This window comes from Siniperca chuatsi, linkage group LG15 (genome assembly GCF_020085105.1).
Source record: "Siniperca chuatsi isolate FFG_IHB_CAS linkage group LG15, ASM2008510v1, whole genome shotgun sequence".
NCBI classification, from domain to species: domain Eukaryota; kingdom Metazoa; phylum Chordata; class Actinopteri; order Centrarchiformes; family Sinipercidae; genus Siniperca; species Siniperca chuatsi.
This window is the reverse complement of record NC_058056.1, coordinates 381,847-526,025: the sequence shown is the minus strand read 5'-3', so window position 1 is coordinate 526,025 and position 144,179 is coordinate 381,847. Positions and strand designations below refer to the sequence as shown.

At 44.0% G+C, this 144,179-nt stretch overlaps 1 protein-coding gene across 2 annotated transcripts; it reads right to left on the bottom strand.

The window, feature by feature from the left end:
• Window positions 1-77,960: 77,960 nt before the first annotated feature.
• On the bottom strand, window positions 77,961-125,771 carry bcl11ba (BAF chromatin remodeling complex subunit BCL11B a). 2 transcript variants are annotated; one of them, XM_044166639.1, is made up of 3 exons: window positions 123,917-125,771; window positions 115,371-115,847; window positions 77,961-82,731 (listed from the first exon to the last, which is right to left on the bottom strand). In XM_044166639.1, the coding sequence occupies exons 1-3, from the start codon at window positions 123,969-123,971 to the stop codon at window positions 80,729-80,731; spliced, it is 2,535 nt and encodes an 844-aa protein (XP_044022574.1). In that variant the 5' UTR covers window positions 123,972-125,771; the 3' UTR covers window positions 77,961-80,728. The 2 variants fall into 2 exon arrangements, with proteins under 2 accessions (XP_044022574.1, XP_044022575.1); XM_044166640.1 differs by having other exon boundaries at window positions 115,371-115,844.
• Between the last annotated feature and the right edge of the window lie 18,408 nt (window positions 125,772-144,179).

Genomic DNA, 144,179 nt, shown 5'->3' with positions numbered 1-144,179 from the left:
GCAGCGGGGCAAGAAATAAACAGATTTTAAAAAGCAATCAACAGCCCCCCCAGCTGATTTGCATCTGATCCCCAGATCATGTTTTATTTATCAGTAATCACAACCAATCAGGGAAGAAATTAATCAATGAAGGCGCAAGGCAGGAGAGATATCCGCCATCTGGGGGTCGCACTGATCCCTCCACCCCCTGGCAGGCACACACACACACACACACACACACACAAACGGACATGTACACATTCACATCCAAGGTCCAACACAGATGAATACACACACATATGCACATACACACATGGGCAGGGAGCATATATACAGACATGCGGTGAGAAAAGCACACACATATTCACACATGCGTGGACACAGACAGGGCTCAACAACGATGAGAACCAACAACATGCACACACACACTGAAGTACCCTTTCCGCTGGCTTGTCATAGGCCCATATTTAGGTGACTGATATTTTTCTCTCCCCCTACCATTGAGCTCCAAACAAGTCCATATGGCCCGGATCAAAGGTGTTGCTGGGTGCATGCTTCTACTTTATTGCCAGCCGCTGCTGTTAATTAGGAAACAAGATCACAGGCAGTATTAAAATCCAATTAAATTGATATGAACAGATTGCCAAGTGATGTTCGCTAATGTATAATTGAGCACCATGCAAATTTCTCTGGCTGCCTTTTGTTTTGCCATGTCTCTGCCTCTATCTCCCTGGCCCACAATGAGCAACCAGGCTTGAAACTTTTCCTCTTTCTGTCGTCACCGGCTGAGAGATAAACAAGTTAATGCCCTGAGATGGGGTATCGTTTTCATCAGTTGAAGTGATATCCTTCCCATCATGCACCACAGGGGCTGTGGAGGGTGGAAGGGATGGCAGTATGGCACGTATCCCAGAACACTTTGCCTCTCTCAGAGGGCATCAATCTGGCATTTCTGGACATGTACATTTGAAAAATGTATGTGTGTTGTGATAGCTACCTCAACTAGTTACTTCATATCGGAATAAGCTAAAATTTATGAAGGTCCTGCCTTTCAAAAGAAAATGTGATTTTCTTAATAAAATTATTTAGATTTTCTTTTAACTTAAAAATGGCTTCAAGTTACAATAAACATCATCCATATACGACTATACTGTAGTACAATGGTTGCCAATCCGGGAATCGAGACCCTCACAAGGGGTCGCAAGATAAACCGGAGGGGTCAAGGGTTACTGTAGTGCAGGCTGACACTATAGAGAGCAAGTACCAGATGTTAAAATGTGTCAGAAAGGTGAAAGACTTAACAGGTGACACGTTGTCCCTGGAAATGTTGATAACAATGATGAAGTGAAGTTATCCTGTCCGGTCTGAGTCCATCCTGCAGACTTGTTCCCTCCCCCGGATCCCAAACGACGAGTGCTGCCAGATGACAGAGCCCTGCAGAGACATAATGATAACCAGTTTGTTCATTCTGTGGCAGCTGATAATAACTGTTTATTTATTAGCTCTTATTTTAAATACAGAGTGTCTGGAATATTTGTTAAAAACTGGATGAGGCATTTTGTTATATTTGCCATGAAATTTGGCAGATACTAATTGTACCTATTCTAATGTGCTTAGTGGCTTGTTGTTGATTTTTCTCATGTATTTTAATGGCAGTTATTGTTCCATAAGGTACGTCACCTTAAATCAATGAAGTACAATTTAATGGCAATTCAGTCACATTACAGGCTAGGATGAGTTTCTTATTTAAATTATGTTTTAAATTGCTTCATATATATTAAAGGAGGCAAAAAGGAACCAGACTCATACAGGCAAAAACAGTGAAACGTGGCAAAACACCAACTAAACTAGACTAAACAAAACAGGACATAAAGTGAGCAGACACATGTAGGTGGGGGGATAAAACAGTAACACTGTAAGGATATATTAGCTAAATGCGCAGTACAATGATAATTATAATGAGAAGTGTGCCAGTGTGAACAGATGAGTTTTGAGGTGGGATTTGAATGCTGTTGTGTTGTCAGACTGTTGAATGCATGGGGGCAGGGAGTTCCAAAGCCTGGGAGCAGCGACACCAGACTCATTCAAAGATTTCAGGGCTAACCCCCGGATGTCCACTGACCCTAGAAACGCCCCTGGAGTGAACACAAATTATTGAAATGAAACAAGGGAAAAATCACTCTTTGGTTGAAAGTATCATGTGGAAACGATGACGAGGGGTTTACAAGTAGACAGAGCTTTGTTTGAATAAGGTAATAAGCTAAAAAGGTCGGAACAGTGACTGAAAATACTATTAGTGACTTGTACACAGCACTACCCCTCCCAAATCCCCAATAAACTTCAATTCAATTTAATTTTATTTATATAGCACCAATTCATAACAGAAGTTATCTCATTGCACTTTTTCTATAGAGCAGGTCTAGACCGTACTCTTTATAATATTAATTACAGAGACCCAACAAATCTCACCATGACCAAGCATTTGGCGACAGTGGCAAGAAAAAACTTCCTTTTAACATGCAGAAACCTATTCTATATATTAGAATAGTAATTATAGTGTTAATAATAATAAATTAGTAATAATAGGAATGACAGCTATAGGAAGAATAATGTCAGCATCAGTAACAGAGCCAGTAATAACAACTGTAGTAGCAGTTACATCTCTCTGGAGTCTAACCATAATTTCACTAGTATAAAATACTGTACATTGTCTGTGAATTATTTTTTGGCAAATTTAAGACATTTCTTTTTCCATATATAGCACATATAACATAAATATGAACTATTCCGTTATTTGGAGTACAACAACACTTTCGTAATTTCTGTATTTTGTCACCTTCATCAAAAGTACGATCTTAGTTTGTGGCAAAGGGAAGGGTCACCATTTCAATATTTTTCTACATATTAGATTATAAGGTCAGAAGAATATATATATTTTTAAATATTTAAAGGAAAAAAATGGTTGATTTTGCAAATATTATTAATATTTTTAGACCTACAGCAGTGGGGTCTGTGGGACCCCAAACAATGAGGAAGTAAAGCCAAATGTAAACAAAACACATGGGTTAAGTTCAGGCCTAATACCAAGCAGTTGCCAATACCAAACATAAATCAAATTACAGGTAAGCGTAATATAGTACCCAGTAGAGCTTCTGACAAAGCAGAGGACAGACACGGAGCACATAAAGGCAGCTCCAGCGCTACAGAGAAGAAAGTGAATTTCCTAAAGAACGTCTAACTTTTACACTGATCTCGTCAACCTCCTCTAACATGGCAGGTCAGACAGGTTATGGGATTGGACACATTATGGATTAAGGAATAAAAAGTGGATTATAAAGGCTCTCCCTGTCCCAGGATTTGCAATGTGACATATTCATACATGGAGATGTGACTGGTCAGACTGGTTAAGAAGGGAGGGATTTTTCTCTGAGCTTTAAGCCGGTCCAGCATTGGACTGACAGGTTTTAACAATAGGGCTTAGTCCTACTGGAATGATGAGTGACATGAATGATGATCGGGTTGTCAGACTGTGTCGGCAAGTAAAGCTGTCACTTGCCCCTGCTTCCTGAATGACTATTTTTCATCTTTTGACATATTAGTTTTCAAATTGACTTCCCTATTCCATGGGTCCTTGATGTAATCCAGGGGTTTTTGAGAAGGTTCTGGGGGCCATCCAGGTTCATGGGGATTTCGGAGACATCTAGGTATCATTATGCACGAGTGCTTAGGGAGGGACTTCCAAGAGCTTGAAGTTCATCTATGGGATCTCAGTGGGTTTTTGAAGATGTTTCTGGGACTTTCCGGTGTCTTTGAGAGTTTTCTAGGGATTTCACTGTAACTTAATTCACTAAGGCCACTAGAGGTCTTTAAGGGTGCTCTAGGAAACGATCCTAGGAGAAGGGTCCCATGAGTCTTAAAAGGGTACAAGGATTCACTGAGGTACTTGTGGATGTTTAGGGATCTACAATGGTTCTTGAACGGGTTCCAGTAACCAATGAGGAGGGTCCTTGAGAGTTCTCCAGGGGGAACTTATTTCAGTAAGGCCCTGAGGGGTCTTTGAAGGGCTTCCAAATATCCCAGGAGGAGGGTACTGTGAGTCTTGAAAAGGTTTCAGGACTTACTGATTTTGCAGGTCCTTGGGCAGGGTTCTAGAGAGAGTTTTCAGAGGCATCCAATAGTATTTGGGGTGGTTCCCGGGGCAATCAGGGCCTTCCAGGGGTTTCACTCTAATTTCATTCACTCCTTCCTGGTTCAGATCTCCCCAAAGCAGGCATGTGTGGCTTTATATGTCTGTTTGAAGGTCCTTGACATTTAAACCTCATTCTCATTTCAACCTCACCACATCACCCATTCTGAGCCTCACCAATCAAAACCCCATATTATCAGCGATCAAATACCACAGGCTCTAACAGCTGAATGGGCCTAATCACATATGTTGTCGACATACCATCTCACATACAAAATGAGAAATTAAAGGCTTGGATGTAAATGAAAAACAACAATCTCTCCATCAGATGCCACCATCGGCAGAGTCTCGGCTGCCGGCCAAGTCAAAACCTACTGGTAATGTCAGGATGCCGCCAAGTCACGCCAAACGTGGAATGGAGAGAAAAAGAGGGATGAGGAGAGAGGGAGGGATAAAGAGATGGATGATGAGAAGTGGGTGCAGCTGGTGCTTTTTGTCTCTCCAGCGCTTGGTCCTCAGAGCTTCAGATCCACTGGGAGGGCAGAGAAAGCCCCAGTAATGACATGCTAATGTGACTGTCAGGAAAGAAAAGTAGAGAGATCGGAAATTGCGCCAATTCTCTGCCGTAAATGGGCAACATTGCAAAAAGGAGGGGAAATACTCCCCGTCCTTTTTATATGAAAAGTGATAAAAGCCTCGATAAATCCCAATAAAAAGGGATTTGGAGATATGAGGCAAGCAGATAAGAGTGAAATGGTGGAGTAGGGATGCAGGTGGGGGAGGACGGATAAAGGTGTAATTTTGGTTGGAACGAGTGGAAGCATACAAGGCCTGCTGGGAAATCTGCGTGTGGAGTTGGATGGTTTTTGGCTTTGCATCCCAGTTTGACGACTACCTGTTTTGAACTCCCTTATAAAGTAGCCCAAAATGAAAGGCGAACAGAGTGACAATCGTCTCCATCATCGAGGTATAGACTCATAAACGTGCACGTCTGACAGTCCAGCATAAAAGAATTCCAGTACTGTCTGAAGAGATTTCGAGTATATTTTTGCTTCAAACTATGTGTGAAGATGCCACATGTGGCATTTTTTAACAACAGCAATTGATCACCATATTATTTCTGAGACATGCATCTATTTTCTATTATCTATTAATCACCAAGAAGACTCAGTCTTGACCGGCCTCTTAAACTACTTTTTTATTGAAGGATTTATAAGGAAATCAACTGCTTTTGACTCAAGAGAAGAACGAGCTGATCTTTCAAAGCAAAAACGAGGTCAAACTTGTAACATTACTGGCAATGGCAGAAGGTACAAAGTCAGTATTTTCCAGCAAGTTTGTTCTGTTCACAGGAAGGAGAATGCATAGCAATGGATGATGGGAAATGTAGACTTGCTTGGGTTTACATTGATGTCACAGAACTAGTTTGAGTGATGAGACTATGGTCTCACTTATTCATTGAAATATTACCAATGTACCATTTTGACTTTGATATGGTTGTTATGGTTGTACATGAAGGTTGTAAAAGCACAAGTCAGTGTGTCAACTGGCAGTCTACATTTTGGATGAATGTCCCCTAAGTGGCTCAAAGTACTCTGATTACATTACAGAGACCAAGCAATGTGTTGTCTGATGTTTATGAAAGTATCTTAGTGCTTTGCCAGTGTTTTCTGAAGTGTTTACTAAGCCTTTTACTAAGTCCATCTACTTGAAAAACTGTATGTGTATGCACAAGAAAATGTCAGTAATAATAACTTTTGTAATGGATTTCTGTGGTACTTTTCCTTTGTAAGCAAAAGTCAGTAAGAAGTGATAATCTCTGGTCAGATTGATTGCAAGGAAAAATGTTCATGTGCAATGTCCCTTCTCTAAATCAACACTGGATCAAGAGTCCTTGTCAGTGTCTTCCCAAACCATCATGTGAACAAGTGACATGTTCAATATAATTTCCACAGCAACACTCTCCTCTTCTTAAGAGCAGACAGCGTCTCTCCACATCAGAGGTATGTGCAGGCCTTTTGGATTACACCTCCATCACCATCTGATGACACCTTCTTTTTCTGTCCAGACTTTCTTTACAGAGACAACAGTCCCAGGTCCCTTCTGTCATGTGATAATGTGGTTGTACAGTATATAGACAGAATATCATAACTCCTGTCTCTGTTCAAAGATGGTCTCTGGCATCAGATGTGAATGTCCTCCTTGAGCATTCTCCTCTGGGAAGAGTGGTGTGTGACCAGTGGTGTGACCAGTTCGCAGACAGCTGATGTCTGAGCCATCTCTATTTTCTGAATGAAGTCAGAGAGACGTTGTTAAAGAGCGTAAAGCTTAGATCCTCTTCACTAAATTACTTATTACATTACCACTGTACATAGTTAAGTACATTAGTATTTGAAACTGCAATATAAACAAATGTGTCCAAACAAAGCTGTGTCCTAATAGTAATACAACAACAACAAGCCTGCTATACATCTACATCTGCACAATACAGCTAATTTCTCTTGTACAACTTTGAGTGTGCATGTGTGTGTGTGTGTTTTGAGATGTTTTTAAAAGAGCATTAGAATGTACATGCTTCCAAACAAAGAAACTCTGTATAAGTAAATGGCTGCAGTACACTTGTACATTGCATCTAATTTCTGCTACTGTTCATTCATTAACACACATGGATCTGCATTTAATTCACAATGTATCTCTTTCTGGAGGAAACAATGCTGCTAATTAAGAAACAAATGGCTCACTCCATAAATTAGCTCTGCTTGTACTCGCTTTTTAAAAATGATTCTGCTTAATTAAATGATTCCTGACTTTTCCTCAAAGTCAGACAGTAACTGCCTCGCTCTCCGCTGCTGCTGTTACTTATGAATAACATTTAAATCGACATGAAGAACACCTTAGATCTATGTTTTCTTTATGTCCAGGTGGAATTTTCCTGCAATATGGCCTTAAAACTGGGTGAACATTATGATGAGATTTCTCATTATAGATGCGATGATTGATAAAATTACACTACAACATTGCAGCAGCTAAAGAAGCATAATTACTATGAATCACAGAGAAGCATAAAAGATATTCATAAAATACAAAGTTCACCAAACAGGCCTAAATGGTGATATTGATAGGCTTTTCACATTAATATTATCTTGAATATTTAGCTGTTCCTTTTATATTCATATGAATATTTCCATGAGAGAGAAACAAAGCATCCTTGCAGCTAACATGGTATGTGTTATATTTTTATTACACTTACTCAACATGCACATGTAAAAGAGTGTGTAAATGCGGGTGTGCGTGTATTCACTGCATATTTGTGCATTTATACACTTATTTTAAGATGTTTTAGTTGTTTTTTAGTTAGTTAGATATTTTAGTTGTAGTCATTTTAATGCATTTCACTTCATTCATGTCACTGTCACTTGTTTAAAGGAAAAAATATATAGACATTTGCCAAGTTTTTGTTTAGTTTTGTAAGATAATTTGATCATAAATATTGGCTCAATAAACCTGAATTAAAAATATACCTTTCAATCTTGCCATTGTTTGCACTGCATTTATATATACACATATTATTATAGCTTCTACGTTATTCTTTACAGCCAATTTATTTCCCAGATCTGCTGTTTGAGTCCCTGCTGTTAACCCACAGCTCAGAAACACTTCCATCCAATATACAACACAGTATATTGGGTTGTAATCATGTATGTGTGTTTCCTTATAGATCTATAGTAACCGTGAGACCATAAAAGGTTTCACTTTTACTGTCGCCAAGTGCTTGCTCATGGTGGGATTTGTTGGGTCTCTGTAAATAATATTATAAAGAGTACAGTCTAGACCTGCTCTATAGGGAAAGTGCAATGAGATAACTTCTGTTATGAATTGGCAGAAAAATATAAAGGGGTGTAAGGGTGTATGTGTGTGTGTGTGGGTGTCCTAAATATGACAGATGAGTGTAAGGTGTGAGTGTGTATGAGCACCTAATTGGCCCAGATATCACAGAATGAAAATATTCATTTGGAGGCTAGGCATCTTTTGAAAAGGGAATCTGGTGTGTAATGATGAAGTTGGACTATTTTATCTGCCGTGCACCCCACTGACACACTTAAAGCTTGCCATGTGACATCTCCCACCACCCACACACACACTCACACACAGAGGTCTCTGTACGCAAACATTCTTAGACATAGTTATGAAGCAATGCATACTCATAAACCTGTGATCATAGCTGTATACAATTCACGAGTACACTTCATATTGTGAATATACACAACTTCCTCTCCTATCCATCCTTGACTGTGCAGTCAATAGTGTACATTGCCTAGGTGCTTAAAGTGGATTTTAACAACAAAAGCTGTGCTCACTGCAAAGTGGGAAGCAGAGTAGTGCAGAGGCAAATTGCTTCAAAGTGTGGCATAGGTTAACGTCATCAATGTGTGCCAGGTAGCGGGGAATGCTGTGAAATAAAACCAGGAAAAAGCTGTTTGTGAATTACGTATTTCAGTTTAACTTAAATTTTTAGTGTGCATTACCCCTTTTTCATCCTTTTCGTCCATCGCTAGTCACTTTCAGGTTATCTCATTGGTTGCACATTGAAAAGTCATCAACAAACAAGGTAAAAGTTATAACTAAGGGGGCTTTTGGTCGTGTTTAGATGGTAACCCTAGATTGGCGAAACTCTCGCAAGTTTTGAACGTGTTGTTTCTTCAGGGGTTTCTGCCAGAAAGCCTTTCACAAACATAAATAATAAAAAAATATTGAAAATAATAAGTCAAGAAAGTCTAAAAATAATTAGTCAACATTGACTTTTGGTTTCACACAGGACACAAACAGCGGTCTCTTGGGTGAAAGTCCTGTGTTTGACCCATTCGTCCACCACGACCTCCTCCCTACGTGGTCGCTCTTTATACTACATCAAGTTCTTTAAAGTAATTCAGACACAGACATTATTACAATACGGCAACAACATTTAATAAGGTAATAAGTCCCCTCCGCCATCGTTAAAGAATATTTCGAAGCGGCTCCCGGTATATCTGCTATTGCTAGCGTGTTCAGAGTCAAGCGCTACTGTGCTGAATTAAGTGCACATGTGCAAAAGTTTCACAACTGGTGCTTCCACACCTAGCACTTCTAAGCACATGTACTGTACGACCAAACACACTCTTAGTTTTTTGTTTAGAGGCGATGGTACTTCGGGTAAAACTATGGTCTGCCAAATGAATACAAGATAAAGGTAATCTTTTTTAAGGATGAGATGACAAACATTCTCAAACCCAGTGATGAATTTTGGTCACTCACCACCTAGAATGGTAAGAGACTCTCTTGTGAGAACTCAAACTATCCTAGAGTCTCCTTGTTTCTTACACAGCTGCCAACTTGCCCTCCTTCCCATCCATCCATCCCTCCCCACTGGAGCTACTACTGAGGAGTCCCAGGAGGAGGTGAACCAAGGCCCTCCCTCCGACCTGGAATCCTCTGGAACCAGCTCACACAGACATGCACGCACTGATTTTACCATCATACACCCAGCCACTAAAGCCTTGGCAGTGAGCAGCACAGGCCTTGGCACAGTTCACCTTAATGAGTGGCTGATTCAAGCCCCCTGCCACTGCTGGGTGGCCGAGAGAGATAGAGAAGTAGAGAGAAACAGAGAGATAGACCCTGATTGAGCAGGGTGGAATGTGGGATTGGCATATGCTGTGTGTTTCTGTGAGGGCTTGGCCGGCCAGCCGGCGACTGAACGATGCTGTGATGCTGAACAGCGAGAAAAAGAGAAATGAAAAAAACATAACCACAATGGGGGTTTTACCCTTTATATGGACAATTAATTAAAATCTATTTATTTCCTCTTTTTATTCATTCTGTTTCTCTGTCTCTGTTCTGCTTAACCAAAGCTTGTAAAAGCTGGCCACAGAGAGAGGCGAGCACGGCCAAACTGGAGCAGTCCCATCCAAACCGCAACCAGCTGACAGCCTTCAAGGAGCTGCTGAATGGAGGAGGAGGAAAAACAATGGCTGCTCTGCATTAGAGAGCACAGAGACAACTGATGGTCCCTATAGGCCCACTGCAGCCCCATCACACTGAGCCTGGCTCCTGTTAAAGGTATGTTCAGTAATTTGCCTTCACAAGATTAAGCATATTCAACAAATATATTCAGATGTTGTCCTGTCATCATTATATTATTCTGTGTACACAGCTAGTCTTTCAAATAGGAAAAGATTTATATAAAAAGCTGATTATTTCAGTTTTGTATTTTTTCTTCTAAACAAAGCAAATATTCATGCCCAGATGTTTGTTTGTGCCTTCCTAAACAACCATTACAAAAAAGAATTCACATGAGCGTATTCTGATCTGCCACTTAGTAGTCTGGTTAAGTTTAGGCAACTAAAACTATTTGTTAAGGTTAGGATAGTGGTCGTGGTTAACAGAAACCAACATTGAGTGTTGGTAGGATGTGAACTGCAATCATAGTCAAAGGTATCAGTCAGACGTCTTGTATGCCCAACCATCCAACCCCAACTCCCTCCCAAAGGCCCAGTCAGAGCAGCATTTAAAAATTAAACATTTCGGAGTGAAATCAGTTCATTTTAATGGACTAAGGCCAAGAATATCTGTATGTATCTTTTGCGTGATCTTGGCCTGCTAATTTGCACCATTAACATTAATAGCAAACTCTCTTGACAGTGAGTGCTGACCTTTGATAGAATTTGGAGAGCCAGAGAGTCCAAAACAGAGGAAGCTATCATAGCCTATTAGCTGACCATCCACTTTTATATAACATTGCTCTGCTGGACCATAAACTGCTCCACAAAGTCATGGTCTACAGACAGTTATGAGACAGGAATCGATGGTACAAATGCATCTCTTGAAAAACCTGTGTAAGCTAACAGCAGCTAACAAGCTGTCTTGCTGACTGATAGTTAGCAAGCCAGCTAGCTTAAGCTATTTTTGACTGACTAGTGTAATCATGTTCCCAGTTGGCTAGCGTAGTGGTGAGCAGTTGAACTTTTCTGCTGTCAGGAAAGAACAGTGTTTTTTCTTAGCGTGTAGCATAGCACAACTTTCATGCAGGAGGCCCGAGTTTGTGTCCCGTCATTGAACACAATCCTGAGTCAGAATCATACAGTTTCAACATTCTGTCTGGTGAAAAGGTCTGTTTTAGTGTGTAAACATGTATGCGTGACATGCAGACAATATGACGTGAAGGAAATGTTGAGAATTCTTGTTCTCAAGCACATACATTTGAAATACTGCCTTGGTCTGTATTCTCCCTCCTCACAGTCCTTGCTATCCTTCATCCCTCCTTCCTCAATTTATCACTCCCATCATACTCCTCTCATTCCTCTCCTCTCCTCTCCCTCTCTCTCCTCTGTCCTGGATAGACATAACATATGATTTCTCAATCTGACAGTAATTCAGGCCCTCTGCCTTTATGAATAATGGAGTGAATCTGACAATAGCCAGTTTAACATAAATACAGCCATCAGCCATGACGTTAATTGCCCTTTGAATCTGCCAGTTATGGTGATAGCAGAGATGGCTGTTGCACAGAGAGGCCAGGAAGGAAAGTGAGCCCTGAATGGGAGCTACAGGGGAAAAGGCTTGGACAAGTGAGAGGCCAGGAAGAGAGAAGAGAAGAATCTGGAGGAGTAGGTGGTCAGTAGGATATCCAAGACCAGGACACTTAGAGGAAACTAGGAGTCTGGGGCCAACAAAAGTGGGAGGCCAACAAGAAGTGAGGAGGATGGCCTGGAGGATCAGGCAGGAGGAAGAAGATGAGGCCCATAGGAGTAACTGTAGGAGTAATGCCAGGAGGAAGAGGAGGAGACCTAATAGTATGATTAAAAATATGATGAGACCTGGATACTGCATCTGAGGCCGGGGAGAAAAGGATGGATCGGAGCATCCATAGGAAACCCTTGAAGACAGAGGGAGAACATGCAAACAAAAGTCGTAACCACTGAGCCACCGTTGTGCCCGCTGTGAAATCCACTGCTGGCAAAGTTACACCCCCAGGCTTTCACTGAATTGCATTGTACTGTGACGCCTTGTTTGTTTCACCTGTACTGTCAGCACCACCTTATAACTTTAGAAGCGTTTACTGTTTTATTGTTCTCTTCCACATCTAGTCCAAAACCAGAAGTACAGTACGTACTTTTGTGTGTACAGCTGGTCTAGCTATGATTAAGAGTAACCAGTTGGTAAACAGCCATGTGTTAGCTTGAGGGCAATGTAAAACAAAACGAATTATCAATGCACAAAATTATTAAAATAACCAGTCCAATTAGCTATTTGCTTAAGAAACACTAATGACGTTTCACAGATATTTTAGTGTAAAAGTTAAAGGCCCAGTGAAACAGCAGTTAGAGTGATGCTTCCGTAATGTGACATATTTCTTCTGTTTTAGCAGGATATGTGGGCGAAGTATAGTTACAAGAGTTCAGGAATCTAATTTTTATTGCTCAAAAGTGGGAGAATTAGCGACCACAGACTCTCATTGTAGAAACAAAACAAGGCCACCAAGTTCAACTTTACTTACCTAAATATTGACAGCATGATTAATATCAATTTCCAGAACACTTGACTTGTACTGTATATAGACATTGTTTGTTGGTCATTGTTGCTTTTTATATGTATTTATATGTACACCTATTTTTTCACCTACTTGTATGTTCATAATAGTTCTATGTTTATTTTAACCTCTCTTTGTTCAGCTTTGTTGTACTTGTTTTTTAGCTGTATATCTATTTCTATCTTCCTGTGAGTCAAATTCCCTGTATGTGTACACATACTTGGCCGATAAAGCTGATTCTGATACTAATAATTCTCTGCTGGCCACTATGACATACAAGCTAACGATCACACATGGTTTGGTTAACTGATCACCACTAATCACATTTGATTGGATAAAAAATCCAAAATGTATGAAGAGAAAAGAGAAGGATGTGCTTCTGCGCTTGAGGCATGAAAGAAATGTGTTTTCCTACCACATGGGATTAAGAAACACAACTAGAGACATCAAGTAGTTAGTTTCAACCATCACCAGTGCTGTTCCCTAACTTTGAAGGGAAATTCTATAGTTTTTTACAAATGTTATGTTTTTCTTTTCTTTTAGTTCTGTTGCCATTCCTATTAGGTATAACAGTTTAGTCTCCAGGTTACTTGAAATTGTAAAGATATGGGGTTAGCTGACTCCACTTGACACATACTTACAATGGAGTGCATTAGGGCAAGCAACAATAGTGATATGTTACGTGATAATTCATTATTATTTGATGGTACAATTTTGACCTATTGTACTGACTGTATTTCAGTCAGGAGAGCCTTAATTTTAAGAGAGGCTTAAAGAGTAATTTAATTTCATTTAATTAATTAATTTGACAGTGCACAATAGAAGAAGTTGAAAAGATATGTGAGGGGTCTTTGGCGATTACACCCCATCGTGACATCATATGTTTATGGGGGAGTCACACCATGAGCTGTACAGGAATATCCCTCCGATGGAGTCTGGACATTGGTGGTTGTGGTGAAGGAGTGAAAAGAGCAATAGCTGAGTTCTGGATGGATGTGATGTGGAGCAGGACTTCTGATGAACTCACCAGAAGGACCAACTGGGAAGACTGGTTGTGATGAAAACTGGAGCTGAATGGGCAGGAGGAGGGTTGCATCAATCTGACACTGAAATGACAGCTGATAGCAGAAGAGAAAGGAACAGTTTTAAACTTTGACAGCAACGGGATTATTGGCTCATAGAGGCTGTGGCAAAATCTGATTTGTCAGGTGATTGAGTTGGAAGGAAAAGGAAGAGAGAACTGGGATAGAAGCGTATGTACCGAACCTGGAGTTATCTGCCAGGTGAGAGTAATATTTTGATGACTGGAATATAAGCAAAACGAATCCTGGTGCTTTCCTTCACTACCCTTCTCTAGCAAGCACAGGGGAAAATGTCCCTACTCTAAAGAGGATGCAGATGTAAATCAGAGAAATCAGCATCAACTCTTACTGCAGGCAGAATGAGGGTGAATTTATTTGCAAAACCAAAAATAAATTGGAAGGGAATATTTGAAAAATACATCAACTGAAATAAATGTTTCAATCTCTTGTGATACTCAGGTTGATAGCCTTTAATGTTGCTTTCACATTTAATTCTCAGGTATCAGAAAATGTACTGAAATTAAGGTATATTGAGGTATTTATTGCGGTAATTGGAACGCTTCTACTGATAACTGTACCTTTTTACAGAAAACAAAACTTGGGTTATAGACCCTTTTAAAATTCCTCCACAGTTGTCACTAAGTTGCTGACTTGCTCAAAGAACCTATGGCGAATTCTCTTTACCTAAGGAGAACACCCAACAGTAAAACAACTGAACACAGGAATGAAGAAAACTAGCTTGACTGACCTAGAAACTTATAATGGGTCTTGTACCTTACTCTACACTTAACAGGCTTGAAATGCCTGGCAATTATAAATTACATAAAAACAGATACAAAGAATTAAAAACATAAACTCTCATGAATAGCAACAAAGCTCCTTTATTGTACTTAGTTTTTTTTTTCAATCAGTCATGCAGTATGACCAACCTGTTCTCATTCCCGTGTTGTCAAATACCAACATTTTGTCACACCCCTTGGCGTCTCATTCAGACGAACAAGGTACCCTTTAGCATCTGTATGAGACACACCGGGCTTTCAATTTGTTTGAATTTTTGTTCTGCTGAAACGTGGCTGCTGGTTATTCAGCCTCTCCTGTTTTTCACTTCTAGTGGATGCAAAGTGACCTGTTTGGTTGGGGAGGACCAGGGGCTTTCCTGTTTCATATGAAAATGGAAAGCACCTCAGAAGAAGGCAGGATGGCTTAAAGCATAAGACAAGTGAAGGAAGCGTTTCAGAGACCTCACCTCTTCACCACAGCTTACACTTGGAAGACAGAGCAGCATACATTTTTAGGAAAATGAAAAATTAGAAATGATAATGCATTAAAGGCAATTCAATGCAACTGTCAATTGCGTAAATGTATGTTTCTGTGTAAAAATGTTTTAGTTTCAGTGTTACTTTCCAGAAGCTAAACTGCCAGTATTTATTTGCCTCATCATTTCACTCACTCATCCATTTACTCTGTTTTAAAAATGTTCATTCATTCGTTTGTTTTTAATGTCTTATTGAATACATGAGAAAAGGAAGGGATCTTTGATTCATTCCTTCACCACCAAACCACCATTTGTTCCTCCCTTTATTTGTATATTTTTCAAAACATTAATTAATTCATCAAAATATAATTCATTCATTCATTCATTAACCCATTTTCCACTAGCAAGCAGTGATATGCTTGAGAGGAATGACGGTCCATGATTTGTTTTAAGGGCTCGGGGATGCCGTTGCGGGAAGCGACGTGGCAGCTATGATTCTGAAGGAGTGAACACCAGAGTACTGGATGGGAGAGAGTCCGTGGTGAAAGTGCTATTGGAACCAGAAACTCTTTTCTGGACTCAGAGAGAATCTGTCATAACCATGACGTGGGATTTCCGGGTATTGCAAGAAGTTTGCAAGGGTCTCGAAAGTATTGACTGGATTGGTTGGTTTTGGTTCGCTTTAAGTAAATACCATGGTTTTGTCTGAGATATTAGACGAGTTGGAAATGCAGGCATGACGGCGTGGGTCGAAGTGAAGTCTAGAGCCGGTAACTCCAGAGCATCTGAGGAAACGGAAAGCAAGCAAGAACATGGCTTCTACAGTTTGAGCAACATTGGGGATGCTGTATCCAGAGTGGATGGTGTGTGGAAGTCAGCAGCAAGAGGAAGGTGGCGAGGACTTGAGCTGGCTCTTGACGAGGAAGTCTTCTGAGAAGTGAAGTTATCAGAGGATGGCTGGAGGCCAGACCTCGGCTGCCGGTTAGGGGTTTAGAGATGCTACACCTGCTAGGGTAAACTTTGATGGTACGTGTTTTGATGGCTGTCACAAAATGGGCTTGGGTAACAAAACGGGTCATAGCCAGGAGCCCCAGCTGAGACAAGCTGCTGCGGTTGCTTGTAGTAGGCGGCAGGGAGCGATCCCGGTGCCAGGTTCCCCTGCTAAGGCTGGCTGCTGATTGCTGGATGAAGTTGCTCGTAGGGTGAAGTAGTAACGTTAACTCACTTTTCTGAGTGTGCTCGGGGCGATGTTGCATGTTTTCAGTTCTGGTGCAGAATACGAGAGCAAAAGAGGAGGAGCTGTTTTAGGTGGGTATTTATGGGAATGCCGAAGTGGTGTGATTGAGGTGCGGTCCTGCCCCTGAATCTCTGCTAGAAAGCGCAAAATGTATTCCTTTTTTAATAAGTTGCCTGATTCATTTTTTTTCAATATTTTGTTGAAAGAAGGAAGGAATCCTTTATTCAGCCATTCATAAGGGCATTCATTCATTCATTACCTCGACCAAGGAGGTTATGTTTTCGGTGCCGTTTGTCTGTCGGCAGGATTACAGAAAAACTACTGACCCAATTTTCATGAAACTTGGTGGAGAGGTGTAGCATGGGCCAAGGAAGAACCCATTACATTTTGGAGCGGATCTGAATCACAGGGTGGATACACAAATTATTTTTCACTTACGGTAACATTGTGAGATAGGTCAGTTGATTTTCATGTGTGTTAATACAGCTTTGTTCTGTTGTTTCAACATTTGATATATCTGTAGTTATATTTGTAGCTTAACATAATGTTTTCTGATTTCTACACTGTGTGACAGATACTACAATTATTTCACTATGTGTGTAAATATTAAGTTGCTAAATCATACTGGTTTGTTTAATAAGGTATTTTTTCTATATGCAACTTTAAATTTGACTCAAGTAAAACTGTCTTCCTTGTGAACATATTATTTTTCATAACAACTGTTTTTGATAACAAGCTGCCATGTTTCTGATGTTATTTCAGTCTAAGCATTTGATATTGTACATATGTACATGATAATAAAGTGTTGTATGTATGTTAAGTCTGTGAAATATTTCCAATTTAGAAGAACATAATAAATGCACAGCTGAGACAATGAGGCTTCAGCTAGGCACAGCCATATTTTAACATACTGTAATTCTACTAGCTTTGGAAATATATTCGGACATATATAGTGGTTGAACTTGCAGATTTGCATATAATAGAAGACTGGACTCTTGGCCTTGGCTGAGGTCTGCGCTCTCTCCGAGTGCCCTTCTAGTTCATTTATGTGTTCGTTCATTTTTTCTTTTGCTTTGCTTTTGATTCGTTCATTCATTCAATCAATCATTCATTCTCGCCCACTGTATAGTGAATTTGAACTTTTATCCTCAGGATGATGTTATAGACTACCAATGGCTAATAGAAATATCTACAAGGAATCCTTTGTGCTGTTAAGGTAATAAATGAAACTAGGATCTGCTCCTAAGACTATGATGTAGGGCGGTGCTCCTGAGACTTCGCTGCATTTTTTTATTTTTTTTTGCACAGTAGGTTAAGTTCCTGAACATAGACTTGTGTATTGTGAGTTGTATTTTTTATGAATGCATTGCTGAGACATCTTTTTTTCTTGCCTTTTGTATTTCCTCTTTATTGTTGTATGTTTGTTTTTATGGCATGTCTTGTGGTGAAACCGAAGGCAAATGTTCACATTGTGGACAATAAAGTTTTCATAATCCTAATTATTCATTCATCAAAACATTCAATCTTTCATGGAAATGTTCATTCATTCATTCATACACCCATCCATTGATTTTTTTAGAATCTTTTTGTATGTTCTCTTCTGTCTACATTCATCCCTTTCATTGAATCAATTGTCCATCAATTCCTTTCATCATTCAGTTTTTATCCATTCATTCATTCATTCATTCATACATTTCCCATTTCATGGTGACTATCCCAGCATACACTTGGCTTCCACACTCAACAGTTTATTGTAAATAAGTCAAAAAGTACAGTGTGTGTCTGTGTGTGTGTGTGGAGAGAGTGAGTGTAAGGAGTACAACCCTGTAGTGTAGTCTTGTTCACTGTTCCACAACTTTGTCTTATCTCTGTGAGGTCTCATGATCCCCCTACAGTCCAACCCCTCTGCTGTTCATTTACTATATATTAACTCATCTTTGTTGTTTCTGTCACAGAACGTGGTGCTGTAGTGATTGGGACATTATGCAGCAAAAAAGAGAAAAGTGTGAATTGTCATAATTACTAAAATGTGGATATTAAAATGTGAGTTCATTACGACTCAATTTTTGTATTTCTGCAAATCACCAGACACTGTATTATATAGAAATTGATATCAACAAAGGGTTATCACACTTTGAAAATTGAAATATTATCATCTATTAAGCAGTCATCTCATCAAGTACCGATATGCGGGAGATTACAAGAGCAGAGTGTAGGGTCTCCAATGACTGTAATTAAGGCCGACCCATCCACTTACAAATAAAGGCTATAAACCCATTATTATGTGGAGAATTAGAGGAAATTCTCTTTTCAGAAATGATTCAAGTGTGGAAGTATGATTACCCTTTTTTCCTCTTTTACTTGGTCTTTTTTAAATCACAGCAGAGGGCTAATCTTTGTGCAGCCACAGACAGACAGAATAGCAATGGTGCCCCGGAGAAATGTGTTGAATAAATGTACAAGGCGGGAGAATTGTGAGGTGACTGCGTGTATGTGCATGTGGAGTGTGTGTGTGTGTGTGTGTGTGTGTAAGAGCAGGGCACCCAAAAGAATGCCATTTTCTTTTCTTTGCAACACCCCTTCTAATAAAAAATCTGATGGAGTTTCTTTAATCACAAAGGAAAGGATTTGGCGTCTGCTTCCTTCTGCTAATTTATTCATTCAAAAGTCTTAATATCTTTGCAGTGGGCAAAGGATCACACAACACACGCTAAGCATTTTCCCTGCCACTCAAGATTTTTTTTGTCTTTTTTTGGCTTCATTAAAAAAGGTTAGAGATTAGAATGTTTTTTCTCATGAAAGCTTCCCAAATGTCAATTTTCCATTAGCAGGACAGTCAAAATGCAACAAAAAGACACTGAACTCATCAAGCACAGAGTGTGGGTGGGTTCACAGACAGTATGATGGCTATTCACTGCAAATACCGACTAAACTGTTTGTTGACGGTGTTCAAACCTGCTTAAATTTTCATTACAATGCACTTGGCTTCTTCTTCATACCGACATGTACTCTGTATCTGCTGAATGACTGAAGCTAAGCAAGTGTGGGCTTGGCTAGTTCTTGGATGAGAGACCTTGTGTGAAAACTAAGGGTGGGTGCTACATGTTGGTGGTGGCTGAGTTTTCCCCCTTCACTGTCACTGCTTTGAGTATTCAAGATAAAGCACTATATAAATGTAATCCATTATTATGCGCCCTTCACCAAATTTACATTACATTTACATAATAATGTAACATTCCTCATACACTATCCACCAAAAGTGTCTCAGTAAATTTGATTAATTTGTTTTTACATCAACAACACCTAGTTTGATTAGTTCTTCATATGTTCTTGGAGTTTAACGGGGCAGTAAGTCATGTCATTAACTGGAACTGTTATTGTATTTGGATGATTTGTCTGGCTGGACTGAAATGCTGAGTCTGCTCTATACACAAACATTTTAAAAATATCATGAAATGAAAGTATAGAAAGGTGATCTCAACACATATGAGACTAGTGTTTTCCACACAAACAACATGAACAGAGAGATGTGGATCTTGTGGCCTCCAACCCCCACCATCCTCACACACACACACACACAGAACTTCCATCACCCATGCAGCAGTGAGAGAATGATTCATTCCAGACTGCTTTTATCTGACCTGAGCCAAGTGTTCTACACACTGCGGTCAGGCCTGCTGAGCGCATTCTCACTTAGAGATTTCACTGTGGGTGTGTGTGTGTGTGTGTGTGTGTGTGTGTGTGTGTGTGTGTGTGTGTGTGTGTGTGTGTGCCCTCTGCCTAGTTCGCCGGCCTTTCTTACAACCTGTCTCAGAGATAAGAACCATTGCTTTTTCATTTCAGGAAACTCTCCCTCTCTGTTCTTCCACTCGGGAGCAGAGCGCTGAGGACCGGCGAGGCTTTCCGACTTCATCCTGTCAATACGACGGGATAAGAAGTCAGACTGAAAGTTCATTAATTCCTGGGTAACCTATGCCTGGGCCGGGCTAATACCCCCCTCTGCTCTATTGATGTTGCTGTTCCCAGGGTGAGAGAGCAGCTTTAGCCATGCAGCACACACACTCCAGTCTCTGTCTGTCTGTCTGTCTTGCTCTGACTCTCTCTACACCTACACTCCTCTCCTCACTCTTCTGTCAGTCAAACAATGGATGACGAAATCAAAAGAGCCATGAAGAAGGGTAAACATGGAGGCTGTGCCATAACGCTCACTTTGATTCTTTATAGTGCATTTTTGATCCCTTGATTCTTGAGCTTTTTCTTTGGTGTGTCGTGGTGTACATGAGGAGCATAGCATTATTTCAGGCAGAGCCCTGAAGTTCAGAATCAGAATCAGAATCAGAAATACTTTATTGATCCCCGTAGGGAAACTCTTTGTTTCAGTAGCTCGCCTTTACGTCAGTGCACACAGGAGAAAGTACTAGCAAACAATATGATACACTATATAACACTATAAAACAGGTCATAAAATAAATTAAGTATCCGGTGGGTATAAGTATAAGATAAAATAAGTGTGAAGTACCAAGTGGGTTTACTGGTTGATGATGATAATACAGTATAATAATACAATGTAATAAAATCAGTAATAAGTAATAAGCAGAGGTGCATGTACTGTCAAGTTAAGTGTAGCTTATTGAGATTATTGAGATATTGCACAGCAGTAATGGAGGTATGAATAATATCAATAACAATAAATAAGAAAAACTAACATGGGAAAACTAATATTGCACGGGAGTAGTACACAGAATATTGCACAATTATTCAAGTATGGCAGAGATGTTAATGATCAATGTCCAGTTTAGTGACCTAGGGTCATACAGACTAACCCTTAGAGGGAGGAGTTAAAGAGTTTGATGGCCACAGGCAGGAATGACTTCCTGTGGCGCTCTGTGGTGCATTGTGGGGGGATGAGTCTTCCGCTGAAGGTGCTCCTTTGCTTGACCAGCACGTCATGGAGTGGGTGGGAGACACTCTCCAAGATGGCGTGTAGTTTACCCAGCATCCTCCTCTCTGACACCACCGCCAGAGAGTCCAGCTCCACCCCCACAATGTCACCGGCCTTACGAATCAGTTTATTGAGTCTGTTGGCGTCCGCTACCCTCAGCCTGCTGCCCCAGCATGCAACAGCATACAGGATAGCACTGGCCACCACAGACTCATAAAACAGCTTGCGCTTCAGACTGGCATCACCCTATTCATTGATGCTTCACCATCACTGGCTCATTAACAACTGCTTGGCTACCAGCTGACCTGTAACATCCAATATTGATACTGGTGTACGCAGTGGCCATTATAACCTGACACTATTACTTCATTGACGCAGCTCACTCCACTGCCCCCTCATGTGCTAACTTTTGGTGTTGTCGATTTAAATAAATCTAATGTTCATGTTTGTGTTTCTTAAAAGTGAGAATCATCATTGCTGCTTGGATTCTTTGAGAGCTCCTACAAGGACCATAGACGTTTTCACCAAATCTGACTGTGTAACTGTGTGTCTCTGACTGAAACTTAAGTTTCCATGTTCCAAGAAGGTCAGCATCACTATATGGCAGACACCATCTCCACATTTAAGAGTAGGCTTAAGACTTTCCTCTTCAATAAAGCTTATAGTTAGGGCTGGCTTGGGTGAGTGCTGAACCATCCCCTAGTTATGCTGCTATAGGCCTAGACTGCTGGGAGACTTCCCATGGTGCACCTCTTTCCTCTTTCCTCCTCTCCCTCTCCATCTCCATGTATGCATTTTTATCCCATTAGTGCATGTTACTAACTCAACATCTTCTCTCTCCCGTAGTTTTGTTCCTTCTCGTTTCTCTCTTCTCCCCTTCTGTCTCTTTCAGCAGGTATTTCTGCCTCCAGAGCTGCAGAGACTGGATCTGTGGTTGTGGGCCACCTGCTGCCCCTGTGTTCCTGCTTGACAACTGCTACTACAGTTGTTGTTATTGGCTCTGTTACTATTACTGACATTATTATTCATATAGCTGTAATTCCTATTATTATGAATTTATTAATATTAACACTACCATTAAATTATTATTATTTTGAAATTCTAGGTGGAATTTGCATTGCCCCCCCCCTTTCTCTCTCTTTCTCTCTCAAAACCTAACACGGCAGTGGCGGTTGGCCTCCCACCATTGAGTCTGGTTCTGTCCAAGGTTTCTGCCTCTTAAAGGAAGTTTTTCCTTGCCATTGTCACCAAGTGCTTGCTCATGGTGGGATTTGTTGGGTCTCTGTAAATAATATTATAAAGAGTACAGTCTAGACCTGCTCTATAGGAAAAGTGCAATGAGATAACTTCTGTTATGAACTGGCACTATATAAATAAAACTGAATTGAATTTAATTTAATTAAACAAGTGCTCCTAAACAACATCTGTTTAAGACAAAGTCCTCTAGCTGCTGTAATTGTGACGGGAGCAAAGAAGGAAGTCAGGTCAGTCCACAGAGGGAGGAGGTCGGGGTGGATGGATAGGTCAACAAAACATCAGACTTTAACAAGCTGGTCACTTCCCGTTTCAAAGAGATAGTCACTGTTGGTTTCTTTTAACCATGATTGCCATTATTCACTAACCCAAACCGTGTGGTTATTATTGTAACGATGACAACGAAGGTCCCCTGATTAGTCATTTTAACCCACACCAAGATCTTTCACTAAATCTAACCAAACCTTAACCATAGTCTTGTCATTTCCTAAAATGTGACAGTGATTTGTAACAGTTTTGGAAGCCACAGACACGTGATGGGGTCATGCTGATAGGGGCGTCACATCAGAAAACACTTCTGTGTCATTCTAGAGGGCAAAGACAAAGAACGTATTTTGTCTTTTAATTTGGAGGCCAGTGGAACCTGAAAACAGTCTCAACCTGTACTGTATGAATGATACCATATGCTACACTTAGAATGTAAATATTGACAACTTCAGTTGAGAGTAGAGAGTAAGGAGTGATTATTAAAGGAGTATTCTTTCTGAGTAACTTTCCTAACAATACTAACGATACCCTAACCTGCACTTAGAATGTCCACCCTGGGTTGGTCTCCACACTAACAGCCCTGTGCAGCATGCAGCCCAAGCAGTGTATAGGCAGTGGGTGTGGGGCTGTTGGGGGTTGGGGGTGTAGGACCTTGACCTCTGGAGTCATGTTTCAGGAGCCAGTTCAAAAGCTTGACATCTGTTGCCTGGCTCTCCTGATCAGGGATAACAAAAGAAGAGAGTGCCAGTTTGTGACCCACACCACCCCTCACCCCACCCCTGCATCCCCATCAGAAACAACACAGCTCTGTGATTTATGATAAGAGTAAAGAGCTTGACACTTTCCACCACTGTTTCACTTGTTTTACAGCTGGTGGCTCACACTGTGCTGCAAGGAAAAGAGAGAGGAGAGTGGGATAGGAAGAAAAGGAGTCATGTTTAAGAAGATGGTGTTTGAAGATGAAGATGTGAAGATGTGTTTTTAAGATAGACACAATCAACCAGTTAACTACCAACGTCACTGAATGAGTAAACTGGGAGAAGGCTACAGCTCTGGAGGGGCTCAAGCACTGTAAGATCTTCACCCCACCCTCAGATTCCAAATAATAAAAAATACATATGAATTAAATCAGATAAACACATTTAAAAACATTTAAAGGCAACTACTCAGAGGTGTATGTGGCACCCACTCTCTTTCTCTTCATATTGGTAAGCTCAGCTTTTTACACGCACCTGATCTGGTAATGTGTACAAGGTGATATATGAAGATGATACGTTTCTAAGACACTTTGTTCATATATATATATAACAAAATATAACAACAAGTAAAATTGAAAACATTTTGGCTAACTCGGAAAGAAAGAGACAATCAAGTGTGTGTGTTCAGATTGTGGATAGAAGAAAATGTGTGTTCTCGAACAAATCATATCAGTAATGTTCCAAATATCCATGGTCAACATGTTTCATATCCAGTGCTGTGCATGAACGCGCTCAAAGAGCGCCGTTTATTGAACGTGCTCATGTTTTTGGTGAACGGTGAACTGAACGTATCCGTTTGCAACTAATGAACGTTGACGACTCTCACGCACTGTTTTACGGCACTTGGCATGCCGGTGTTTTGGGTCACAGAATCTGACGCGTCACAGATTTTTGAAACGACACAGTGAGCTGAAGCATCCGACCTCTTGGGAAATATCTGCAAGTGAATGATGATCACAAGAAATCATAGCCACAAAGCTCCTCCACTCAAGTAATAAGGCTAATGTTATTCAAGTAATAAGTCAAAATCACAACATTTTGTAAAGGAAAAAAACAGAAGAAATGAATGCAAACTAGTTCATTTTAATCTGTGTGAACTAAATTTTGAGCTAACGCTTGTGAAGTGTGAACTTCCACAACACTGTTCATATCACTTCACCAATTAGTAGGACAATTTGAACTTAGATTACATTATAAACTAACTTTAAAGGAATAAATGTTAATTTGTTATTCATTATTTATTTATATAACATGTTTATCCAAAGCGCTTTACAAGGTTTTTGAAGCTCATCCACCCAGTCACGCACATACTTACACACCGAAGGCAGCGGGCTACCGCAATTTGGGGTTCAGTGTGTTTCACACTTTGACATGTGGACAGGAGGAGGTGCCAACCCTGTGATCATTGGACGACCTGCTCTACTTCCTGAGCCACAACCTCCCCGTGTTGGTTCAGCATTTTTAGAAATGCACTCATTCACTCAGAGTGCAATGAAAAGATCGATACCACTCATGTCTGATCTGACAATGGAGCTGGAGCTGCAATTCAGTTAACTTAGCACAGCATAAAGACTGGAAGTAGGGGGAAACAGGTAGCCTGGTCCTGTCCTAAGTTAAAAAATTTGCCCACCTCAAAAACTCACTAATTAACACATTGTAATTGGTTTGTTTAATCTGTACACAAACCAAAATCTTAAAATTAAACTTGTAGTTTCACAGGCGATTACATGCAGGACTATTTCTTGGCCAGACTAGTGACTTCCTCCTGAGTGTCCACTGGCAACTTCACCTTGACAACAAGACTCCAGAAAGTCAGAGAAATGGTTCCAGCTCATACCTCCCCCAGTAAAACAACAACTTGTCTTTTTTACATTTCAGTTTCTGGACAAATTAAACAAAGTAGATATAACACGTTAATCAGTGAGCTTTAGAGGTTATGGTAGGCAGATTTTGCTACCTATGAACAGCTCCAGGCTAGCTGTTTCCAGTCTTTATGCTAAGCTAAGCTAACTGCTTGCTGGCTCTAGCTTCATATTTAGTTTACAGACATGAGAGTGGTATCATTTACATCTAATTCTCGGCAAGAAAGCAAGTAAGCGAAACTGTGGAATTCTTTCTTACACTGGGTATTTACTGGTACAGTGGATTATATTGGTGGGAAGTAGCTGATATATTTTATTGTCATTAACTATCAGCATCATTCATAGATTTGGTTTAGTGTTGCTGCCTGTGTTGACACACAAAGATTTTAAATTTAGATTTGTGATCCTATTAAAAAAAGCCACATATCCTACCTTTAAATCTGACATGACTGCTGTATAGTGCTAATGTGTTAGGTCAGATCTGACAATTTAAGTTGCACTGAAATGACAAGCCACAGTGCACACAGGGTGCAATTATTAAAGGAATTCAGCTGAAAAACAATGACTTGAAAAACTCTGCTGCTGCCATTAGCTTATCCAGCCCCAAAAGTTATGGAAACAACATGTATGAGTCAAATATGAGTCAAAATCCTCTTCTCTGCAAAGTGTTTTGTCACATAAGCAGCCTGCTGTTCCCAAACTGATGAGAAGCTTATCCTGGGTTTGTGGGCCAATAGACTGCCATTTTGCTTCTTTCGTAGGGGTGTCCCTATTTGTGATGTAGAGCTGTTTTAATAGTTTCCCAGTGCAGTTGGCATGGTTACCGGTGCAGAAAGGCAGCAACTTAAATCTGCCAGCTGAACCTGAGCGAACCTGCTATAATCTTTGAACAATATCTGTATTAACATCCAACTTCCGCCCGGCTCTCCCTTTGCTGCTTGTTCCCCCGTCTGCTGCACATCTCAGACCAGCACAAAGAGGGCTGTTTAACTCTAACAGGATAAAAGCTGGTAAAATGGGAGTTCCAACATCATTACCTACCAAAGCCTTCCTTACTGCCCCTGACCCAACATTTCTCTTTTTAATGTTGTAAAAAATAATAATAATAACAATAAAAAGGGAAAAAAGAATGGAGGGGGTTGAGCTGCAGTGAGGTTTTGATACAGGGAATGAGAATGGGAATAACAAGGCAGGACAAGGGGCTCTGGTGATGGTTTACTGGCCCTCTATGTAAATCCCTGGAACGTGTGGGGAAATGTAGCAGTTCAATGTGCTAGCGTAAGCCCTTTAGCAGCCACTGGCCCTGATTAAAACAGCACATTAAGATGCCACAGGCAGCTGAAAGACATAGGCCAACCCCGGACCAAACTCTGGCTTATTTATTAGCCGGCCCTGCTAACAAGCATCGACTGGCCTGAATTAATGTGCTCTTTCCTCTTTTGCTACTGTTGATGTATTTAGTGCTACAGCCATTTGTAATGGTGTTGACCATTACTCATGACCTCAGCTTACATTAAGATATGGCGTGTGTGTGTGTGTGTGTGTGTGTACATGTGTGTGTATGGGAATATTCTGATATGTTGCTTATCAGTGTTATTGGACAGGATTAACCCCAACTTTAACCCTCCATTTAAAGTTTGAACACTAAATTGTACTATATTTATCAGTAATATTTGGATAAGATATAAATTGGTGAGAAAAAGTGTTTGCCCCCTTCCTGATTTCTTATTTTTTTGCATGTTTGTCACACTTAAATGTTTCAAATCATCAAAAAAATTTCAATATTAGTCAAAGATAACACAAGTAGTGATTGCCCCCTAAACCTAATGTTGGTAGGGCCACCCTTAGCAGCAACAACTGCAATCAAGCGTTTGCGATAACTTGCAATGAGTCTTTTACAGCGCTGTGGAGAAATTTTGGCCCACTCATCTTTGCAGAATTGTTATAATTCAGCAACATTGGTGAGTTTTTGAGCATGAACTGTCATGGTGGGCCGCGGGCCCCCCCCGGTCCTTGTGTTCTTCAGTGTACCTGTCTCTCCTTGTGTTTCTTGGCTGTCCCTTGTCCGTCTTTGTGTGTGTGTGTGTGTGTGTGTGGGTGTGTCTGTGTTCTGGTCTGGCTTCCCGGTCTCCTGTCTGCTGCTGATCACCGGCACTCCTGGCTTCAATCATCGCTGATTGACACGGTTTATATACCAGGCACCTCCACACTACCGATGCCAGATCGTCCTCCGTACTCGCATCACGTAACGGCTCCTGCTGCACTTAAGATAAGTGAAGTTTCGGTTTTGTTTCTCGCCTTGGTGGTAACTCCAAGAGCCAGCCCACTTCGTCTCCGTCCAGAGCGCCACCAGTCTCGTCTCCGACCAGGTCCGGTCGAATCCTCGGGAGGCCATTCTTCGTTCTCTTGCAATCATCTGCACAATAAAAACTGTTCAACTACACCCAGTTCTTTCCCATGAGTTTCTGCATTTGGGTTCAGAAAACAGCACTTACGACAGAATTATCTGGCCAACATGGACCCAGTGGAACCCAGATCGGATGAGTTAAAAGAACTGGTGTTGGACCTGTCTAGTTTGCTGGAAATTTGGGGAACAGCCAGGAGCGAGCAGTCCAGGCAGACCGTCAAAGCCGGCACGCGTTTTGCTGTCTCCTGCACGCCCTGGCTGTGGGACTCCCTTCCTGAGTGGGCCAAGATCTTTGTGTGTGCTTCAGGTTCCCGGCTTGACTCCTGACCAGCCAATCACCAGTCAGCACCTCAGCCTGCTAGCCAGGAGGCACCTCAGCATGTGGCAGTCTTGGCGCCTTCCAGGGAACGCTCCAGGAGGAAGCATGGCTCCCACAGTGGCTGGCCTGCCCCGCTGCCCAGCTGCTCACCTGCTCCGCAGCAGCCCTCAGTCCCTGGACTCTTCACTGGACTCCCTGTTGGATCGCAGTCGATTCCTTTCCCGGCTGGATCGCAGCAGCTCCTTGCTCACAGCCCTGAAGTCCCGATGCTGGCTCCCCGTCCTGATGCTCCGTCGCCGGCTCCCTGTCCTGCTGTTCAGAAGCCGGCTCCCCGTTGTGATGTTCCGACGCCGGCACCCCATTGTGAGGCCCAGATGCCGGCGCCTCCTAGTTCAGCTGCCTCGTCGGCGGCTCCAAGTCCCGCTGCCTCGTCGCCGGTCCCCAGTCTTGCACCTCCGTCGCTGAATCTATGTCATGCTGTTCTCAGGCTGGTTCTCAGTCCGGACGTCCCTTTACTGGCCCCCTACCCTGCTGTACTGTCGTGGGTTCCTGAGCTGATTCGCAGACCTCCAGGGGGTCCCCGCCTCAGGCCTCCCGAAGGGTTCAGTGTTCGTTGTCGGCCTCCCGAAGGGTTCAGTGTTCGCCGCCGGCCTCCAGAAGGGTTCAGTGAACCGCCTTAATAATAACAACCTTCATTTAAAAACTACATTTTGTGTTTACTTGTTTTATCTGTGACTAATATTTATGACACCACTGTATGTGAAAAGGAGGAAAAAGGATCAAGTAGTCATTGCAGGAGAATGTATATGATTGTGCTGCCATGTCTTAGTGCTTTTTAAAATGTGGTTCACACATGTCAGTAAATTGTAGTGTGTGGCCTATTTCACCTACAGCCTGGTCACCATGCAAACACTGCTGCAGGTAAACCAAATGGTGCTAATGGATAATGTTCATGCAATTCACAGGATTCTAATTTTAGATTTTTTTTACTTACCCCATCACATATATTTACAAATTTGGTTTTATTTGTGTAGCTCTGACCAATGTTTCTATGATATTTGTTCTCACTAAAGTACTTGCTGTGGCTACGTTGCTACAATGAGTCAAATGAGTAGTAACATATGCAGTCAGATGATCAGACAGGTTGTAAACAAACCCTCAGGTTAGACAAACTTATTTGGAAAAGACACTAAAGGTGAACAGTAGAATTATTACCCGGTTACACGGTTTACAAAAAAAAATTCCTGGTGCAACCTACTTACCATAGTTGTGCGCACTCATAGTTTTCCTGTGCATTGTTTAAATATTTTCATTTAATTGATGCTATATTTTTGTTTTGCTGTGGTGTTTCTGCACTGCCTCTTTTCAGCATTTGTACAATGAACAATATGGTCAGAACTTTGACTTGAAGTGAATTACTTGTGTTGCAGAACTTGACCTACCAGCTGTTCTACACCACAGTGTGTACAAACCCTCTTCTTTTGTCCTTTTACTTTGCAGCCTCAGTTTAAATGTTTCTTTCACTTTCAGCAGGACAAGACTGACAACAGAGCTGTCACTGAAGAAAATATGAAATGAAGCAAACAGTGCAGAGCTCTGTGTGTGATGCTTGATTTCAATAGTCTGTAGCCTGACAAAAACTTGAATTACATCAGTGTGACAAAAACTTCCACCCTCCAAACAATTAATTAATTTCTCAGCAGACCCTGCATCGACATGTACAAGGTGATTTCAAGTCATAGCGCTTACACTGCAGAGCACTTTCCAGCCTCCAACATTTGAATATGTAAACCGCTCTCAACTTGTCAACCTCAGAACAGTTTCACCATGTGTTTATTTTTCCAAACAGCCGCCCTTCAGGTTTTTTTGCAGTTTCATGTCATAGTTGAGTCATTTAATGTTCATTGAGAGACTTTGAGGGCCATTCTGCTCTGCTAAAATCCTCAAAGTGCATTGCTAAGGCATGGTCCTGGAGGAGTGACCTTCACAGACCTCCATCTGTTGCTGCCCCATCTCTCCACAGTCGCAGTGCTCCTCCCATTGGTGCAGCAGCATCTGATGCACTGAACTTCAGGGGCCACAAAAGAAGTCAGCACTGATAAACTTAAAGTTGCCTAAACTTAGTTTCTGGGAGTCGGGCCAAACTGTTTTGCCAGCCTGCAGAGAGCAGCAGAGATGGGGGACAATAAAGATGGACGCTTCGTTCCTCCATATGGCTGCTTGAAAGGGGTCGCCACTGTAAGAAAGAGGGACCATACATCAGCAGCACTCCGTATTAGCTGGTTGGTACGCTACAGTGAATGAGAGTCTGCAGGGAGTTAGAAGGTCTGAGCGTTGAGCCGAAATACACCACAGTTCAAGTCAAATGCTATGTGTGGAAGGAAAGAGGAACTTTTGTTTTGTTTACAACATTTTTTAAAACTCTTTGGGATACAAGCATGTTTTTGCCATGTTGGTATGTATTTAAAGTGGCAGCTGTGTAATACCCAAATGTCCCTTATCACTCTCTTTTACATAATTGTGTTTTTAAATTTGCTAAGGCTCAGATAAGGAATAATGTTGTGTATGATGTTATGCCAGTAAATGTAGTTTCAATAAAAGATTTAAGGCCAAGTGTGTAGCATTTAGTAACATCTACCAATGAAATTGCAGTTTGTAACCATTTGAATACCACTCACCTCATCCTCCCCTTCCAAGCGTGTAGGAGAAACTACGGTGGCCGTGAAAACTGCCCAATCTAGAGCCAGTGATTGGTTTATCTGTTCTGGGCTACTGTAGAAACATGGTGATGCAACATGGCGACCTCCGTGAAAGAGGACCCGCTCCCTCTGTAGATATGAAGGACTTATTTATCTTCAAACACAGGAACTTTAGAAAACCCAATATATATTTTGACTGCTTTGTTTCTATTGAGCTTCTTCAACTAACTTGGAGGATTAATTCATCTAAGCCATCAACCTGTCTCTTAGACCCCATTCCAAATAGGCTGCTTAAAGACGTTTTACCCTTAGTTAGCACTTCTTTACTGGATATGATCAATCTGTCTTTATTAACAGGCTATGTGCCACAATCCTTTAAAGTAGCTGTAATTAAACCGCTTCTTAAAAAGCCCACTCTTGATCCAGGGGTTTTACCCAACTATAGACTTATATCTAACCTTCCCTTTCTCTCTAAGATCCTTGAAAATGCAGTCGCCAATCAGTTGTGTGACTTTCTAAATAGCAATAGTTTATTTGAGGATTTTCAGTCAGGATTTAGAGTGCATCATAGCACAGAGACAGCACTGGTGAAAATTACAAATGACCTTTTAATTGCATCAGACAATGGACTTGTCTCTGTACTTGTCTTGTTAGATCCTATTACAGAGACTGGAACATTCAATTGGCATTAAAGGAACCACACTAACCTGGTTAAAATCCTATCTATCAGATTGATCTCAGTTTGTACATGTTAACCGTGAGTCCTCCGTGCACGCCAAAGTTAGTCACGGAGTTCCACAAGGTTCTGTGCTTGGACCGATTCTATTCACCCTATATATGCTTCCTTTAGGCAATATTATTAGGAAACACTCCATAACCTTTCATTGTTGCAGATGATACCCAATTATATCTATCGATCAAGCCAGATGAAACTAACCAGTTAGCTAAACTTCAAGCATGCCTTAGGGACATAAAAACCTGGATCACCTGCGATATTCTAATGTTAAACTGTTACAACTGTTATTGTATTTGGCCCCATACACCTCCGAGACACATTATCTAAACATATAGTTACGCTAGATGGCATTTCCCTGGTCTCCAGCACCACCGTAAGGAACCTCAGAGTTATCTTTGATCAGGATTTATCCTTTAACTCCCACATGAAACAAACTTCAAGGGTTTCTTTCACCTACGTAACATTGCAAACATCATCCTGTCTCAAAATGATGCTGAAAAATGAGTGCATGCATTTGTTACTTCTAGGCTGGACTACTGCAATTCCTTATTATCCGGCTGCCCGAATAAGTCCCTTAAGACTCTCCAGTTGATCCAGAATGCTGCGGCACGTGCACTGACAAGAACTAGGAAAAGAGATCATATTTCTCCAATATTAGCTTCTCTGCACCGGCTCCCTGTAAAATCCAGAATAGAATTTAAAATCCTTCTCCTCACCTACAAAGTTCTTAATGGCCAGGCACCATCGTATCTTAAAGATCTCATAATACCTTATTACCTGACTAAAACACTGCGCTCCCAGGATGCAGGGACACTTGTGGCTCCTAGAGTCTCCAAAAGTAGAATGGAATGAAGAGCCAGAGCCTTCAGTTATCAAGCTCCTCTCCTGTGGAATCATGTCCCTGTTTGGGTTTGGGAGGGAGACACCATCTCCACGTTTAAGAGTAGGCTTAAGACTTTGATAAAGCTGAAAGTTAGGGCTGGCTTGGCTGAGTTCTGAACCATCCCTTAGTTATGCTGCTATAGGCCTAGACTGCCAGGAGACTTCCCATGGTGCACCGCTTTCCTCTCTCCTTCTCTCCCTCTCCATCTGTATTTTTATCCCATTAATGCATGTTACTAACTCGATATCTTCTCTGTCCCGTAGTTTTGTGCTTTCTCGTTTCTCTCCTCTCTCCTTCTGTCACTTTCAGCAGGTATTTCTGCCTCCAGAGCTACAGAGACTGGATCTGTGGTTGTGGGCCACCTGCTGCCCCCGTGTTCCTGCTCGACAACTGCTACTACAGTTGTTATTGGCTTTGTTACTATTATTGTCATTATTATTCCTATGACTGTCATTCCTATTATTATTAACTTATTAATATTAATATTACCACTACCATTACATACAAATTCTAGGTGATATTTGCATTGTGCTTCACCCCCCACTTCCCTCAAAATCTAACACGGCAGCCGTAGATGTCCGCCCACCATTGAGTCTGGTTCTGCTCGAGGTTTCTGCCTCTTAAAAGGAAGTTTTTCCTTGCCACTGTTGCCAAGTGCTTGCTCATGGTGGGATTTGTTAGATCTCTGTAAATAATATTATAAAGAGTATGGTCTAGACCTGCTCTATAGGAAAAGTGCAATGTATTCAATGTGTAATTGAATTTAATTAAATTATTCTAAGGTAACAAACACACAACGATTCTTATTTTCAGGTGATTATACACTAATGACACAAACAGACTTATGAATATTATATTCCATTTCTGCCAATAGCTCCTCCTAAATGTGACACTGGACCTTTAATTGTATGTGTCAAGCAGAATGAATCTGAGGCTTATTCCTACAGCTGACAACATCTACATCAACCTGCTGAGTGGAGCCTTTAAGGCCTCAGCATACTGATAAACATGCATAAACATGCTAGTCATTCTAAAGGCAAAGATGTGTATACCTGTTACCAATGGACACAGTCGTTCAAGGTAAAAAGAAGCCTTCTCTTTGCATAAAAACAGGGGGATGGAAACACACTTACTGTTAGATAATCTGCACTTGCAATAACACTGCAATAAGCACTTAGTTAGAAGCATGCTGAGGCCTTTAGTTTCCATTATTGTGCACATTGGCCTGAGCTGAGCTGTTTCAGACTCTTTCATTCAAAATCTGTACCTGACGTGGGTCTACTCATCCTGGTAAATCTCTGGTTTTCGGTGAAGTTGCCGTTTGACGTTTCTCTTCCTGTAGAGCATGATTGTTCTCTCTCATTCATTCAAATCTGTGTGCTTTCCATTTTTGTCTTGTAGGAATTGACTAAATATTTAATTGTCAGAATCATCAAATTCATTTCTATCCCTAATAGAGACATCTGCATTGTCAGCAATTATGTGAATGCTTGGGAGCTTGGGCACTCACAGGTAATGTAAGTCCCCATGGGGCGTGAGGTGACCATATCGGTGGAATGGTAACATCATCCAATGAAGATTAATAAAGGTTTGGACACAGTGCCAATGCAATAACTACGTCCATTCCTATACTTAACTTTTTGGGTGTCATCTGACAGTTCCCCTAGGTTTAGACCTCTTAGTGGTTTCATGCAGTGGGAAGTGTGTCACTTGGCATCCTGCTTTGAACCAGCTGTCTGACCTAATTGGCTCTGTGTTATACATGTTAAACAAGCTGCTGTGCAACCCCGAAGGCCAAAATACTAAAGGAGATTATAATCAGAAATATACTCAGGAGCAGGGCCAACCCCAGATTTTAGAAATACTGGTGTCACGAATCCAAGTCCCCCAGCACAACCCCACCCACCTAAGTAGAAATCACTGTAAAATTTGGTGGGTATCACAAAATTCTACATATTTATTCATTAAACTTTTATATTGTATCCTCTGTAAATTTTCTACTATCTCCCCACATTTGGTCTAAATGCTGTTTCTCTATCATGCTGCGTACATAATTATGTTGGAGAATTCTATATCCCTTGTAATTTAATTAATTTAATTTATGTTTAAGTTTTCTTGCTTAAAAACAATAGAATTTAAACTCCTTGATGTCCTTTAACCCCTCAAATTCCCTAGTATATTACTGGGGACATGACCTCAGTGTCCACAGTGGTTGCTACTACCCTGCTCAGGATTTTCTGGAGGGTTCTACTCTACTAGTGACAAGTGAGTCATAATAATATGACAACATCTTGTTTATCATGCGTACCAGGAGAACAAACAATATATAACACCTAAAAAAATTCAAGCCAGCATTAGAACAAAATGTACCAGCTTGTGTTTGACCCAGTGGTCAGGTACTGTATGCATTATTCAAGTATCTTAAGGGTGATGTGTTAAACTACAAAAACCTGTTCACAGTAAGCAGTTCCATCTTTTGAGTATGAAAACAAAACAATCCATTTGAAACCTGTTTGCCCCGAACAGCTCAAACACCTTTTACATGACTAAGTTCCTCGGAGAAAGTGGCGTCTTCAAGGTAAGACGTAAAGGGCAGCTGGCATCTTTACAAACCCTCAATCCAGCGGATTGACAAAATAATATGCACCCATCGCTTTCTGCCTGCGGATGGAAAGAGAATAGGAAAAAAAACATAAAGAAAAGGATGCAGGGCGCATCCCCCCCCCCTCTCTCTTTTTAATCAGAGGAGGAAGACTGACATGTCCAATCATAACAAAACATCAGCTGGTAAATGGGCCTTCGCAATCACTGTCAGCCAGCCTCCATTAGAAAGACCCCCTTTCCTGGACATCAATCAACGCTTTATGGACTGATTCCTTCATTCATTATTTAATTACAGCTATTTCTTTATTTATTTAACCACTGAAGACTTTTTTGTGAGGCTTAATCACTTCTTTGTTGGCAATCACATTTTTACTTCTTGTTTATGTCAGTTTTTTTTCTTTCTTTTATCCTTCTTTTGGTAATAACTTTGTTCCTCTGTTCTGTCCCTGTGAATAAAAGCTGGGAGAGAACAGCAGCGCTGGTCCTATCACCACCTACAACAACTAGTGGGAGCTCAAAGGAAAGTGGTTAAAGCAGAGTGTCAGACATTTGATCAACTTTGGATGCACTAAAAGTGATCAGCTAAAACAACATAATTCTGCTCTCTAATTTCAGTACATTCGATGAACACACAAAAAAAAAAAACAAGCTCCCCAAAAGTGGCAAGCCCTCTGCAGAAATCACATGCAAAATAGCCAACTGTGGAAATCTGGAATTATTTCCTGAAATTAAGCCCATTAGCCGTGAAATTATTTGCTTTCATTTAAGACACCATGCAATCCAATTTGAGGTGGCACACGCGCACTACATCTCTTTCCAATTTCCCACTGATCCCGCGGAACCGAACATCCACAAAAGAAGCGGTTTGGGTCACCTAAGTATAGAAATAAGAGCTATATCCTACTGAGAATCAGATTGGAATGAAAGATTAGCAAGGCTTTATCATGATATTCATTCAAATCCCCCCCTCCCCGAACATCAGCAGCCAGCTCGCTTTTTCCTCCAGTTAACACTTAACACAAGCAAAGTTTTACAGAGCAACTTAAAGGAGCCACAAAGCAGAATGCTACGATCAGCTGATGGTGAAATGGTGATGGATTTATTGGATATGGATTATTACTGCCATTTACAGAAATACCAGAGAGGGTTGGATCAGTGCAGTCAGAGGCGTGTGGAGTTTGCAGGTTCTCCAAATGCATAAGTAGGTTTCCTCTGTGTGCTCCAGTTCCCTCACACAATCCATGGACATGCAGGTTGGTTAGGTTAACTGGTAACTTTACATGTGTAGGGGTGACTGTGAATTGTGTTTGTATATACAGTAGGTGTCAGTGATAGACTGGTGACCTGTCCTGGGTCACCAGGCCAGGCCAGGACATAGCAGCCTCTTGCTTGATGTCAGCTGTGATAAGGCTCCAGCCCCCGGCGTCCCGGCAGAGGACAAGCATGTATAGATAATAGATGAAGTGTTTATCATTTAAAGTCAATGAGTTTTCGATTCAATAGGTGGGTTGTTGTGATTCAAAGGGTTATTATCCCAAAAATATTTCTTTTCAGTCTCTAGTCTACAGTGATGGCCCAAATGTTTTGCCAGTGGTATTATGACTATGAAAAAATGCAATATTTTATATTAACTGTGAAATTTCTGACCAATATCAATTTATTTCAGTGGAATCACCTCAATTAGTAAATTTGCTTGTTGAGGTGAAATACATTTTAGATGTGCTGTCACATAGAGTTCATCTTTAGTGAACTGACACATAAATTTGTTCCATGACAGTGACTGATTTTGAAGGAATGGGGAGACCTGGGGAGTCCAAAATAGAGGAAGCTATCAAATTAACTGTGTCGCACCATCCAATGTTATGTAACGCTGCTCTGATGGAGTATAAACTGCTCCACAAATGCAAGTAGTCACAATGTCACCAAGCTTGTAGCACCACCTGTTGTGAAAGGACCTGCAGCTCAATTTCCCTGTGCCTCTTTCTGGTGGGCCCAGACACGTAAAGATATACTCCACCCAAAGTCTGTCCAGTGTCACACACACAGCCAGCTGTAGTCTTGAGAGGTAGCTGTAAAAAGATTCCACACTTATGGTGGAAAGTGGCTGTGGCCAGCTTGGACTTAAGGCAGCAGTTACAGATGTACTGGTGCTTCTAAAAGAGATAAGTGTGCAGATGTTTAGATTGCATTCAGTTTCCTATATTTTTTTGCACCTTGTGTGCAGAAGCTCTTTTAGTATATCATATTTATCATATTTGTACTAAAATATTGCTAAATACAATGCTTTTCGTGTCAGCTCTGAAAGCTTCTCTTTCAGCTCATCTGTTTATTTAATCAAAACTGACAGTGGAGATGTGGATTGTGCTGCATGAGTGTGTGCTCCTATATACATTTTGATGTGTTTTTCTGCTGTGTGGAATAAATGAAACCAAGCTATTATCCATCAATGGGGAAACTACACACGTTTTACAGCTACCTTCTCAGCCTACAAGGTGATAGATTTAGATATGAAAACGTTTGGCAGTCGAACTAAAAGATAGACAGATGAATACCGGCACAAAGTCAGAGCCAAGCCCTGCCAGTAATAAACCGTTAGAACAGGTGCTCTTCTGGCAACTTGTTGCCATGAGCTGTGGTTTGTCAACACAGGATGTTTAGTTCAAACAAATGAAAAGACTAAACGAGTGCATGCATCCAATCCACCAGCAGAAGACACATAGATTTGGGTTCATAAGCCACATCCTGTAACTGAGTGACAGTGCTGGATGTGCCTTTACGTGCAAGCAGTGGGCTCCAACCATCCATGTACTCTCTGCAAGTTAACAGTACAGCAGCGTAGCACAACCTGAACCTGACAGGAGGATCTGACGTCTGACCAATGGCTCTGGATGGAGGGAGTCCAGTGGACTTAAAGGTAACGACAAGGTAGAAGTCTAATGGAATGCAAATAGGTACACCTCCACCCCCACCTCCTCCACCCGGACTCCTACATTAGTGAGATTGCTCCTTTTTGCAGGAGGTGAAAGGGCTGTCCATCCCCTTGTGTCTGTACACATCTCTTTATAGCAACAGAAACTCACCTCCCTGTTGAGTCAGAGCAGTGTATGGAGGCTGCAGGTAAACAGTAGCTACTGGGGAATTGATGTTTGACCCCCTGACCTTTCCTCTAGCACCACTGTCAGGTCATAATCTTTTCCACCAACGTTTTGGTCCATGCCAAGCAGTGGTGGATAGTCAGTAAGTACATTTACAGTTTTGAAGTACTGTTACTAATTGTACTATCATTGTACTTTTTGACAACTATAGTTATATAACTATAGTATAGCAACACTCCAGATTTTCATTCAAAGATATGATCAATAAATTAAATATAATGCCTTGTTGTAGATTAAACTACCCAACAGTGTATAAAGTGGTTATCAGTAATGAGAATATAATATATATAACACAATGACGCTCTGAAAGGGGCCACTCTGCACCATGAGTATGTTCACTTTTGATACATAGTACATTTTGCTGCTAAAACCTATGTAGTTGTACTTTAGGTGAAAGAACATATTCTCTCTCTTACAAATGAAAAGTTGAATTCATGAAGCTATAAAGCAAACCTGTACTCAGTTCAATACACTCAGGGGTTTTGCTGCTAAAACCTTACTTGGTCTGGTATGACCAGTAGCTTTTGGTGGCTAATGTTACCTGCCACCTACTTTTACTAAAAGCTGCAATTTGTAAAATTTGTCTTTTTTCTTTTTTCTACGAGCCAACTGCCGGCAGCGGAACAAGCCTTAACACACAACATCGATATTTTTCACCTTATAAAGTTGTCATGGCGAACAAGTTAGCAAACAGTTGCCACACATCCAGCAGTTACAGAGCAGCATTAACATTCATTTGGCATTGCGTTTGTGTCACCTGATGGACGTCAGTTCGGTCTTCTCTCTGTCAGCTCTGTGTTTGGTCTCCAGCAGCTCCTGAGGGAAATATCTGGCTCTTTAGCTGCTAGATGCTCCGCTATGTTCAGCAGCTGCTCTTCTGACTGACTCTGTCTGCTGTCTGCTGCTGAGCAGCTCATGTTCAGTGGCTTTATCACTGAAAACAGCTGCCTGAGAGCAGAGTTGTGGGCCAGAAAACCAAAACAATGAACTAAAGGAGGCTAAAAAGTGTAGAGCTGGGGGGAACTGCAGAGTTGGATGATAATTTTCTGCGGGTTCATCAGTATGCACGACCTCTCTCACATTACATGTAGTCATTTGATTCATTGTTGATATAAAAATACTGATAATTGCAACTTTAAGTTAAGGACCACTTATGACAAAATAGGCCTATCTTGCAAACTAAATGCAGGATTTCCATGACATCTTCTGTGGATATTCATGGTCTCCAGGGGATGGATCCTCTGTTTTGGTGACTTTCTGACATTTTCTGACTACCTCTGCAGTGCCGTCATCAGGCCAAAGTTTCCACTAGTACAAGGAAAATATCAAAATCTAATGTGCAGATTGACTTTAAGTTTGTGGCCAGTATGTGTCTGTGGCCACTCAGCAATGTAGCAGGGTATTGTGTGTCATGCTAAAAGGCACTTCAGCCATTGTATATGAGAAGGAAAGTATTATTTTCTCTACTCACATTTTCTCATGTGGTCTTGGGATTTGAACCAGTACCTTTCCACTCACAAACAGGCTTATACCTGAGGTAAAAGGCATCTTGTTTAATGGAATGGAGCAACATGTAGAGGAAATGCAGAGAAAATGTGTGTTTTTGTTTTGTTGCATGTGCATGCATACAGGTATGTGCATGTGTGTGTGTTAATCACAGTCGCCACTTTCATTTTGTTATCACAGACAGTCCAGCGAGGAGGGCACCTTTAAACCAGATTAACATTTGCTTGTGTGTTACATAAGCAAACACTGGGGCCTTGATCATGATTAAAATAAGGGGGAAAAGATTATCGCAGCCGGTGTGTCATTCAGACCCTCTGAGACAGTTTTCCTGCTTTTCACATTTTTAAATGAAAGATTTTTCCTCAATTCCTTTGTTCTCAATGTCATTTACACCTTTGTGTTTTTAGTGCTAAATATTATTCATGACAGCGGTTACTCAGGTTGTGGCTTATTAAATCAGAGTTTTAATTAGCACCATAGGTGAGAAAGTTAAATACCCAAAGTCTGGCCCAACAGCACATGATACTGAAATATTATATTAATTGGATTGATAACTGACCATTAAATCATAACAGGAAATGTTCATTCACACCATCATTTAATATGGCGACATTTTGCGGTGAAATCATTTCATCTCAAAGGAATTGCCACAATCAGTGTATTTGCTCGTGGGATGAAGTAAATCTGCACAAATCTTTTGCATTGACATGCCAATTCACACCATAGAAAACCATCTTGACAATGCTTACCTTTCAATTCAATTCAATTCAGTTCAATTTTATTTATATAGCGCCAATTCATAACAGAATTATCTCACTGCACTTTTCCTGTAGAGCAGGTCTAGACCGAACCCTTTATAATATTATTTAAAGAGACCCAACAAATCCAATGAGCAAGCATTTGAGGGAACAGAGAGCCAGATAGTGCAAAACAGAGGAAGCTATCGTAGATTATTAGTTATGTTGCACGATCCATGTCTCTTAAAAAGCTGTCAATTTAATAAACCCTTTAGCAACAGAGCTAACACACTTTCTAACTGACATTTTGCAAGCTAGCCAGCTCAGAGAGCTATTGTGACTGCCCATTGCTAGCATATTCCCAGCCAGGTAGTGTGGTAGCGGTTGGCTCACCAGCTACAGTAGTTAACCAACTAGCCCTATGCGTAGTACTACGTCACCAATCTTGTATCACTACAGATTTCACCAGAGCTTTGTAGTTGGACCAGGTCTTAAGACAGATGAGACCAATTAAAGTGTAACATTTGTGCTGCCTTGTGTTGTAATGTTGAAAACACATGATTGCAGTTTTTAAATGTAAATGGACTGTACTTGTATAGTGCCTTTCTAGTCTTCCAACCACTCAAAGCGCTTCACACTACACGTCATTCACCCCATTTACACACATTCATACACTGATGGCAGGTGCCAACTGCTCATCAGAACAAAGCAACTAATAATTCATACACACACACTCACACACACTCACACACCAATGGCACAGCCGTCGCAATTTGGGGTTCAGTATCTTGCCCAAGGACATGTGGGCTGGAGGAAAGCCGCCAATCTTCTGATTAGAGGTCAACCTGCTCTACCTCCAAGCCACAGCCGCCCCTAAATCTTGCTAAAAAGCTCCAAATACCATTCTGACAGGCCACACCTGAAGATTACCACAGGGAGAAGATGATTATATGGAGAAGTGCAAGACTCTGTCCTGTGTGACCTACTTTTTAGCCTTTATATGTTACCCTCAGTGGTCATCATCTGTAAGCACAGTTATCGTTTTAGGGTGCTATGCAGATTACACCCAACTCTATATAGCAGTTAATCCTGATCACCTGAGACCTCTTAAAATCTGCATCTCTGACATCAGTTTATGGATGACTTAAAATGTCCTCTTAGTGAATCAGGAAAAAAACTGCCCATAGCAGCAAAGAGAGAAATTGTGATTACTGTTTAGTACACTATCTCAGTACATCTCACCTCTGGCAAGAAATCTGAATGTTACCATCCAGAGAACATAACTAGAACATATCATTTAAAGACTATTGTCAAGGTCAATTATTTTCTTTCTGTCAGAGATGCAGAGAAGCTGCATGCTGTTATTACGAGTAGGCTCAACTACTGCAATGTACTGTTCACAGGTTGCTCCAACAAGTCTATAAATCAGTTACAGCTCATACAGAAAGCCGCTGCCACAGTATTAAGTGGAACAAAGAAAAGAGCTGCACTGGCCTCCAGTTAGCTTTGGGATAAATCTTAAGATTCTTGTACTTGTCTATAAATATATTTATGAACTTTGTTTTGGTATAATGCAAAGATAAATCCATTGTAGATCCCTTCAATCCAGTCTCTTTGTTGCTTGCCATTACCAAAAACAAAGACAAAGACCTACTATGAAGCTGTTTTATGTAGTTCTGTAACTAATGTTAGGCACTTTGACCTGCATTTTGTATATGAAAGCTGCTATATAAATAAAGTATATTGACCTTTTTGCATTCACGAAAGGTCCCCAAGCTGAGCCATTGAGTATGATTGCCCTAGATAATTTTCATATGTACTGTAAGGAGTGGTTTTATTTATATTTGGGTGATTGAGAGTCAGACAGTCATGAACATCTACTAATACTCTGTTTGATTTTACCACAGGAAAATCAATAATTTTCTTGTTTTGTTGATGTCTAGGTGAGGCAACCATTGAAACCAACCACCCTCAACCTCCCTCAGCCATACACATACATGTTGAGGAGATTTTCCTGCTCATTAAACCAATCAATAACCACTTGCTAAAAACTGCAACCACAAAAATTAACAGGCAGGGAAGTCTTGCATTCCTCTACAGCATCATGGTCATGATGGCAGTTCCCCCAGCATGTCCACTCAATCTGAATCTGTTTCCCCATTGAATGGAACAGATTAGCCCATAAGAAAAGAAAACTCAAGTTTGAGAGATCTGGTTTCTCATAAAAACTTGAGTTTCAGTGATTGCAGCCTTGTTTGGCCGCTGGAATTTTGGATGTTCCGAGCTGTGATGCATATTAAATCAATAGGACTTCTTAGAATTACTAGATAGTTGTAGTAGAAGAAGTATCATACACCAGTGGAACTCTTGCAGCCTTCAGCCTTGAAGTGCTGACATGTTAATTTTCGGCCAGCTTTACTGAAGAAGATCAACAGATTTACAGGAAATTTTCAAAATGTTCTGCAGTATATGTGATGCTGAGGAGCTGCCAATGTAATGCAGAAGAAGGAGGATAAAACACCATGCTCCTATAATTGTAAATGAGTTGAGTTGAAATTTTGTTGAGTAGCAAAAGATTCACTCCAAGTCCTCCCAGTGCACAATTATTTATTTTTCTTTTTTTCATTCAGTTAACTGTTCAATTAGGTCTTCTGTAAATTTGATTTCCGTACATGAAGGTCTAAATTGTGTTTCAAAGCTCTCCACACTGCCATAAATAGAATTCTGGTGGATAAATAGGGACTATTGTTTATTGATTTTTATAGGTCAAAGGCTAGCGGAATTTACAAAAAGAATACATGTGATATTCACATTTTCGCATGCGCAATGTCCAAAAACTACATATGACTTAAATTTAAAAACAGGATTTGTGGATTCATCACACATGCTTGTATGTAAATGTATCACGTGTGAAAAGGTGCTGCATTAATATCCGAGAATCACGTGTCTTCAGTATATTTGAATTTTTCACGTGATTAACATGTCAATTGTATTTCATATGATATTCCAAATGCACATGTGCTTTTCTCTCTCTTTTGTAAGGCTACATATACAATATTAAGTCTAAACAAAACTGGAATAAGCCTATAAACTACAGACCATACGTACGATTTTAAATGTAGAATATGATTCTCCCTACATTGCAAAAGCCCCCAACGTTCAAGAAAAATACAGAGGACATGACTTTAATGCCCCGTCTCTGTCCCTGTTCCCTTGTAGTGTAGGTGATTCTGGAGAACCTATGTTGCACTAGTAGAAAATGTTGACCAACACAAACCTCTGCAGCAATGACGATAAAGAGGATAGAGACAGAGGGGGACCAACACCTCTATCTTTTGGTAAGGCCTATCACCAGTTTCCAGATCTGGGAAAGAAGTTAAATAAAGATTAATGGTACAAACTGATTGCTTATTTGCCACTATACAAAGCAAATTTGTTATTTTCTGTAATGCCTCAAATTTCCTTCAAAATCTGACCAGGGAGCTAAAACATGCCCTAAAACATGCCCTGTATACACATACAGTATGCCACACATATTTTCTTTATTACACAGCCCCAGTTTTTTTCCTTAAGTCTACAGGAGTTAATTTTTATGACTGTTTATAGACTAAATCTGAATTCGAACCAACCGGTAAAACACACACAGTGAGAATGAATGTTATCACACAGCTACGCTTTGGATCTTCTGTCCAGGATTATCAACAAAACCCAGCACACAAACACTTACATACACACAAACTCCGCCTTACCACCTGCCTGGCCCCCCACCCTCACTGTCTGGCATTCCCCTGTACACAGACCCCCCTCCTCCTCCACCCCATCCCCTCCATATGCCTTAATGATGACCTGCTAAGGCATCCTTTGGCCGAATAAAAAGGGATAATTGGCTATCATTGTCTTCCCCCGGCGCTGCAGCGGCAGTGGCGGCAAAACGCTGGTGTCCAGATGCCCGGACCCCGGTTCTCAGGGCCTTAATTAGAGTGAACCTGAGGACCAGGAAAAGGCCAATTAGGAACCCCCCACCACCACCACCACCACACACACACACACACACACACAGACACACCACTATCCACTTTATTTTTTCCTATCTTCTCTTATTTGCTGGCCTTTCCTTCTACATTCACCCCATCTGCGCAGGTGAAGAAGTGGGGGTGGGGGGAGTCAGGGGCTTTCTTTCTCTTTTCTCAGGGCGTGTGTGTGTGCACACCAAAACACACACATACAGTACAAACATACAAACCCCCCACGTGGGGTCTTGCATTACCATATGTGGGCCTTCCTCTATCCCGATCTCAGTATAAAAATAAAGCACACACACACACACACACACAAATGTATGATCCCATTAAGGCTTGCCATTTCAATCTCATTATGATCAATTTATTTGTGCAACATTTTCATAAATCTCAACAAATACACCATCTGGATCACTGGCCCCCAACATTTTTGGCTTGTGATCCTTTTAAACGAAGGAATGTCTACTTATGATCCCTCATAACAGGTTATGGCCTTATTGTGGTCATGGGTTGTGAACAGTGATTTTTCCTTCTGAAATTTGTCTCTTTTTAAGGATTATTAGTGCCCAGAAGAGGTGAAAGTACCCAGATTTTAAATTTGGTAAAATAAGTAAAATATTGGATACTTTTGCCTCCTAAAGCCTTTTAAATATATGTAAAATACTGGATGATTTCACCTCTTCAGATTTCTAAAAACCCTGAAACTAAAATTCCTTTTTGCTAAGAAATCAGTATAGTTTTCCTTACATTAACATTCTCCAAGGGCCGACTTTTGGTACCGACTGACAATGTTGGTGCTGGTAATTTGATTGGTGCAAAATCTGTGGGTGGGCATTAGTTCCACCAATCACACAGGCAGTCAACCAGCTGGTGGGCAGATGTTAGCAGTTGCTTGGTTCCATCTGTGATTTGAGCATTCCCTACATTACTCCATGACTCTGCATATTATTCTGAGTTGTGATCCGTATAATGGAGTAATGTACAGAGGAGGTTGCAGGAACAATACTCATCTAGTGACCCCTCAAAATAATCTTGGGACCCCTTCAGGGTCCTGCCCTCTATGTTGGAAATCACTGATGAATATTAAGTGTATTCAATTCAATTGTATTTATATAGCGCCAATTCATAACAGAAGTTATCTCATTGCACTTTTCCTATAGAGCAGGTCTAGACCGTACTCTTTATAATATTATTTACAGAGACCCAACAAATCCCACCATGAGCAAGCACTTAGCGACAGTGGCAAGAAAAAACTTCCTTTAAGAGGCAGAAACCTTGGAAAGAACCAGACTCAATGGTGGGTGGATATCCGCCGCTGCCGTGTTAGGTTTTGAGAGAGAGAGAGAGAGAGAGAGAGAGGGGTTTTGGTGGAGGGTGGGGGTAGGGGAGAGGGAGGCACAATGATGTCAGTATTAGTAAAAGAGCCAATAACAACAACTGCAGTAGCAGTTGTCGAGCAAGAACACGGGGGCAGCAGGTGGCCCACAACCACAGATCCAGACTCTGCAGCTCTGGAGGCAGAAATACCTGCTGAAAGCAACAGAAGGAGAAAGGAGAGAAACGAGAAAGCACAAAACTACGGGAGAGAGAAGATTTTATAGGGAGCCAGTGCAGAGAAGCTAATATTGGAGAAATATGATTTCTTTTCCTAGATCTTGTCAGTACACGTGCCGCAGCATTCTGGATCAAGGATCTTAGAGAGAAAGGGAAGGTTAGATATAGGTCTATAGTTGGTTAAAACCCTGGATCAAGATGATTGATCATATCTAGTAAAGAAGTACTAACTAAGGGTAAAACATCCTTAAGCAACCTAGTTGGAATGGGGTCTAAGAGACAGCCTGATGGCTTAGATGAATTAATAATCGAAGTTAGTTGATTTTGAAGATAAGTCGGTACCGGTTGAAGGCAGGACATGATGAATTTTTTCTCTAATAGTTAAAATTGTATTATTGACGAAACTCATGAAGTCGTTACTACTGAAGGCTATAGAAATACATGGTTCAATAGAGCTACGACTCTCTGTCAGCCTGACTACAGTGCTGAAAAGAAACCTTAGGTTGTTTTTATTTTCTTCTATTAATGATGAGTAGTAAGCTGCTCTGGAATTACAGAGGATCTTGCCAGACTAAACAAGATTCTTGCAGGTTGTTGGAACACAATTTCCTTTGAAGTTTTCACTATTGCATTGCACTGCAACAGTGGTTGTTGTCCTATATGTGTGTTGCTACTTTGACAAACAACTTGTCAAAAGTCTTTTTGCAAGGAGAACAGCCTTTACTTATATTATCAGCTGTGTAGGGATTACATTTGAACAGGTATATTAGCCCATACTGCATCCACCTGTGTTCCTTTCTGTGCAGTGGAACTCACTAAGTGCATGCTGTCATGATCAGATTACTTATTTGGGGTTTATGAAAGCTCAGGTCCATTAATTATTATGTGGGTGCTGGCATTAAAAGCCTGAGGGAATAATCTGTGAATTAATTCAAGACCTCATAAGCAATATTTACCCACGCAATTTAAAAAGCATAACAGTGTACCATCAGGTATCAGTGGTATTCAAATTACCTGTACTCTCTTTTGTTTCTGAGACAGAATTGAGGTGAATTTACATTGAGAATTCATTCAAATGCATCTCAGATTAATCAGAGTTAATGCTGCTGCATGCTGCAAAAAGGACCTTTTAGCATGGTAACCAGGCATCCTTACATGTATTTACATTATTCATGAGGGCGATTTGGATAATGCTGCCTCTGACTATTACTCCCTCTATGGTGTGTTAACATGTATTAAGAGTGATTTGATGAGATGTGGATTCATGGGGAATCGGGGTGTCAATTACACTGGAGTTAAAAGGGTTGAGTGAGCATGAACTGCAAATTTCATGCAGTTCGCACTCATGTAACTTTAATGTAATTCTTTAGGAACAAGACTTTTAAATCCCTGTATGTTATAACACAATGCACATCTGATTTAAAGCAGCTACTAATCAATTTTGAGGAGATTTTAAAGAACCAGCCCTGCTAGCATGCTAACCTGTGTGAAGTTTTGAAAAGTTTGAGCTTCTTAGATGCTCCACAGGATAAACCACACAACAGGAACAAAATACCATTATACATGCATGTTAACATCTAGAGAATACAATTAGCAAAATGCTTATCCATGTGAGTAGCAATCCTCATGAGGGATGCACAATGTAACTTAAAGGAAAAACTATGGTTTCGTACAACTTGGGTTTTATTTTTGTTGCTCTGGCCATTGATTATATTGTTTATTATAATTTGGTACCAAAACATTGCAGCAAAGTATTTTCTGAGATCTCCAAACCTAAAACTAGGTCTAATGGGGCAAGAAACATGAGTAGCCAGACGATCAGACAAGTTGTAAATAAATCCACAATTTAGCCAGATTAGCTGCCACTCAGGAGCGAAAGTGAGTGCACCGGAAATATTGATAATAGTCTTTCATTGCACAGGAAAACTGTTCGAGTCACAACTACGGTACATGCAGTAGGTCAAAATTTAAGCAGGAAGTTGGACTATAAACTGTAATGGATATTTACATTGAGTATATATATTTGATATGTTTTGTCATAAAATGAAATCTTGATACCATACAAGGCGTCCCCAATAACTTCAATTCAGGGATATTACTGTGTAAAAAAGGAAATCAGAATATATTTGGCAGTTTTTTTCACTCATTACATTAGATGATTTCTGCCCAGGTAGGAAGATACTGTAGGTAGGTCTTATTTGTGGAAAAAATAATCTAATGCACAGCTAGTAACTGATTTGCTGTTTCTAATTTCTTTGGAAGAAAAAGACAAGGTAGTTGTCATTCTCACTCTAACAGAAGCTTGAACTAGAACATAAAGGAAATGGAGGAGGTTATCACTATTCAATCCATGCTGTTTGTCTGAAGTGAATTGTTTAAAGAAAACTACAATGAGTGAGTAGCGCCAAAAATGGAGACTCCTGGAAATACCCCATTTAGGATTACCACAATACGCCCACACTTGCCCCTGGTAACAAGCCCCACGATTTGCCAAGAGAGGCTCTTTTCATCAAATAACTTTGAACGAGTCAGTCCCTCGAAAGGACAGTTGTTCTAAGCTCTGCCGCTATCAGTGTAATCTTCTGCCAGACGAACACGATGCTTATCTTAATAATGACCAGCAAAATTATATTTTAATGCTGAGATCGGCACTGGCAGTTGTACCCTGGGGAAGGACTTCTTAGAGACGAGTGCGGCTAGATGTTATCCAGTATGTTGGTTATCAGATCTGCTGTAGAGGATGCAAAGCTTCCCGAACTGGATTGGAGGGAGCAGACAGAGAAGGGAAACCATCCTGTTGCCCAGGACGTGGATGGTGGATATACAATGCAACACACACACACTAGCTGCTGAATGTGCGCTCTCACTGTCTTACACACACTCTGTCTGAAGACATGCATCAATATTAAAGCTTCTCTCTCTTGGTCCGCCTCTCTAGCATGCAGCTAACCCTTGGGACAGGCATGGATTTTACTATGATGAATGCAAATTAAAGCTCTTCTTCTGCATGTCTGACACAGTAGCTTGAACACTCTGGGGCAATAATACTCCTCAACAACCCCCACCCCTCCATTACACAGATCTTCCAACAACAACACTGCATCAGAGATTTGGAGAGCTGATCAAACCAGTTTGCACTGGATGAAAAAAAGATTCCATCAAACTGTGACAGCATCAGATAATCTCATAAAAACAGTGGAAGAGCCCAAGTGCCCGGGGCGAAAACAATTTAAGCAGCTGCAGCTAAGGGGCCCTTAACCAACATGGGGCCCTGAATTTAGCATATTGCAAGTGTGAAGTCCTCTGCTACAGTTGTAGTTGAGACACCTGGACATTTTCTATGCTAGCTTGATCTCTTCTTAGACAACAAAAAGCTTCCACATTGATGATGGCCACTTACACTGAGGATCATAATTCTGCTGGTTTTGACTGGTTTAGCCCATTAACTACATCTGTAGTTAATGTAACAATCTACAGCTGTTTGCCTCTTAATGGTCAAGCAAGTATACATGTTGGTAGCAGATTGTCTAAGATATGTAGAATCACTTGGCTGCTCAGGTCAGCTGTGGCTCAGTGACCAGCAATGTGGCCCACAATAAAAAAAGGTCCTAGCTTCCAACCACAAACATGGCTATTATAAAGTACTGTGATTCAGTTTTTCAATATTTTAAGCTGTGGCTTCTTCTTTTTCTAGATAGTTTTGAATCCTGCAACTGTAAAATGCTGGTGGATAACGGCCAGCAGTTAATCTTTCCACCTGAGATTGCTTCCACCAACCTTAGGCCAGATTTGGTACTCTGGTCCCCTTCACTGAAAACTGTTTACATCGTAGAGCTCACAGTCCCGTGGAAGAGCTGAGTGGAAGAAGCCTATGAGCACAAGAAACTATGCTACGCAGAGCTGGCAGCAGAAACAAAACAGCGTGGCTGGAATACCAAAGTCAAAATCCGGTTGAAGTCGGAGGAAGCAGAGGATTTGTGGCCTCTTCTACCATCAGACTGCTGAAGGAACTAGGAATCCACAGACAGGCTCTGCGACATACCATCAGATTAATCTCAGAGGCAGGTGAAAGGAGCAGCCAGTGGATATGGCTCAAGCAGAAGGATCCTTGCTGGGCTCCAAGAACATCAATATAACATAAAGGGAACAGGAAAACAGAATTGGGGGTTCTGGGATGCCAGAGGGGGCTAATGGAGAAGGGGATCGCTGGCATAGAGATCGTTGAAGAAGGGAACCGCTGGAGAAGGAGATCCCTGGAGAAGGGATCCACTGGAGAAGGGATGTAGGGAATATGCACGGTTGCATGGGGAGTCCTTGCACCAAACGAGGTCGGACAACTGGCTGAGGTGAGTGCTGGGTTTTATATGCTGGCTGTGATTAGGTGCTGATGGGGAGCAGGAGTGTGATAGGGAGCAGGTGTGCTTCATTAGCAGACAGTGGAGCCTGGCGTATCCGTGACAGTACTCCCCCCTCCATGGCCAGCTCCCGAGGGCCGAAAAACGGCGGGGGTTTTCGGCCCTCCACCATGGGGAGCCAGTTGATCCGGGCAGACGGCCAGGGGTTGGGCATGTGCAGAGCTGGGAACTTCGGGTGGTCGACCCAGAGCCTGGACAGGTGTGGAGTTGGGAGCCTCGGACGGACGACCTGGGGCCTGGACAGGTGTGGAGCTGGGAGCCTCAGACGGATGACCCGGGGCCTGGACAGGTGTGGAGCTGGGATCCTCAGACGGACAACCCTGGACCTGGGTGTTGCGGAGGACCTTGGGTGGATGACCTGGGAGCTGAACCAGGGTGGAGCTGAGGACCTTGGCTGGACGACCCAACAGCAGGACAGGGAGCCAGCGACAGGGCTGCAGGACAGGAAGTCAACGACGGGACAGCAGGACAGGGAGCTGATGACGGGATGAACCGGCACGGAGCCTGGGAGCAGGATGCTGCTGCGAACCGGGAGGGAGTCCAGGGAGCTGCTGTGATCCAGCCGGGAAAGCAGGCGACTGCGATCCAGCAGGGAATCCGGGAGCAGGATGCTGCTGCGAACCGGCAGGGAGTCCAGGGAACTGCTGCGATCCAACTGGGAAAGGAGGCGACTGCTGCGATCCAGCAGGAAGTCCGGGAGCGAGATGCTGCTGTGAACCGGCACGGAGTCCGGGAGCAGGATGCTGCTGTGAACCGGGAGGGAGTCCAGGGAGCTGTTGTGATCCAGCCGGGAAAGGAGGTGACTGCAATCCGGCAGGGAGTCTGGGGGCAGGAGGGGACTGCGGTCCGGCAGGGAGTCCAGAAGCAACGAGCTGCTGCGGTCCAGCAGAGAGTCCAGGAGCGAGGAGATGCTGTGGTCCGACGGAGAATCTGGGAGTGAGGAGCTGCGGCCACCCAGCAGGGGGTGCTGTCTGCTGCGATCCAGCAGGAAGTGATGGCTGCTGCGATCCAACAGAGAGTGATGATTGCCGCGGCGCTGGGACTGGAGACGGTAGTGGAGCTGGCGTATTGCTGGGCGGCGGAGCAGGTGAGCAGAGGGCTGACAGAGCCGACGAACCGCTCGGCGGAGAAGCTAGCCAGCCGCTGGGCGGTGGTACAGGCGAGTGGCTGGGCGGCTTTACAGGCGAGCTGTTGGGCGGCTAGGCAGCTGGGCAGCAGTGCAGGCGAGTAGCTGGTTAGTCAGCTGATGATTGGCAGTCTGGCGTGCAATCTGGTGACTGCATGGACCACCTCAAGCCAGACAGGTGCCCTGGTATGGATTCGGCTCTGTGGGCTGTGTGTCTAGCGTCGATGGATAGAGCCACAGTACACCTTTGTCATCCACCACCAAATCGAAGAAGGCCGCCGGTCTGGCTCTTGGCATGATGAAGTGGGAGGTGACAGAGAGACTAAGGGAGTGCTGGTATAGTTCTTCAGTATTGGTCCGACCTTATGTTGCGGACAGACAGGCAGAAGACAGCGATATGGAGATAGATGGCTCTTTATTAGGTTACAGTATGGGAAGACAGGTGTGCAGGTATGGAGATGGGGAAGACTCACTGGCGTGGAGATCGCTGGATAGGGAAATCGCTAGAGAAGGGGATTGCTGGAGAAGGGAACCGCTGGAGAAGGGGATCGCTGGAGAAGGGAACCGCAGTTGTCGAGCAGGAACACGGGGGCAGCAGATGGTCCACAACCACAGATCCAGTCTCTGCAGCTCCGGAAGCAGAAATACCTGCTGAAAGCGATAGAAGGACAGAGAAGAGAGACGAGAAAGCGCAAAACTACGGGAGAGAGAAGATGTTGAGTTAGTAACATGCAGTAATGGGATAAAAAATGTATACAGATTGTGTTTGCTATACTGATGACACTTGCTATGTGAGCTATACATCCAGGGGCTAACCCAACTAGCTTGATTTAGCTAACAGACAACAACTATCCCACTGCAAAAGCTGCCCTGATGGATGTCTCGCACAATCATAATATGTTCTGCACAAGCTAAGATGTAGACCTAATTTGACTTCAGGTTAATTTAGCTGTAATTATTTGGTTCATTTTGAAAACCAAACTGAAGAAAGTTGTGTATCAAACCAAAGAACCTGTACCAAACAGTTCAAGACAAATACATGGCACTTAATGAACAATTGCCTGCAGTCTTGGCTCCTTTCTGGAGAGCAACAGAGCCTGTTGAAAATTGTACTAGTGACTTAAACAGAGCCCTTTCTACCCTCCTGGATTCAGTTGCACCTCTTTCTACCAAAAATAGACAGTCAAAGAGGTCTGCACCCTGGTTTACAGATGAAACACATGCTTTTAAGCAGGCCTGCAGGAGACTGGAGCATAAATGATGAAAATCAAAACTGGAAGTTATCTATCTTGCATGGCATTGAACTACAGGCGTGCTCTTACTGCTGCAAAAACACCCTTCTCTTGCTTAATGAGTAACAATAAACACTATCCCAGAGCTAAAATTACTCAAAAGCAGCCGTCTGTCTGCCGCTCACCCTTTACGGCTCATGATTTCTTAGATTTGTTTCCTTAGTAAAATAGATAAGACACAAAATGACTTCCTCATCTCTAGCTACCTCTGCAGAATCAGTCGTACAATATTGACATGCTGTCAGTACGCATTTTGAATCTCTTGAGACCTTGTCTAAACTGGTTTTAGCTTTAAAACCAACTACCTGTCTCCTTGACCCTCTTCCAGCTAAACTTTTTAATGATCTCTGGCCATCTCTGGGACCTACAATGCTGAATATTGGTAATTTATCACTTACAACTGGCACTGTCCCAACTAGCTTTAAGACTGCTGTGGTTAAACCACTAAACCTCACCTTGATCCAGGATGTCTCAATAACTACAGACCAGTCTCTAACCTTCCATTCTTTTCAAAAGGATTAGAAAGAGTTGTGTCTCACCAACTTTCGGCTCACATAAGTAACAGCAATCTTTTTGAACTTTTTCAATCTGCCTTTAGGGCCTGTTATTCTACTGAAACTGCACTTACTAAAGTGGTAAATTACATTTTGCTTACCATGGATTCAGTGGCGGTTGGTGGAAAATTGTCTAGGTAGGGCTTTGCCACATCCAAAAAGCAAGCACGGAAAACAAAATAAGGCACTAGCATGACTGCATCCTGCTAGCCAGGCCTTTCTGGTGTACCAGCTACAATAGAAAAGAAGCCTTGCATGTACCGCTTCCCTTTCTCGCTAACTTTCTGTCTGATTGCGAGGTCAGGTTGATCTAGGCCCAGCTCTTTCTTCTCTAGTTTCTCCATCAAAGTTCTCCTCTCAAATTGATCTTGGAGGAGAGAATTACCCGTGTTAGGCTTGGGTCTTGGAAGAGTGAGTTGTCATGTAGTTAAAATGGCGCCAGTAGAGGTCCTGACCATAGACTGTATATAGACTAGCAGTGGCTCACTTGGGGTGATAAACTAATTGCCCTTTTTGGATTAGATTTGAGGATGTTGATTGGCTAAATTTTATGTCATATGTTCATATCTTTGGCTAAACTGCTACTCAGACCCCGCCTCCTGTGCCCAATTTCTCCATCTCCCCAGAGCTGCAGACATGCGGAGGGGACTTGTAGGAAAAGCATATATGTTGCGCAGATGATTTTCTATCACATTTTACACATATGACTGGGTGACTTCTATATTTCAAACACACAAATATTGACAATTTGTTTCATTGATTATTATTATTATTATTAATGGGGTTTTTGTGGCTCAAGGGCTCAAGTAGGGTGGCAACCTAGCTCCCTCTATTGGCCAGCCGCTACTGCACTGATTCAAATTCCACTTCGGTACTTCTATTATTGGACCTCAGTGCGGCTCTTGTTACCATTGATCATTCCCAGGGCGTCAAATACCAACGTTTTGTCATGTAAACACGCAGAAGGTACCCTTTGGCTGCCAGAAGGCTTTTATGAAATCAGGTGACGTAATGTAAAGAGCGAGAAAGGAGGAGGAGGTGGGGTGGTTGGATGGGCCAAACAAACCCAGGACTTTCACCCAGGAGACCGGGGTTTGTTTCCTGTGGGAAATTAAAAGTTAACACTGACTTTAAAGTTTTAAGTTACATCACATGTCACATGACTTAGGTGACTTTTGTCACATGACTTCCTACTGCCTAACCAAGTGGTTAACATAACTACACTTTTAAGTGACATTACATTGTTCTTGAAGGCATCTCCTACTAACGCCAAAGGTACCTTGTCTGCATTTATACGACGCTAAGGGGCGTGACAAAATGTCTGTGTTTGATGCCCTGGGAATGAGAATGCGTTGTCACAGCATACTCCTAGATCGTCTCGAAAACTACTTTGGTGTCTCTGGCCTGGCTCTCACCTGGTTAAAATCTTAACTTTCTGGAAATACACAGTGTGTTTCTTATAATAACATTACATCATTCATTTCTGATTTGAAATATAGAGTACCTCAGGGCTCTGTTCTTGGCCCTCTCCTTTTCTCTCATTATATTTCACCTCTTGGCTAAATTATACGCAGTTTTGGAATTAATTCCCACTGCTACGCTGATGATAATCAGCTCTATGTGCCTGTAAAGGCAGATGATGATACTCACATTAGAAATCTAGAGGCCTGCTTGTCTGCTGTGAAAAAAATGGATGTCACATAATTGTCTGCTTCTAAATTCTGATAAAACTGAGATGCTGATTATTGGCCCTGCTCGACATAGACACCAGTTTGATCAAGTAACAGTAACTCTAGACAACTATGTGGTTTCTCAAAGTCTGACAGCCAAGGTGTTAGGTTTATCCTACCCTCTCTTTTGATCAGCACATTAAAGAAATCACCAAGAACCCCTTTTTCACCAACGCAACGCACTTTATTAAAATGAGGTCTTTCCTGTCCTCGGCTGATGCAGAGATCCTAATTCACGACTTTGTTTCATCCAGACTTGATTATTGTAACTTTTTGTTGTACGGTCTGCCACGTGCCAGTACAAAAAGTCTTCAAATGGGTCACAATGCTGCAGCTAGCATCTTAACTAAAACTAGAAAATTAAATTTGATCATCACACCAATTTTAGCTTCTCTTCATAGGCTGTGTGAATGCTGTTGTCCTTTTCTGTGTTTGTGTGTCCTGTCCTCTTTCGAGGTCTCTGTGGTGGAGAGGAGGTGCTGTGGCTTAGGTCCTACTTAGTGGGTGACACCTGAATCTTCTTCTCCTAGATCCATCCTCTTCACTTTTGCTTTACAATCTACATTTTGTCATTATAATTGTATATACTATGACTTTCTGTGTGAATCTATTCTGTACACACAACATCTATTACATGTCTGTCCATCCTGGGAGAGGGATCCCTCCTCTGCCACTCTTCTTGAGGTTTCTTCCCTTTTTTCCCTGTTAAAAGGAGTTTTTGGGGAGTTTTTCCTTATCCGAATTGAGGGTCTAAGGACAGAGGGTGTTATATGCTGTACAGATTGTAAAGCCCTTTGAGGCAAATTGTGATATGTGATATTGGATTATATAAATAAAATTGACTTGACTTGACTTGACTACATGTACCCTACACCCCTAATAGATAGATGCACACTGTAGAGCTATCTGTTGGTCCATCTTTACATCCAACATATTTGTCGAGATCAACCTATCTCAACACAACTTGCCAGGTTGCCATGAAATGTGCTATGGATGTTCATCGTCTCTAAAGAATGATTCCTAATTATTTTGATGACCTGACAAACATCAGATCAAAATTTCCTCAACCAACACTTGGGTCCACGAGATACCTTGAAAACAATAACAATATTTCAATTTATTATTCTGTGGATATTAATGAGATGCACTGAATACATTCATGCTCCCAAGGAGATTAACCATTTTAATTTTAATGACCCAGTGGCCTTTTCTCTAGCACCATCCTCAGGACAAACTTTACATTATTAGTCCCACAACTGGTAAGGCTCTGAGAAACATATACCCAATAATTATTATTGGGTATATGTTCTTTAATTCGTCTAACTCGCTCACATTGTACAGTGATCTGCTAGTCTGTCTAAATGTGTTGGCCAATATATTTCAAGATGCGTTTGTTAAAAAATGTGCATGCTTTGAATTTGAGGAAAGGCCTCTTGGCAGGGTTGTTAGTTCAAGTAATGGGCATACCAAAACCTGCTTTGTTAAACTAAAGTGTGAGGATTAACCTGACGAATGAAGGATGCAACAGACATCTGACTCTCAGGTTTACCAGGCAGCTACACGTGTCTTCAGACGAACAACTGTCTCACCTCTTCAGAAGTGAGTGAATGAGGAAAGAGTGGAAAGAAAAAGTACAAGAAGAGGATGAGAAGACAATGAATAAGTAGAGGGAGAGAGGAAGAAGAGGAAAAAAGATGAGAGGAGGAGGAAGAGGCCTATTTATCAGTCTAATTATGTGAGACAGATCAGAGGCCCCAGTGCATAGTGGGATGGTCTGAGTCAGGGAAAAGACTCTGGCTGGTCGTGCTGAATATTAATAGAAATAGAAAGAGAAGAAAAGGAGGGAAGAATTTTATTAGAGAGACTAATGGTGGATGCGAGTAAACCTCTTTTCCAATATCTGGGTTGCTCAGACCTCATCTCCGTGGCCTCTTCTGAATAGAACGGCTAGATAAGCTGGACCACTGCAGGGCGACCTTCACATATTTCAACATCAGACACCAGATTTTAACCCACTATGCACCAGGGAGGAGGATATGAGGAAAAGCTGGGAGCTGGATGCAGTTGGTATAATGAGTCCTGTGGCTTAACACTTGAGATTTGCAGGAACCTTTTATTTGCTGCCTGAAAATAAAATAATACTTATTACCATGTGATATTTCAGTTTTTCTTTTTTAATAAATTTGCAAAAATTTCTACATTTCTGTTTTTTTTTTTCAAGATGGGGTGCTGAGTGTACATTAATGAGAAATAAAATGAACTTTTTTGATTTTAGCAAATGGCTGCAATGAAACAAAGAGTGAAAAATTTAAAGGGGTCTGAATACTTTCCGTACCCACTGTATCTGCCTTCTGTCTGTTCATTACCTGTCTGCCTACTGGTCTGCCTGTACTTGCCTGTAAACCACATCACCCCCATTAAACACGATAGCCATCCGGCTACTTCACCTCATACTGCTTCTTGGTCATCTGCCTTTGGGTCCACATACCACTACACAGCACAGCATACGACAGAATGATCCAACCATAAAAATGGACCCAGCAGAGACCATGTCTGACGAATCTAAAGAACTCGTTTTGGACTTTTTGAGTTTCCTGGAGTGTTGGGAGACAGCCAGCAGCGAACAGCCCAGGTTGACAGTCAAAGCTGCCGCGCTTTTTGCTGTGTCCCACAAGCCCTGGCTGTGGGACTCCTTTCCTGAGTGGGCCAAGGACTATGTGTCTGCTCCCGGTTCCCAGCCACACTCCCGACCCGCCAGTAACCAGCCAGACTCCCGACCCACCAGTCATCAGCCTGCACCCCGGCCTGCTGGTCTCCAGTCAGCATCTCACCCTTCTAACCAGGTGGTACCTCAGGCTGTTGCTGTCTTGGTGCCTTCTGGGAAAACCCCCAGGAGGAAGCGTGGCTCCCGTGGCTGCTTGCCTGCTCCACTGCCCTGCTGTTCCCCTGCACCGCGGCGGCCTCCAGTCCCTGCTGGATCGCAGCAGCCTCCTGCCCTGGTTGGACCGCAGCACGCCACAGAACCATCTGCTGGATCACAGCACACCACTGAATTCTCTGCTGGATTGCAGCAGTATCCTCCTTCTCTGCCAGAGTGGCAGGCTCCGGGTTTCCAGACATCACTGGCCAGCTGCTCTACCAGTCTCTCCATCGCCGGCTTACTGTCCTGCTGTCCCGTCGCCGGCTCCCTGTCCCGCTGTCCTGTTGCTGGGCCCTGATCTGGTTCTCTGGCCTCCAGAAGAGCTCCACCTTCGTCGCCGGCCTCCAGAGAGGTCCCGCCTTCGCCGCCGGCCTCCTGAAGGGTCTCACCTTTGCCGCCGGCCTCCAGAAGGTCTCAGTGTTCGCCGCTGGCCTCCAGAAGGGTTTCGGCTTTGCCACCGGTCTCCAGAAGGTCCTAGTGTTCGCCGCCGGTCTCAAGAAAGTCTCAGTGTTCGCCGCCGGCCTCCTGTGACTCTCCGTCTTCGCCACCGGCCTCCTGTGACTCTCCGTCTTCGCCGCTAGGCCTCCTGTGACCTTCCTCCTGTGCCACCAGCATTCCGCCAGGCCTCCAGATGGTGTCAATCTTCATCACAGACCTCAGGAGATCAGCTCGGCACATGTCCAGCCCCCGGGCCGTCCGCCTGAGGTCCCCAGCTCGGCACATGTCCAGCCCCCGGGCTGTCCGCCCAAAGTCTCCCACCTGGCCCTTGATACTATTTATACTAATACCTACTTTGCACTTAATTCATGTTACCTGTATTATAGCATATTATACCTTGATTTGCTTAGTACTTCTATTCTCAAGTGTGCATTGACGTGATAGTGAGCAGCTGTAACGAAAGAGTTTCCCCTTGGGATCAATAAAGTATTTCTGATTCTGATGTTTACAATAATAAACACTTGGTTATGGTTAGGGGTTGATCGCATTCCTGTTTAATTAAAAAAAACAACGTTGGCTGTCGTTGGAAACAGGAAAGGAACAGCGTGGCTGTGGACAACATGTACATTTTTTGATGTTCAACTGACTTGACTCTTGGTTAAGCTAGCTTAGCAATTAATTTGAATTAATTCATTGGTAGTGTACCAGTTAAACACTGTTTCTTTTTACATACTGTATATTTACAGTATTTACAGCTAAATTACAGGAAACTTCTAAGAAACGCCCTAGGTATTTGTGAAGAAGTTATTAGGACATTAGGACCTCCACTGACAAACAATATTTATTATCAGAGAATAAACCAATTCAACATTCAGAAACCAAAGCACATGTCTAAATGAAGCCACGCTTAATTGGTTCCACTCTTCTTACAGAGAGAACGCAGACTGTTGTTGCTGATTGGTACTCAATCAAGCCATCTTACCATCAGAAATGGGTTGCCACAGGGGTCTATCCTTGATCCAATGCTGTTTACATTATACATAAATAACATAATACTTCCAAATCAATACTTCAATGTGCATTTTTGTGCTGATAACACTATTTTATATGCCCCAGGCGTCAGCCCAGGCCCTGACTCGTCTTCAGTCTGCCTTTGATGCTTTCCAAGTATCACTCTTTAATCACAGACTAGTTCTAAATGCAGAAAAGACCAAGTTCATGGTATTCTCCACCTCAACCAATGACTAAAACTTTCAATGGCACCCATATTACTCTTGCTGAGTCCTACAAATATTTAGGAATTTGGCTTGACAGCAGACTATCATTCAAGATTCACATTCAACATTTGATTCAAATAAAAAAAATCAAACTAGGTTTCTTGTACAGAATTAATGGATGTCTGTCTTCTTCCAACTATAAAAATATTGTACAGTCAACCTTCATGTCTGTCTTGACTATGTAGATATTCTGTATTGTCATGCTGCCCCATCAACACTTCAACAGTTAAATTTGGGGAGTCAGTAAGAGAGCATCTTCAGTATGTACAAGGACCACAAAGCAAAAACTGACCTTTTTATTTTAATCTCACTACCCAGGAATATTACAATATCATATATCTCTCTGACCTGAACAGAGCACTCCTTAATTGTACATGAACATGTGCATGAACATGGTTTATGAATTGCATCATCTAAAATATATTCCGAGTGGACCTATGTTCCCAGAACGTTTGCGCAATTGTGCATTACAGGGTTGGTCCTCCAGGAATCTGAATGGTTATTCATGTTTTTTTAACAGTTCAATTCCTATGCTAGCTATGCTCACTCTGCCAAGTTGGTATCTTTTCTTTGGTCTTTAATTCCTATTGCCAGATAGCATTAGTGGGTATTTCGACAAAAAACAGAATAGTGCAAAAAAACACCAAGAAGCTGCGTTGGGTTGAGTTTGAAGGTTTAGCTGACATCACAACACTGCACAATGACACAGGATTTTACAAATCTGGTTATCAAGGTTACGGTCCGAATGTAATAACATTCCGAATGTTACAAGATAATCTACGGGCATAGTATGCATGCACATATTTGATCTGATTGAGCCACATTCAACGTTTTTGCCGGGGCCCTCTGCGTATGGAATCTGGGTTCACTGAAATGAATGATAAGGCTGCGCATTTTTTCACAGTGCTGCTGCTGACTGTACTTATATAGCGCCATTCTAGTCTTTTCCAAGTACTCAAAGAGCTTTAACTACATATCACATTCACCCCATTCACACACAACTGCCAACTGCTCATCAGTTCAAAGAAAGTAACTCATTCACACACACTCACACACCAAAGGCACAGCTCTTGGGCGCAATTTGGGATTCAGTGTCTTGCCCAAGGACACTTCGACATGTGGGCTGGGGAAGCTGGGGGAAGCCGGGATCTGCACGTCCTCATGAATAGGTGGTAATGGAATCATGGTGACGTAGTGCTAGTTGACTATTTACTTTTGCTGGCAACTGCTGACATGCTAGCTAGTCAGGAACATACTAGCACTAGTCTGTCACAATAGCTCTCCAAGCTATCTAACTCACTAACCGGAAAATGTATTCATGCAGTTTATTCAAGAGCTGTATTTGTGTCATCGGCTCCTGTTTCATAACTGTCACAATTAATAAACTATGATAGCTTCCTGTATTTTTGACTCTACAACTCCCCTTTCCCTCAAAGATCAGCTCTATCAAAATGGTTTGCGTAAACTGTGCAACTTTGCATGTCAAAGTTCACCAAAGTTGAACTTGACGCAAAATACTAGATAGATTTCCCAGCAAAATTAAAGAGTTTTTAATGGTGGTGGCCTTCAAAATATTTTTAAAAAGTAGTTTTTAACAAAAGCTTTTGATCACCACTAAAGGACTCTGATCCTGGCTGGTTGCCAGTGAGAGGCTGTGTAGTAGGCAGATGTAGTTCTGGTTGCGACATGATGAAGCAGTGCAGCACTGTGCGGAAGGCCTCTCTGGTTTTATACAAGCCTGTCATTTTGGTCTACCACCACGCATTCAGTGCCCTCAGGAATAAACCATTGATTACAGCTTTCAGTGGGGGATGAGTGGGGATTTTTTCATATCTTGATGTAAAACAAGGAAGTGGGTTTTTTGCATTGGGGGCTCTTAGGTGTTAGCAGGCTGCACTAGCTGTATTGCCTTGGTTTTAGACTGGTTTGCATGGAGTGTTTGAGGCTTGTCAATAGCAGACAGTCAATCTTGAAGCAATAGGAGTCATGGAGCTGGATTTCTCATGTGTCACCCGTCTCCAACCCTTGGGCCTCCTAGATAATTGCAACAGTTTCACCACAACATAACAAATATATTCAAGATTACAAACAGAGAGAGAGGGAGAGCTTGAAATGCAATATTTTAATTGAGGACATTTACTATGCGCATCTGCATTTTCAACAATAAAACTCCCTCTAACCAGTGGCGTACACCTTGCAGCGTTCCCTTCCCATCTGACCTCAATTTGTGGACTTCATAAAAAGGTGGACAGATATCTGGCCCTGTGGTACGGGAGGTAATTACTAATGTTACCGCTTCTCCTTGGGGAGGGAAGATGCGATGCCTCGGCCGGCACTGCTGTTTGGAGCCGGGCCAGTTATTTCCTGTGGAATCAGGCAGCATTAACCTCCTGGATGCAGATCCATTTGGTTGTAAATTAGCAACTAATTAGAAGGCGCTCGTCATCTTCCGGAGACACTGCAGATGAAAAACACATCAACAAATGACAGTGAGGAGAAGGAGCCACAATGTAGGTACAATATGTGTCTGTATCGTTGGTATCATTGTTCCTGCTTTTCAGGGGAGACACAAATAGTCATCACCTTGAATATGAAATAATAGCAAATGAAAAAATTGTGAACTGCATTTTTCTACAGTATATTAAATTCCACATTTCTGATTAATAATTATTAAAACTATGTACACTATATTACAGATGTTAGATGGGAGATATCATCTCAAGGTGGGGTAAGCGATTCTGGAGAAATCCAATACCATGACAAATGCCATGATGCAGAGCGAACAACAACACAACAAGTAATGTAACTAACGTTAGCTAGGTTGTGGGCTATCAAACTGTCCCTACAGTTGCTGCTGCGAAGCTAACAGCCAGAGAGGACGAGACGGTTTCCCAGCGATACTCACAACTCTCCTGCTACTATAGCTAACATCACAACATCTTTGTTACTTGAGGTGGCAGGTGAAGTAACAACAACACAATCTGGGTTTTGAAGGCAAATTAATGAAGCAACCGAATGATGTTAACAGATGACATATATAACTAATACATTTTAAATATGCCAACCTTAGTTCGCCAGTGGGAGAAGAAATCTACTTACTGGCTTGTCTAAATGTTGACCACTGCTGAGGGTGACAAGTTGTTTTTAAAAATCAGTAATTTGACTTGTACTTAAAGGAGCAGTTTGTAAGATTTAGTCACATCTAGCAGTGAGGTTGCAGATTGCAACCAACTGAAGGCGCTTCCCTCACCCCTCCCCTTCCAAGCGTGTAGGAGAACCTACGGTGGCCTTCACGTGCCATTAGCCACTTGTAATGATGTCATCTACGATAGCATTGAGTCTTGCGTCAAGTGATGAAGTTCCTTTAGCTAGATCGATTTAGAAATTGTATTTAGTTATTCAGTCTTTAGAACTATAGGTCATAGCAACATGTAAGATAGCAAATAGTTACTTATTCCACATTGTGATTTTGATCGCTAATGTTAGCTAGCTGCTTTGCATCCTAATACAAGCTAACATTAGCTTAGTAATGCTAAAAAGCTATTGTATTCTAAGCGTTTATTCTGATAGCGAGATAGCATTAGCAGGGTCCATATTTTTTTCAAATATTTGCCAAATTCATAGGCAATAAAACACAACCTTGCTCAGTTGAATAAACTCATATGTTTTGCTGCTACAGTCTTACTTGATCTGGTATGACCAGTAGCTTATGGTGGCTAATGTTAGCAAACTTTAGATTGATTGTGTTGCATGACAGAGTGACTGAGTGAGTTTGTTGACTTCATTACTCTTTTCTACTTGTGCTATTGTTACATACATTTTAGCATTTACCATCATCCTGTAATTGTCACATGTTGCCACATTGGCAAAAGCTAAATAATCATGCTTTATAGAGTAAAATTGGCCAGTAACAGCTACCAGTAACTAGATGCTTACCAGCTGATTTTTGGAATCACATAACTTATCAGATATATCAGTGGTGAAATCCAGTACTGTATACAGAAGCGAATGCACACACTGAGGGCCTCCAATATGGCTGCTTGAAGGTGTGATACCTCACCTGAAAGGCTGAATTTGGTGCCTACGTCTGAGTGTTAAGTACACCTGGTCAGTAATCAGTTGATCAGACCATTTCCTTTCGCATTTCCTAATGTTTGTTTGCTGAGTTTTTAAAGTCCAAGTCCAAGTCCCAATACATAACTTCACATGATTTCAATTCATATCATCTGCATGGGTGTATATTAGGTAGGTTGCAAATAGAGAAACTTCTAATACTCTCAGCCAGTTGAGATGCAATGGATATCTGCTGTCAGAGATTACCCAGTGATAGTGGTACTGAAAATCTCTCTGCTGTGTGTGTGTGTGTGTGTGAGTGTGTGTTTGTGGACAAGCAGGTGAAGTGGATTATGAACAGGTTGTCTTATCTCTCCAAGGGAATAACCATCGCTCTTTGTCTTGTAGGTCAAGACACTGCTGTGTTCCTGTAGTGCTGCAAAGTTAGTGTGATTTTTACTGCAGCTTTGCACAGAATGACCAAAGTACGGGCATTTTCTAGATCAGGTACATCATTGTAAAATTAAAATGTGTACACTTGTCAGTGGAATGTTGAATTGCTTTGTCAAAATGACCAAATACATTGACAATGACTAATATTTAACAGCTTTTCCTTTTCTTTATAATCATTTTTATTAAAATTTGTATACATTGGAAGCACCCATTAGGGTACATCTGCAGTTTAAAGGCCCTCATTTCCCCCAGATGATGCAGACACCCCCTGTGGGCCAATCAAGATGCATCATCTCTTTAAGTTTCTCCAAATCGGACTGGTGGCATAGCATTTCTGGCCTTTCAGAGTTTAAAATTTTGACCTTTTAACTAAGGCATCCCCTGCCAGGCCAATCAGTGGAATGTCTGAAACGTCAGAGCTCCACACAAAAATATACCATCAGTCCTGGTTTTGTCAAAATCTAAGCAGCAGCCTGAGATCACATTTGCGTTAAAAATTGTGACATTTAATCAGAGCGCCCTCATTAGGTCAATCAGAGCAGTTTTGAAGTAGCAAGTGCAGCTAGTTTTATGTCTACCACTTTCATTAGACTAATGAGTGTTTATTTTCACAGATTTTTTGACATCTGAAACAAAGTCTGAAGCCCCATTAGTGGCCCATCAAGGCTGCAAGATATTCCACAACAAGGTGTTGGACAAAACAAACAGCATACTGATGATATATATATATATATATATATATATATATATATATATATATATATATATATATATATATATATATATATATGTGATGAGGTGATGAGACGGAGTACAGGGCTGTGGTGGGTAACTTTGTCTCATGGTGCGAGCAGAACCATCTGCAGCTCAATGCGACAAAGTCTAAGGAGCTGGTTGTGGATCTACGGAGGGCCAAGGCACCAGTGACCCCGGTTTCCATCCAGGGGGTCAGTGTGGACATTGTGGAGGATTACAAGTACCTGGGAGTACACTTGGATAACAAACTGGACTGGACCAAGAACACTCAGGCTGTTTACAGGAAGGGCCAGAGCCGCCTCTATTTCCTGAGGAGGCTGAGGTCCTTCAACATCTGCCGGACCATGCTGAAGATGTTCTATGAGTCTGTGGTGGCCAGTGCTGTCCTGTATGCTGTTGCATGCTGGGGCAGCAGGCTGAGGGTAGCGGACGCTAACAGACTCAACAAACTGATCCGTAAGGCCAGTGACATTGTGGGGGTGGAGCTGGACTCTCTGGCGGTGGTGTCAGAGAGGAGGATGCTGGCCGAACTACACGCCATCTTGGACAGTGTCTCCCACCCACTCCATGACGTGCTGGTCAAGCAAAGGAGCGCCTTCAGCGGAAGACTCATCCCCCCACAATGCACCACAGAGCGCCACAGGAACAGTCATTCCTGCCTGTGGCCATCAAACTCTTTAACTCCTCCCTCTAAGTGTCAGTCTGTTTGACCCGAAGTCACTAAACTGGACATTGATCATTAACATCTCTGCCATACTTGAATAATTGTGCAATATTCTGTGTACTACTCCCGTGCAATATTAGTTTTCATGTTAGTTTTTCCTATTTATTGACATTGATATTATTCATACCTCCATTACTGCTGTGCAATATCTTAATAATCTCAATAAGCTGCACTTAACTCGACAGTTACATGCACCACTGCTTATTACTTATATTATTACCTTGTATTATTATACTGTATTATCATCATCAACCGGTAAACCCACTTGGTACTTCACACTTATTTTATCTTATACTTATACCCACCGGATACTTAATTTATTGTCTGACCTGTTTTATAGTGTATATGTTATATTTTTTGCTAGTACTTTCTCCTGTGTGCACTGACGTAAAGGTGAGCTGCTGTTACAAAGAGTTTCCCTACGGGGATCAATAAAGTATTTCTGATTCTGATTCTGATTCTGATATATACATTTATATATATATATGTTATATTTATTTATATATTGTATGTGAACATTTGAACAATATTTTGCACATTCCATTCTCTTCATTTTAAACACTGTACAGCTCTTTTCACTTAAAGGTCCAGTGTGTAGAATTTAGTGGCATCTAGCGGTGAAGTTGCAGATTGCAACCAACTGAATATCACCTCAGAGAAACTACAGTGGCCACAGAACTCACGAAAAACGCAAAAGGCCCAATGAAGAGCCACTGACTGGTTTGTCGGTTTTCTCTTACTGTGTTTATTTTGTTGGTTATGCACCGCAACACCAAGGCAAATTCCTTGTATGTGAAAACCCACTTGGCAATAAACCTATCTGTCTGCCTGTCTGTCTGTCTGCCTGTCTGTCTGCCTGCCTGCCTGTCTGCCTGTCTGTCTGCCTGCCTGCCTGTCTGCCTGTCTGTCTGTCTGCCTCCCTGCCTCCCTGTCTGCCTTCCTGCCTGTCTGCCTGTCTGTCTGTCTGCCTTCCTGCCTCCCTGTCTGCCTGTCTGCCTGTCTGCCTGTCTGTCTGTCTGCCTTCCTGCCTGTCTGCCTGTCTGTCTGCCTGCCTGCCTGTCTGCCTGTCTGTCTGTCTGCCTCCCTGCCTCCCTGTCTGCCTTCCTGCCTGTCTGCCTGTCTGTCTGTCTGCCTTCCTGCCTCCCTGTCTGCCTGTCTGCCTGTCTGCCTGTCTGCCTGTCTGTCTGTCTGCCTTCCTGCCTGTCTGCCTGTCTGTCTGTCTGCCTCCCTGCCTCCCTGTCTGCCTTCCTGCCTGTCTGTCTGTCTGTCTGCCTTCCTGCCTGTCTGCCCCCCTGTCTGTCTGTCTGTCTGTCTCCCTGCCTGCCTGCCTGCCTGCCTGTCTGTCTGCCTGTTTTTCTGTCTGTCTGTCTGCCTGTCTGTCTGTCTGTCTGTTTGCCTGCCTGCCTGCCTGCCTGTCTGCCTGCCTGCCTGTCTGCCTGTCTGTCTGCCTGCCTGTCTGTCTGCTTGCCTGCGTGCGTGTCTGTCTGCCTGCCTGTCTGCCTGCCTGTCTGTCTGTCTGCCTGTCTGTCTTCCTGCCTGCCTGCCTGCCTGCCTGTCTGTCTGCCTGCCTGTCTGTCTGCCTGTCTGCCTTCCTGCCTGCCTGCGTGTCTGTCTGCCTGCCTGTCTGTCTGCCTGTCTGTCTGCCTGCCTGTCTGTCTGCTTGCCTGCGTGCGTGTCTGTCTGCCTGCCTGCCTGCCTGTCTGTCTGCCTGCCTGCCTTTCTGTCTTCCTGCCTGCCTGCCTGTCTGTCTGTCTGCCTGCCTGCCTGTCTGTCTGCCTGCCTGTCTGTCTGCCTGTCTGCCTTCCTGCCTGCCTGCGTGTCTGTCTGCCTGCCTGTCTGTCTGCCTGTCTGCCTTCCTGCCTGTCTGCCTGCCTGTCTGTCTGCCTGCCTGCCTGCCTGCCTTTCTGTCTTCCTGCCTGCCTGCCTGTCTGTCTGCCTGCCTGTCTGTCTGCCTGTCTGTCTGCCTGCCTGTCTGTCTGCTTGCCTGCGTGCGTGTCTGCCTGCCTGTCTGTCTGCTTGCCTGCCTGCCTGTCTGTCTGCCTGCCTGCCTGCCTGCCTTTCTGTCTTCCTGCCTGCCTGCCTGTCTGTCTGTCTCCCTGTCTGTCTCCCTATCTGTCTGTCTGTCTGTCTGTCTGCTGCCTGTCTGCCTGCCTGCCTGCCTGCCTGCCTGTCTGTCTGCCTGCTTGCCTGTCTGTCTGTCTGCTGCCTGTCTGCCTGTCTGTCTTCCTGTCTGTCTCCCTGTCTGTCTCCCTGTCTGTCTCCCTGTCTGCCTGTCTGTCTGTCTGTCTGTCTGCCTGCCTTCCTGTCTGTCTCCCTGCCTGCCTGCCTGCCTGCCTTCCTGTCTGTCTGTCTGCCTGCCTTCCTGTCTGTCTCCCTGCCTGCCTGCCTGCCTGCCTTCCTGTCTGTCTCCCTGCCTGTCTGTCTCCCTGCCTGTCTGCCTGTTTGCCTTCCTGTCTGTCTCCCTGCCTGCCTGCCTGTCTGTCTGCCTGCCTTCCTGTCTGTCTCCCTGCCTGCCTGCCTGTTTGCCTTCCTGTCTGTCTCCCTGCCTGCCTGCCTGTCTGTCTGCCTGCCTTCCTGTCTGTCTCCCTGCCTGTCTGCCTGTTTGCCTTCCTGTCTGTCTCCCTGCCTGCCTGCCTGTCTGTCTGCCTGCCTTCCTGTCTGTCTCCCTGCCTGTCTGCCTGTTTGCCTTCCTGTCTGTCTCCCTGCCTGCCTGCCTGTCTGTCTGCCTGCCTTCCTGTCTGTCTCCCTGCCTGTCTGCCTGTTTGCCTTCCTGTCTGTCTCCCTGCCTGCCTGCCTGTCTGTCTGCCTGCCTTCCTGTCTGTCTCCCTGCCTGCCTGCCTGTCTGTCTGCCTGCCTTCCTGTCTGTCTCCCTGCCTGCCTGCCTGTGTGTGTGTGTGTGTTTCTGTCTTGCCGCGGGCCTTGGCTGACACTAAAGTCGGGAATTGGGGAGACAGTAGCATGTATTGTGTGTGTGCATATTGTATGTGTCCAGCTGGCAGGCTAAGGCCTCTGTACAGCCTTTCATATTGTCTTATCGGTTCACAAATAAACATGGCTGCTGATGAAGCCCACGATGAAAAAATGATGTCTGTGTGTGTGTGTGTGTGTGTTACAGCGTGTGTGTGTTTACTGAGCTGGCCTGCACCATTTGCTTTCACTTTGCATATTCATATCTATAGATAGAAATAAAATGTGATACTTGGACCCGATCAGACATACAAACACATTCTGAAATGCTTTACTTGATTGATATTAATTGTTTAAATGACCTTTTCCACATGGAAAGTCCATCCATTAGACCAGCTCTAAGAGAAACTGCTTTCTACACTCCCTTTGAAGCTTCTATATGCACTATTAGACTGGTGTGTGTGTATGTGTGTGTGTGTGTGTGTGTGATGAACATGGTGTATTTTGCAAACCTCAGCTCTAGTGGCTCAAAGGTCTGGACCCTGAGAAGAACATGACAAAGACCGTTTGAAACCCTGCTCTCATTTAAAGTGATCATACACTATGTTCTTTTTCTCTGGCTTTCTCACTCCACGCGCCTTTCTCCGGTCTAAAGCACCACCACGTTTTCCAGCCATGGCAAATCAGGGCCGGTACAAATGTTAAAAGTAAAGTGAAATTTGTTCCTGGATGGAAGATAAATCAGGTTTGTTAGACTCTTCTCACTCCATTTTTTGTGTGTTTTATTGTTGCGAGGAGTAACATGGGTAAATCCCTCCTGGATGAGGCTAGATGAGCTACTTTGTCTTAATTATTGGAGGAAGAACAAGTCGCCCCAAAAGCAATCATCTCTGTTTGTTAAAGTAGACTCTATCTGCCTGGACTCTTTACAGTGAGGACGAGGAGAGGTGATGAGAGGGCAGGATGGAAAAGAAGAGGAGACAAGAGGAGACAAGAGGAAAGGAGGAGAGGTGATGAAAGGAAAAATAAAGGGAAGAAAAGGAGACAAGAGGACATGAGAGGAACCGGAAGGAAAGAATACGGGGAGAGGACAAGAAGGGACAAGAGGAATGACTTGAACATCCTCTTCCCCCTCTTCTCCTCAGCTTCCTTGGAATCTCTCTCTCTCTCTATTATCTGATGAGCCTCGCTCGGCCCGTCACAGCTGACTGATCGAGGCGGCCTATAGCCGTTGTCGCCCCCCACCCCCTCCTCATGTAAATAACCTCCCCACTGGTTCAAGGTGGGACGTCAGTCCAACTCCATTACTTTATTTTATTACCACAGAAAGGCTGGGGGGGGCGGTACAAGAGAGGGCAGAAGATGTCTCCTATAGTGGGACTGAGGCAGGAAGGATGGAGATGGGCGAGAGAGATTAGCAGAGACAGAGGAAGAGCGAGAGAGAAATAGTGCAGAATGATAGAAAGAAGCAATCTAAAAGAGACAGACGGGTCTGAAAAAAGAAGAGGGGGGTGACAGTTGTTGACATGGGGGGTGTGTGCATGTCTGTGTGTGATGTTGTGCTGTGTTGGTGTGGGCTTGCTATACCTGCACTACACATAAACACCTGAGATCCATTCGAACTGTAAAGAAAACACATGCACGGCCTCTGTGTAGTAAACAGCTATACTATGTGTTCAATGTTCCAAACTCAGCGTTCACTTACTATGTTTTTCCAGACCTTTAGACTATATCCCATGAACTTCTTCAGCGAATGGAACTTTCTCAGGTGTCATCATGTGACCTAAGTAACTAGCAAGTGGTGGTATATGGTTTTCAGCGATGTTGCATGTGATGTCATACTTTGTGGGTTTTCAGGAGCTTGAGCAGCGGTGGGCAACTCGTACCGTGGTGTGACCATATCAGTGGAGATAAACAGCGAAATGGAGACAGTCTCAAAGGTGTGAGTTTGACCGGCAGGGTGACGCACGACCCCGATGCGAAGCAGTACGTTATCCCTTACATAGTCGCTGCAAAGTGAGTTAACCAGGGGCCTGTTTGACCAAAAGATAAATCCCTCTCATGTGACACATTTCCCCGCTTAAAACAAACACTATGTCTTCACGGCTTGTGTCCTATCCATGCAAGCATGTAAGACCCCTGCAGGACTTTGTATCGATTTGTAAAATATATGGTCATGTAACCTATTGTATGCATGTATTTAAATGAACATGTCAGATTGTTTGTTAAGAGAGGAAACGCTATAAGGGGCCCCAAGTAGTGTCACAGGACGAACAGGCTGGGATCCACTGGTCTGATCTTTAACAAAGATAGTCCACAGGTTGTGATGTTGTGAGCAGTGTCATGTAGGAACTATTGGTGGAGAGAAAATAGTTCCCGCATGAAACTGCTCACAACAAACCTGTGGACTATCCTGAGTACCCGGGGCAGGATCTCTGGAAAGAGACGTTGCTGTTGAGTGTTTCAAATGTATTTTTTGCCGCTTTGAGCTCCACAAGCCGAGCGCCATATAGTCAATATTCAAACAATGCAGACATGTCTACGGCCGATATCTCCAAAACTCGGCAGCTCACACCAAAACTATCCAGATGGATCAACTGCGCTCCAGGTGAGAGGAGGAATATGGGTTTTTGATTTCGGGGTGAACTGCCCCTTTAAGTGGACTTTGTTACTGTCACCACTGGTGTGCAGTAAGTGGGATGTGTTTGAGGATGGGTGGAATAAATGACATGTATTTCCACTGTGATGTATACAGTTTCTCAGTGTGTATTTCCACTGTGCGTCTGCCTGTATAGTAGGATGGAAGGTTGGGACCAGTGTTCCCTCTATGCTGAATCTATAGTATGTGTCTAATATTTTACTGACGAATTGTTATTATGTGATCATTATTATTATATATGATTTTCAAATTCTGTGCTCCATTCGATCAGATGCCAGTTTGAAGCCACGCTTGCTGTTTGCTGGAAGGCTGCGTCTCTGGAATGAGGGCCAGAGTGCGCGCTAGAGGCTGGAGCGGCGCTGATAGAGGCCTCTCCCTGGCCGTCTCTGTTTCACAGCACGGTCAGGTCCATCTGATGCTATCTGTCCTCTCGCTGCCTTTAATGTAAGCAGATTCCCGATCAGCCAGGATGAATCCAATCAAGGCGGAGGGGGAGGCACAACAATCTAGGGCACTTTTCCCAATGACTGCTGCAGGCCCGGAGATTAGGGGGGGGGGGTGTAGAAAGCCAGAGTTTGTATGATGAAGAAGAAGCCTCTCATTCAGCAATGCAACACTAAATCACACATGCATTCATCATCTTCACCTCCATTTGTCTAACACCCCCCACCCCCCAGCACAACTCCTCTTAGATACGGAAATGCAAATGTTCCTTCCCTATTCACTTCTTTTTTTAATTATTTCTACCATATGGATGCCAGCGAGGATGGGAGGGGGCACAGTGTTCCTTCAATTCAGCATGACTACTGGTTGATTTATCCTCAAACTTTTCTCCCTCCCTCCCTCCCATCTCTTCATCCCTCCGCCACCAACGCCCGGTGACGGCTCTCCTTCCTCTCTCCTCTCTCCTATTTCCAAAGCTTAACTTCATTGTCTCAAGCCCCACTCCGCTTTCATCTTAAGACAAAGATTTATGTAAATCTTTGGGCCGGGCGTTAATGCAGAGCGCCGTGTGAGAAATAGCATCCCTAAATCGTGGCATTGTTGTTGAAAATGACAAGGCAGGCCCGTTAATCCTACAATGCGATCATCCAAATGTGTCATAATGCCGTGTGTAGGCAGGCGAATCTGAATATCAAAAAGACGCCACGCACCTCTTATACGACGCCTTCAGTACTTCCACCACTGCCGCACTACTTCCCTCTATCTCCCTCTCTCTTTCTCTGTCTGCTTTTAAAGAACTCACCCTGCTTGTCACTTCGCTCGCATTAAAGCGGGAATAAAACACATGAGATGCCACAATCTCAAGTTTGTTGCAGAGCAGAAATCACCGTCTCTTTATTGTTTTGCCTGTTTTCTCCCACATATGAAAGCTTTGATTCATTCAGATAATAACAAACTCCATCTGCGTAATTGTCTAAGTGGCTGCGATTGTGAAATAAACCGATGGCTTCTGCTTTGTCACCAAGATGTATTTCTTTCAGAAACAGCAATATGAGGCTTTGTGGTGGAACAATATGCAGATCCAAAGGGAAACAAAGGGTTGAGTCAAGTCCCTACATGTATGGAGCATTTAGCTAACGATCAGTTACCTTGTAGTCCTTCATTAAGGATCTGAAGAGGAGGCAGTGGCGGTTCTTCCTCTTATTTGTGTGCAGCGCTGCACTCGGTTCAGACTGAGCCCAGTAAAGGTCTGATGAAGATTCATTTGCTGGGGGAAACTGAGCGAGGCAGAGACAGAGGAGGCTGATAGCTGCTTTTCTGGAAAGAGCCATGAAACAGGCATGCCAATCAATTGGACAGGGACAAGGCCGTCGAATGATAATGTTAATAATTACCAGCCACGTCGAGGGACTCCTCCCTGATTGGCCGTGAAACCTATGCCTTAATTAAATGCCCCGGCCCTCCTGTCCCTTTCCTCCCAGCTTTACCTCCTGACACGGCGACACCTCCTCGTCTGACCCCTTCTCTCTTTCTCCTCCACCTCCCTCCTTCATTCCTCTGCCATCCAGTCGGGGAGGAGCCCCGCGGGGGGATTTTGTCAGGGAGAATAGCGGCGTTGATCTTGAAGGCTTAAGACCCTACTGTACCTGTCAACAGTGTGGCTTTGGCGCTGACGACCAGCGGCTTAAGTCATTTGAAGTTGCTTCTTTTTTTAATGAGGAGGGGAGGAGGCGCAGCGAGCGCTGACAGCCAGTCAGGGTCTTGAAATAATTCCATACCTCTGAATAACCAGAGGTGTCTGTCTGACTTAATCCACCCCCCCCACACACACACACACACACACACACATACACACACACACACACACACACACACACACACACACACACACACACACACACACACACACACACACACACACACACACACACACACACACACACACACACACACACACACACACACGTTTAAGGTAGTGGAAAGAAAAGCAGGTAGCAGGGCTGATAACGAGGCAGCGGTGGCAGAGAGGAGGACACCGCGCAGACTGCAGTGACTCGGAATCAAATGAACAAAGACGCATCCTTAAATCAAATTAAAACATGACTGCATCGCCGTCGTCATGAGCACTGATCTTTTATGATAACATAATACTGAACATTACGGGGATCCAAAAGGATAGGAACTAGGGCTGCAACCAACGATTGATTACTTTTGTTAGCTGATTATCATCCTGACTAAAAAATGTCAGAAAATAGTACAAAATGTCCATCTCAGTTTCTCAGAGTGCAAGGTGACGTCTACCAAAACCGAAGCTGCAGTAACCAGGGAATTTTTGGTTAAAAAAATTAGCGATTAATAGATTATCAAAATAGCTTTATGTCAATCGACTAATCAATTAATCGACTAGTATTAACGTCACCGCTTTATTATGTATTTCAAACCTCTGAGATTTGTTTTGGGGTCTGTCCAATGATTCATCATTTTAGCTATTTTAAAATGAATTACTTGAGATTTTTTCTCTTTTTTCACTCCTTGTTTCTCAGTTTCTCCCCCTCTTCCTGGGGCTCATTACTTCGCTCTCACTTTCTTTCTCTTGGCTGGGATAATCCCCCCTGTAGGGGACTTCAAAGTGCAGGCCGGCCAGGGAAAAGCCTTAATTACCCATTTGCCTTGAAACTCAAGCCCAATCACAACTCGCCCCGGTCCGTCCGACTCCGCACTCCTGCCTCCCTCGGACTAATTGTGGGTCTGGATTTCATTTTTTCCCTCCTCCACTGTGGAAATGGAAAGATGAAATTAAATCAAAATGAGTGAGACAAATCTGAAATGTTGAAGCAGGTGATGAGAGAGTGAGTGACCTTATTTCTTTTTTTAAGAAGACGGTGAAATTCGGTGATGCAAAGAATCATTTTTCTTAGAGACTGTGCTATCCACGTAGATGTTTGTATTTTCTCTGTAAACGCTGTGCTTTGTGAGATAAAACAATAAATGATCTCTTCTTGTGTGTTTTGTGTTGCTTTTAATAGAAAAGTCACACGTCAGCTGAGCAAAGACTTGTTCTGTTTCTTCTGAATGCAATTTAATGATCATAACTTGTCATTTTTTCATTGTGGTCATTGAAGAATGTTGAGCCCCACTGATTGATGGCAAGGTTCAACATTTTAACAAGTAGCAGTGCCACCTCTGAAGTGGGCCACTCATTTTGACAAGAGCCGTCAATCAGCGCAGCCAACCAGAGAAAAGACGGCTATTGTGGAAGACAACTGTGTTCACAGTGATTTTGAATTAGCGGAATAAATTGGAGGGTTTCAGATTTAATTATAGACACCAAAAGCAATTAAAATGTACTTCCAGTATATGTATATTGACTTTATTACAATAAAGTGTGGCCATTAACAAGATAACAGACTGTTCTGATGCTGGTCCTAACTCTCTGATAAATAAACTGTGTGCTCCTAATATTTTGACTGAGTTCTTCATGTTTTTGACAAAATTGTAGAAAAAAGAAAATGGAATATACTAACTGTACAGTATATATATATAGAAGTCTCCTGTTAGTGTGTCATGCACAGGATAACAGTAAGTGTGATGTGTTCCAGCGTACTGTACCTGGTTTCCCCTGGAAGTTAAGAACTGTTTTCAATGACGGTTTCAGATTTAATTACAGGCTCAAAGGGAATAATAATAAATATACTGATAGTGACACTAATATGTATACAAAAGTATCTTGTTAATGATGACAAAGAGGATAACAGTAAACCGGGATGTCTTGAGGTATACTTTACCTGGTTTAAACGCGTCAAAAGGATCTGACCAATGAACTTTTATAGGCACTTAAAAGGAAGTCAGTCAGACTTGGGATAAATGTGTAATAATATCCTGTTAATGCAGTGTCGTCATTAACAGGATAACTATGCTGTACAGGCCGTAAAGGAATACCAGTAAATTGCGGTGTGTCCAAGTTTAATGTACATGGTTTAATAGTAGAGGCTCAAAGGGAATTAAGATATACATGCAATATATGTACAGAACTATCCTGTCAGTGAGTCCACAACAACGCTGTTACTAACAGGATAAAGGTCAATTGTGATGTGTTGAAATGCAGTGTACTGGACATAACTATCTGATGAAGAAACGTAGTGTTAGACAGGTTTTCACTGAGGTTTAATTATAGATGCTCCAAATGAATTAATGTATACCTATAGTATACGTATAAAAACATCCTGTTGAGGCACTGCAAAGTGTATATGTACATGGTTTAAACTGGGCAGTACGATAATAAATAAATAATGACCCGAAGCATTAGAAATGTTTTCACTGAAGGCTTCAAATTTAACTATAGACACTCAAAAGGAATTCCAATGTTCTTACACTGTATGCATACAAGTAATGTGTTAGTAGCTACACTGCAAAGTTACCTTGTGATGTGCTCAGGTGTATGTATTGTATGTAGTTTAAACTGGATAAATAAACAGGAGTGTTAGGAATATTTCATAATTAATTATAGACGCTCAGAAGGAATTCAAATGTACTTACATACACGCATATGTATAAGTAGCCTGTTAATGACTACACCATGCAGAAAATGCAGTGCAGTCATAAACAGGAAAACAGGAAATTGTGATGTGTTGAATGGCTTAGACTAGTCCAAACTATCTGAAGTAGTCAATGGACTCTTATGCTGTGGACTCGAGTGTTTAATTCAATGCATTTATGTGCTTTCCATGCGTCACTAACGCACCGTCGATTTGTCATGCGGTGAACTTTAAAAAACGGAGCAGAAGACAGCGGAGTCTGAAGGTCATGTTTACTGTAACCAGCTGATCGCAGTGACATCACAGCGAACACAAGCCTCAGCCTATAGAGTCACTTCGTGTATTTAAATAGTGACATCGCAAACAGCATTACTGTTTGACTACAAACTGCTGTCAATATGGAATGTGGAACTGATTTGATTTTGATTGGAAGGACCTGGTGGGAGAGCCAATAAAAACAGGAAAGAAGAACGTTTCAGGAAGTGGCTGACAAAATAAGTCTGCTGTCATAAGAAAACGATGAAATGCAACTTTAGAGAGGTTTAGAGAGGTGCTGCTGATGGGACACTCAGTAGCTTTCAGGGCTTTATCCAAGCACCGACCATTTGCTATGAGTTGTAAAAAGCATTAAAGGAATGGAATATACAGTACGGCCGGGCAAAAGTCAGGCTGTTTTCTTCTTCGTCATCTCGGCACTTCTTTGATTGGCAGCTGTTCTTATGACTGTGGGTTTTGTGGTCAGTGTCAGCAGCAGTAAATGTGTTTGCAGTTAATATGTAGCCTATGTTTTCAGGACTCTGAAACCGTAAGCAGAATTTAAGAGTGTGTGAATAATATCTTCGGTTTATGTCGATCAGTGTGTTTCCACGGTCCCTTTCTGCCAGACCAGCTCACAGAACAAAATGAGACAAACAAGCAGAGGATGTAGAATTGTAACAGCTTGTATTTGTGCTCTGTTCTCATGCCGAGAAATATCAATGGGGGAGGCATGTGCCTGAAAACTGACATGGAGGTCACAAAGGTCAAACAAAATAACCCCCCCAACCCCACCCCCAGACACAGGAAGTCACTGCCAGTGCCAGTCACAAACAAATCACAAACAAATAAAAAGAAATAACAAAAGTCAAACAAAATGAAAACAGCGTAGTCATAGAAAACTATGTACAACCAATGGAGCGGGAAACAAAACATAGACGTGTGTTTTTGTCACTAAAAGGCCCCTTCTGTACAACAAGATTCCTTACAACAGTACAAATTCATCAGGTTAGTTATCCTGCCTCATGAGAGGAGAGCTAGATCGTGGCAGCCTGTGAGTTGTGTCTGGTCATCGGAATGAAGTCCCCCTCCCCCCTGCACCGATATAAGAGCAAGACGTCCCGCGGTACTCAGAGTACCCTATTCACAAAAGGATGCACATAGCCTACAAGTTAAAAAAGACAAGCTCCTTATGAAAGACAGCAAGTGCCTACACATGTATTTCAAACCATCCATGAAGAATAATCCATTCCAGAAGAAGAAAAATAGATACAAGTCAGGATTCTCAGTGTGTTTTTCCTGAAAAGCAGAACCAATGTTCCGTCATTTCGAAGGGAGAAATCCTCCATCTGCTCTCCACCCACCCCCACCCCAACAGCCACCCCACCACCAAATCCAAGTTTGTTACAGCTCAGTCATTTTTTAATTTGTTTATTTTTTATTTCATTACACCCAAGGCAGAAGAAAAGTTACTAAAACTGAAGACTTTTACAGTTACAGTGACAAAAACAGTTTAAGAGACCCACAATTTAAATTGGACTGCAAAGTAAAAAATAAAAAACAACCTTTTTTCTATTTTTGTAAAATGCCCAGGCATTCTCCAATATTACAAATACTGGTATACTTTTACAGTAAACAAGAAAAATGTAATATATATTCATATATATTTATATATATATTAAAACCCCGTCACCAAAAAAAAAAGAAAAGAAAAAAGAAATAGAAAAGAAACAATATACACATCGCCACTACGGCATTCAGGGAAACTTTAGAAGCAAACCTGGGGAAAAAATACTCATTTGTTTAAAACACACATACACACAAATATTATTTTACCCTTGTACTTGTTTCAATACTGTAAACTTGTTTTAAGACAGAGTGCACTAAATTCTTTTTTTAGTTTCTGCATTTCCTGATTTTTGTCGAGTCTCTTCCTTGACTTTTTGCGTGGCTTTTGTCCACTCCTGGAATTTTCTGCTGAGGGACAGACGCTTGTCCTTATGGGTGAGGAATTTAATATATATCTATATATATGTTTGTGCCTTTATATGTACATATGCATACATATATACACACACAGACACATTGATATTGTGCTGGGTACTCCTTAACCTAAACTCAGCATTGTTTCATTTGTATTAATTTAAATAATTCTGTTGAAATGTCAAATTACACGTTAAGGTTAACACAATTAAACTTTTTTTTTATTCAATTTGATGCTTCATAAAAAGTGTTGCATTTGTCTGAGACAATAAACAGGAAGATCATTATTCAAGGCACACTCATGTCAAATTGTATGGCAGTACAAAAACTGTCCCAAATAAATTATAATTTTTGTTTTCAATTTTATAGTGCCAGCATTGGGAAAGCCTCGCCTAACAACCCTGGGCACTTCAGCGTCAGGAGATCCCAAGCTCTAGACCCTTCAGTACCTTTCCTGTCCAGCTCTATGTGTGTGTGTCTGACGGAGAAATCATAAAGTGTGGGTCTGTTGTTAGGAGCTCTGAATTTGTACATTGACAGCATTCAAATCAGATCTGATTTAAAAATAAAAAAGTGCCACAATGAAGGTGGATGGGGCCAAACGAAAACTGGGGTTATGATATTAAAACAAACAAAGGGGCATGGAGCGAACTGATGCTGCTTTTCTTACTATTTCAGCACACACTGATATATTTCTCCTCTCCTACAAAAAACTGTCCTGCAACACACAGTGAAACTTTGAAGGATTCCTATTCCTGGAGAGGTGACTTCATTATTCAGATTATACAGTTATAGAATCACTATAGCCAAAATTCACTGTACAAATTGTAAGATATTTTAGCACAAAAAAAAATGCATAGGGATGTTGATTTTTATAAATGTCGACAATAAAATCTGAGAATTAAATTTTCTGAAAAAATCTAGTTAAAGTAGTGGCATCTGCCATGTATGCACATATATGTAACCCTCTCTAAACTAATTAATGGTATAATTAGAAGCAGTGACTTTAAATATAAATGAGTATAATCACTTTCATATGAGGATACAGCTTGGATATTAGCCTGGTAGGGGGGACAGAGGGCAGCAAAGGATGCCGTAGAGGACACAACTGTCCCTAATTATTTCAACATATGATGAAATGGAAATGCTTCTGGAAACAGGACTGAATGGGTAAATAAAGAAAAGTAGTATAGCTCACCCTGAGATGTCTCTTGTCTCATTCTTCTGTGTATCTCTGTGCATACTCGTCTTGCATGGCTTCATGCTCAGTTTACTCCTAATAAATAATATAGCCTAGATCATATGGCTTCATGAAAAATATAATACATGGATGTATGAATGTAGGTAATATGGTAGTAAGTGGAGGGGGCGGGGGAGGGGTGGAAATCAGAAGGAATGAGGGGTGGTTGTCATAGCGTTGTCGGGGCTTGGTACTACGTACCAGTCAGCAGCTGCCTTATCTAGAATCTGTTTCTTCTGGCTGGTAATGATGTTCTCAGGAGGAGACAGGGTTTATGAACCTTGGGATCCTCTTGGATTTTAGATTTACTGTCATATATGACACTCAGTGCTACATATCCAATTATAGTGACATGTTTTAGAGTCAGTTCATGCTACAATGCCAAAGGATTGTTGTCCGCGTATTGTTATCACACAAAATAGACTAATTCTAGCATTCTCAGTTAACGCCACTTTCAAATTGAAGATTTAATTCAGCTTCTCTTCAAAAAATCACACGTTTAGTTTAATATACAATTTCCTACAAGCAGCGGCCAAAAAAGATTACTTAAAATGGACTTTTGTCTTTTAAAAAACTCTCAGGATATCATGTGGGTTTTTAAAAAACAGAATAACGCAAAATAAAAATAAAACTATATTTTTTTAAATGCCTAAATAAAATGTACCTGCACATGCCAAAATACAAAATCCAATAAATACAGAAATTATTGCACAGTTAAAGGCTCCACATATGTTATAACTCAACTGACTGATTGTTTAAAAAGGAACCCCAAATGAGGCAGTTTAGACAGCTTCAATTGGTGTTAAGATCTCTGTTTTCACTTTTTTCTCAGTTGGCAGTTTCTTAAAAACACAAAATCAACCCAAAATTAAAATTTCAGAAAAAGAGTATCCAGCTACCCCATTCTGTTTATTTTTTAAGTCAAGGTGTGGCAAAGAGTATGGAAACAGAGAACCTGGTTTAGGTTCTCTCTGCTTGTTCAATTTTGACCTCATTGGTCATCAAATGTTCTCCATGCCACTTTTTCATATGTTTCTCCAGAGTGCTGTACACGCTGAAGGGCATTTGGCAAATGTCACAGCGGTAGACCTCCTTACCAAGCTGGCCATGTGTCTTCATGTGGCGTGTGAGCTTGGAGCTCTGGGCACAGGCATAGTTGCACAACTCACACTTGTAGGGCCTCTCACCAGTGTGACTGCGCCTGTGCACCGTCAGGTTGCTGCAGTTCTTGAACACCTTGCCGCAGAATTCACAGGTATCGCACCTCCTGCTGTCCTTGGAGCTGGGTCGGCCTGGACCGGGGCCTCCACCCAGGTGAGGCGTGCTGCCTCCACTGGCAGTGCCGCTGCGGCCTGACAGGCCGCCATCCAGCAGGTCACCCGGAGGCGTTGAGAACCGCAGGCTGCCATTCTCAGACGAGTGCTCAGAAGAGGTGGCAAAGGGCGATTGTCTGGAGTCAGTGAAGCCTAGGAAAGGGTCTTTGATGAAGTGGCGTGAGGCGGCATAGCCCACCAACCACTGGGAGTAGACGTTCTCAGAGGGGATGTGAGGTGCTGGGGGAATGTCCAAGTCCTTCTCAATCTTGATCCTCTTATTTGAGGAGTTGGACAGGCTGGGGCTGGTGATGGGGGTGGGCTTACGGGGAAACAGGCCTGAGAAAGAGTCACCGGAGCCACAGTTCCGGCCATTAATGGTTGTCCTCTCTTCCTGCTGGTGGTGGTCCATCTCCCCAGCCACTGAGTCCTCATCCCCAGTCTCCCGCTGGCCATCCAAGCACCTCTTGGAGAAGGGCATCCTTTTACGATTGTCAACTATCAAATTATTGTACTGCTGTATAGAGTTGAGCCCCCCACCTTCCACCATCTTCTCAAGGGCGAATGATGACTTCTCCTCTGAAGGCGGTTTAGAGCCATTCTCCCTGTTCCGGTAGAACTCAGACTCCATGCTGAAGTTGGATTCCGGTCGACTTTCATTCTCAAGTTCCTCTTCTTCCTCCTCCTCTTCGTCCTCCTCATTGCCTTCCCCCTGGAAGTCTCCATCACGATTCTTCATGCCCTCACCTGTCACATCACTGGTTCCAGGCTCTGGGGAGCTTGTGGTGGACAATCCATCATCTGAGCGCCCCGTCAGGGATCCAGCCTTGTGCATGTGGGTCTTCATGTGGCGCTTCAGCTTGCTCGCCTGAGAGCAGGCATGGTCACACAGCTGGCACTTGTATGGTTTTTCTCCAGTATGGCTGCGCCGATGCACCACCAAGTTGCTCTGGAACTTGAAGGTCTTACCGCAGAACTCACAGGACTTGATCTTGTTCTGTGTCTGGGGAGGGGTGGTACTGTTTGGGGGCATCGGCAGTAAGGGAGGGGTGCTCAGAAAGGGTGATTTTGGCCCAGGCTGGAAGGGGTTGGGGTTTAGTAGTCGGTGCATAGGGTTGGCCCTGCTGGGTGACAACGGTGGTGTGGTGCTGTTGGTGTTCCCTGCCAACTCACGTAACCGCCTGGAGAAGTCCATGGACTGGGACTCCATGGCCATGGGCGTTAGCCGCATCACCCTCTCAAAGGCACTGGGGTGCTGGGAGATGAGGCCCATTTCCTCTGCGCTAAGGCGTTCCAGCCGATGGGGGTCCAGGTGGTGGCGGGGAGGCGGGCTGACGAATGGAGGCGTGTTGGGGAGGCGGTTCTCCACGAAGCCTGGGGGAGGCTCCCGGAGCAGGGGGGCTGTCATCCTTAGGAGGTGGAAGGGGTTGTTGTCCCCGAGAAAGTTGGTGAGGGGGGACTGCGGGATGGAGTCGTTACCCATGGGTGGAGGCATAGTGATGCGTGGGGTGAGGGCTGTGCTGGACGGGTTGGACTCTAGGTATATGCGAATGCCATGGGTGTTCTGGGCATGCTGCAGCAGGAACCAGGCGCTGGGGAAGGGCTGCTTACATGTGGTACATATATAGCTGGAAGGCTCATCTCTGCCACCTGCAACACACAGAGAAAGAAATACATTAAATATTTCAGCTGAGAACCAACTCATTTATATTACATTCTTAGAATTTCAGAGATGGACAAACATCTCTGAAATGAAAAGCGTTTTTCAAGTACAAAATAAAACATGGATTCCTTTTTTAAGACCTTATTAGGTCAAAGTAAAATCTACTTCATTCATGAATTAAATAGTCGTTGACAATGTTGCTTTTTTAATAACATCTTATTTGCAGTGTTTTAACTTTTCTTGGTTGAAAGGCCTTGGCTGAGATGCGATAAGCTTGTATGCTTTATATTCTGTCTAACACTCCCAGTAGCTGGAAAGGCCTTGGCTCATCATGTTGTCACATAAATGCTACGTACTTATCACACTTTTGACAACTGCATATTCACAGTCAAACTGCATTGGCCCACACTGGATCCATGTTTTAAGAGGTGCTTAATCTCTCGCTTGGTACAGAGTGAATCCCCCAATACAAAGTGCTGAATTATTACAGTGTGTGACTGTGTGTCTGCATCTGGGCTTACATGTACATTAAGCATGATGGTAGATGTATGTGTGCATGATTGCATGTGCGTGCAGAGTGAATCATTTTAAAAAGCCAGGAGAGTCTCTCCAAGCAGAGAGTCTGTAATGTTTGCAGAGTTAGAGATGCCAAACTCTTTTTGGTGAAGATGAAGGATGTACAACTTCAAGAGTTATTTAAGGAAGACTAACCAGCAAATAAAGGTCTCAGCTCTTCTTGGGAGTAAAATGTTTAAAAAAGAATTTAAGAAAAATAAATGAGTGTATTAAGAAAAATGGTTTCCAATACACATGGATAGCATGATAGCATAAAAGGCAGAAGGAGAGCAAATTTATGTTGATTGGCTATATGAAGTTTTTAGCATTAAAAAGTTGTATCTGTGTTATGACCTAGTCCGAATAAACAAGTCACAGTCTTCAATACTCCATAATGTTGAGAGACTTGAGACTTGTTTTAACCATTTCCTAGGCAGCAGAGGACCTTAAATATTGACTCTGCAATCACACAGGCTAAACATCAACTCCTTTAGAGTTAATCAATTGTAATAAATGAGGTGAAATCAGAGAAAAACAAATGACCCAAAAATCCAAAAATGCTTTTCCAAGACAAATCGAGAGAGCAAACCTTGCTCTTTTTTCTACCTTTAACAACAAGTGCTTTTATATAATACACATGCACATACACACTGCTTCCCACAATTCAAAGGGGACTTGTTACCACAGCCAAGCCAGATCCACGACTAAAAAACACTAAACAGAGTGCTGAGGAGCACTCCAACAGGGATTATACACAGACACCCCTGCACACGCACGCACGACGCACGCACGCACGCACGCACGCACGCACGCACACACAGATAATAGTAATTGCGCTCTTGCTCTTGTATTTATTAAATGAAAGCTTGTTGTCTTGACCTACTACGCTAATTTCAGATGCTAGTGGAAACATATGCTGCTGTAATTGTTTCACTTATGTGTGTACATGGTCCTGGCTATGTCTGGCAGCTACACGCAAACACACACACATAAATACAGAAATGTATGCTGTATACTAATATTGTTTTCATTGTCATATTTATAGATATGTTTATATCAGAATGCACTACTATGGGGAGAAAGTTCTATTTAATTTAATTTATGCACACATCTAAGTATCCACTTTTCTCCCATTAAGTGCCAATGTGGAAATGCACATCCTAATGCAAAAAATAAATAAGAGCCCAATAAATTACCTATGAGAAATATAATAACAAATCAGTGATATTTCATCTATTTTTTTAAATCAGCAGAAAAATAAGTATTAATAATAATTGAATAATTTCAGTAATTAAATAATTAAATATCTCTCTATTTGACATGAAACTTAAAGACCTAACCTCTTCTCATGGAAACATCTCTCTCCTTCTCTCGCTCGCTCGTGTGTGTGTGTGTGTGTGTGAGTGTGTGTGAGTGTGTTAAGGAGGACAGGCGAGCGGCGGAACAGCTGTTCACCTCCACAGTCCTGTAAAGCCTTTTGACTTAATTATAGTGGACAGCACATTCACACACACACACACACACACACACAATGAAAATAACAGCTCCCCCTGCCTCAGCTTTGTGTGCACCTTTCTCTCTCTATGCTCACACACACACACACACACACACACACACACAAGCTGTTTTACTGCTGAATCTTAAGACCCTGAACACTCCAAACACTTCTCTCTCTCTCTCTTCGCTCAACCCGTTGAGCCATGAGTGAAAATGGAGAGAGAGAGAGAAGATCCTCCCTCCATCTTTATTCTTTCAGCCGAACTTCTTGTCTGCCGACAGAAGTCGTTTGGGGGGGGGGGCGATGTTCATTTCTGCTCAACAATTAAGAGCAGAGGGGTGTGTGTGTGTGTGTGTGTGTGTGTGTGTGAAAGGAAGAGTGAGCTACTGTTTGTTTCTGCACTGAAACGCCATTTCTCTCTGGCCGCAGTGGAAGGAGCGGGTCGTGTTTTTTGTTTGGGGGAAGTGTGTATATGTGTGTGTGAGTGTGTGTGTGTGTGTGTGTGTGTGCACCCTCCCGGGGGAAAGGAGTCCAACGCAGATGGCAAATAAAGTATGCAGCCCGAGGCGAGAGCACATTATGCTAATTCTAATGTCAGCTGTACTTTAATATACGACTCTATTTAATCACCCCATTATTTCCTATTTCCATATGAAAAAACAGGGAGAGAGGGAGCTGCTCATCACTTGATTTGGTAGAATGCAGAGAACCATGTTTTATGGAGTGTTGTGTGTGTGTGTGTGTGTGTGTGTGTGTGGGACTGAATGAGAAAACACACTCGCTCCTCTGCATCTGCATAGATACTTACTTCCTTTCTCTCCTCTGTCTCTCTGTGTTTCTTTCTTACATGCACACACACACACACACAGTTTGAATTATGACCTACTGTATGTGTATTTACAGTAATTGTGGGCTGTGTGTGTGTGTGTGTGTGTGTGGTTGTGTGTGTGTGTGTGTGTGTGTGGGGGGGGGTTAGTACTGCCATGTAAAACGTATTGTCCTTTGTAGAAAAGGTTTCAGTCGTAGTCATCTGGACACTGTTTTCAAATTCAAGGCGTTTCAGCTCCCATCCGGAAGTCATTCTCAATTGTGAAAATGGTCTGAGAACTCAGAAATTTAAGCTACTCTGTGTTGCTTAGGCCCTGCCCTCAGGGAGGAGCCTACCTGAGTGCTGTTTGAGTGAGGGAATGAGGGACTACACCATCTCGTATTGTCCTTTGCTTACTGTATGTTGCATTAGGTCCTGTTATGTACCACGACATCACTGGCTTTATGTTCGCTGTCTTGCCAAAGTCTAGGTCCATCTGTCATGTTAATGCTACCTCACTGACGAGCAAACATGTAGACCGGTTCTTTGTGTCCTGTTTGTGAGACCTGCTCTGAATTATCTTCACTCGACGCTGTCAGTCAAATGCAACATGCGTGAAACTAAGTTATTTAGTCTTTCTAGGAATTTATTTTTGCCAAATGAACAAAGTTTAGCATGATATTCTGTCTTGCATGGCACTGTACTGACCTTTTTCACAGCAGGCATTTTGACTTGTCATAGCAGATAAAGCACAGGAGTAGTTAATGGCTTTATTTTCTTCCGTGCCAGAAAGGTATTACATTTAAGGTTATAACTCCTATGCTCTACTGAGAATTTGGATGTTGAAAATATGTGGAGTTAAATATAAAAAATTGTGAATCGATAGAGTGAATAATTTGGATAGGAAGCAGAAAGGACACAAAAGAACAAAGAATGGTCATATTTCAGGCTTTAGAGACAGGAAGACAGCAGACAAAGAAGAGGAAGGAAGCAATGCTAACGCAACACATGTCAGCCATCAGCTAGTTAGCTAGCTAGTTAGCTAATATTTCAAAACATTTTGGCAAAATATAGATTATACAGCTCATGTGTAATAGGCTCGGTCGCCAAAAGAGTGGAATTAAAACAGGTTCGTTTTTTTCTCCAAGGGTATTGAGATCAAATTAGCTCCAATGTTACTGGTTGCTGAAGTCTTGCTATAGTTTAGAGTCAGATACGTTGATTTTTATACTTCTGTATCTTGTAGCCTTAAAACATTGTTGATACATTTTTGGTAAAAACAGACCAAGTAAGTGTTTCTGTGCTATAGTTAAATTGTATCTTGCTATCTGCTTTTGAGGGATTACAAGGAAATCTAATATTCAGTCCAGGGTTTAGCCCGTGGCTTCAGTGATTAGTGGTAACGAAGCATTTGTGAGCAGCTGTGAGCATTATTTTGATATGGTAACGGCATTAAATATGCCTCAAGTCATGTTAATATATTTTAATTTATTACCATTTGTTAAGTTTTTTTTTATTTCAAAGTAGGCTAACTCTTTCCTAGCATCTCATTTTAATGGAAATACTGGAAATACAAGAACATATGGTCATTTTTACAGTTTTAAAATTGATAAAAATCACACAAATCCATTATAGAACTGCAAGAAATTGGCCAAAAAATGGCCAAATCCTTATCCTTTATTTAGGATGACTGGTAAACCCGCACACACTCGTGCTTACAAGGGTTTGGATTTTCAGCCATGGAAGCAACGTCCCAGAAATCATCAGGAAAAGAACAAAAATAGGGGGAAAAGTATAACATACAGGTGCTGACGAAATGAAGTGACTTAACATCAGCCTGTCAGTGGGAGACTCCATTCAAAACCATTATTCTACATATAGCTCTCTCTCTGTGTCTGGTGCTTAAAGCCTTTCTCTCTCTATCAGTTGGAGTGCAGTCTGGCCCTGTGCCTGTGTTTTGTTTGGCTCGCATTCACACACACACACACACACACACACTCTGGCAGCACAACCTGTTTGGACAAGTCTGAGAGAAGAGGAAAATGTGTGCTGTCCTGGATAATAAAAGTTGTATTCTTTTTTCATATTTCTTAAAAAGGGTTGATCGTTTTATGGAGACACACACACACACACACACACACACACACAAATCAAAATGCTACAGCAGTATTTATAATGTCACTATGACATGTTATCACATTTTCTTCCGAGCAATGACACAACTTCAGCTGTGTGTGTGTTTTCATGCATGCATTTATCTTTGGATATGTTTTCTATCGAGACACTACATGTCATTGTGTGTGTGTGTGTGTGTGTGTGTCCTCCAGCAGAAGCCATATGGAGGAGAAACCATACGCAGTGACAAATACACTGGCTTCCATGCCTCTATCCATCTCTCCATCCCTCATCCCTCCATCCTTCAGTAGCACTTGCTTCTAGGTATTCTACGCTCTGCGTTCCTCCTTCCTGGTCCGGGTTCACACAGTATAAAACTCTCATTACTGACTGATTCCAGTTTTCACTATGATTCAATTTGCCATAATTACTGTGGCTGCGGCTAATAAAAAAGGGAAGAGAGGGAACGGCTAGAAATCGGTGCGAAGGTCAACTGGCAGTTAGCGGCGTTCATTTTCATCTCAGTGTATTCATCTGGGGCGGCTAATGGCCCAATTTTCTCCCCCTCGCTCCTCAATAAATATTGCTGGAATTACAGGTTAAATAGCTAAATTAAATCACAGCTATTACAGATGAGGGAGGGAGGGAGGGAGGAAGAGAGAGACAGAGAGAGGGAGTCAAATCTGTACAATTACAGAGGAAGCCCAGAACGACGCAAAGTGTGCGATTAATGCAGCGCTGTCGGATTATTACATCGTTTTTCTCTGTGGCCGGCGGCCGAGAAGAAGGCAAACACTGAGAGAGTGGAGCATCGCTAACTCCACTGACATGGACGCTTTTACATTCAATTTACAGTTTCGCTCTTCTTTATATTTTGTAAAATATACTGGTGCTCTACTTGTGAGAATTGACTTCAAGGTTTATGGTTTTTTAATCATACAGGCAAACTGTAAACTGAATTTCATCACATGGAGCATGATGACACTGATGGGTAAACCTCCGCGTACATTCGACTGACAAGACTTGTGTCACTCACTGTTGTTAACACACAAACTTCAGCCACATATAGAATTGATCATTGCAAAGTGCTCAGTGCAGTGGTTCCCAGCCTGGGGGTTGGGCCCCCACAAGGGGGTCTAAAGATGATAGGAAAGAAGATTAAAAACATATTTCTGATGAACAAAATGATATTCATCTTTTTCTAACTTTTCTCAAATCCTTGCTTTTTCTTGTGAACTACTAGAGAGTGGAACCTCCTCAGGACATGCAGGGAGGTGTCAGGTTCCCAGTTTGACTGGTAACCTTGAGACTACAAAGTTATTTTCCCCAGTAAGGTGATTCAAATACAAAGTCCACCGCTCTAATCCTGATTCCTCCGGCTCTCCCTCTCTCCCTCTCATTCACCCGTCTGCATTTCATTCCATCGCTGTGGTTAGTGTAGTACTGTACTCTCCTCCTTCCTCCTGTGCTCCTCCACCTTGATCTCTCAATCAAGGAGGCTTACGAACGCCGTGCTGTACAGTAGCCCCCGCTCTCTCCGTCCAATCAAAAGTGGATTAGAGAGCTGAGCTGGTTTGCATACGGGAAGTGCAGCAGCGGAGCGGGTCTTGATGTAAGGGGGCCGATGTCAGCGCTGAGGCATTTACATACAGAACAAAGCTGACATGAGCCAAGGGTACGGCGGCTGTGTGTGTGTTCCCCTCTTGGCCTCTCGTCGAGCTTGTAAAAAGTTTCCTTTTTTTTTGCATTATTAAGCCAGCAGCGTCATTAACATGTGTATGATCTCGAAGTGCCCCCCCCCGGTACACACACATACACATGCACCGAGGCACAATTCCTCACCTTGCATGGCTAATGTGTTGTTTATCACTAGCATAGTACGGCAACAATTACATGCAAATCAGCTTTGTGTGTGTGTGTGTGTGTGTGTGTGTGTGTGTGTGTGTGTGTGTGTTTCCATCTCTGCAGACACAGACACACACTCTTTCATGTGTATGCACTGTGCATACCTCCATGCTACAGTAAGAACTAGAGGAATGTTTTTCTGTTTTACTTATTCGGTGTGTGTGTCTCCTCCTAATGAGATCATTTCAAAAAGCAGAGCTCGTTTGGCGACGAGTTCCCAGTATTCTTTAAGTAGTCTGTTAGTTTTGAATGAAGTGGTTTGAGAGCAGGGTTTTAACGTCATCTTTTAAATTGGCTTTAATAGCTCGCGACTAAAATCACTACAGGACCACACAGCAGCAGCTTTAATTAAATCGCCCTAACTGTACGGGCAATCTCAGTCAGTACGGGCTTTATCTGCTGCGTCTGAGTCTGTGTTTCACTGCAGCTACTTCACAACTCCCGAAGCTCCGGTCGGCCAGACTAAAACCTCCTTCTGGGGAAACTGAGTCATCTCTGAGCTCAGCTCGCCACAGATGCTGCTGGCCAAAGACCAAGAGGCAAACCCCAAACTCTCGCTGCTATACAGGCTGTTACTGTCGGCCTACATGCCACGAGCTGGGTTCCCATCCAAGGATTGTTTGTTTTTTTCTTTTGGTGAATTATGATGTGTCGAAAGTGAAAAGCTGAATGGAAAATTCAATATTTGGTTTTGAAAAATCTTATGCTCTTTAAAGAAGGGATTGTTTTTTGGAAAATAAGGAATCTGGGAGGATGAAAAGTGGCATGTGCTTCTCTACACAACAGCTGAAAAGTAGTTCTTGAATGTTGTTTTTTAAGTACACATCTCCCTCAGTCATATTCATAGTCTGAATCAGCCAAAGTGAAGGCAGAACTTCACTGTTCCTGAGGAAAGAACAAAAAACAATCTAATGCCATTGTTCATTTAATATTTCTGCTGTTAGCTCAAAAGTTGGAAAGATGGCATTAGAAGAGTGTGGGTGGATATCGTGGATAAGGGAGGAACCAAGTCATTTTTGTATTCTAAAAAGTTAATCATTGTTTCACATTGTAAAAATCACAAAGTCCAATAGCAAGTGCTGTAGCAGACACTCATTTGTAATAGCAAACCCCAGGAACACATTCCACTTTTTCAGAGAGGGCAAGGAAAAGAAACCCTGTACCAAAGACTGCACTGGGCTACGCTAGCTAGCAAACATTTAACAAAATGGTGGCTAGCCTGAAGGTGATGTCAGGACATCGGCTCTGTATTGCTTTCTTATCTTCACTTCATTATTCCGTCTGACATTATGTTCACGTTAGTCATTTTCTGTTTGAAAGAAATAACCAAACAGTAGTGACTGACGTATCCGTCCGAACAGTTGACAAAGAAGCGGTGGTAGCGGCTGCCAGCAGCAGTTTATGTTTTTCACGTCAATCGAACGAGTTGATATTTTTTTATTTCTTTCGGGGTAGCCCAAACACCCGCTAAACTCACATTTGAATTTTAGCAGCATCACAAAAGTTTTGGTGAAAGTGATTTGACAGTTGGGCGGAAACAAAGCGAGTGTTGGTATCCTGCAGAGCCGGTTGATCTCAACAGGACTAACCCAGATAAAAAGAGTTAACAGGTAGCATCTCGAGAATCAACATGAGCTGCGTTTCTTTTTATTTTCCCTCTCTCTGTAACTCTCTGTCCGTTCCTCTTTCTCTTTCAAAGTCTATGCAACCTTCTTTCATCCCAGCATGTGCTGAACTTTAGCATTACCCCATCTTCTCTGCATGTTATCCAGCCAACAAAGGATTATCATTGTGCAAGGTGTGTGTGTGTGTGTGTGTAAAAGCCCTGACAGTCATGGCAAGACACGGGGGGGGGCATTCTTATGCTGTGAATTTTAAAGGAAAGCTTAGCTGATCATAGCCAAATGAGAATGCCTTTAGCTCATTAGGGGAGTGGAGGAGCAGCAGGAAGAGGAGGAGGAAGAAGAGGATCTCGTCTCTCACATGACATGACAAGAAACAAGCAGTCCTTAGTGCTGCAGTCAAAAGTAGGAGTTGAGATGCAATCCAAAACAAACTGCAGCAGTGTGTGTGTGTGTGTGTGTGCGTACGCGTGTGTGTGTGCCCTGTTAACAAATTAGAGGGATTACCAGAACAGAGTGCCAGAGCACACCAGCTAATCCCACATACTGGCCCGCACCACTGCACCTGGGGAGTGTGTGTGTACGTGCATGTGAGGGGTGTGGTGACCGGAAGGGACTCTGTAGGGGTAATGTCCTCCCCCAAACACACCTCCTGGTGCCAGTGGTCCCCCTAATCCTGGACATACACAAACACACACACCATTCTTACTGTGTGTGTGGATGATGAGACAGTGAAGCTCAGGTGTAGGGGCCAATATGACAATTAAAGGGGCCTTTGATTGTAGCTTCAGGGTTCTCTTGCAAAATAAGGAAAACTTGAATTATATTATATTTTATCTCTTTAGAGAGTTATTTATTCCAACAAAGGTCAGAAGCTACACTGCTTTGCAAGCTGAGGTTGGTGCCAATTTATTGAAGTAATTAAGGGGTCATTACCTATCTAGTCTGCAGCTGTTTTTCATGGTTCAGGTGAGACCATTTAGTTCCAATGAAGTAAAATATTAATGCTACAGCATATAATGGTATGTTAGACGATAGTGTGGTTCCAACATTGTGGCAACATTTTGAGGAAGGGTCCTGTGTTGCAACCGAAGAATGCCCCGGCCCAGTAGCCCTAGCAATACCATCATTTTGGACTGTTCCACACCTCACGATTTATGTCCAATGCCAGTGTTTAGTGCCAATGCAGGAAGTAGTGTCTTTTATGTAGCGGATGGAGGTTTGGGGTAGTGGATTAGTGATGACTTTCATGCAGGAGACCAGGCGTCATGTTCTGTCACAGACCTGCATCTAATGTAACTCTCCGTACCATGCGTGCTATAAACATGATGTTTTACTTAACAAACACTGGCATTCTCTGCATTCTTGCCTGGCGACAGGGTTTCAAAGCCCTCGCGCACAAAGCAGCTCCATAAAGAAAAGCCTTTCCCAGTTTGGTGTGGAGGAACATGACTGGCCTGCACAGAGCCCTGACCTCAACCCCACCCAACACCTTTGGAATGAACCGGATCACCGACGGTGATCCAGGTCTTATCGCTCAGCATCAGTGTTGGACCTCCCTGATGCTCTGGTGTCTGAAAGGGAGCAAACCCCTGCAGCAGGTTCAACATCTGCTGGAAAGACTGAAACCAGAAGAGTGGAGGCTGTTGGAGCACCACATTAATGCCCATGGTTTTGGGATGACATGTTCCCGAGATGCGGCATCGTCCAGTATGACGTAATGCCCAGAGTACTGGGCTCAATGTTTGGGTCTCCACACACAGTGTGTATAAAGAATTTATGCTGTTCCTTGAACTATGTTGTTGATGTACTGTGCACTGGTCCCTGTCTATCCACTGCTGGGGTGATGAACATGAATATACATCTTTATATTTCAAAAGAAATGGGAAAAGAAAAAAAAATTAGAAATGGTCTGATGTGAATTAGAAATGCTATATTCTGATTATCTAATGTATGTAAGCCTAACGCTAACGCTAGCAGGTTCTAATATTATAATAATGATTTTCATTGTCTAATTAAATGGAAAAGTGGGAAGTCACGTAACTTAAGAAACCAGAACTAATCCCAGATGATCATCATCTCATAGATGAAAACATTTGGTGGAATAAACATAGCATATGGAAGAAGAGCTGTGATTTATTTCAGTGGCAGAATGTATAAGATGATCAATCCCTCATTGGGCGTGCTGTGTTCGGTATCCTGCAAGGACGGCTCCTCTATGGAGACTCAAAGTGTTTTTGTCTTTTGAGGCTTAGTCACTGACATCTTGTCAGGTGAAGAGCTGGCTCGGTCTCTGTAGCCACAACAGAGAAACTGCCTGATTTGACCGGGACAGCGCTCCAACACATTTTTTGGATCCCTCTCCCTCTACGTCTCCCTGTCACCTGTCCCATCCAAATCCTCTCCCTCCTTCCCTCCCCTTATATAAACCTCGTCCAAATCACACATTGCCAAGTGGGAGTCTCCTGGAACACACACACACACACACACACACACACACACATGCCAGAGCCCCATTCCAGACTATGATGTAGCAGTGCCCCTCCTGTCTGAATAAGACATATTACAGCGCTGCCTGACACTGGTGTCAAGAAGAAAAGATGGCTCTCTTTCTCTTTCTCTCGCTGCTGTTCCTGCACCTCTCTCTCACTCCACCGGTGAACCAGGCAGAGTTGAGTGGAATCCCAGATTTATGAATACAACATTATGCCCTCTGATCAGCTTCACCTTTTCAACTTTCAGAGCGAAGCAGAGATCTTTTCTTGTAAATGTAACCTTTAGCGGCTATTGAAATATCTTCCTCCTTATAATGCGACTGGATAAAAGACATGTTTGAGTTGACTAACTTCACCTGTGAAGACAGAAGTAGAAAAGAAACGGTTTGCTGAGGTGGAAAAAGAAATGAAGCAGGGAAGGGAGAGGGGGGTGAAAATGAAGGAGTGAAGCCTGTGGTCTGAGTGTTATGGTCAGACTCCACTTGTTTATACAGAAATGGCAGCGAGAAGCAGGAGCAGGGAGGGAGTGGGGGCTGGAGGGGGGCAGGTCGAGGATGAGAGCAGATCCAGACCAGATGGAGGTTAGAGGAGGGCATGAATGGAGGGATGAGGGGACAGGTCTGTGCTGGAGGCCCTTATAAGGCCTGGATGACTGGAGAGCTCTGGAAAGGCAGCAGAGCCACTGCAGAGATATATACCTGCAGGGGGGGCCACCTAACGTCAGAGCAAACATTAAGTAGGCTTTCACATACAAGGAATTTGCCTTGGTATGTTGGTGCATAACAATACACATAAAAAAGATAAAAAGCAAGCACTACAAAAGTCAAGAGTAGAGGGAATATGGGTCGGTGTCAGGGGGTCCCGGGTCTTGTTGATGAGGCCAGCTGCAGTCCGGAAGGATCACCGTAGTCTTTGCCTTTATTTCTGTCAGTTCTGATGCCAAAGTACTTCTTGACATCTGGAAAGGCAGCCACATAGCGACAACAAAGTCTGATGTTGCGACAAACATGAATAGTAAGATGATCACACAGGTCGTAGACAGTATCCAGATCAGCTAAACCAACTTCTTTGGAAGTAAAGTGCACCCAAAATGTAGGTAACAATCTCTCACTGTACAGGAAAACTGTGTGTACACAACTACGGCAAGTACAGTAGGTCAAAGTCAGGCAGTTCTGATCTGACTGCTGTTTCCTGCCCATCTGACTTTTAAAGTTATGCTGCTGCATTGCCCAGATATCAGTAATTGATTGACTAAGTTTAATGTTGTTATTACCAATAGGAATAATGGCCCAAACTACAAAAATAAGACCCAAGTTGTAATAAACTTATTAATTAATTACTGACAGCCACCAAAAGAAGTCTGTAAAATGATTTGAACTCATGGTGGGGATTGCTGGGCCGGTGTAGACCTGCTCTACAGGAACAGTGCAGTGAGATGACTTCTGTTATGAACCGGCGCGATATAAAGAAAACTGAATTGAACTGGAGTGAATCACCTTGCATGATGGTTTTAACAGTGCTTTCTGAAGGACAACAGCAATCTCACAATCTCACCGCAAGGTCCGTTTAGTAGCTATTCAGGGGCTTTCACTTCAAATGATCTTCATCAGCAGACAGAGTTCATTTTTTTCTGAGCACTTTCAATAAATATAAATGATCAATTAAACACAATGTTGTCTAAAAACAGTCAAGACAGTCAGTCAGACAGTCAGTCAGACAGTCAGTCAGACAGTCAGACAGTCAGTCAGACAGACAGACAGTCAGTCAGTCAGTCAGACAGTCAGACAGACAGACAGTCAGTCAGACAGTCAGTCAGTCAGTCAGACAGTCAGACAGACAGACAGTCAGTCAGACAGTCAGTCAGACAGACAGACAGTCAGTCAGTCAGTCAGACAGTCAGACAGACAGACAGTCAGTCAGACAGTCAGTCAGTCAGTCAGACAGTCAGACAGACAGTCAGTCAGTCAGACAGACAGTCAGACAGACAGACAGTCAGTCAGACAGTCAGTCAGTCAGACAGACAGTCAGTCAGAGAGTCAGACAGTCAGACAGACAGACAGTCAGTCAGACAGTCAGTCAGTCAGTCAGACAGTCAGACAGTCAGTCAGACAGTCAGTCAGTCAGACAGACAGAGTCAGACAGACAGTCAGTCAGTCAGACAGACAGAGTCAGTCAGACAGTCAGTCAGTCAGAGAGTCAGACAGACAGTCAGTCAGACAGTCAGTCAGTCAGACAGAGAGTCAGACAGACAGTCAGTCAGAGAGTCAGACAGTCAGTCAGACAGTCAGTCAGACAGTCAGTCAGAGAGTCAGACAGACAGTCAGTCAGACAGTCAGACAGACAGAGAGTCAGACAGTCAGTCAGTCAGACAGTCAGACAGTCAGACAGACAGAGAGTCAGACAGAGAGTCAGACAGACAGTCAGCCAGTCAGTCAGTCAGAGAGTCAGACAGTCAGTCAGACAGACAGTCAGTCAGTCAGACAGACAGACAGACAGACAGACAGTCAGTCAGACAGACAGACAGACAGTCAGTCAGACAGTCAGACAGTCAGTCAGACAGTCAGACAGACAGACAGTCAGACAGTCAGACAGTCAGACAGACAGAGAGTCAGACAGACAGACAGTCAGTCAGACAGACAGTCAGTCAGACAGACAGACAGTCGGTCAGTCAGTCAGACAGTCAGACAGACAGACAGTCAGTCAGACAGACAGACAGACAGTCAGTCAGACAGTCAGTCAGTCAGACAGACAGTCAGACAGACAGACAGTCAGTCAGACAGTCAGTCAGTCAGACAGACAGTCAGACAGACAGACAGTCAGTCAGACAGTCAGTCAGACAGACAGACAGTCAGTCAGTCAGTCAGACAGTCAGACAGACAGACAGTCAGTCAGTCAGACAGTCAGTCAGTCAGTCAGACAGTCAGACAGACGGTCAGTCAGTCAGTCAGACAGACAGTCAGACAGACAGACAGTCAGTCAGACAGACAGAGTCAGACAGACAGTCAGTCAGAGAGTCAGACAGTCAGACAGACAGACAGTCAGTCAGACAGTCAGTCAGTCAGTCAGACAGTCAGACAGACAGACAGTCAGTCAGACAGTCAGTCAGTCAGACAGACAGAGTCAGACAGACAGTCAGTCAGTCAGACAGACAGAGTCAGTCAGACAGTCAGTCAGTCAGAGAGTCAGACAGACAGTCAGTCAGACAGTCAGTCAGTCAGACAGAGAGTCAGACAGACAGTCAGTCAGAGAGTCAGACAGTCAGTCAGACAGTCAGTCAGACAGTCAGTCAGAGAGTCAGACAGACAGTCAGTCAGACAGTCAGACAGACAGAGAGTCAGACAGTCAGTCAGTCAGACAGTCAGACAGTCAGACAGACAGAGAGTCAGACAGAGAGTCAGACAGACAGTCAGCCAGTCAGTCAGTCAGAGAGTCAGACAGTCAGTCAGACAGACAGTCAGTCAGACAGACAGACAGACAGACAGACAGACAGTCAGTCAGACAGACAGACAGACAGTCAGTCAGACAGTCAGACAGTCAGTCAGACAGTCAGACAGACAGACAGTCAGACAGTCAGACAGTCAGACAGACAGAGAGTCAGACAGACAGACAGTCAGTCAGACAGACAGTCAGTCAGACAGACAGACAGTCGGTCAGTCAGTCAGACAGTCAGACAGACAGACAGTCAGTCAGACAGACAGACAGACAGTCAGTCAGACAGTCAGACAGTCAGTCAGACAGTCAGTCAGACAGTCAGACAGACAGACAGAGAGTCAGACAGACAGACAGTCAGTCAGACAGACAGACAGTCGGTCAGTCAGACAGACAGTCAGACAGTCAGACGGATCAGTCAGTCAGACAGTCAGTCAGTCAGACAGAGTCAGACAGACAGTCAGACAGACAGACAGTCAGAGAGTCAGACAGACAGTCAGTCAGACAGACAGACAGACAGTCAGACAGACAGTCAGACAGTCAGTCAGACAGACAGACAGTCAGTCAGACAGTCAGACAGACAGTCAGTCAGTCAGACAGACAGTCAGTCAGACAGACAGTCAGACAGACAGAGACAGACAGTCAGTCAGACAGAGTCAGACAGTCAGACAGACAGTCAGTCAGTCAGACAGAGAGTCAGTCAGACAGACAGACAGTCAGACAGACAGTCACAGACAGACAGTCAGACGGTCAGTCAGAGACAGACAGTCAGTCAGACAGACAGACAGTCGGTCAGTCAGTCAGTCAGACAGTCAGACAGACAGACAGTCAGTCAGACAGACAGACAGACAGTCAGTCAGACAGTCAGACAGTCAGTCAGACAGTCAGTCAGACAGTCAGACAGACAGACAGAGAGTCAGACAGACAGACAGTCAGTCAGACAGACAGACAGTCGGTCAGTCAGACAGACAGTCAGACAGACAGACAGTCGGTCAGTCAGACAGACAGTCGGTCAGTCAGACAGACAGTCAGACAGACAGACAGACAGTCAGTCAGTCAGACAGTCAGACAGACAGTCAGTCAGACAGACAGACAGACAGTCAGTCAGACAGTCAGTCAGAGAGTCAGACAGTCAGAGAGTCAGACAGACAGACAGACAGACAGTCGGTCAGTCAGTCAGACAGACAGTCAGTCAGACAGTCAGTCAGACAGTCAGACAGACAGACAGTCAGTCAGACAGTCAGACAGACAGTCAGTCAGACAGACAGAGAGTCAGACAGAGAGTCAGACAGACAGTCAGAGAGTCAGACAGTCAGAGAGTCAGACAGACAGACAGACAGACAGACAGACTGACAGTCGGTCAGTCAGACAGACAGTCAGTCAGACAGTCAGACAGACAGTCAGTCAGACAGACAGACAGACAGACAGACAGACTGACAGACAGACAGTCAGTCAGACAGTCAGACAGACAGTCAGTCAGTCAGACAGACAGACAGACAGACAGACAGACTGACATTCGGTCAGTCAGACAGACAGTCAGTCAGACAGTCAGACAGACAGTCAGTCAGACAGACAGACAGACAGACAGACTGACAGACAGACAGTCAGTCAGACAGTCAGACAGACAGTCAGTCAGTCAGACAGACAGACAGACAGACAGACAGACAGACTGACAGTCGGTCAGTCAGACAGACAGTCAGTCAGACAGACAGTCAGTCAGACAGTCAGACAGACAGTCAGTCAGACAGACAGTCAGTCAGACAGACAGACAGACAGACAGACTGACAGACAGACAGACAGACAGACAGACTGACAGACAGACAGTTATCTGTCCAGCTGTCAACAGATGTGACGGGTGGAGGCGCTGCCAGTCTGTGGGCAGTTACAGCTGCATGTTACCGTTAACACTGCTGAGGTACAGTAGCTTGTTGGCTACAGCGTTCTGGAGCAGGGACATGCATCTGTCACAACAACCTCAATTACTAAACCGACCTACAGCCAAACCACATTCATATTTTTCAGGCTTCTATTTCTGTAGTCTATTGTTATACATTTCTATATTTCTATTCATTTGTGTCCAGTTTATTCTCCCGCTGCTGTTCATTCTCAGTCATGGAGAGCAGAGGAGAAAGGAGCTCCTCAGTCCTCCTGCTGCTCCACTCTAACTGGAAGCAGGCCTGCTCTCATAACCACTCCAATCTGTTTAAATTTGCTGAGCCTCATACCATCACATGCACACGCACACGCACACGCACACGCACGTGCACACACGCACAGTCTGAAGCATAGTCTAACAAGGCTGCTCCATCTCTTAAAGGAGAAATGCACTGGTTTCATTTCTATTTCAAACAACAACTCAGCCAGTAAAGCAGTAAGTAAAACATCAAGTCAGTCAGTAAAGCACCGTCTTATATGTGACCCATACCGAACTCTGAGGAAGATCACAGAAGCAGATTACAGGTTAAGTGTGCACACAGTAACACACGCCACATCCTGCAACCGTAGCACACGGCAACATGCAGCCACATCCTGCGACGCGCTGGAACATGCTGCAGCTTCCTACAACACACTGCAACACCCCACGACATGCTGCGTCACACCAGGATGATTCCTCTGCAAGTCTGAAGAATAAGGCAGCTTAATGAGCCAAAACGAGAAGGCTACCAAAGGAATGAGGAGTAAAGAGGAACTAGAAAAACTGGAAAAACCTCTTTGTCATATGAGGACACGACTCCCTGAGAGGCCTGGAAGGAGAGAGCGCGGTAGAGCCTCACAGTCATAGCTTAGCGCTCATACTGCAGCCAAACACAACAAAGACGTGAACAGAGAGTGGGGAAAGACATGATGATGAGTGAGAGGGGGAAAGAATGCTTTTAACTCATCTCTCAGACATAAGTTAGAGTATTTTAACAGAATATTTAGGCTCCAAAGAAAGTCTGACTGCTCTGTGGGTTCACCTCTCACAGCCATTTTTCACTGCAAGAACATTTTTAGGAACTTCAACCCAGGGTAACCTAGACTCAGTTTTGCTTCCTGGGCCCTAGTTCATGCCCAAGAATGCAATATAAGTACCTGCACACTGGCATCAGCGCCCCCTTACGGTTGTATTAGCGATGATTCTGGGTTGCGTCAAAACCCAGGAAAAGCCCTGATTCCGGTGGGTGAGTACTTCTCTGTTGTATTCTTGTTGATTTCCTGCTTCAACCCCCCATCCTACTGAGGGTTCGTGGATGTGCACACCACTATTCTAGCCAGTAGTTCCTGCCCCCAAACAAGACCTGAGGCAAGGATTTCCGAAGTTGCAGATTACAGTACTGAATGTTGCTGACTGATCAAAAACAAACTGCAGGACAGCTACAACTCGAACATTGCAGTCATTTAGCCTGCAGGTAAGCGCTGGCTATGCCAAGGGTCACTGTTAAGGGTAGGCAGGAGAACTTTCATTGTTATTGACGTTATTACAACAGTTAAAAAGCTAGAACTTCCTGAATAGTCTAAAAATGAGTAAGATACGAAGAAACAAAACTGAAACTGAGGCTAATTTGCTAATTGATTTAACGAGGAAAATAAACCGAAATGACTCAGCAAACCATCACTACCATGGAAACAGGCCTTTCATAGCAGCATTTAAACCCCCTCCAGCATGCGAGATCCACCTCTCTCTTTCTGTCTCTTTGCAGAACTTACGTGTCACCAACATACACACACACACACACACACACACACACACTGTAGTGTGGCTAGTGCCAGTGTTGGTCAGAGCTGAAATCCCAGCCTGCTCCACTGCTCATTAGACTCAAGTACTGACCATTTAGGTCAAGGCCTCCACTGCTGGATCTGCTCTACTCGAGTGTTTCTGTATGTGTGTGTGTGTGTGTGTGTGTGTGTGTGTGTGTGTGCTTTGTCTAGCTGTTGTAGTCAAGCTCACATCAAGCTACTCTGGATGCACTGATCTGATTTCCTTCCTAGTGAGACTCCTCACCACAGCCAGGCAGATGGCGGTGCTGTGCTGGCAGCCATGACAGGAGGCCCGCCAAGGGCTGAGGCCTGCTGGCAGCCGGTCACACTTTCTCCACTGACCAATCACATCTGGGCAGAGGAAGAAAACATTTCAGATCCCGCGGCTGTTATGAATTCCTGCACGGGTGGTTGGATAGTACTGCAGTGTACCTAAACATCCTGATGACATAATAATGTGCTGTGGGGCAGGGGGAGAAAAAACAATGGAGAAACCCTCTGGTGATTAAGCAGCCTTAGACAGGGAGAGAGAAAACACTGCGCCCGCCAACCTGCAATTTCCTCCCAGGTATGCTTTTTATCTGTAAGCCTTCAAGTGGTGCCAAAGGGGCAGTTAAGGGATCCTATGGTTGGCCGGGAGTGTCGCTAAATGGGCCAAACATTTAGCTGTGTGTCATGCACATGCAAAAATGTGTGTGCAGACAGAGCACACAAGCATTCGTATGCGAGAGCCTGTGAAGATGTTTCTGGAATTAGCACTCACTGTAACCCAGTGTGTTTTCAGTCATGCAGCACAGGAAGGGAACAGGTTATCAGCAGCTTTTATATTAAAACTCTTGCTCCATCTTTCTCAGTGCATTAAGGAGAGAAAACAAGAAGAGAGGGGATGTGCCTGTTTCTAATCAGAGGGGTTGTGCTGCTAGCTGTTGGCTCTCAGCCAGCATTGTTTACTTGGCAACCCCCAACCTCGCTCCGAATGGCAAATTACCCCAGCGATGGGCAATTTTAGCCTAACCAACAGGTAGAAAAGACTGTTCCCACATGGCAAGGCCCCCGATCCACAGACACATGCTCTAACTGCCTAAATAACAAAGGAGATATACTTTAAATGCATTATTTGCTTTCCTGGGAAACAGGACACGGGTTGCTTTCTCAGGAGAAAAAGTACGCATGTTATTGATTTATTTACAGATGGAAAAAAGAAAGACGGCAGCAGCCCAGCTTCTCTCCTCCGGCCCTCTTTTTGTTATCTGTGATGTTGCCCAGAGAAATCAATAGAACAACTGTAGCTAGCAAGCTTTGTTTATCTTTTCCTCTAAGTGAATAATTCAGGGGTGTCAGCGGGGGTGAGGCAAAGCTTTGATACAAACGAAAGGGTTTGGTGTTCAGGGGGGAAAACTAACCCCCTCCTTATCCCGCTCTTCTTGCCCAAAAGTCTCGAGGAGATGAGAGATGCTGAAAGCAGCTACAAATCTGCTTCTGGGTGAAAGGCGGAGAGGGACCGCTGCTCTGGTTTCACTGTGCCGCCACCGTGAATGTCCCTCACACGAAATAAAGAGAATATGAGCGCTGAAGACAGAAACATCTGCTAAATATTGGGTGAAGGGAAAAGCCAGTAAAAGTTGGTCAGGCTGCAGTGGTGGGAGGGGTGGTGCTAAATGGTTTTAAGAGGTGGCAAAGGGCTTTAAGCAGTGCTATGGGATGCGACAGGATTTCAAGGGGCAGCAAAGGCTTTTATTGTGTGCTAAGACTTTGTTTTGACGGTGCTAAAGAAGAAGAAGAAGAAGAAGAAGCACAGAGAAGCCAATAGTTATTCAACTGGGCATGACAGCGTACTCTTTCAAACAGCCTCTTCTCAAAGGCACTCATGGTGTGTCAATCAATCATTTGTACATACAATCCACCATGTGACGGAAGAAGTCGTGTGAAGAATTAAATAAAGGAGGCCAATTACTATGTGAAGTGGGTGCACTTGTTTCAAAAAGTTGCAAAAGCACTTGAAAGGTGTTGGTTTCAAACGCTGCTAGACAATACAAAATGCACCACATTTGAAGCATACTGACGCCTTAAGAAGTTTGAGGGGTTTGCAAAGGCTGCTACAGTAGTCCAAGGGGTTTTAAATGGGGTATAGGGTGGGACTGGGTCCTACGGGGTTTCAAGGTTAATAAAGGGTCCTTAAGGGCTTTTTAAGGGGTTTTAAGGGATGGGAATTACAATGGCCAGGCAATGTAATACCAAACCATCTGCTGTTTCCATGACATGACCCAAACAGGAACGGTTTAAACTGCTGTTGTTTCATAAGCTTTGATTGTGAGTCGTCCCTCCTTGTGTGTAGCCCAAGTAGTGTTAGTATGTGAAACTGGGAAGACTTAAACCCTCCTAAACAAGGGGATCAACATGTATTTGTCAGGCTATGCCACCCTCGGCTGCATGCACATACATCCACACACACCCACGACAGGCAGCAAACATTTCCAGCGAAGTCGCTAAACCTCAGTGTCCCACCTACACCACGGACACACAAAAGCCCACAGTCCCTTGTAATTGAGGTTTAAATCCTTTCCTAACATTCCTCCATCCCTCACTCTTCACCAAACACGGATTGCGCCGACACAGGGCCCCTAATCCTTCCCAGTTTAACCAAGTGAGAAATTAGCTTTTGTTAAGTGGTGATTTGGCCGGTGCTAAACACCAACAGCCCATTGTAGAGGAGAGGGGCAGTCATGAGTCCCCGCAACGCAGCAAAATACTGTGGTAATCCCATCCTGTCCGTGCAGCCGGCCTGGAGCTGCTGCTGCTATTGTGTAGTGACAATATTGTCAAGTTATTTTTAGTCGAGAGCTGTGTCTCTCGCTGTTTCGTCCAAAGAGGTTTTGAAGCATCAACATGTCAGCTTGGCTAGGAAGGCTTACCATATGTATTACCTATTTCTGAGGTGTTGTGCCCCCGCCCCGCATGCAGAGTTGTAGTGAAAGGCACCAGTGTCAGGTTGATAGACGACACAAGGAACGGCTGCAGATTCAGATCCTCAAAGCTGGTGAGAAAGAGAAAGAGCAGGCTGTTCTGGCAGGAGGAGACAAGACAAAGCACAGCGTCGTCTCTGAGACTCAGCGGGAAGAAAGCCGCCTCAGAAAATCCCTGTGACGGTCTCGGTCCGAGCAAAATTCAGGAGTTCATTCAGAGAAGTCTGCAATGGCAGGGTGTTACGCTGGAAGGCAGGAGATATTTTCAGGCCATAAAAAAGGCAGAAGAAGACCAAAGAGCAGCTACAGACAGAGTTGGCGATGACTAGCGTGCCAAACATTTTTTATGGCCAATCTCAGGCCAGATGACTGTCAAGTTTATTCCCCCGCTGTGGTAGGAAGATACCACAGTTCTACTGAGCACAGAGTTAAGACAGAGACTTTGATGTCTTTATGTGGAACTCTGTTACTCTTTGCCCCCTTATTCATACAGGGCACCATGTGTAGCAAAGTTCACCTTTGCACAAATACAAATGCAATCCTATTCTTGTTGAATTTTTTGTCTCCATCTTTGGCGCTAAATCTTTGTTGCAACATCACATTTCCATTGGACACTGGATATGCTGTACCTCATGCTAACCACCCAGTTCTTCTTTTATGTATTCCATTCTGAGTGGAACTTCCTGTTCACAGTGTCTTTGAGGGAACACCAGGAACTGATAGACAAAAATGTTTTCTCTTTTAATCATTTGTTTTGTACTGTGCATGTCCACATATTCTTCTATGCATATGCACGGACTCCTGTACACTTAATCCACTTTGCTACATTTATATTTCAATTTGAATAATGGTTCCTCTGTTTAGGTGGTTTCCATCCTTTTTGGGTTGTGACCCCTTAAAACAACACGTCCTTGTCCTTGTTGCAATGTCCCTGTTTCATCTGAATACTTTGTGGGGCACTGAAGAAATAGAATTATCCAGGAATTTACATTTAATATTTAAATATTAATATTTAATATTTAAAAAGTCTGAAAAAATAAGAATAACTTTGTGTAACAGAAATGTTTTTATACTGGCCTTTTCCGTAAATCATCTGGAAACACCTACATTTTATCTTTAGCCACCCACAGGTTGGGAACCACTGCCTTATTTCACTCCATACACATGATCATTTAAGCATCAAAGCTCATTCTTAAACTTGGAAATAGTCTTTTGACAAAATAATCTTTATTCATGGTTCACTTACAAACTGAGTTTGCTCAGTTGTTGCTTCGCCAATTAAGACCATGAGATGCAGTTGAAAGCTCTGGAGTTTAGATTATTTTAAGAAGGTTTGGTAAATGTCTACTGTTGGTTTTACATACTTACATTTATGCATAGGTTACAGCAAGAATGCTTGTTTGTAATTACAAATATAAGGCTTGAATGTAATACTATACCTGTCTGTAATAAGTGCCGTGAAATCCAGACTTTCTCGTACTTCCCTTGAGTTCAGTCAAAACGTCTGTATTGTAGTTTTGTACTATATTTCATTGCATTTATTACTTATTCGATATGTAGTTTTCCTATTACCTCTACAGTTGTAACAACCACAAATCTAAAGTTTCATCAAAGTGTCCATCTTAGATAAGATATATGTCAATATTGTAAGTTATTACTTTAACTGCAGATAGGCTATTTTCTAGACATAGCAGGAAGTATAAACCTGGGCGAGTGTTGGAAAAGGCAGGTTGGAGGTTCACTGGGTAAATGTGTCGGGTTACTGTAAGAACTGATCATATGGAGCTCAGACGGGGTGTCTTGTTTAGAAATACTGCATCAGTCTGCAAACACAAGACTGGATCCACACACAGACACACACACACACACACAAGGCTGTGGCTTGGTAGAGCGGGTCGTCCACCAATCGAAAGGTCGGCGGTTCGATACTGGGTTCCCCGTGTCGAAGTGTCCTTGGGCAAGACACTGAACCCCAAATTGCTCCTTTGGTGTGTGACTGCTTAGTTAGTTTCTTTGTACTGATGAGCAGTTAGCATCTGCTGTGAGTAAATGTGATATGTAGTGTGTGAAGCGCTGAGTGGTCCAACACATTTACACTCCCTCTCATGCACAGCGTGGAGGGCCTGCGTCCTGAAATATCATCGGCAGTGAGTCCAGAATGCAGAGGGAAGTGTAGCTTTGCATCCAGCCATTGTCACCGCCACAAAGCTTCCCAATCAGCCTACTTTGACATACTACCTGCCTGACAACAGCTCCTCGCGCAGGGACACGACTGGAAACAAACTCCACCCAGCGCTTTATCGCTCGAGTCATGAAAGCCTCTGCCATCGACAGAGGAACCTATATTTTATTCAGAGATTACATTTCCGTCGGAGCGATCGTTACGCCTCCGATGACACTTGAAGTGAATGTTGTTCATATTCTCATGTGAATACATGCTGACAACTTCTATTAGAAAGAAAATTGTGACTGAACTTTAATTCAGTAACATTTTTACATTTTCTCTCCAGGTAGGTTTGTCTTTTCCTAATTTAATGAATAATGAAATTGTCATTTTGAATAGAATGTCTGCAGATTTACTATTATTATTAAAAATGACACTTCAATAAGTCAACACAGATCAAGTCTTAATGTGCAAATGGTTAAGATGAGCAAGCATTAGAAGTGAGTGTGGGTGGATATAAACTGTTACAATAACACATTTCATGCTACCACACTGGTAAAGATTTATGGCAGATTCCTATTTTTTACACTATTTTTGCGTGCAGACATTTTACCATCTGTATGCCACAGGAAGTGATGTTTTACATTTTTGGTAAGTTGACAGAGGAGAGAGATGTACCATGGCTGAACTGATGGAAAACAAGTGTCACCTACAGAACGTACAGGGGGAGCCTGGCCTCTGACTGACAGCTGATCAGCGGAACAGAAACCTCATGAGCTCGGAGATGGAGAGAGAACAAACGAAAAAGAGGAATCTTCAGGATTACCACTTTAAAGCCTTTATCCATGGCTGCCTGTGATTCATGTCCATCTTATTGGAAGTGCCTTTGTGTTGGCCGGCGCCCCGCTCTCTGCTCGCTGCTAATAGCTTCTGGCTTTAATTCTGCTGTTGCGTTCGAATGAATCAGAGACCACCAACAAAAACACATACATTTTCTCTCCTTTTCACCAGAGCTTTCCGTTTCGCTAGATTTTTTGCACATCTAAGAAAAACACACATGACACATACGTTCAAAGCCCTGTGCCAAAACCACGAGCAAAAGGCCAAAAAACTCCGTGAATAAATGCCTGAACTCTGGAGGGACCATGAAGAAACTCTCTAACTGGGTTTAGCAGGAGGTTTGTTAAACCTGATCGGCCCTGTGGGGAATTCAAATGAGCTAGTCCTTGAGGGAAAAGCTTTAAATAAATGGAAAGCTTCTAAAATCAACCTTACTTAGATGCCATTTTCATCAAAGAGAAGCTGATTTTCCAAAGCTATTAAAAGCCAAAGAGCAAAGTAGACGTCATGTCTCAGTAGCTGCTAAACCAAGTGGCTCTCAAAGTGGGGTCCAGGGACCTCTGAGGGTCCTCCGGAGCTACAATAAATACAATGTGAATCATATGGCAGTAAATCTGACCACATGTGGCTCTGTTATATCAAAAATGTCAAAGAAATCTGCTACTTAACCATATTCCACCACAGTGCTAACACACATACATACAACAACAACAAAAGGGAGGCATCTCAAAGAAGGAAACATATTCTTATTAGAACTACAAATCATTTATACAGTGCTGTGAATATTATCCAGTCCTGATCAAACCTGGAACACTTTGAGAGGCTGAGAGGCTCTGCTGTTTGAAATGAAGAACAGAGAGTAAACAATAGATTCACAAATGGCTGCCAGCCAGCCTCTGTGAGTGTGTGTGTGTGTGTGTGTGTGTGTGTGTTGTACAACAAAATTAGGAAGGGATTTCACTGAAAAGCCTCTCCTTTTACCCTCAACAATTAAAGGAGATTTCATAAAAGTTCTGGACAGACAGAAAGAGAGACGCTGACTGAAAAACAAACCACAGCAATCTGCCATCTACCCTGCCTCGCTAATGCCCCACCCCTCCTTGTCTTCATCATTTCCGCCCTGTCCTCATCCTCACTCACACACACACACACACACACACACACACACACACACACACACAGCCTCTTCTACCAATCTCATCCCTGACGCCAGGACATCAATTTTCGCAAGTCGCCGAAAATTACCATGCATGAATGCAAAAAAGGCTGATCAGGAGTAATTAACACGGCTTCATATGCAAATTTTATTAATGCAGAACTACAAAGTCATTATGTAAATGAGGGTTTCATCGAGCCTCTTGACAAATACTCCCAGCTCCAGCCATCTAGCAGCCGGGATGGATGACAAGTCTGTTCGCTCAGTTTAGACTGGAGGGATGCCTGTGTGTTTTAGTCTAGTTAGCGGATTAGCACTGGTTAGCGCTGGTGGCTAGCTGTGTGTGTGTGTGTGTGTGTGTGTGTGTGTGCATACATGGGCTAGTCTGTGTGTGTAAACTGTGTGATTAGGGAAGTGGCTAATGGCTGTGCAGCAGAGTAATGAACCTGAGATCCAGGGGATGGAGGGATGGGGGAGGGGGGGTTAGATGATATGAATATGCATGATGCTCACTGGCTTTGATGATTAAAGAAAATTTTAATATTTAAATGAGTGCATGCAAAGTGATTAACGCAGCAGTGAGAGGCGACGAGGCAAAAATCGCAAAAAGGGATTTTGAAAATGCTAAGAAGCACATGAGATGCCGATTTGCCTTTTTCTGCTCTATTAATGGCAACAACTCCCTCTCTCCTGGTGTCTCTGAACGGCTCTCGGCCCAGCTCCCTCTGTGTCTTTTCCAGCCTTCATGTCTCGGTTGTTTTGCTCGCGGTGTCTGGTTTGTGTCCAGGATGCTGGATTTACAGAGGAAAGGTAGAAGAGGTGGATGGAGGGAGGAGAAGAAGGAGAAAATGAGGTGCACACACACACACTAACACACGTCTTGAAGACCAGTGCTGGCAGTAACGTGTTCCAGTCGCGTGATGACTATATTCAGTAGTGTAACAATCTGGCTTTGCTGTCTTATCAGGAGTTGGATGGGAGGGTCAATACGTGGTTTCGCCTGGTGTGTTCAGTGGCCAGACTGGTCTGGGATCTGCGTTAGCTTGACGCAGGTGCTGGAGGTGTAGGGAAGCAGCTAGCTTCCACCAAAAGAGAAGGAGTATAGCTTGCAGTAACTCCAGATGTGTTGAAATGTTCTGTCTTGATCGATGGCTGGCTAGCTGCTGTCCGGGAAGCGTACATTCGGGAAGAGGGTTGTGATGAGCGCGTGCGGTCACCAGGGCTAAGCTAGCTGGTAAAGGTCATTAAATACCTGCGTACGTGTTAAATACAGTTAGGGCTGGGTATCGTTTTATCATTTTTTGATACTAGTCAATACCTGAATTTCTGTACTGACACCAAAACGATAAATACGAACGTTTAAATACAAAAGATTTGCGGTCTGATACCCAGCACGTTACATGGAGAAGAACGTGAAGGGGTGGCAGCTTTGGAGTTGTTGGAAGGCACATAATGTCACAGAATGGAATGTAACAAGTAATGTTATTAATTGTGCTGTGGGGCAAATCATGCAATTACTTCTTCATGAGTAATAAGTAATAGGTAGTTCATTCATTTTCCCAGTAACTTGTTCAACACCGTTCAAGACAAAAACAGCCAGTGTAGTTTCCTCACTGCTTGATGTGTTTATGTCCGTCAACATCCTTTAGGCCTATTAAAAATACATCAGGACTGTAACTGCACACGCACACACACACACACACACACACACACACACACACACACACACACACACAAACCGAAACTAGCCAAAAGCTCACGGCAAACAGAGGGAGAGAGCGCGAGCGGCAATACAAACCAGAGTAATTACCACTTCAAAAAGGCCGGCGCTCCATCCGAGAGGCCTCCCAGCTTTATTGAAACAACGCAAAAAAACAAGAGCAGCGGGCGCCGTAATGCCTGTAAAGTACAGGCTGTTTTATCAAACACACACACATTCACACACACTCACACAGACACTGTGCTGAAGCTCTTTGTTAAGTCTTTGTGCAGTTTCATTTGGAAGATAAATAAGCATATGGTAAATATTTTAGGGACACACCACTGTGCTCAGTCATTATTTATTGAAGAGGAGTGTGTGTGTGTTTGTGTGTGTGTGTGTGTGTGTGTGTGTGTGTCCATGTGCATACTGTTTACATAAGATTTAAACATGCGCTCTTGAAAATGCTTTTTTTCATTATGTGTGTTTTTTCTCTGGTCTTACTCCGCATATCGCACATCCTGTTTGAAATAATGTGTATTAATTATTCTCTTTCCTGTCTGATAATCAATTTAAAGCTGTGTGTGCGTGTGTGTGTGTGCGTGTGTGCGGGAGAACTAGATAGAGCTCCTCGTCTCGGTGTGTACAAGTAACCATCTGTGTGTGAACGACAGAGACAAAGACAATGAACTGGAACAAACAGAGAAAAAGGAGTCGGCTGAGAAAAAGCGAGTGTGAAAGCAGAGGTAGAGCGAGACAGCTGGCACACACACACTCAGCCTGTCAAATGGCTCTGCCAGATTAAAAAGGTGTCATCATATTTGAGTTTGTCAAAACTACACGCACCTTTATGCATGTGTGTGTGTGAGAGTGTGTTCCTCTCCACTCCAACTGGACTTTGTTGAATGACTGAATTAAACCCCAGTTGACAAGGCTTTCAGGGCTGCACAGCACCGTGTCAGGCGGGCTTAAACACTCCTCAGTGATATGTGTGCTTTAAAGTAAAAATGACGTGTTCCTTTCTCTAATCCAAACTGGCAGGATTCCACCTCCGTGGAGTTTCGAGCTCACCTGGCTGACAGTCACCTGGGAGTCTGGACGGTGTGTGACCAGAAGGTTGCCTGTTCAAATCCCCAGACCCAAAGAAAAGGTGGACCCCGCTAGCTAGTAGAAAACTGTGGTCGTACTGGTTAATGTGAGTGCGTTTCTGTGTGAATGTGAAACAGTGTTGCTGGAAAAGAGCATGAAGCTCTGGTAGCTCAAAATAAAGGATCAAATCCTTGACTGCGTTAGCTACATTGCTATGGACCAGACTTTTTACTACTGACTAGAATACACTCCTCCCACTAGATACCAGTTTACATGTTATGTTCACTGTAATGTTGAATTTCGCTAAAGCTAAAGGGTCGCCACTTCAAAATTAGCCTCAAAGGTTGAAGCATGAAAGTTCTATCCCTATGCTATAAGGTAAATTTTTGTTAGCTAACTCTTTTCCACAGTGCTGGATATGTGAGATGAAAGCTTTTGGGGGGGCTGTGAGCGGCCTAAAGGGAGTGTGTGTTCGTGTCATAAGATGGTGCTTTTAGATATTCTCCATGTTATGTTCCCTCCCGTGGTGATTTCCAGACACATGATCATTAGTGTCCAGGAGACGGGATTAGAAGTGTATGAAGCGGACTGTTGCTGGAACTTTGTCCCATAACAAAATCACACATGGCTTGTAGCACTACAATCAAAAATATTGGAAAAAATTGTGAACAATGATGAAAGAAAATCAAAAAAAGGTCTAAATAGTGCCCAACAATTACAAAGTCAGTTGAGAATATGTTGCTACAAGTCCAGGCTAAATAAACATTTTGGTGAAAAAGCATTAAAATATGTATTTGTGTAAAATATGACGCCCAGAACCCTGACACCCTTTTCGTAAATGGTACCATTTGATGTTTCTATTTTCCCGATGGCCAAAAAGCATTTCTGAACTGTATCATCTTGCCACGAAAGGTTAGTTGTACTGCATCCAGGACATATAAGGGGTTGCTTTTTTTATCAGGGCAATCAGACACATGAAAAAACCACAACGTTTTCAGCAACTATAGTTTCACTGTATGTCTTTACATAATGTTAATGTATACGAGTGGACTGATTTTGATGCTTTTACACAAATCGGAAGGATTTGGTCTGATTTCCTCTAAATCAAAATGACTCCTTCCTCAACATGTGAATGTGTGTGTGTGTTCCATTTCACATGAAGAACAAAAGGAAGAGACATTTCCGAGAGTCTTCATCAGTCGTGTTGTGAGCTGACATTCCAACTCCCTGATCACTTTTCCCCTCGCGCTCCCTCCCTGCTCTCCTGCTTCCTCCCCCATGTCTCTCACCCTTTTTTCCCTTTCACCACCAGGTAATGAAAGGTGTAAAATCTACTGGAGGAAAAGCTCGGCCTGAGTTGCAAAGAGAAAATTCCACCTGCCATATTTCAATCCCCCGGTGATTATGAGCAGGGCTGAGCGTGTTCTCTCCAAATTAAACTTCGGCTCGATTAATAAACCCCTCTGTCCTCTCCTCGTGTTAATAAGGTGCAAGTTGGACATATTTCATGGGGAAATTGTGAAATACCGAGGGTAATTTTGAAACATAAAATGTTATTGCAGCAATATAGTTTACAGTTGCCGCAGTGCACGTCCAATTGAGCCGCTAATATGTTTTTGCTTTTAATGTGAAAATTATTGCACGTTCTGTTATGAAGACATATTGTGCAATTACATTTTCAAGCCTTCCAACGCTGCACATGTGGAGTTGATTTCACAGGAGGACTACAGTTAGATATATTGCAAGCATTTAAACGCATGGGGAAAAATATACTTATGCACATAAATATGAATAATGCCGACCTAAACTCGTGACCAACGCCAATCAATTAGTGCACACGCTCGAGCGCAGCGCTGCACACACTGGGATTGTATCGGAGCTATTTGCACCTCGTTATGTGTTAAACGTAAAGCCGTGGCGCAGTTTCAGCCCCGAGCGCCGTGCTGTCCACAGCAGCGCTGAGCGGCTGCCTGGCAGAGCTGTAACAGCCTGGTAAATATGGATGAAGTTCGGGCCCAAACACAGGGTCTTACCTGTGAGGGCGCTTCCTCACGTGGCTTTGGGCCAACATTTTCCTCTAAGCTGCTGATGAATTTAGTGACGTTTCTGTCCAAATGGTTTTTTGAAATAGTGCTGCCAATACAGCAAGCCATGGAAATAAATCAGCTTCCAGAGTTCCGGCAGACAAATGGTCTCGATCAGGGTATTGATCAGCACTGGCCGAGCTGTGATGCTGAAGCTATTTCACGCATACATTTGAAGATGAAATGCAGATCGTGATTTCTTACGTATTAATACATTCTTTATCATCAGTGTGTTAATTCCTCTTTAAATGAAAAAAAACTCCTTTTACTTACTTTTATTATTGTTTCAGATTGCCAGATTTCCACATTCATAAAAATACTCCAACTGGGTGCCACTATTCTGTCTTAATCTGAGAGTCGCGGCTCACTCAGAAGGCTGCTGTTAGAATTCAGTACAGTTCTCACATGATGCACCGGATACCTGTGTGTCAAAACATTGATTTTAAAATACTAGTACTTCTTCATGGAACACTCAGTGTTTAATGGACGAAATACACCTCTCGAGCCATCTGGGACTGGTCTACTTATTGGTTCAGAGGGTTAAAACAGAACACGGATCACGTGTCTGGAATGAGCGTGCACCAAACCAAGCAAAGCAAACCAAAAAAAAAATCGGAATTTTTCTCACATGTGTGGCTATTTACTCTGTATACACTGTAACTGCCAAAACTTGTATTCCTTTGATTATTAGTGTTTTGTGTACATGTATTTTATTTCATTTTAGCTTTCACTGTAAGTTATTTCATTTCCTCCTCACTGTCTTTTAAATACTAGTAATTCATTAGGGCTGGGGTTGGGGCGAGAGTTTACTCATCTTTGCAGCCTTCCTCCAGGTATAGCAGGACATGTAGAAGTACTGAGTCAAAGCCAGTTTGACTCAGTTGGATTTGTTGTTTTATCACATTTCTGTTTCTCATGCATAGCACCTTGAACTGCCTTTGTGTGTGACAGGTGCCACACAAATAAACTTAATAGCTACGGTGTTTGTCCGAGCCGGGAAGGGTCCAGTATAATTTTGGCTATTTCCCAACATGCAGTCTTCCATTCTCCGTGATAGAGTCACAAGTATGTCTGTCCACTGAGCCCTACTGGCTCCAACAGCGAGCCAACCCAAACAGCACCTGCCGGCTGTCGGCGAGAAGCGGCCGCGCAGCACTGACCTGTGGGACGGCAGGACAGCTGAGAGGAATGTTCTGCTCTTCCCCTCTGGCTTTCTTTGAGCGTCTTGACTGGTTTGAGAGATAACTGCTGGTCCCCCCCACACACACACACACGCAGCTGCTCTCGTGGAAAACTGCTTCTTTACCCCTCTGAATGGGGGAGGAACTAGCCTCTTTATAATCCCTCTTTCTCTGTTTTTTTCCTCCTCCTTCTCCTCTCATGGTGTTTTTCCCTCCTTTGCTTGTTTGAATTTTAATGAGCTTTTCACCTTTTTAAGCAGATGGCTTAGGCTGGATTTCACCATGAAAGTCGGGGTGAGTCTCTCTGTCACGTTTTGCACAATTTGTTTCAACTAGCCGAGTCCTTGAGGGGGTTTAGGGCTTTGAGTGGGTAATGTGCCTGTCTCACCCCGCTTTCTCTGCACTCCCTCTCTCTGTTGCCCTCTCCCTCTGATGAAATGAACATCTCTCTCTCTGTTGCTGGAGAGGATGGGCTTATTCTTAACAGAATGACTCCACAAAAGCTGAAAAGGTAAACTAATGTTTGTGTACATGCACTTGCATATTTGGTCAAAAGAAGTCAAATGTATTTAGGGAGATGAAAAAGCTGCACTGTCCCGAACACCTCGCAGTCCGTGCTTCTATTCCTTCCTTCCCTCCTTAATGGAAGAGTTCAAAACGTTGGGAAATATGCTTATTGATTTCTTTCTGAAAGTGAAACTATGGATGTGGAGAAGAGACGTGGACAGCCTAACTAAGCATAAAGACTGGAAGCAGGGGCAAACAGCTTGCCTGGCTCTCACCTGAAAGAAGCCTGCCCACACCTCCTCAGCTCACTGACTGACACGGTGAATCTAGTTTGACTCAGAACAAAGAGAAATGTAAAAACTACAACCTGTGGTTTTAGGGGGGACGCGCTGGAACTATTTCTTGGTAAAAAAAAAACAAAAAACAGATGTGTACAGTGTTTGTGCGAAACATCCTGAAATCTAATTGTCACAGAGAGGTTGCCAAGTTTGGTACTATTATGCCTGTACTGTATCTGGCAACCTACACTATAGCTGGCACCGCTGCAAAAAGTACAGGGATCATATATAATATAATAATATTGCATAAAAATTCAACAAATGAAGAAAGAAGTGGTCTTGCCACACTTGTCTCCGTCTTTATGCTAAGCTAGGCTAACTACGTCCAGACTCTAACTCCAGAGAGTGGTATCAATCTTCTCATCTCACTTTTGGAAAGAAGACAAATAAGCATATTTCCCAAAATATTTCTTTAAAGTGTGTGTGTTCATCATGCCTACCTGCCGGTGTGTTCTCCTGCTTGGGGCAAATTCCTTTGGTGGGCGTCCTCTGTCCCCTCTCACCTCCTCCCACCTCCTCCTCCTCCTCTGGTGTCACCTGGATGCCGATCTCCACCGGCTCCACCACCTTCCTCAGCTCCCCCCGCTGTGCGTGGTGATGAAGGCTCTGCAGAGTCGGACTCCCTCCTCCTCCTCCCCGGTCGGTCATCTTGTCGTAGCAGCCATTGGCCAGCAGCGGCGTTTGGCACTGCTTCTTCTTGTGCTCAATGAAGAGGAGGATGTCGCCCAGCGGGAGGGTCATCTGACACTGGCCGCAGGTCAACAGGTCGTGGTCAGCTTGGAGGCCGGGTGGCAGGGCGTGGGCCAGACTAGGGTCCAGCGGGTGGGGAGGTAGGCCGAGCGGGTGGGAGGGCAGGCCGAGCGGGTGGGGGGGTAGGGAGTCGGAGAGCAGGCCGCCATCTGGATGCTCAAGCTCTGCTGTCCAATAAGAAAAACAGAAGAGACCCGTCAGATGATTTAACACCTGGACATTTGCAAACTTGACTTGTGTTTCATTTTTTGGAAATGCTAAAGAAAATAAAAGGTTTGAAATCTTTAACTGGCCAAAAGTGGGAAACAATGCTGAACAGCACACTGAAGGAGCTGCCTTTTCTGTTCATTTCACAGGGAATACTGTGAATACGTGTTGCTTCCTAACCCTTAATGTGAAGCAAGCTCCAGCAGTATAATCACCAGATAAAACCTGTACTCTGACTGGCACGTGTCCTAGCTGCCATGCTTCAGAGGGCTTTGTCTGGTTGTCTAAAAACTTCTGACGTCGGAATCAGGAGAAGAACGCATCCGACAATTTTCGTGACTTTCCGAAACACACAGTCTGACGTTTCCGCCCACTTTACGCAGCGCTGGCCACGTTTGCAGAGGTGAGAAAGTAGGCAGGGTTTGAACTTTTCTCTTAAGCTCTTCATACAACCACTTCACCTTTCGTGCGAACAGTCGGGTGCAATACCAAAAATGCATTCGAGGAGAGACTGTACAAAGTGTACACCGTTAACCCCATTAGTAGGATTCATTAGGTCTCTTCTTACTCTTACATGCTTTTATTCAGTAACGTTGGAGAGCGCCTGCCACTGCACAGCATTACACATGCACATGTCAGCGTTTGATAAATCTGCACTTCCATGCTGAAGCACATATCACAGAGTTGGAAAGAGTTGGCAGTGTATTTTTCTGAGGAAAAAGAGAAACATTTAAGAAAAGAAAAGTGAAGAGAAGGCCAGTTCATAACACAAGTTATCTCACTGCGCTGTTCCTGTAGAGCAGGTCTACACCGAACTCTTTACAATATTATTTACAGAGACCCAACAGACCCCAAAGAACCAAAGTGAAGGAGTGAGGAGGTCTGGAAGAGGAGGCAGAAAAGAAGTGACCCCAGAGGCAAACAGAAAGAAAGAGAGAAATCATCATCATCATCATCACCACCACCACTACCATCTCTCTCTAATGCAAGATGATGGATTAGCAGCAGGTTGGCCATTTGTCTCAGCCTCCACATTGGAAATGCAAACAGATTTGAGACGTCAAATGCTGATGAAGGCTCCAGATGGAGCAGCCCACCTCACTGTATACCTGCTTTAGGTCTACGCCACTGTTAAAGCCTCTGCTTTCACACTAGAAACACATTTATGAACCATTCTATACATTCCAGGTACACAATGCATGTCAGTGGTTCCTGACCTTTTTGGCTTGTGAGCCCTCATAACAGGTTAGAGCTTTAGTTTGGACCCTGTCAGTGCTAGCAGTACCACAATTAAAATATTGATTTTAAAAAAAAGAAATAAACATAAACAGTATATACATACATTTACATACAAAAATGTTATTCAACTAACCCTAAAACCACAGAGGAAGTGAGTGGACAACAGGACGCATAAATGAACACAACGTGTCACCGGTGTGTTGACAATCTAAAAGTGACAAATATTGAAATGAATCAAAATTTATTTTCATTTATGATATTTATGTAATTAGAAGATTAAAGAAAATGAAAGTCCAATAAATAATAAAAGGTTTTTCGGGGTCGTATGCTGTACAGACTGTTAAGGCAGATTGTGCTGTGTGATATTGGGCTGTTAAATAAAAACTGACTTGACAATAAATTGCGTTATTTCTTGTACACGCTTAATCATTCTTAATTATCACAAAGTGTAAAAAATATGAGAGGAGGATCTTATTTTCGTTAAAGCTTTCTATAATGTTATTATTTATTTTGTTGCTACGGCTACAGGAAGCATGTGTGTGTGTGAGCAGGTGTACAGCGTCTGAGCTCTGTCAGCCCACATCTCCACACACCAACTGCACCACTCCCTCTGCATGTGCGTATGTGTTGCATGTTTGTACTGCATGCGTCGTGTGTCGTAGCGCACGTGTGTGTGTGTGTGTGTGTGTGTGTGTGTGTGTGTGTGTGTGCCTGCAGGCTGCAGCCATCTGTCCTCCACTACTGAAATGAACAGCCACGTACAGTAGAGTGTATTTCTCCAGTAATAAACATTAGAGAGAATAAAGCCAGGGAGCTGACCTGGAACAAACGCACTGCACAGCTACACTGACCCCTGCAAACTTGACTTCATCACAGAGATGAATGATTTTTGTAATATGATCAAAAATGACAGCCTAACCTCAAATACGGCAGCTGACTTCCTGCGCGTGTGTGAAGGCACACTGATATTCTTTTATTATTCCATTTACACTCAACTGCAGATCTGTCTGTATGAATGTTTCTTATAAATAGCCAGTTTCAGGAGAAAAAACTAAATGTGCATTTGAAGTGTGTATGCAAATGACAGATGCAAAGGAAGAAGCGTCACTTTGGCCTGATTTACCCAATAAGGCTTGGGTGAGTCAGGCGAGAGCGCTAATAGGATTTCAGTTAACCGGGGCTGAAGAAGAACAAACAAATCAAAGGAAATGGAACGTCTAAAAATGCTCGGCTCAAAAATAACCCCATCTACAGTATCTGCAGTAAGGGTGGCGCAACAGGTATTTGGAGAGCTACAATATGGCGCTTGGCTCGTGTCAAGACCAAAAAGGCGCAGCTTTGAACTCCCGTCGCCAGGGAGACGTTTCCTCCGAGCAGGTTACTGTCTCTGGGGTCAGGCCTCCTCTGTTTACCGCCCATCACTGTAAATGTGCTGTTAATCCTTCGAGACGCTCGCGGTAAGATTCACAGACGCAAATGCTGCTTCTCAAATACTTCTTTTCCCCTCTCTTCAACTATTTTTTCATGATTTGACATTTTTTTACTAGCATCATAACTTTCCCCATTTTGACTGATGAAAGCCTGCATTGCTCCCAGAACAAGGTTCTGCCAGTTAAAACCAATGATAACGTGTGTGTGTGTGTGTGTGTGTGTGGAGTCCAGACTGGAATAAAAGACTTGATCAAAACTATAAAAACTGGTATGTTTTTTACTGTTTCCTCAACCACACACAGATACACATGCAAGGTCTAGAATCAAGATTAAATGTTTGTGGGTGAGACTGCACAGTACACACACACACACACACACACACACACACACCTGCAGCATCACAGTCATTCGTCACCCGCTAAGCCACACCTCGACATTTCTCCAAACCCGAAGAAATTGACGGTTACTACACACGCACACACACACGCGCGCACACACACTCGCACAGTGCAGCAGCGGCCGGGTCACTGCAGCTCGCCTGTCTGAGAGCTGGAATACACAGTTATTTCCTGGTTTCCAGCTGGCTACTGAAATCATCCAAACGCTTCAAAATAAGAGCAGATCGCTGGTAGCAGTAATGCTGCACACATACTCACACACAGTATGATACTGTACTTAGGCCTACAAGATGCATCGCACATGATGTGATATTAGAAGTGTAAAGTCGAGACACTGTCGATAATGTCAATAATGTCTAAACAGGAAGTGGCTCTTCATCCAAAGTCCGTTTTGCTCTAGTCATTGCACTGAGTGGTGTTCTGGGTGTATTTCTGGATATGTTGAGCTTTTGAAGTCATTCATTTTATTTTGGAAAATTTTGTAGGTTCGTTATAAACATATGACCTTTACTGAAACCTGTACTGAGGGTGTACACTGTGTGGGGCATGGTGAGCCGTTCAAGGTGCTAACGTCCCCAGTCTTTGTTGCATGTCATCTCCTCGCTTTCCCCTTATTTCCTGTCAACTATCAAAGTAAAAATACTTTACTGAAGTGCACTGAAGCAGAAATGTAACTGCCACTGAGAGAGAGAGCACTGTGGTCGGCCCACCGTTAGGACTACGCTTATTTTCAAATGAAAAGCTAATTCCAGTTCATCGCAAGGTAACTCCCCCGTTCTGGAGTCAGGGTCACCGTGTCGGGCCAGTCAGACGTGGCTCAGAGGCAAATGTGCAAATGATTCTAAAGCTTGGTGTCTGTCTGCTCGTGGTTCAGCTGGATTCACATACGAGCTGCTCAGAAACAAGCCACGGCACGAAACGCTCCGACAGCCCAGCGACCAGATCGGCACGACGCAGCCCGGGCTTTTAGCCACCATTCTGAACTTTAAGTGCATTTTAAGTCGTTTTGTATGATTTGGCTTAATAAATAAACATTGATGAATTTATCTGGAGATCATTTGCAGAGTTGGTCCTTATCACAGACATATTGTTTACAAAATGGAATTTAATCTTCAAACAAAATAAAGACAACGCAAAACAACGAGCAAAAAAGAAATAGATTCACTCAAAAGAAATGTAGTTACAGTAGTTGTAACTCCTCTAGCTGCTTCACTATATCAATACACTTCAGTGAATACACACACACACACACACACACACACACACTGAATGCTACAGACGTCAGTCAGCCACTGTCATGAATTTACAGTACATGCTGTAAATAAAAAGTGCGACAGAGACACAGAAAGTGAAGTACAGAGTGTGCAGGTGTTGACAGTTAAGAGGTGAATGTGGTCTTTCAGCGCTGATGTCATCTGATTAACACACACACACACACACACACACACTGCTGCCCCTCTCACTGACAGCCTGAGAGCTCCCCCTAGCAGGACGAGCGAGAGAGAGAAGGAGAGCGGGACATGCAGGAAAAGAAAGGGGGATGAGTGGAGTAAAAGGGCGAGCGACGGCACACAGACAGTGGCAGGGCATGTGTGTGTGTGTGTGTGTGTGTGTGTGTGTCATGTAGTATCAGTAGTGGGAGAGAGTGTACAGCCTGCTGATCAACAAAATGAGTTGAGTATTATCTTTGGGAGCTGAAACCCTCATCCTGTGCATTAATGGACACGCATATTTACAAACACACACACACACACACACACGTATGTTGCATTTATATGCAATTTCTAACAAAAACAAATGTTTTGTGTTCTCCTCGAAAGCAGAATTAACCACAACTGGTATTAAAAGGAAATCTTCTCCCAAATGACCAAAAGACATATTTTGGCCCTTGCGTATTGTGGGGAATCAAATGTATTTTGTCTGTCTCTTCAGAGACAGTGTCTTGTTTTTATAGACTGTTCCTCCAGTTTCAAGGAAAAGCGTCCACACTAAGAAAATGGGTTTTGTTCATGTGAGTGAAGCGAGCCGTTCCGCTTTTCCGCCGCAGCCTCTGGAACTGTAGAGCACGTGTTTACAGTCATGGAGGACACGACTATTAGGAATATCGTTTTGTATTCATTACAATCAGCTGTGACACGTAGGACACACTGAAGAAGTGCATTTTAAAAACAGCCCATCTACAGAATGCTTGAGTGGAGATAAAAGAAGTTAGCAGGCTCTCCCTCTGTCTGACAAAGACTTAGCCCCAGCAGGGTGCACGGCTATTTGACAAGCCAAAGGGAAACATGCATCTCAAGTGGGCGACTGCAATTTCCACGCAGCTCTCTCTCTCCGCGTGTGTGTGTGTGTGTGTGTGTGTGTGTGTGTGTGTGTGTGTGTGTGTGTGTGTGTGTGTGTGTGTGTGTGTGTGTGTGTGTGTGTGGCTACAATGAGAGCTGTCGTCCTGTTTGCGTCTCCTCACACTAAATCAGCCTCTCGGAGCAAAGCTGGGGTTATTTGCAGTGAATGAGAAGCAGAAGGCACGTCTGCACCTTCGGGTGTAAACTGTCTCGGCGTGGCGACGCCGAATCTGCCTGACAAGCAAAAGAAATATAGCTTTCACACGTGTCTCTGAGGGAGAAATTGCACCAAATTCTCGTGACCGTCTCCCACTCAGGACGGGTTGTTTCATTTTAACGTTGCAGGAAAGGAGTGTGAATAAGGTGACATGTAACAAAAAACACAAAAAGATGAAAACAAAGGGAATCAGGTGAATTAGAGAAGGATTAGGAGCTTTGAGAAGACTGGGGATTGTGCTCATCAGGAAGATGTCCTAATATTCTCAGCACTGAGTGTAAGAATGTTGCTTAGTGACTGCGGCGGAGGCCTCGCCAAACTGCATTTAAAAAATCAGACTTAACCTCCAGAAGATCTGTCTCATCTTCCCTGACGCTTCCTCTCGCTCGGGAAAAGATAGCGAAAGACAAAAGAGGAGGAGCATCTCCTGCTCGTCTTCCTCGCACACGTTAAAAACGCAGGCCGGGCGGATTCTACGAGCTGACAGCTCGGGAAGAATTATGCGGATTTTGGTGAGGCGGATTCATATGTGTTCATTTGCATATGTGTGTGTGTGTGTTGATGTCCGTGTAAGCCTACATACATATATGAGTGTGTGTGTGTGTGTGTGTGTGTACTCAAGCATACTAAATCGGCAAGCATCTCCTACACAGAAATGCTGGGATGTACAGCGTGCTGCCGCCTGAACGGGGATAAGTCAGACCTGCTCTGTGGACACAACCACCAAACTGCACTTCACACTTCACACACACTCATGTGCACACACACGCTGAGCTTAAAGCAGCTTTGTTTCAACGCAAACAGGAAGCTCATTTATTAGCCTCCATCTTTGTGCTCTCTCGTCTTTCCACATCTCGTGTCTGCCTGCCTGTCTGTCTGTCTGTGTGTCTGCCTGTGTGTGTCTGCCTGCCTGTCTGCCTGCCTGTCTGCCTGTCTGTGTGTGTCTGCCTGTCTGCCTGTCTGTGTGTGTCTGCCTGTGTGTGTCTGCCTGTCTGCCTGTCTGTGTGTGTCTGCCTGCCTGTCTGCCTGCCTGTCTGCCTGTCTGTGTGTGTCTGCCTGCCTGTCTGTCTGTCTGCCTGCCTGCCTGTCTGCCTGCCTGTCTGTCTGCCTGTCTGTCTGCCTGCCTGCCTGTCTGTCTGTCTGTCTGCCTGCCTGTCTGCCTGTCTGTTAGAATGTATGCTGGGCTCTTTGCTGAAGTCCCAGCAATGCACAGAGTGACCCACTTCTAAAGGTAGCTGAGTTCCACACCGCAGGCCTGCTACAAGTTGTTGCTCTGTTAAGCAATCAAACCTTGTCAGGAGACGATTTGACATCCAAGCCACATGCAGTGTCTTTAGGTGTGTGTGTGTGTGTGTGTGTGTGTGTGTGTGTGTGTGTGTGTGTGTGTGTGTGAACGAGCCAGCAGAGAAGGAAGTTATAGAAAGGCAGGCAGCGTGGCCTAACACGGGCGCAGAGGCTCAGCTGCAGGGCGCTGGGTCTGCTGGAAATGCGGGATGCAGTGATGTGCTGCGGCTGCACACACCGCAATATTCTGGCGTCTGAATATTCACTGAAGCCGCCTTCAGCTGGAGCCTCAGCCGGCACCGATCCGAGGCCACCGCCGAGAGGGCAGCGTTAAACACGAAGGGCTTTTATTACACACACACACACTCATAATAAATATAAATATAAATAAATATATTTATGTCCTTCGAAAATAACACACGTGCCTTCCAACACTTTTTCCTTTCCGAGCGTTAATCAGAAAAAGCAGGCCTTCTTCCTTTGGCCGTGTTTTGCCCTTAAAAGCCGTCACTTACTGTCGCCCACTCTGCACGGCAGTGCCGCGGGGGGCCTGGAAAGGCGTGCGGGGTATTAAATAATCCAAACCGATTATTAATATTACAGCCTAATTGCGCGTGCGGAAGAAAAGGAAATTAAGCGCCGGTGAGAGAGCAGTTTAACGGCTGCAGCTCGAATCACGGCCGGCCTCCTCCTCCAGCGAAAGACGGAAAGAATTTGTTAGATTTAAATACTGGAATTCATAAGTGTGTGTTCCTGTAATATGAAAATAGCCGCGCGTCGGGAAGCAACGCTATCTGCATATGAAAGTGTGTAAAAAGTATTAAGTGATTGTAGCTGATGGAATTATTGCCATTTAAAAATGAAGTGTAATTTTCTCTCTAAGAGCAGCGCTGCTTCGAATTTCGTTCCAACGAATAATAACGAAGTGGTGATTAAACGCTGCCGGCCGGACCCGCGCAGCCGAGAAACCGCGCTCCAACTACCGCGGCTCCACAGTCTAATTTGCCGGTGAGACAGGAGAGGGGAACTTCACAAACTTTCTGTGCAAGTGTGAAAATGAAGAGAAGTCCTCTCCGCGGCGGCTCCGGGCCGGGCCCGGGGCAGTTAGCAGGTTTACTTACGTGGGATTTCTCTCTGGGACAGGTGCTGCGGGTTCCCCTGCTTGCGTCGGGACATCGCCCTGGCATTTACACTGGCATCGCCCGGAGAGCGGCGCTGGAAGGGTCGGCTCTCCTCCTGCTGCTCCGGTGTACCGGCCGCAAAGTGGCCCCAAAACCGGCCGCTCGCTGCCCACCCCAAACTCGCCGCTCTGCACTGGCCCCAAATGTGGCCCCCGAACTGACCCCTGCGCGACGGATCTCCCTCCAGCGGGCAGCGGTGACCAGCCCTGGCGCAGCGCTGGGTGGCCGGGCGCTCGGTCGGAGTTCGGTGCCAAAGTGGTGGCGCGCCTCCCTTCTTCAGTCGAAGTGGCGGTGAGGGAGGGGGGTAGTCCGGCTCTGCCGTCCGCCGCCTTTACACCATGTGTCAGAGGAGAGCGGAGAAAGGAGCGCAGAGAGCCTGATGGCCAGGCACTACCTGTGTCCACTCTGCGGCCGCCCCGGACACCGCGCGTCCCTGTGCGGGCAGAGCCGGTGACAGGACGCCAACTTACGCCTGAAAGTGTGGAAAATCGGAATCCAGTTTCCTGCTCGGCACTTCTCGAGGTGTCGCCAAGTAGTGGGCACTTCTTCTGCTGCACTGGCAGTGCCAGTCAGGCGGGCGGGTTAGACTTTAACTGTTTAAGTCGAAGCCCAGTGCTGGTCTGAGGACAGACTGCCACCCTCGTTTGTCTTTGTGCTAGCTGCAGAGTCGCATCCCCGGGCTGTGCGCGGCTGTGCGCGGCTGTGCGCGGCTCTGTGCGGCTCTCTGGCTTCTACAATGGGAGAAAACTCAAGTTCAAGTGCGGACGTGACGTTCAGTCTGCGGTGAGAAGGGAGAGTGGAGACTGAAGAGCACTGGGGGCGACTAGTGGTGGCTTTCACACACACTGACACACACACACACACACACGCCACTCACACACTCGGGCGTGCGGCGCGCACGGCAGCGGTGGTCAGAGTCGCTCAAGTCATCTCCGCCGGTGTTCCATCACTGTTAGCCTTATTTCTGTTAAACTGAGACCCGGGGGCTTCCGTAGCGCGTCCACAGGATGCTGGACACTTTGCAGCAGCCTGCGTTCACATTTAAAATGCGTGCGTGCGTGCGTGCGTGCTATGTGGAATCATGCGCCCTCTCCGACAGCTGCGGACATTTCTCTGATTATTAAATATTGCTCTAACGCCACATTTCTCAACATGTGGCCCTTTTCAAAGCAGTGTGTTACATGTGCGCGTGCAGACGCCTTCAGCACACTAAAGGCCTTCACACAGTCACCCCACCCACACTGTCCATGCCAAGGCCTTTACACGTGCGCGTGCTGTCTCAGGTTCGGCCCCTTTCAAAGGATTGAACAATAACGTGTGTGTGGAGCTCGGAGTGTATGAATACACACATCATTCCGTCTGAAGAGTTCATATTCATCAGTGAGTGGCAGGCCTCTGGGTTCTTTTTATCTAGACAAGCCTGTAGTTTGTTCCTGGGCCGGGTGCTGCCTCTCCTTCTGTATCTTCATCGGCTCGGCTCGGCTCGGCTCGGCTCGGCTGCCCGGCCTGTCTCCCAGTAAGCCAAAAGCCTGTCCTTACTTCAGCAGGAGGACAGCCGTACATGTCCCGTGCTACAAGACAAAGGACAGGATGGCAGGTGCTTGTCGCGCGCCTTCCTTCGGGACGGACAGTGTGGCCCCGTGGCGCGGCCCCGTGGCCCCGTCTAAGGCCTGCTAATGTTACAACAAGTTGGAAATGTTTTCCTATCGCAGCGCTCCGGATCAGGCTCCGGAATCCTCCTGCTGTGGACTCATGCTGAGTGGCACTCCAGGCCAGCATCACTACCCGGATGTGCTCCTTGTCCTTGCAACCTGATTGGCTCATTAGTCAGATGGGCGACAGGTGCATCATTCCCACTTTCTTATTGGAGATTTTTTAAAGGCGGTTTCTCACTTAAAGGCCATCAGTGTGAGTTATGGCGGATGGCTCCCGGCATCCTGCGTTTGCCCTTCCCTCATTTGCATATATATATGCGGCTGTTTGTTTTTATGTTAATGCTAAATAAGCCTCCCCACCGCCTCGGCTGGGCGGTTAAGTTTTAATTAGAGGGATGTGGAGGTGTCCTTTCGAGTTTTAAGATCACTTTCCCAACAACTGTTCACCACTAAACTGCTAATATTTATGTTTATGTGTTCAGATGCATGCTGGGAGAAACAAATGTGCACAGTGAAGTCAGCTTTAAACACATGAGGATGGGGATGTTTTTAAGCAGAGCAGCATTTGTTAGACCAGGGCCTGTTGCCAGGTTTTGGTGAATCAGGAAGAATATTAGCTGAGGTTCAAAGTTCATTCTTGACCTTGGAAGCAGCACACAAGGTCCATTTAGTAGGTGTTGCAGAGCTTTCAATCATATCACATGATCTTCATTAGCAGATGGAGTTTGCCCAGTTGTCATGAAATTCTAGGTGTTAAAAAAATGTTTTAAAGCACTTAAAGACTTCTCTGTTCAATGTTCATGCTCGACCTTGAAAATATCATTTTGTAGCCGATGAAGATCGTGCGTTATGGTCGAAAGCTCCAGAGCCAGCTATAAAATGCTGATATTCTTTTTTCAAAGTGTATTTAAAACAGAATTACATGCAAATTGTCTTTAAATTTGAACATGAACTTTGAAACCCTGCAGTATTTAGTTGTTGTTTTAAGATGGATAAACGATTGAAAAAGAGAGACATTTAAAGCACTCCTGCTTATCAATGAGCTGCTGACAAGTCCTCTTTAACAGCCACCATCAAGTCTTAATGTCAGCAGCAGCCATTAAAGGGGGGTCGTCTTTTTGTCATCCAGTCTTCAGTAATGAAAAGCAGATTAGAAAGGCAGGTGTTGTTCAAACTGATGACCCTCTGTGCTCAGACCCGCAATGCAACACCACCCTCTATTGGTTAGCCACTGCCACGTGCAAATAGTAGGCCCCTCAGTGTACTGGGACTGTGTGTGTGTGTGTGTGTGTGTGTGTGCTCACCGTGGCTCCGGGGTTCTGGGTGTCCGAGCCTGTGTGAGAGTGTGTGTCACAGATGACTGATCGCTCGCAGCGTCTGCTCGGCTGTGTGTTCTCTACAGTAGGCTGATTTCAACACCGTACATACCTGGAATCCACTTCTCTTTGGGTTGTAAAGGTTTATTAAGAACAGTATTCAGTGAGGCTCATTATTACAGCTTCTGAATGAAGTGTTAAATGAATAAAACGCTGCTGTGATAGTCTCTGCATGGGTTGAAGAGCCAGCGTTTGAGGGCTAGCGGAGGAGCGCAGAAGCCCTTAAGCACAATTACGGATATCAAAGTTGAAATTATTCCTTTTAAAGGGAAAATGCTAATCATAGATTTATTTAGAGCAAGTTAGCAGCAGCACTGAGCTCTCATTACCAACACACACCCTCTCACACACAAACACGTGTGCACTCTCACTTCAAGACCTTTTACTCTCTCACACTCTTTTTTCCTTCCTCCTCTCATTTCAAAGGGAGTTATTTTCAGAATAAGTAATTCCACCACAATTACAGCAGCGGTTAATGTATGTGTTGGTCATTATTCAGAGTCTCATAGAACAAGGCAGAGAGAGGAACAAGACTCAAAGTGCAGCGTCCTAATTAGCTTTGCCTTCATGGAACCACATTCACAAAACGGTATCACTAAAAACAAAGTGTGTTCTGAGACTTGAATTTTGAGAAAAAGGGCCAGAAAAATAGTTCACAAGTTTGTTTTTAAGAAATAAAATGTGAGTACATTTGTAAAAGCAATTTTGAATGTTTTCATATTGTTATGAGCCAGGCTCCAAAGACGTGCAGGGTAGGTTAGCTGGCGCCTCCAGATTGCCGTAGGTGTGACTGGTTGTCCGTCTCTACGTGTCAGCCTGTTCAGGGCGTTCCCTGCCTCTCGGTTCAGTTCAGTTTATTTATTCAGCGCCAGTTCGTAACACAAGTTCTCTCATTGCACTTCTCCTACAGAGCAGGTGCAGACCCAGCTCTTTGTGGTATTATTTACAGCTTTAAACTGTGTTATTTCAGAGGTCTAAAGCACAAAAAAGCCACCACAAGTAATTGTCCAATTTTTCAAGATGATTTTGTTAACATCTTTAGCTTTCAACTCAAAAAGCTAATGAGAGTAGATTGAAGTTAAAAAAACAAACGGTATAGTTCAGAGTCAACGCTCATAAACCATGTTAACAACATTTCATATGCTGACATAATGATTAGGCCGAGAATTAACTTCAGAAGGCAAAGAAATACTGTACACTGTGCATTCTGGAAGAGTGCGCTGCCGACTGCTTCAGGTCCATATCTGAGCTACAGCTAGTTTGCATGTGAATGTAAGCGGCTGGAGGTGACCACCGTGGCATTTACCAACGCGCTGCTGGTTACTGGATCACTTCTCACCCCTTCATTGCCACATTGACAGTGGAGCTGTAGAGCTCATCATTACTAAATTTAGCATTAACAGCAGAAATCTGAACTTTGAACTGGAAGCTACATCGGACACATGGAAGTCCACCCCTTCAAAATACACTCACTAACAGCTAAACACCCAGGCCGTGGGGCCTGCAGGCTAAGTGACTGGTCCGCCCGGACCAGTTTATGACCCCCGAGCCCGGAGACGGCCGGCCACCGGCCACCGGCCACCGGCCACCGGCACAAACACGATTGTTTTGCTGAAGAAAAATGGCAGCCGAGTGTGACTAAATCAGGTTTGCTTGGCAGCCGGACGGCAGGCCTACTTCCACCACAGTCCCTGGAGGAACGGGGAGAGCGAGCAAACAAGTGAGTGAGGGAATGCACGGCCCAGAACACACACAAACGCTGGCATCTGATAGAGGAACTCTGTGCTGCCAAAGCTCTGTATCCACCGCAATTAGCTCCATCCTCACACGCTCATCCTAAACTCAGCAGTGATGAGCCAAGTCTGCGCTTTTGTTTTAAAGAAGCTCTCGTGTCCTTCTCTCATGTCTGCACTTTGTCCTTTTGTGGACAAAAACCACAATCCAGGGCCAAATCACAGTCCCTGTTCGAGAGGAGGCTTAATGAGGTTGATGAATGACAGAAGATGATGGCAGGGTAGGATTTGGCTGTCCAAGTGTTACCCCCGGCTATGAGCAGGCCCAAAGTCAACATGTAAACTCAGAGAGGCTTGTTCTTTGGAATCGGTAGATCATGGTGGAACAACAAAGATTGAATGTAGAAATGCAGTTGAAAGAGAGTTAGAGTTCCCAGGGTCCAGAGTAACATGAGACAGAGAGGAGGAGAGAGAGAGGAAAGAGAGTGATGTCAGGGGAGCTGTCAGAGAGGCTGAACGCGGAGAGGAGGGAGAGACTGTATCACTGTGAGGGGAGGGGGGGAGGGGGGAGGAGAGAGAGAGGGAGAGAGGGGTGGAGAGAGGGAGAGAGAGGGGAGAGAGGAGAGAGAGGAGAGGAGAGGAGGAGAGAGGAGGAGGAGAGGAGAGAGGAGAGAGAGAGAGGAGAGGGAGGAGGAGAGGAGGAGAGAGAGGAGAGAGGGAGAGAGAGAGAGGGAGAGAGGAGAGAGGCTGGAGAGAGAGAGAGAGAGGAGGAGGAGGGAGAGAGAGAGAGGAGAGAGGAGGAGAGAGGGAGAGAGAGGGGGGAGGAGGAGAGGAGAGAGAGGAGGAGAGAGAGAGAGAGGAGAGAGAGAGAGGAGAGGAGGAGAGAGGAGAGAGAGAGAGGGAGGAGAGAGAGGAGAGGAGAGAGGGGAGAGAGAGAGGGAGGAGAGGGAGGGAGGAGAGGGGAGAGAGAGAGGAGGAGAGGAGAGAGAGAGGGGAGAGAGGAGGAGGAGAGAGGGAGGAGAGAGAGAGGAGGAGAGAGGAGAGAGGAGAGAGAGAGGAGAGAGAGAGAGAGAGGAGAGGAGAGAGGGGAGGAGAGGGGGAGAGGAGAGAGAGGAGGAGAGGAGAGAGAGGAGGAGAGAGAGGAGGGAGAGAGAGAGAGAGAGGGAGAGGGGAGAGGAGAGAGAGGAGAGAGAGAGAGAGAGAGGAGAGAGGAGAGGAGAGAGGGGGGAGAGGAGAGAGGGGAGGAGAGAGAGGGAGGAGAGGAGAGGAGAGAGAGAGAGAGAGAGAGAGGGAGGAGAGAGAGAGGAGAGGGAGAGAGGAGGAGAGAGGAGAGGAGAGAGGAGAGGAGAGAGGAGGAGAGAGAGGGGAGAGAGGAGAGGGAGAGAGGAGAGGAGAGAGGGAGGAGAGAGGAGGAGAGAGAGGAGGAGAGAGGAGGAGAGAGAGAGGAGAGGGGGAGAGAGAGAGGAGGAGGAGAGAGGGAGGAGAGAGAGGGAGGAGAGGGAGAGAGAGAGAGGAGGAGGAGGAGAGAGGAGAGGAGAGAGAGGGAGAGGAGAGAGAGAGAGAGAGGAGAGAGAGGGAGAGAGAGAGGGGAGGAGAGAGAGAGGGAGAGAGGAGGAGAGAGAGGAGAGAGAGAGGAGAGAGGAGAGAGAGGAGAGAGAGAGAGAGGAGAGAGAGAGGGAGGAGAGAGGAGAGAGAGAGGAGAGAGAGAGGAGAGAGAGAGAGAGAGAGAGAGGAGAGGGAGAGGAGAGAGAGAGGAGAGGAGAGAGAGAGAGAGGGAGGAGAGAGGGGGAGAGGAGAGAGAGAGAGAGGAGGAGAGAGAGGGAGGAGAGAGAGGAGAGAGAGAGAGGAGGAGAGAGGGAGAGAGAGAGAGAGAGGAGAGAGAGAGGAGAGAGGAGGAGAGAGGGGGAGAGAGGGAGAGAGAGAGGAGAGAGGGAGAGGAGAGAGAGGAGAGAGGGAGGAGAGAGAGGAGAGAGGAGAGAGAGAGGAGGGAGAGGGGGAGAGGGAGAGAGAGGGGAGAGAGGAGAGAGGTGAGAGGAGGAGAGAGAGAGGGAGAGAGAGAGAGAGGAGGAGAGGGAGGAGAGGGGAGAGGAGAGAGAGGGAGGGAGGAGAGAGAGAGAGAGGAGAGAGAGAGGAGAGGAGAGGGAGAGAGAGGAGAGAGAGGAGGAGAGAGGGGAGAGAGAGAGAGAGAGGAGAGGAGAGGGGAGAGAGAGGAGAGAGAGGAGAGAGAGAGGAGAGAGAGGGAGGAGAGAGGGGGAGAGAGAGAGGAGAGAGAGGGTGGAGAGGGGAGGAGAGAGGGTGGAGAGAGAGGGGAGAGAGAGGTGGAGAGAGGGGAGAGAGAGGAGTGGAGAGGAGAGAGAGGAGAGGGAGAGAGGAGAGAGAGAGGGGTGAGAGGAGAGAGAGAGGAGAGAGGAGGAGAGAGGAGAGAGAGAGAGAGAGGAGAGAGAGGAGAGAGAGGAGAGAGAGAGAGAGGAGAGAGAGGTGGTGAGAGAGAGAGGAGAGAGGGGAGGAGAGGAGAGAGGGAGAGAGGGAGGAGAGGGAGGAGAGAGGTGGAGAGGGGAGAGGGAGGAGAGAAAGGGGAGAGGAGAGAGGGAGGAGAGAGAGGGGAGAGGGAGAGAGAGGGTGGAGAGGAGAGAGGGAGGAGAGAGGGTGGAGAGGGAGGAGAGGGGGTGGAGAGAGGGGAGAGGGGAGAGAGAGAGGGAGGAGGAGAGAGGGTGAGAGAGGAGGAGAGAGGGGGAGAGAGAGGGAGGAGAGAGGGTGAGAGAGAGGGGAGGGGAGAGGGGAGAGAGAGGAGGAGGAGAGAGAGGGAGAGAGGGGAGAGGGAGGGAGGAGAGAGGGAGGGAGGAGAGAGGGAGGAGGAGAGAGGAAGGAGAGAGGGGGAGAGGGAGGAGAGAGGGGGTGAGGGAGAGAGAGGGTGGAGAGAGGGGGAGAGGGAGAGAGGGGGGAGAGGAGAGAGGGAGGAGAGAGGGGGGAGAGGGAGAGAGAGGGTGAGAGAGAGGGGAGAGGGAGAGAGGGGGAGAGGAGAGAGGGAGGAGAGAGGGGGGAGAGGAGGGAGAGAGGGTGGAGAGGAGAGAGAGAGGGTGGAGAGAGGGGGAGGAGAGGAGAGAGGGGGGAGAGAGGAGAGAGAGGAGGAGAGAGGGGGGAGAGAGAGAGAGAGAGGGTGGAGAGGGAGGAGAGAGGGGGAGAGAGGAGAGAGAGGGTGGAGAGGGAGGAGAGAGGGGGAGAGAGAGAGAGAGGGTGGAGAGGGAGGGAGAGAGGGGAGAGGAGAGAGGGAGGAGAGAGGTGGTGAGAGAGAGGGAGAGAGAGGGTGGAGAGGAGAGAGGGAGAGAGGGTGGAGAGGGAGGAGAGAGGGTGGAGAGAGGGGGAGAGGGAGGAGAAAAGGGGAGAGGAGAGAGGGAGGAGAGAGGGGGTGAGAGGAGAGAGAGGGTGGAGAGGGAGGAGAGAGGGGGAGAGAGAGAGAGAGGGTGGAGAGGGAGGGAGAGAGGGGAGAGGAGAGAGGAGGAGAGAGGTGGTGAGAGAGAGGGGAGAGAGAGGGTGGAGAGGAGAGAGGGAGAGAGGGTGGAGGGAGGGAGAGAGGGGAGAGGAGGAGAGAAGGGGAGAGGAGAGAGGGTGGAGAGGGAGGAGAGAGGGTGGAGAGGAGAGAGGGAGAGAGGGGTGGAGAGGAGGGAGAGAGGGGAGAGGGAGGAGAGAAGGGGAGAGGAGAGAGGGTGGAGAGGGAGGAGAGAGGGTGGAGAGGAGAGAGGGAGAGAGGGTGGAGAGGGAGGGAGAGAGGGGGAGAGGGAGGAGAGAAGGGGAGAGGAGAGAGGGTGGAGAGGGAGGAGAGAGGGTGGAGAGGAGAGAGGGAGAGAGGGTGGAGAGGGAGGAGAGAGGGGGAGAGAGAGGGTGGAGAGGAGAGAGGGAGGAGAGAGGAGGAGAGGGGGAGAGAGAGGGTGGAGAGGAGAGAGGGAGAGAGAGGGAGGAGAGGGAGAGAGAGGAGGAGAGAGGGGGGGTTGGAGGAGCAGCCAGTGGGGGTCGGGGGCCGGCCCTCTCAGGCCTTGTGAGCCAAGGAGCCAGTTCAGCCTGACCAAACGGGAAATTCAGCAGAACACTTTGAATACCGGGGCCCCACTACATAGGGCCCCATCTGAGAACCCCCCCACTGACAGCAGAGCGTGAAGACCATGCCATTCAGTAAACAGGCTGGGGGAGGGAGGGCGAGGCGGTCTCTCTCAGGCAGGTTAATTAAGCAGCGCTGCTTCGTTAGCTGTCCTCCGCTGCCCTCTTCTGGCCGCTCTGCCGCCATGTTGGACCCTTTGCTGCTGCTGCTGCTCTTCCACACGCCATGGCTGCATTTAGAAAAGCATGTTATTTAGCAGCACTTCTTCAGGCTGGAAGCACTTTGTTGTGTTTGTGGTCATTTGACTGTTTGGTATTTGAAGTTCTTTCTGTTCTAAATGGTTTGGTGTGACTTTGTGATGTTAGTACTGCTGACAGTATTTAGAATATAATATGCAGAGCATATAGCATATATGCTACTGATGTCACGGGCCATTACTGTTCTGTGCGATATTTGTAGTCATATGTATGCATGTTACTGTTTTCAATCATAGTTGTCTTTTATACTGTTATACTGATACTATTTTTAATATTGTCCATTTTAATATGTATGTGCATATTCTCATATAATGCCTTCGTTACTAAAGGTGATCTTTGCTTAAAGAAATCCACTTCCTAAACTGATTTTCATCACTTTCTCCACATTCAGCAAACATAATGCAACATGTGGTATTGTGTTTGTGAAGTTTCTGTCCTCACTGTTGTTAGTCTGCAGTCAGACTGTCAGAGCGACCAGATACCCAGCCATCCACTAGCTTCTGTGTGCCTGCTTATCCTGTTAAAGCTATAATGCTATATAGAAGGGTATTTTTATATTAACAGTGTCTGAAGTAACAGTGTGCCAGTGTGTTGGTGTCTCTGGTAGTGATGAAGCTACAGAGGATTATGAGCTGAATCTGCAGCTCCCCTCGGCTTTATGGAGCTTTATAGTGACTTTGAGCTCGTTGTTTATCTGTCCGGCTGCAGTTTACTGTGCTGGTTCACTCTCAGCGCCTCAGAGTGTCGTTTCCAGAGAAAAAGCTGTAAAAAGTCACAGCGCGAGCTGCTCAGCAGCAGACAGCAGACAGAGTCAGTCAGAAGAGCAGCTGCTGAACATAGTGGAGCATCTAGCAGCTAAAGAGCCAGATATTTCCCTCAGGAGCTGCTGGAGACCAAACACAGAGCTGACAGAGAGAAGACTGGACTAACGTTCATCAGGCGACACAAACACGCCTCCTGATGATCATGTTGCTCTGTAGCTGCTGGAGGTGGAAATAAGCAGCTGCTCATCATATTGACTTAAAAGGTGATGCTGTGTTAATGTTGCATTCACTACTTGTTTCTGCTGTTAGTGCAGGTTTAAAGATCCCCTTCAGACATGGACAAGACATAGAAAAACACTCTGCTTGGAACAATAGTTTGTGTCTGATATAGTTTCTCCACAGAAAAATTACCTTGCTAACAATTCTTAAAATGACACCTGTTCCCTCCCCTCATTAGAAAATCCACAATCTATGAATATGCAAATGTTTTGATTTCAAAAGTTTAAAGGTTCTGTATACGAGATTCGGAACATTAATATAGCAGCAAACAACTGCGTGTGCATCTTTTCTCATCAAACGCGGTGAATTAAGGGTTTATTTCGTCCAAACCAGAGCTGGTGACTGTTGGAGCAGTGGAAAGACTAACAGAGACGGTTTTGGGGAGTTTTATTTTGTTTCTGTCCAGTTTGAATGACGTGTGTTTTACGATGATCTGTGAGGTAAAATGACTGTTTTTCTCAATGGAGTCTGGTGCGCTGTAGCGCCCATTTATTTTGGTCTGAGATGCTGCTGCTCTAGTGCGACATCTAGTGGCAGTGATGTCGCCTACAGCCCCTTTAACAGCTACTCTAAAGTCCAGTCTCAGTGTAGGTGCACTGGAGGCTTCAAGTTTCCACATCACACTGTGTAAGTTGCCTACTGGAGCACGATTGGCTCCAAACGAGTTGTGATGTCACAGAATCCTACAGGTCCGTCCAGGTGTTAAAGTGAGATTCAAGGTGAGCTCAGAGAAACTTTCCTCCTTCAGCAGGTGAGCATGAAAACAAACTCTGCACATAGATCATTCTGCACAGTGAAGCGCAAACATCAGTGAAAGAACAAGAAGGAGACTGTGTGGGTCACATGTACTGAGCAAGGCACGTGACACACCCAGGACAGGCCACCTCTCTGCCACAGAATGTGAATGTGTCACTGATTGAAGTGACGAGATAAGACGGCAGTGGCTTTTTCAACACATCCAATAAACCAAATAAGACCGGGGAGAAGAGGAGGAAGGGGGGGGAAAGAAGACGAAGAAGGAGAAAGAATTTCTAATGAAATATGAAGGCTTTGGGACCCTGGGGCCCTATTGACCCCCCTTCTTCCCACTTTCTGTACATTAGCTGTATTTTTTCTATGCTAGAATATTACCTGCTGTGTGGTAATTGCATTAAACACGTTCATTTGGGAACATACAACGGATAAACCCCAATTTGAAAAAGGAAGGTCTTGAAATTAGTGCCCTCTTCAAGACAAGGCCTCAAGATCAGGTAATAAAGCAAGAGCCACCTTAAGACCCTTATATTGTGCTTCAGAAGTGCATATTCCCTAATATATTTTCAATCACATTAGCACTAACCAGTCATTCGGAGTATCCTAGTGGCCTTCAGCTCCAGGTTCAGGCCCTGATGTCAAGCTGCACCTGCACTGAGCAGAGAGGACTGTTTCTGAGAGATAAGGCAGAAGGAATCCATGTTGACTGGAGCAGAAGGAGCTGACGGACTTTGAATATATTCCGCTGTTCATGGAACAACTTGTGAATTTGTTTAACAGTGTGCGTGGGACATTGTGGTCTTGGTGGGAAAAAGTACTGATCCAGGAGCTTGGAAGGTAAGGTATGGAAGGAAGGAACGTCACTCCCTCTACGGCTTTATAGGGAACTCATTATTTTCTCCATCCTTCTGTCTTTCTCTCCATCCCTTCATTCTTCCCCTCTCTTCAGATATTTGGCCTGACAGTCAGGCTACTGGGCAGGAGAGCCCACTGTGCCAAAAGCCATCATGTCACACACACACACACACACACACACACTGTCCACCTGAGCAGCCAGGGCCACAACCACATTAATCACAGATGTGGTCAGAGGAAGCACACACACAGGCAGGGAGGGAGGGCGGCAGGTCTGGAGGATTCTGGGTCAGGGCTGGGAGGTCTGATGAAGATGAGGTGGGACACCGACACTGGGCCTCTTCACCGCTCACTGGTCAGCACACCGCTGTGCCTGGGCGTGTGTGTGTGAGGGGATCAGGGCTGATCGGAGCTGATTTTGTCGTCTCTCGGCCCTCTCAGCGGCATCTCCTGACAGGCCGTCACACCATAACCAGGAGAAAGACCAGAGAGACGGAGGTGGAGGCTGGGGGGGCTGGTAATAAACTCTGTGATAGTGTTCAGAATAGATGCTCCTTTTTGTAGCGTGAGACTCATCACATTTCAACACATCAGCGTAATATTTTCCATAAATCTCACTTTGTTCTGCCTGCGCTGAAACGGACGTGACAAAGCTATGGGATGTGTGTGTCGGAGGTGGAGGAGGGCTGCTATTGTGTGTGTTTATGTAGTGAAACGGGGGGAGTGGTTTTCCAAAAAAGAAAAAGTAGAAGAGAAGGAAGAAAAGTATAATATAAAAATTACAAAACAAGACAAAGCATTGTTTCAGATGCTGGGGGAATGTGACTATTTACAGCAGTAGTGAACTTTTTCCAGCTTCTTCCCTCACTTCAGGACAGTGAGGTGCCCCTTTTTGTCTGAAACCCATCACCCTGAAAGTGATCCATGCCCAGCTCTGATCGAAATCACTCGTCTACAGAACCCCTGCAGGCTCGGTACTTGTCCATAATTTTAGACACATTTCAATGAGGATCTTGAGGGTATTCAAGGGCTCTCTGAAGGGGAATCTGTAAAGGATCTGCAGAGATCCATTAAGGACTTCCAGAGGTTCCAGCTTTCTTTCAGGGAACTCTCAAACATCCTTGAGATTTCTGGAGCTTCTGGGGTCTCCACAGCAAAATAAAAAACAGTTCAATTTAAAAATATATGTATAACTATCTCTTGAAATAACTGTTCAATGTCAAGACATATACTGTTTAAAAAGTATTAAAATTGTTATTGTAATCCTACACTCCATTCACTTATACCACACATGGTGTAGACTTGTTCCTGGACTACCTCTGATCAGATGGGTGTCAGGTGTTTAACCTTGGACAGCTATGGGCTGTACATTCGTGCTGGTGCAAACACTGATTATCAGATTATCCATTTTGTTGTGTGCATGATAATTATTTTGTCTGTTGTGCTTGCTTGGTGATTTCATGGCTTGAAACAAACCTACCAACACTCAGATGAAGACATGTTTGTGCAGATCCAGTGGCATGGTGAAATGTGCGTGTCCATTTTGGCATGACAGTGCTTCTGCACTTTCACCCACTGAAAGCCTTCTTAGCACCCCGTGTGTCTACTCTGCTATTTTTCTGACAGCAGGCAGGGCGCTCACCAACATCTACCCAAATGTGGTTCTTTGGATGTTAGCCGATACATTCCATCCCACCTTAAATAAATCCTTAAACCAACAACTGAAACAAAGGTTTTCATTAAGCCAAGTCTAGCCTTGACACGTAGTTCCTGAATTCAACATACAGGAATTAAGGCTTTTGATTTTTACTATTACTTACTATTACTTGAATATCTATAGTACAGAGCTGGATTAAGGACATGGTTAGCCTAGCTTAGCATAAAGATCAGAGGCAGGGGTAAACAAAATTCTGTTAGCACATAACTCCCCCTAAAGAGAGAAATTGTCATTTTTGTGTTTGTGTACGGCTTAAACAAATGAGATACCACACGTTACTTTGGGAGCTTTAGAGGTGTCCGTCACATTTTTGTACTTTGAACAAAGCCAGGCTGTTTCCCCCTGCTTCTGTGATGCCCACTAAAGTGTTATCACATTTGTGGTAGTTTCTGTAATGTTATAATGAATGTTTTTGAATATTTATTCAGGGGTAATTAACCTGGTTCCACCATCCATGCACTAAAATATGTTAAATAGAGGTCAGGAGTAATTGCGGAGTTCGCCAGCAGGGGATAGTGTGGCGCTTATTGTGCTCCACGTGGCTTTACGTCAGTTTTGTCCGCTTCGCGGTTTTCCTCTTTCTGCTGAGCGAGATGAAAACCGGACACAGAGTTTGCCCTGTCTCATTTATTTCTCCTGTTTCCAGAGAGAGCATATAAGCTGTTTACGTGGTGCCAGACAGTACCTGTAACACTTCCAGTCTTTATGCTAAGCTAGCCATATCCAGACTTCAGCTTAATGCACAGAAATGAGATTGATATCAATCTGAACTCTCAAATAAGCAAATAAGTGTATTTCCGACCTCTTTCTTTAATTGGAAATGAGCCTATTTAATCCTTTTAGACTGCTGTCGATCTTAATGACTTTAATGAGCTGTTGTGCACAGCCGAAGACAGATTTACAAGTTGCAACACACTCCTCCAAATGAATTTCTCTCTTTTTTTGGCACAATCTGTAGGAACAGAGTATCTAACTGGAGGAATTCGGTATTGGTACAGGGAACGAATCTAGCAGCACTAAATCACATATATGTTAAAGGATGATTACAGCCGGAGCCTGAACTTGCACTTGCAGCCCGATGCACTATCCCCACTGGCCCTCTGAGGGAGGGTTACCAACATTACCCAGACTGTATATGTCCAGTCTGGCTTAAATCAACTCATACCACATCCTGAGCCAAACAGAGATCAACACATTTATTTCTCCATTACACTACACACACACACACACATACTGCATATCTATATATATATATAGAGTACATGACAAGGAGGAGTGCTCCTGGCTTCCATCACCAGCAGCACAGCAGATCCATCAAGCAGACAGTCAGCGCCTGTCACATGCAAAACAAGGACACCACCTTTGTGTGTGTATGTGTGTGTGTGTGTGTGTGTGTGTGTGTGTGTGTGTGTGTGCAGTTGTGTGTGAGTGACTCAGTTGTCCTCCAGTGCAGACGCACCTTGTTAAGGGTATTAGAGATCAAGTAAGTGATTGATCTACATGTCAGGTGACTAAGTGGTGCTTCTGTCCACACCTCAGGTCAATTAAGAAATGTATGTGTGTGTGTGTGTGTGTGTGTGTGTGTGTGAGTAAGAGAGGGAAGGAGAGAGGTGAATCAGGTGAGGGGAGAAGAAAGATTGAGGGATGTAGCCATGACAATTGAAAAGGAGAAAGAGAAGGATGTGTGGAGGAACTGAGGGACACTGGCAAAGATCTGAGTTTAGTTTAACTCCATATTTTTCTTTCTTAAAACTGGCGCTGTACGTAAAAATCCATCAGCCTTGGAAATCGTCTCGACACAGGATGTTGACTGACATCAACTTGTAGTACTTCTGATGGCAGAGCTGCCATGCAAGGTGCCAACTGCTCATCAGAAGAATAACTAATGCACATTCACATGCACACTCACACACCGATGGCACAGCCTTTGGGGTTCAGAATCTTGCCTCAAGGACACTCCCATATGTGGGCCGGGGAAAGCCGGGATCAAACCAGATCTTGCGATTAGTGGACGACCCGCTCGACCTCCAAGCCACAGCCAAGATCACAAGTTCAAGTTAGCTAAAGGATGCTTAAAGATCCCCTTCAGACATGGACAAGACATAGAAAAACACTCTGCTTGGAACAATAGTTTGTGTCTGATATAGTTTCTCCACAGAAAAATTACCTTGCTAACAATTCTTAAAATGACACCTGTTCCCTCCCCTCATTAGAAAATCCACAATCTATGAATATGCAAATGTTTTGATTTCAAAGGTTTAACAGCTGGACACAAGATGTCTCATAATCCATGGTCCAGTCTCAGTGTAGGTGCACTGGAGGCTTCAAGTTTCCACATCACACTGTGTAAGTTGCCTACTGGAGCACGATTGGCTCCAAACGAGTTGTGATGTCACAGAATCCTACAGGTCCGTCCAGGTGTTAAAGTGAGATTCAAGGTGAGCTCAGAGAAACACAGTGAAGCTCAAACATCACAGTGAAAGAAAAACACATTTTTGACAAAAGGGGGGCCTTGAAGGTTTAAGTTTCCCACCTTGTCTAATTTTTCATTTCAAGATGGAACCCAGCTGAATAAAGCCTATGGCTATTGTCTAGGGGCTGGTGAAAGGCATTCTGGGAAGTGTAGGACAGCATGCTGAAGTAGCGATAGCTAGCATCTGTGGCTACACTGTAGCAAAACATCTGTGGATCTACAGCTGTAAGCAAATCAATGTAAACAAACTTGGCAAAATTGATGTATGCTGTGTCAGACATGACACATCCTGGGCTATACTGGTGGTGCTGTTTAGTAAATGCTAAATGCTACAACAATTAGCATCCTTGACTGAGGACTTTTTATAATGTACAGGGCGACACTGTCTATAGTTTACATAAGCTATAGATGTAAGTCAACAATGAATGTTGTTCAGCAAACTCAAAGAAACTCTGAAAGATTAACACATTGACCAGTTTTTATGTTGCATCCAACTTTCCTTTTTGCTAGGTAATGTTGCATTCACGCAATGACGGCAGAATGGACAGAACAGGAAAACCTCAAGTTATTCCAACCTGGGAGAACTTCCTTTTTTAAATTTACAGTTTATGGAATTTGTTGACACAGTTATTTTCAGGAAGTGGGAGTAGCTGTCACATATTCTGTGTGAACAGTTCTTCCCACTTGGCTGCTCTTAATTCCGGTCTGAATGATATGACATGAATGCGGCAATAGCAAGACGGTGACTTGCACACATGGCAGTACATTTAATGCTGCGTTCATGTTATATCATTTAGATAACGAGCAGCCAAATGGGAAAAACCAATCACGTCAGTCTCCTAGTTGTAATTCAGAGTTGAAGATATTGTGAGGTTCTGAAAGATATCTCCTACTTGGCGAACAACAAACCAGAGGAAAAATGTCTGCAAAGCCACCATCACCGGCCTCAAAATAAAATCCAATATTTAAAGGAAGTCTAATTTAGTCAATTCAGCCAATTAAAAACGAGCTATACACCATTTATTTGTACCTGATTTAATTTGTTAATGAACCGCTATACAAATATGCAACACAATAATAATAGCTATTAAATGGAACAAAGTCATCATTAATGTTATTAGTTACACCTTTGCTTTCCTGCTATGACAAGTCAAAATGTCTGCTGTGAAAAAGCTCAATAAGAGAAAGTTTTCCTGTTCTTCCCTTTCTGCCGACATTACGTGAACGTGGCATTAGTTTAGCAGCAGTATGCACGCATCAGGTGTTCTGTGGAATTGATTTCCCGAGTAAATGTTGCTGTGGAGCACAATATCACCAGGAGGAACTACAACGGCTTACAGAGTGTAACCAGATGTTCTCTGACAGTATATTCAACCTCTAACGAGGTCTTAAACATTTTTTTGAATAAATAAAAAATAACAGCAAAAATTGTTTATAGATTTTATAACTCACCAGTCAGAATTTAATGTGGAAGAGAGCTGAAACAGTGTGGGCATGAGGAGCGACTCTGTCACAGTGAATTGTGTACAAGGCTGTTGGTCAACACAGTGACGTGATGATGCTACCATGCTAGCCAGGCTGCAGCGAATTCTCCAGGGCAGTGTGCTGTCTGAAGCCTCCATCAGCCCTAACAAATGAGCCTCTCTGCTGGGCAGGTGGCTGCATCTCCTCCACCTCCTCCCTCTTCTCCTTGGTGAGAAATGATCTTGGAAAGGGTTAACCCCCCACCCCTGCCCCATTCTCACTGTCCTCGTCCTCCTCCTCCTCTTCCACTTTGGCTGCCCCTGACTTTGCTTGCCCCCCCCCCCCCCCCAACCACCACCACCCATCCTCCATCTCCCCGCATCCATTTGCAAATGATCTGGTTTGTCTGCATATTGTCAGTTGCAGCCGGCCCGGCCATTCATCACCTGTCGGCGACTCCCAGCGCCCTCCACACTTAATTGTTCCCTCTCTGACCTGCAGAATAGAGAATGATGTTCCCTCCGCCTAAGAAGAGAGATGGAGAAAGAAAGAGAGAAAGAAGTGGTTATTAGATTTAAATCAGATGGAGATAGGGCAACAATGTTGGTCACTCCTTTCTCTATCCATCTTCTCTGTGTTTCTAGGTCAGATTCCAAGAGAAAAAGAAAGGAAAGGAGACAAGGAGAGGAGAGGAGGAAAGATGTGAAATACTGGCTCATAACTGCCAGTCCATTATAGTATGTTTAATAAAAAAGGCCTGAGAGCGTGTGTGTGGGGGTGGGGGGTGGACCATATATACATACACACATATATATATGCACGCACGCACACACATACACACAGGATTTATGATTTATGCAGCCTTATCAGCATGCCATTTGCATCTGTGTTCAGCTGGGTTGAACACATCTTCCTTCTCTTTCTTCTTGTATTGTTCTCCATTCCTGCACCTGTCTCCTTCTTTCGGTCTTTCTATTCCCCACCCCTCATCTCTCCATTCATCTTATTATGTTATAATGTTATTTAATCTCATATTCTGCCTGAATGATTTGTTTCCCTAACTATCAGTATATGCTGGGATGAAGTCTGTAAAGTACCACCACCTAATACGTATCATGCACCTAAAGAACCCATAAGCCAGCTGAAAGATTCCCTTTGAAGGTGTCTATTGCGCTCACCTATGACCTCTGACCCCACCCAGCCCCTCTGCTGCTACGCTCCCTGTGCATTAGCAAGGAGATGGCATCCATTATACATGCAGCAGTTGCAAAATACTATTTCCAGTCCGCTAAAGTTTGGGATTTAGGACTAAGATTAAATCAAGACTAGACTTCAAGATTTAGGGCTGACATTAAAATTAAGTTAAAAAAAAATAGTTAAAAAGTTTAGGATTAAATGAGTTCAACTAACCAGGGGTTAGGGGCTTTCATGGTTCCATTTATCACAGCAAGTCTTCCAGGTCCTGAAGCAGCAAAACAGCCTCAGACCATCACACTACAGTGTGATGGTCTGAGGCTGAGCACACAGTGCTTTTGTCAGTCTTGTAGCAGCCGAACTATCTGGCCTCATTGCATCTCATCATCACTGTTAATAAAGTTAATCATAAAACGTCTTACCTTCCTCTGTGAGCGCTGCTGCTGTTGTACATATCATTTCTCCTGTTTATATGTTAAAGAGCAACCCATGCAAGCTGCTCACTTCATAACCATCACACCCACTTGAGGAGTTTGTTCAGAGAGAAGGGGGGAGCCGTGCTCCTCCTCCACCACTCCTCTTCTCCATCTTTATTCACTCTGACTTCTCTGCCACTCATCTCTTGTCCCTTCATCCCTAATTTCCTCCATCATGAAGACCTTTCACACCATTCCAGAGACTCCTGCATCCCTCTCCCATCCGCCCATCTCTTCAATAATAAATGGATGCTTCCACCATGAGCTGCTGAGTGTTGAATCATAGTCAAGTCATGCTCTGGAAAGAGGGGGCGGCTAGGGTATGGCACTGGGACATTTCTGCAGACATGCTGTTTATTTGGTTATTTTAAGAATGTTGTACATTCTTTTTTTTTACAATATTTTTATGTTGCTTTTCAACACACAAACACAGACAGATCCAACAACACCAACGCACAGTGGCCAAGAGCTAAACATCTGACGTAGATCCATGATACATGTATATGATGTACATAGCACGTAATATACGTGATGAGATGATTGCACATTCATACAAATATGTTGTGGAAGTATAATTGGGAAAATATCATATATTAAACTTCGTCCTTCACCCACTGCGGGTGGTCTCATCCTTCGAGCTCAGGTCCTCTACCAGAGGCCTGGGAGCTTGAGGGTTCTGCGCAGTATCTTTGCTGTTCCCAGTACTGCACTCTTCTGGACCGAGATATCTGGTGTTCTTCCAGGGATCTGCTGTAGCCACTCCTCCAGTTTGGGGGTCACTGCCCCGAGTGCTCCGATGACCACGGGCACCACTGTTCACCTTCCAGGCCTTCTCCAGCTTTTCTCTGAGCCCCTGGTACTTCTCTAGTTTCTCATGTTCCTTTTTCCTGATGTTGCCATCACTTGGTATCGCCACGTCAACTTTCCTCTGCTGTTTGTCCACCACCACGATGTCTGGCTGGTTCGCCATCACCATTCTGTCAGTCTGAATCTGGAAGTCCCACAGGATCTTGGCTCGGTCATTCTCTACCACCTTTGGAGGCGATTCCCACTTTGACCTCGGGGTTTTCAGTCCATACTCCGTGCGGATGTTCCTGTACACTATGCCAGCTAC

What these genes read in the sequence shown, in the direction of transcription:
- bcl11ba (XM_044166639.1), bottom strand. Translation starts at nt 123,971, where the DNA reads ATGTCCCGACGCAAGCAGGGGAACCCGCAGCACCTGTCCCAGAGAGAA. An exon ending in GTCCCAGAGAGAAATCCCAC is followed by an intron (nt 115,848 to 123,916) that starts GTAAGTAAACCT and finishes CTTATTGGACAG; the next exon opens with CAGAGCTTGAGCATCCAGAT. An exon ending in GCAGGAGAACACACCGGCAG is followed by an intron (nt 82,732 to 115,370) that starts GTAGGCATGATG and finishes TGTGTGTTGCAG; the next exon opens with GTGGCAGAGATGAGCCTTCC.